Source organism: Peromyscus leucopus, chromosome 9 (assembly GCF_004664715.2).
Source record: "Peromyscus leucopus breed LL Stock chromosome 9, UCI_PerLeu_2.1, whole genome shotgun sequence".
Classification (NCBI taxonomy): Eukaryota; Metazoa; Chordata; class Mammalia; order Rodentia; family Cricetidae; genus Peromyscus; species Peromyscus leucopus.
Window position 1 is genome coordinate 24,653,761 of NC_051070.1, and position 144,179 is coordinate 24,797,939.

Here is a 144,179-nt window from a genome sequence, read left to right on the forward strand (position 1 = left end):
TACATTCAGCGGCCTCATGAGAGGAGTAGAGATTCAGAGGACATTGTGAGTCCGGACCGCCTTTCACTGGCCCCAGTATCTGTCTACTTGACCCTTAGCAGGATATCACTGCCTATGTGCAGAATGCAGAGACGTGCACAGTGTGCCTCCCACCTCCTACAGTCTGACTCTTCTCTGCATGCAGTTTCCTTTCTACTCAACCTAGACTACCCTGTGCTGCCCCAGGGACTCAGCCATCCTCCCACTCTGCCTTCCATTATACTGTGTATCGTTCTCCCCTGTGATGTATCCGTCCAGCCCCAGCCTTGCCTTCTCCCCTTCTGTCTCAATTTTGGAGGCTTCTTGTCTGGCATTTTTCAAGTTCCAATTTGCATCAAAGTTACCAGAGAACTTCTCTTTTCTCTTTCCAGAAAGACAAAAATACTTCAAATTGTGACCTAAGCATTTTTTTTTGTGTTCTTATTTTGCAGGGTCAAGGCTTCATGCATGCTGCTCTAAGATTCAACCGCTGAATAGTAACCCTAATCCTGTTGAAAGAGTATGTCTCTCTCATACTTCAATTTAAACATTGCAAGTATCAAATACAAAGTTCTAAACTACTGAATTTATTCAAATATAAAATCTCATACTTCATAATGCACATAAAATAACGTGCAGAAAATTGAATCTCTTTAATCATGTAATTCTTTCACAGAAATGTCAAAATATTCCTTTAAAGAGCAACTATGTCTTGGTTTTATTGTGAACTAATGATTGCTTTAAAGATGGGAATGGAAATGGGAGACTCTTTTTTAGCTGGAAACAGAGAAAGCCATTACTTGATCATGGTAGATCACAGCTAACACATCATATTGAAATTTCTCCAACAAATATTAAATCCCTCTTCATTGGAAGAGATAATTTTATGTGATAAACTACATTAAAAAAAACTTGGAATTACCAGAAAATCGAATCTCTTTCTCAAGTTTTGTGCTAATGGGATTGAAAAGCGAATGATTCATGTAGAGTAATCCCTATTAAAGTTTAAAATGCATTAAAATTAAATAAAGGGCATCCTTCAAGAGCACATATAATTTACATTTGGGTAATAAGTGAATAGATATTTCCTTTACAGAATTTTCCCTTGGAGTGCTATGGGCAATGTCAAGTATTGATGCCTTCATTTTATAACAAGCTCAATCATAGAGGGAAATTTTTAAAATCCATTTGCCTTGTCTCTTTCAAAAAAAAAAGTCTCAATTGTACACCTACGTACATAATTTCTGGTAGTTTCTCCCATATAATTTTATGGATAGCTCTGTGTGTGTGTGTGTGTGTGTGTGTGTGTGTGTGTGTGTGTGTATGTTTACCTGAGCTAGAAGAGTATGCTAATTTTTTGCTTCTTACACTGCTACATACACTCAAAAGAAGATTTTATTAAGGTATAGAAGATTCAGTAAATTAATGAGACCCAACTTCATTCCATGGAAACAGCATGTAACAGTAAACATAGGAACGAAACTGTCAGTCCGAGCTTTAGCAATGCCCTTGGACTAGACTTGAACTAAAGCCCTGATCTGGGTGTCAGAATGCAGGAGACATAGCCTTCTGGGGAATTTACTCTGCACTCTCTCAGCAGGGCAGTGATTTCAGCTCTGGAGAAAACCTGAGTCTTGACAGTTCTTCAGAAGAGGGAGAGTGGAGCAGCCATGCTCCTTACGCAGATGAGCCTACAACCCAGAAGCACTGAAGGGTCCTAAACTTGTAGGATGGAAAGAATGCCATGCTGATCTGGCATTGTTCTCTCACTATCAGTGTGACAGATCTTCTCCAGTCTCAGCTATGTGAGACCTGCCTCCTTTTCTCTTGACGCAGAAGCATTTCCAGACACCTACCCTGGCAAGATGAGGATGCTAGCCCAAAGCCACCCCATTCAGAACCTCTGTGCAATCATGGAAAGGGCGCTTCTCTGGGCAGACAGCCTCCTCTGAGAGGCATGGTCCAGTGAGCCTATCACAAAATGAATTTTAGGCCACCCAGTTCCCTTGTCCACTAGCTGTCCTTATGTGGGGTACAGACTGTTCCCACAGTAGTTCTGACTTACTCTGTACATTGTTTTCCCTTCAAGTACTGGGGACAATGCAGTAACCTTTGGATGTATCAAGCTGAGTATGTGCAGTATTCATCAGTGTGTGGGTAACATTAAGTGAGATCTTTTGATAATAAGTCCCCTGATTACAGCTCTGGCTCCCCAGGCTGCCATATCCTGTCTGATTCAGACACGTCATTACCAGAGTTATAAGCAGATGTATCCAAGATAAAACCTGACTTGGAGATGACTTTCAGAGTGGTTTATTTGTAAGACGAGTCAAAAAATTTCTCCACTGGATCAAATTATTTTAAGCCTGTCTGGGTGACTTCATGTTACAATCTCTGCTTCTTGCCGTCATCAGGTCCTTGAACAACCTTAGGAAAGGAGGCTCACTGCACTCGAATATAATTCCAGGGAATTTCTCATGACAAGAAATGAAAAACAAACATACGTATACTTACTTGTAGAAACTGTGTATGCATTTTGTAATTTAGCTACATGCCGCAGTTGCGTCCCTTGCCAGGTTATCTGCCAAGCAAACCATCCCTCATTTCTGGGGGGAAGCGTCCCTCTGCAGGGGCAGCCTTGCAGCCACACAGCCCAGTCTTGTCTTATCCTCCAGAAAGAGGGGACCTTCTTAAGGGTAAGGAAAGAGGGAAGCTAGAATTCATTACTGGTGGGTGGCTGGAAAGGGTTAAAGAAGAGGGAGAGAAATGGGAATGGATTCCTTAGAACCCTGACCTCTCCATACGCCAGCTTAGGAGAGAGTAAGTTGTCAATGCATGTTTGCTGAATGACTATGTGGGGCTGGGGAACTCTGATGCTCAATGACATTGAGAATCCAACATCAGCCAAGGGTCTAGTTATTTAAGATAAAACATCTAAGTTTCTCCCTCAGATGATTAGCCCATGCCACGCGGGTTCAACTGTTCTCAGTTTTAGACATAATGAAAGTGTCTATGAGTTGGGAATGTGTTCGATGGGAAAGTAAGTGCTTGTTTAGCATGCGTGGTACCCTGGGTTCAACTCCCAACTCTGCAAAAGTAGAAAAGAGGAAAGAAAGTAAATGCCTATGTCCACATGTACATCAGAGCATAAACAGACTCTGACAGGTTGTTTTTTTTTTTTTTTAAATCGCTATTTAATTTACAAAGAACGTTGCTATTATTAAGGCCATGTTGGTGCCAATGGATTAAGGCAGATCATCACATTTTATAAACTTCCAACATGTAGTGACACTTGCCTCTCAGGATGAGTCTCATCAAACTGAAGGGCTGCCTTCTGGTTTACGACTCAGTCCATTTCTCTGACTCACAGAGGGTGGAGAAAAAAACAACAAAATCCTCCGGCCCCTCAGTCTGAGTTTTCATGTCGCTGGGTGATTATACATTTATCGACTGACCACAGGAGGGGCCAGGGAGAACCATAGTTTATAATTACCACCCCACAACGGGCTTTTATGTATTCAAGAATGGGCCTCACATAAACGTATTAGATCAGAATGAAATAAAACATAAGAGTGTCATTGAATGAAGGAGGTTTGGAAGGGTAGGGAAACAGAAAATAATGCGGCAGTGCCAGCTAGAACACGGCCCAAAAGGAAACTCCACTCGCCAGCACCTCAGCACCCCAGGTACACGGCATACCAGCCGCAATTACTGCCTGTCATAAACGGATGCAAAACTTTGGCCAGACAAATGGGGCCAACAAAGCTCCCATTGTACGTGCAAGTGTACAGGGATATAAATATAGAAAATGAAATGCTATCACTGTTGAAAGAAGGTATGAACCCTTTGTGCTAGCTTTTTGAGCTCCGTCATTGGATTTAGACTTAAATCTTCCTTCCTCTGCCATAGCCTTGACTTTTATGGAGCTGATGGTCTCTAACACAGGAGCGCTTCTCTCACCCCACCCCATCCTCCACAGAGGATGTAATCCAAGATCCTAATGGGCACAAGAAAAAAGTACCAAATTTTCTTTCAACTATGTCTTTTCCTATATACCAGCACGCCTGGCATAAAGTTGAGTTCATAAATCAGGCACAGCAAGGAGACATTAAAAATAATAGTAAGGGAGAAAAATTATAGCAATCTACTTCAATAAAATTATCATCGTCATCATCATCATCATCACTATTCTTACACTGTAGCGCTACTGTTGAGTTAAATACGGGCCATTTAAACACACGCAACATCATGACAGTCAGTGATCTCGATGCAGATGAATCAAGTTTGAGACAGTGGGGTAGCATGTAGTGAGTGTTGACCTCACTACTAGGAACGTTATTCAAAACAAAACATAATTTTTTTTATTTCTAGAATTTTCCATGTAGTATTTAACCTGAAATCTCAGAAAGCAAAATTGCAACTAACGATGTACCTGTGGACAAAACATATTCGTACAGTTATTGCAATCTAAGAATTAAGTTTGTTCCAAGAAACCCTGAGGCGATTCAGACAAGGCCGGAGATGTGTGACAAATGAGAATCTACTGCCAGACTCAAGAAAATAACCAAACTGTAGAGTTGTCTGTGTGTTTTCTTAACTTCAATCTATGTGCCTTCCTAATTATATCCATTTAAAATTAAGAGCAGTTTAATTATGGAAAGATTGATTTTTTTTTTAGCTGATTGTTGATGTAATGGTTGGACAGACTCAAAATCCAAATAAACCAGTCCTTAAATGTTCTTAACGGTGAACAGGAACTGTGACAGTTGAAAATTAAGGCAAAAAAAAAAAAAAAGTATATTTGCCATGTGGTGATGGCGCACACCTTTAGTCCCAGCACTCGGGAGGCAGAGGCAGGCGGTTCTCTGTGAGTTCGAGACCAGTCTGGTCTATAGACTGAGTTCCAGGGCAGGCACCAAAACTATACAGAGACATCCTGTCTCGAAAAAAAAAAAAAAAGTATATTTGTCCTTGAAAAGTGTTTTGAGATTTATATTTAACTGTAGATGTGCTTAAATTCTGATGGTTTTAACTTTCGCAAATAAAATAGCAAACTCCAACCTTGAAGAAGATGGGAGGACCTGATCGAACATCCGGTCGTTCCGCACCCTTCCTCAGGAAGGAGATGACTGCGTGCCAGCTCAGCGCATGCCTGAACCTAAACAGACCCAAACGGAGAGGGGATGCAAATGATTGCAAACAGTTAGAACTTTCCTCTGCCTTACAGGGACAGGTAAATGATTCCACATGCACACCGGGAGAGCATCCCTCTTCAGCAGCAAAGCTCTTCTCGCCTGCAGTTTCCACCCGGATGTCCTCCTATGTCAGTTCTTCCAGCAGGGACTCTTACGGGACTTCATTTTGAAAAGCAGTAACACGCGAAAGTGACAGGTCTGCTGCGTCTACACGTCACTGTGATTTCTCCTTAGTGCTAAAAGAAACCCCTCCACAAATTCAGAACCCACGAATTTAGTGTTGCAAAGATGTTCTGTGCAAATCTTACTGCTTCGTCCATTGGCCCGACGCGCGATTTCTGAAACCCTTTTGCTAGCTCCATAAGGTCTTAATATACGAATGTGGAATTAAGTCTCTCAAATCAAGTGCGTTTGGACACATTTCCTTCTGGGTAAGCCTCTTACAATCTCTTGATAAACGTTGTTATACTCAAATGTTTATTGAAATGTAACTTCTGAGTGGAACCTACTGTTCTCCAAACTTTAGTGATAATAAAATCTCTAAGGGGAAATATATATTCGCACCCACAGAACTAATATCAACAAAACTTTTCTTTTCAGAGTATACTGTTATTTAAAGAACTTAAGAGTTAATCACTAAAACAATGAATCCCTGACCAAGCAATAGCATAGTTTTTAATGAAAATTGGTTATATAATTATCACTTCATATTTCTTTTCTATTGATTGCTCATTTACCTTATTCTTAGAAACATTATGATAGTAACAGTTCTCTCTTAAAAATAATTTGCATTTAATATCTTGAGCACTAAGATACTTTAAAACTTAAGACATTCCAATGCAGATTGTAAATCCATGAAGTCGTGATTGTGTCTGTCCGTGGGCACACCTGTGTGTGCAGGGGAAGGTCTGACAAGCTTCGTCTGTCCCTGTCCACTTTCACAGGTCATCCACCTGAAACCAGAGTGCCCCAGTTCCACTACTCTAACTAGGCAGCTTGCTCTGGGGATCTCCTGCCTCTGCTCCCGAGTTTTGGCATTATAGGCAGTCCACCATGCCCACTCTGCGTTTATCTTGGTGCTGGGGATGTGAAGTCTGGTCCTTATGCTTGGGAGGCAAGTACTTTACCCACCGAGTCCTTGCATTGATTTTCATGCTGTGACATCCTTCAACAGTTGAGGTTCTTAAAAGTTGTTTTGCATCTAGTTTCCGATGACTGAAATCTTATCGTGATAATAATTTGAGATGCTCTATTCACGTATTTTCCTCAAAACTGGACCTTTGCAATTTGAACTTCACTCAGGAGCTTCACTATAGCAAATGCTGGATCCACGGAAACTTTCATCACATGACAGATGCTTCTGGTTTCCCAAGATGAGTCTTCCTACCCTGAGAGCCAACATCCCTGCTCTATCACATGGTCAGGAAAACCTTCTGACCGCCATTAACTCTTCAGGGCTGATGCAACTCCCTGCCCTGTGTGGGTCTCGTCTGGATTATTCTAGCCCACAGAGTCCCATTGCTGGCTTAGCCTTTACTCTCAACATGGCCATGGCAGCCCTCAGTTCAGATCACCTGACGCGTCTCCTTTGTTTCCAGGACAGAGCTGGCCTGTCATCCTGCTTCTTACCTCTACAGTGTGAGGAGAAGAAATTTTCCTTAACCAGCTGTGTAGAATCACAAACCTATTAGTAAATTAATATAGTGTTTCAGGGAATAACTTGAAAATATGATAGAAAAAAGCTAGAATTAAAACCACAAAGAGCTAGAGCTAAAGGGAGAAATGCCTTCCTTCCTGAGAATCATCAATGTATATTTTATCTTTCACTAGCAACAACTTGTGATTTGGAAGCTGCCCATTTTGACACATTTTGCCTGAAGATTTTAGTTTAAAAAAATGCAACAGGTAAGAACTCAATTCCATCTTCCCTTTCTTTTTCTTTGTAATTTTTTTTCACCTTAATACCCTCATTAAGGCTGCTTCTCAGGTTCTTAATGAGTCTCTAAGGTCAAAACTCTTGAAAGGACAGTGTTGAGTATCATTATTGCCTGGGCTTCTCACTCATGTTCTCTGAGTGTGTATCTTGGAAAACCACCATGGGTTCCTATCCATGAAAATCTCTGAGATGGTAAGGATCAGGTGCCAGAGTCAATTATTCAAAGATGCCAGGCAATGTGCTACATAAGGTCATGTGCAACTGGCCTTCTCCATCCCTAGGGTTTATATCCATGGAGACCACCTATAAATAGAAACTATTTAGAGGAAAGTATCTAAATATCTACAAATATTTACATAGCAATATTTCTACACCATTTCCACTATATTAGAGATTATAAGTAATCTGAAAATGATCAAAAGTACATGACAAGTGGGTTTAGATAAATGCAAATATTTTATGTTTATCTCTAATGTAAGATAATTGAACCACACAGATTTGAGTGTCTAGAGTCCTGGAAATTTATGAATATGAAGGTACTACAATAAACACAGACATCATTGTTACTACAACCCCATGAGGCAGATACTGTATCAGTTTTGCCAATGACTAAACTGAGGTTCAAAAAGGTTAATTTATGTATTGACAAACACAGCACCACATGCCTCACAGTCAGAACTGAACCTATATTTATTACCGATGGTTTTACTTTGAAACAGCTTTACAGGAACATCTGCCTACACAATTATATTACTTTTCTTTCAAGAAAAGAATAGTGGCTCCTCTTTCTCCAGTAACTGATGGAAGCAGATGCAGAGATCCACAGTCAAACACCAGGCCGAGCTCCAGGACTCCAGTCAAAGAGAGAGAAGGGGGATTCTATGAGCAACAAGCATAAAGATCATGATGGGGAACCTACAGAGATGACCAAACCAAATTAGTGGGAACTCATGAAATTTAGACCAACATCTGTGGAGCCTCCACAGGACTGGACTAGGCCCTCTGCATAAGCAAGACAATTGTGTAGCATGATCTGCTTAAGGAGCCCCTGGCAGTGGGATCAGAATCCATCCCTGGTGCATGAGCAGGCTTTTTGGAGCCCATTACCTATGTTGGGACACCTGGCACAGCCTTGAGGCAGGGAGGAGGGGCTTGGACCTGCCTCAACTGAGTGTACCAGGCTCTGCTGGCTCCCCATGGGAGGTCTTACTTTCTTATAGGAGGGAATGAGGGGTGGGTTGTCGGGGGAAGGCTGGCGGGGCGGGAGGAGGGAAGAGGGGATCTGTGGTTGGTATGTAAAGTTAATAAAAAATTTCTTAACTAAAAAATTAAATAAAATACAAAAAGAATAGTGGCTACTTTTTAATAAATGAAATATTTCTCTTTTATAATTTAATTTTTATTATCATGTGTGCCTGTGTGTGTGTGTGTGTGTGTGTGTGTGTGTGTGTGTGCCTGTGTGTGTGTGTGTGTGTGTGTATGTGTGTCTCCGAAGGCACATGCATACCATGACACATGTGTAGAGGTCAGAGGACAACTCTCAGGATTGGTTCTCTTTGTGCACTGTGGATTTTGGAGATCAAATTCCAACTTTTAGGCTTGCTTAGCAAGTGCCTTTATCTACTGAACTATCTCACTGGTCCCAAAGCCTCCTCTTTATGTATCTCTTCCTCAAAACTGTGTGACAATTAGTTTAAGTTTCTATGAAGAGAGGATTAAATGCAATGCTCATAGGACTGTTGGTAGCTACAATTTTCTGCTGATTTGTGTATGAGCCTTCAGCTAGAATCCTCCCCCATTCTTTCCCAGCAAATGTGTTTGTGTGGGTGAGTATGGTGTGTGAGTGTGTGTGTGGGGGGGAGTGTGCACATATAATATATCTGTTCATGTGGAGGCCAAGGTTTGATGTCAGACATATTCTTTAAGTACTGTCTATTGATTGATTGATTGATTGATTGACTGACTGATTGATTTATGGAACAAGTTCTGTCACTGAACTTGGTGCTCACAAATTCAGCGGGCCAGAAAGCCACTCTGCCTTCCCAGCATTGGGATTACAAGCATATGCGGCCACTCCCAACTCTTATGTGGATGTTAGGGATCAAACCTCGAGTCTCCATCTGGTGCAACTTTACCAACTGAGCCACATCCCCTGGCCCCAGGACACTTCCCCGTTTTGATGAGATTTTTGGGGTGTCTTTTACAAAGTCATTACTTCTAAGAATGAGTGCTCTCAAGTTATGAGGCCCAGTCCATCACGCTGGGTACCTGGCACAGTGTCCCAAAGCCAGGCTCATTCTGAATGAGATTCATTTTACGTGATCTTTGACATTTTTTGGAAAGAATGGTAGGGAAGTCATTTTCTATTACACTTGTAAATGTAGTCTGGGAACACTGAACAATGGGGCACCCAAAAAAATAACAAAGTTTCAAAAACACATCTGAGCATCTCGTTCAGATCAAAGCACCAAGTGTTTTTGCTGCGCATGTCTTTTACATACCAGAGTGCTGGTGCCTCACTGATTCCTCTGGGCCTGTCCAAAGGGCTATGTTAAATATCTGTGAGAGCTCCTGTTCTCCTCAAAACGAACTAGCAACGTGAGAGGAGACTTTAAAAAGACAGTTACTTCTCCATTTTATCAACCCATGGGCAAAATCCCTTTTACTGCCTGGCTATCACAGTTGAGTACATTAGTTTGTTAATGAGCCCTTTAATTAGCTTTGTCTACATATGTAATTGCTCCCTCATGGTGGTCGTCATGGTGACAGCTGTTCTTTGACCACAGCTTCTATGGACAATAAGAACTGCTAGATAGGTAGTACAGAAGTCTTCTATTCCTATGCCATAGTTTCATCTAATAATAGGCATGCTTACTTATAGCACCATAGAGCTGGCTAATTTGAAAATCATTTTTCTAAAGCTTCAAGTTCCTGAGTTGAAGCGACTGACTCCATTTGAGTAAGTCCCTCTATGGCTTTCTGAGGAGAGCTCACTGGGGCCCATTGTTTGCCATAGTATTGACTTAACATTCATTAAGAGACTCATAAAAACTCACTTCCTGCATGTTCAGGGCATAGTGTTTAAGCTGTAAATATGGCAATATGGGTGTAAATATTGGCTTAAAACTCTTCTTTGAGTCATTTATTTCCTTTATCTTATTGACTCTCTATTGCCATTCTCTTCTGTTTGGCCTGGCCCTTTCCCAGTCTCCAAATGTGCTTTCTGAATTCCCAGTGGCCTTTTCACTGGGATTCTTCCCGGAAGAGTCAGGGGGCACCAAGCTCGGGTCATTTTTGTTCTCACTCTGTTCCAGACACTCTGTAGTGGCTGACCATGAGGACGGCACTCCACTGGGCTGACCTTTGACTCTTGGCAGAGGCTAGCCTTTTCACTAAGGGAATTCACTCTGCTTCATGGCTCTCAAATGTTTGTAGAGATCTCTTAGAAACAAACATTCGGAGAGTCTTTATAGACAAGTCCAGGAACGATCAGAAGATCCCTACCTCTTAAAAAAAATGCCAGGTTACACTTAAGGACTCCCTAATTGATGCACTTGTGAAGATGACTGCTTTTCCCAGCACTTTTCCTTTTTCTTTTATACTGAGGGGAAAAAAATACAAAGGGAAAGTCAACTGAATCAGGACAGAAATTCATTTTTACAGCTGAATAAGCTTTGTCTCTGGTTGTTTTAAAAATGAAATAAATGGAAAAATATTTGTTGGAGAATAATAAACACACCCAGGTATTTGATGCTATTGTAAGGCTGGGCTGAGAGTGAAGAGGCTCCCTAAGACCACCTGTGTTTCTTGGTTCGAGCCCAGCAAAGCTTCAGAATTTGTATAGTTGGGTTCGGTCCAGCAACCTGGCCACATTCTTGGATCTCTTACTCAACACGCGGCCCCAAGATCACTGGGAACTTGAACAAAAACATCAACAACGGGAAGGGCCGGTGGGCCTATGGTTTGACCCCCGGCTGCACACCCTTACATCAATCTATTTCTAATCTCCTGGCGAATTAGTTCAAGGCAGGGGGCGGGGGGAACCTGAGGGTACAGCTGCTCGGTCCCCCTGAGGAGATGAAGAATCCAGAGTCACCCCAAAGCACATATTTAAATGCCTGCTTTTTAATCTGTTTCCACTTGGCCATATGGATGCCTCTACTATAATTTGAAAAGCATCAAAGAGAAAAGCAAAACCCTTGTAGCACTCCATTATGGAACCTAATAAAAGGAACCGAACTGTAAGTTACTTCAGAAGCAAACTAAGAGATTGCTTCTCAAAGGCAAACTCTTCGATGAGGCTTGTGCTTCAGCCCAATCATCCAGACTACATCCTGGAAAACAGTAGCTGAGGAAGGAAGGAGACAATAGACCTATTCTCTGCTTCTCCTTTGGTGCACTACACAATAATTTGTACATTTCTGAAGTAGTTATTCAGGATGGTTTTTACTTGAGTCTCCACAAATTTAGCTCCCAGTATCTAAAGAAGACGATAAAATAGCTCAACTTTAATAGGTGGGAGAGTACACTATGTACATAACTGATGCGATATCTAAGTCAAATGCCCATATCTTAGAGCGTCTTAGAACATCGGCCAGAGCTCATGTGTGCTATGTGTGTCGTGGCATCTTGGTCATGTGAGCCCCTCAGGGTTCTTAGGTGAAACAAACTGACAGAATAATATTCTGGCTCTCCACAGTGCATCATTTCATGAACACATGGAATTAAAGGTACCGGTACCGCTAAAGAAATTTCATGCTTTTCTCTTTTAGAAGCATAGTACCAAACAAAATGGAGTTTTATGGCAGGGTTTCTCATACTTCTTATATACTAATTGCCACTATAAAGGTGACATTATATGAAGCAATATCTGAATTTTCTTGGTCATAGGACTCTTATTTTAAAGTATCATCATTATGGCATAATCTACCGTGCTTCCATTTTTTGACCAGAAGAGACTAATTGCAAATTGGCATGTATATGAAGGTCATAGTCACAGAAATTATCAGTCATCTCTGAATGTTGTACTCCACAGATGGACATGTGGAAACACAGAACAGAGCAGACATGTAAGGCATGTTTTCCTATTCATATGTATTCTCCAAATTTTGGCCGAGGGGTAATCTTTATGTATATGGCCTCAGTTGAACAGATAAGCCTGAAGATTCACCAAGATGTACATTGGTATTACTGGCTCCTGGCGTTAGCCATAGTTCTCTGTTAGTCTTCTTTCTTATGAGATAGCATGCCATCTCAACAATCAGCAATGTGTGTATTTCTCTTCGGGAATTCAATTGCCACATATCTATCATTATTTTTCAGAAAATAAAATAAATGCCACTTTAAACTTCCGTTTTAGATTTATTTATTTTATTATTCTATGCATATGATTGGCTTGCCAGCAGATATGTATGTGCATCATGTGTCTGGTGCCCATGTGGGTCAGAAGATGGTGTTGGGTGCCTGGGACTGGAATTATGGAGTGTGGAAAGCCACTATGTGTGTGCTGGGAATTAAACCTAGGTCCAACAATCGCTCTTAAGCACTGAACCATCTCTCCAACCTGAACACATTTTAAAAAAATATTTAAAATCGTTATATCCAATTAGAGCCCTATTCTCTAACTGGAATAGTTTGCAAAACCCTGTATACTTATATGGTTTGGCCCATTTTGTGTTTCTTCCTCTTTTGTGATTATAACTTAGGCACCATTACATAGAAAAGCAATAACAATAGCGAAAAAAATGTTGCCAATGACAACTTTCTAGTGCATTTTCTTTTCCCAAATTGAAGGAAGATAAAAATGGGGCAACTGTGTGTATATAGCAAAGGGTATAAAGCTAATTACACTCCAAGTAGATTCGCATTTTAACTGTAAATAAAAGTACATTCTAACTATCTTTTTTTGTCAGCAATTCTTCAGCTATTGGAATGTTGAAATCTGGGTGAATTTGGGCTGTAATTTATTTAAGGCAAGGCTGTGAGAATGCTCTTCTTGATTCTGCTGCAAAGAACATTATTGACCTGCCACTTCAACTGCTCCTGACTGGAGCCCTCCCTAGATGAGGGTGCCTCTACTCCACATCCACGGGTGCCCCAGAGAGCCATGGGACTCCCTTGGTAAGTGACTCTGTTGATCTTTCCAACATTTTGTTATAACTGCCGGCTATGACTCTTCACTCTAACTTCCTCCCTTCCCTCTCCTTCACCAAGGTGAGACCTTTGCTGTGGTCTAATGGCTCTCTCTCTTTCTCTCTCTCTCTCTCCTCTCTCTCTTTCTCTCTCTCTCTCTCTCTCTCTCTCTCTCTCTCTCTCTCTCTCTCTCTCTCTCTCTCTCTCTCTCCCACCTTTCCTTGTTGGCCTTTATCCCAGGACACCTCTTATATGACTAATCTCATGTTGGCTATTGCTTTGTAGACAACACAAGCTACTGTTAATCAAATCCATATTATTGGAAACTTAGACCATTTTATTTTGTAAAGTTAGTTTTTAAGTAATTTTATTGCAATGAAATTTCCAGTAAGAGCTGATATGTGGGATCCAAGTTCAGGCACTCAATAAAACCAGGTGTGGTAGTGCAGATCTAAAACCAGGTGTGGTAGTGCAGATCTAAAACCAGGTGTGGTAGTGCAGATCTAAAACCCGGTGTGGTAGTGCAGATGTCATTCCACAACTGTGGAAGTAGAAGCAGGAGGATTAGAAGTACATGACCATCCTTGCTACACAGGGATTCAAGGTCAGCCTGGGATACATATGACTCCCATCTCAAAACAAAGAAACAAACAAAGAAAGGAATAAATATACATAGACAGTTTAGAGCATTTTTGTACAAATTGGAAACTGCATTCTAAAAGTTATCCCATTTTTAGCACTTTCCTTTATTGAGTTGCTTATACATTTGCTTAGTGATATTTTGTATCTCTCCGTGTAATTGTGTGTGTATGCAAGTGTGGTGTGTATGATCATGTGGATATGTAAGTATGTTTGACCATGTGCACTGTGTGTAGACACCAGAGGTAGACATTGGTGTCTTCCTCTATCACCTTTGACCTTTGTTTTTGAGACCTGGTTTCTCACTGAATCTGGAATTCATTGATTCTTCTAGGCTGGCTGGCCATTGCGCTCCAGGAATCCATGTGTCTGCACATCTCCAGTCTAGGATTACAGACTCACTGCCCTGCCATGCCCAGCTTGTTACTTAAGTGCTTAGGATCCACACTCCAGCCCTTATCCTTACAAGGAAAGAGCATGACTGAGTGAGCCATTTCCCCAGCCCCATTCTAAGTGAACTTGTACTTGTGTTTTTATCTAGTGAGCTCCATAGACAAGGAAATCATTTTAAATTTCACTAATCATTAACATAAATAACTGTAAGCCCTCAAAAAGTAAATTCCACCGCCTGTCATAACATTTAAACCTCTCCTTCATTCATAGACAGACAATATTCAGAAAATACATTTCACAGATTTATTACATTGAAAAAGCAAAACACCAAGACGTATCTTCTAGATGAATTTCTGTGGCGCCAATTATATTGAGGAGCAGCTCACATTGCTGCTAACTCTTGGCCAACAGCTCACAGAATCTGGCTAGTGATAACAGAGGAATTTTGTGTGGGTTTGTGCATTGCTTTACTTTCCAAAATAATCCCATCCGCGTGCATGTGACATGCTCTGTCTGTTTGTGCTCATTAGGAGGCCAGATTCAAGCAAACGTGCTCATTGACTTTGCAAGCTGGGAACTCGAGGAATGAGTCATCCATTTCAGTGTGCTCCACCAAGTTTGGAAATGGAGGACCCACACATGTTCTCTGAGTTGCCTGTTTTAATTTACAGCTTAGGAAAACATAATATTTTATTGGCTTACACTAAATCAGGCACCCAAAACAGTAAGATCCTTGGGGAGTGGGAGGGAATGGGTGTTTTAAAGCTCAGCTCTATTTTATTTTTATTGATTCTTCAACCTTTGGGGTCAAGGAGACAATTTTACTAAATTTTAGTAAAGTTGTCCTGTTAAAAGGTATCTTATAGAACGCTTACCTTGCTATACTGATTCTCAAGTAAAAGATAAGCTTACAAGAGTCCACTTGAAGTAAATGACTTAGGATTTATGCCATTTTCCCATACAAACAATGTTTATTTTCTGTTCATTTTTACAGGCAACTGGTGGTTAACTACTGTGTTTTCAAGTTATAATGAAAACCCAACTAAGCCCATGATGGAGTAGGCAGGAGCTGTGAGGACTTACAAAGAAGGCTTGGGCCCCCACCCTTAGGGGCTCCCTGGTTAGCACAAAGCAGAAATGAAAATGCCTGAAAACCATTTAGGTCCATTTAAAAGCTCCAAAGTATCAACTGACTTTTAAGGGGCACTAATAGAGAGAGCTCCACATTTGCATTAGTGACTTGAGCAAAACAAAGGAAATGGAGCCCTGTGCGTGTTGGGAGGATCAAGGAAGGAGGCAGACTTTCAGAAGATTACAGATTAATCTTCCCAGAAAGTGCATGCTATTTTATCTTTCAGTGTATCTCTTTGAAGCAACAATCTATGAGATTAGTGTGTTAATATCTTTACAACAAAGTCTTCCTTTTTGACTAAACCTTCCAGTCCATTAACAATAGAGTGGTGGGGTGTGTGTTTGTCTGTGTACGTGTTTCTAGGGGTGTACCAGTGTGTGAGTGTGCATGTGTGAGTGTATATGTGTGCACATAATTGTCTGAGTGTGTGTGTTCATTTTAATCATGTAGAAAGCATTAGCTCTAATAAGCTTCTCTTCAGCATTAATAAAAATGTCATTAATGCATGAAATGAAGTCAGTCTGTGAAGTAGCACAAAGAATGCACAAACACTGATTTTTATATGATCAACTAGAGCATTTATATTGAGTTTCGGAGACCAAGTGATTTCAAAGAATGTTCTCTCTACTTAAAAGCATGATGGTGAAACACTTGTTTTTACTGATGTTCACAAAAGTTGTTCCACTTACAACAAATGCAGACCTCAGCTACCCAGCTGGCCCACGAGTTTGGACTGAATGAGTTCATGTTCTATACTAAACTATAACACTGATGGTTTGAATGTGCAAAATTAAATATCATCTTCATTCTAAAACCGGGTACAATCTATAGGAAGGGAAAGTTCCTGCTCTGCTGGCACAACACTAGCATCTGAAAAACGGCCCATGTGCTGATCCCCAGAACTTCTGAATGTGCCCTAGTGTGTGGTGGATGGATAATTAATCAGCTGACCTTAAAAATAAGATCACCCTGGATTACGTGGATGCCTCCAAAGGCCTAACAGGGGTCCCTTTTGTGGTAGATATATGTATAGAGTATGTGTGCCTGTGCGTTGGGGAGGATAAATAGGGGTGTACATGTGCACGGCATATACCAATATGGAAGCCTGAGGTGGACGGTGAGTGTCTTCCTCACTTGTTCTCCACTGTATGTGTTGAGTTCTCTCACTGATTTGGCTAGTTTACCTAGCCAGCATGCTCTGGAGGTTCCAAGCAGTCCTTAAATGATGAGCAAGCAGAAGAGTTAGATTGAGGTGGAAGGCATTTTGAGACTTACCTGGCAATTGCTGCCATTGAACATGAAAAGGGCCAATGAGCCACAGAAAGTTTGGAGAGTAAGAAGGCAGTAATCTCCTCACCAGTTCTTCAGACTGTAACTCAGCCATGGCTCCATGCTGGTTTTAGCCCAGGGAAAGCCATTTCAAGCTTCTACCTTCCCAGTTCTAAGTTTATGTTGTTTTCAGCCACTAAGTTTGGAGTAAGTTTTTGTAACAGCAATAAGAAGACAATTTAATCAGTTCAGTGACTTGAAATGTTCAAAAGTGAACACATATGTGTATATATGTGTATTTGATGTCACACATATGTGTGCACATGTACTGTATTAATATGTGTATCTACTAAGTGCTAAGTTGTTTTTTAATTATGAAGACAGACTAAATTTTGAATTCAGTTTAAGTTTTTATAGACAATTTTTAGATGATTCTAACATAAGATGATTATGAAGAATTGCTCAGAAAATTTAAAATCTTACAAAGTAACTTATTTCTCTAATTTTGAAAATATTTATTGTCTGGCATGGTGATGCATGCCTTTAATCCCAGCACTTGGGAAGCAGAGGCAGGTAGATTTATGTGAGTTCGAGGTCTACATAGTGAGTTCTAGGACAGCAAGAGCCACATAATGAGGCCCCCAACTGCCACTGTGTGTGTGTGTGTGTGTGTGTGTGTGTGTGTGTGTGTGTTTATTGGTGTGTATGAGTGTAGATGCACACGTTCTATGGCAAGTTCACAAATGCTATCATTTAAATGTGGGGGTCAATTTTTGGAATTCATCTTCCACCTTGTTAAGGCAAGGCCTTTTTTGTTTCTATCACTGGGCTATGTACTCCAGGCTGCCTGGACATTGGGATTCCGCTGGTTCTGCTGTCAAGGTCGTAGTGCTAGGATTACAGATGTTCATCACCACATCCAGCTGCATACATGGGCTCTGGGTGCTGGACAGGTTTTCAGGCTGATGCTTGTGCCCACTGAAGCGTCTTCCTGGCCCATTCCCCTCATTTCTGAGGGAAGTTATGTGGCTAAAGACTTGTCTATGGTTGCTGGTGGCTGGATGTTCTAGAATCACAGCTCTAGAGGTGAGTTGCCTGTGTTCCTCAGGATTCAGCCACTGTTGGACATATAAAGATGGATGCCTATTCTAACACACCTGACCTATTTGCTCATGTGTTGAACACTAATAGCTGAAGTATCTGGCTTATAGGATCACTATGAGAATTAGACAGGACTAGGAGTGTACACACTCATAAAGGAGTGTGCATTACACTTTTATTTGAGTCTAGGCAAATTACTATATATATATATATATATATATATATGTTTTTTAAAATAATAACTTGATTACATTATTGGAATGTGTCTCTATTTTGAACTGATAAAGAGTTTCAGCTTGTAGATTAAAAGGTTAATATTCTTTTGGCCTACATCCTAACTTCTTATGAAGTCTGCCACTGTGTCTTATAAAATTGTTGCTCAGCTTCCAGGTTTTCTTGTTCATTTAAAAACTCCAAAATTCTTAGTAAAAATGTGACTCATTGCATTATGATTGGGTAGGAAGAAGTCCAAGTTTCCCAAAATTATAAAAGATAAAGAAAAGCAGTATTAAAATCTCAAGTCCCAATGAATTCAAGAAATTTACAAAAGGAACATGGGTCATTTTTCTTAATTGTTCTGAGCTTCCTAACCAAATTCCAGAGGTAATTGTTTTTTTCAAGTTCTGTATTTCTTCTACTGTGGTAGTGATGTCTTAAATCCTGCTGGATAACTCTCATGCCCTGGGAAGCTCACTGATCTGGGAAGTTCACTTACTGGTTATTCCTACAAATTTTGTATGGTTTGAGAAAGGCACACATGCACACACAAAATAAAACCAGATAATATAAAAATACCAGTTTCTGGAACTTTAATTCCTGAGAACAGTTGGGAGCATGAGAGAGATCTGAAAGAACAGTAGAGACAGTGGCATTCTGTATATTCTACCATGGATTCTTCCCTTCATGTTAATCCTACGTGTTTAAAGAGTATATTACTCCACCAAATATAGTAATAATCTTTTCAATTTAACTGATGACTATCTAATAAAAGCTTCAATATAAAAAAAAAAAAAAATACCAGTTTCCTTTTTCCTCCAAAGCAGTGCTGAAAGACTTGATTGGAGGTTGTAGTCAAAATGCAGCAGCCTCAACTGCTCCTTAATATGGACCTTGTGATTAGCTAACACCTGGAAATGGTGCTCAGCTTTCTGGCATTACAGTATGATGCCATCTACAAAGTCCACTCTTCAGGAAACACACACACACACACACACACACACACACACACACACACACACTCATGGAAAACAAAACAAAACAAAAAAACCAACCCAAATGAACAAAAAACAATGACGGAGTTTTTTCTCTTAAAGTTTTGAGTGAGTTTACAGTTTTGTGTGGGGCCACATTCATAGCTATTTTGGAATTTTGGACAGTATGTGGACCACAGGGTGAACACCCTTGGACAGAAAGGGCGGATAATCAGACACTGCAGCATTCGTCAGTGCAACTTCTATGGTCTCTCTTCTGTGGATTCTCAAGAAAGACAACAGAGGAAGGCGGGTCTCCAGGAGTGAAGTGGCTGGAAAACAAGATGAATGAGCACAGATGAAGAGGAGATGAAGAACACTGCTCCTCCTCTCTCCAGTCCTGGAAGGCTAAAATGACCAATGATTCACCACAGAATCGATGCCCCGTTCCGCGGGCAGTCAACTTCCCACACCCTCATAAGAACAGTGCTCGGGAGGTCTTGTCATCCTCCTGTCCCATTGTACAAATGAAGGTCGAGGCTCAAGTTGATTAATAAACTTGTTCAAGGCTCCTGCCTGTAATTCAGCAGAACCAAGATCCAAACCTTCACCCATTGTATTCCAAATTGCTCTCTCCACCAGCACCCCCAAACTGCCTGCTAACGGGTTAGTTCCGAAACTACACCTGGGTGATAAGCTCCCAGGAAATGTTTGTCAAGCTGATAAAGAAATGTGAGTAGAAAACGTAAGGAAAAGAATTCTCAAACTAGACGCAACTACTAGAGGAACAAATAGCACAAATGTAAGACGTATGTACATATGTGGGCATTTTGTATCTGCTGAGGTTGTATGTCTGATGGATAGAGAAAGGAAGGTGACACCTAGTAATACTAGTTGCTAGAAGTTGACAAAGATTCTTTTAAAGAATAACTTCCCTGAGGGAATAAAGGAAGCCACGAGAGCAATACTGCAGTCTCATTAGAACTAATATTAATGGTCAGAACAATTCCATTTTCCAGTTCAGGGAAGTCACACTGGAGGACTCGTGGGTCTCTAATGAACTCAAAGCTATAGCATACAAGATTCGCATAGTCATTGAAATCCACAAAAGCAACATGCTTGTTCCAGCATCTTAAGTGAAATTAACAATGGACAACGATTCTTATCTCTGAGGATATCAGCTACCGAGAATGTTGATTATTCGTGTAAGTGATAAATGTTTAAATCTTCCGGTTCTATATTAACTAGAAACCATTCATCTACTCTGTCCTGTGCCACTGAGTTGCACAGGTTAATTATATATCTTACAGTATTTCCTTGTTACCGCTGTTACTTGTCTTTAATTGCTCTTCTTTTGTTTGAAAGAGGTCCCTTTGACTCCGCTTGGTTTCAGTGTCCTCTTGAATTAGCTAAGCTAACTATTAAATCTGAGTTAACAATTCCGTGATCTCCCATGTGCCTGGGACCACCTGTGTTCCTGTATTCCTCAAACAGAACCCAGATAAATTTTCACCAATGCTGTGATGTGAAAATGGCTCGGCGCACTGGCTGCTCTTCCAGAGGACCCAGGTTCAGTTCCCAGCACCCATACAGCAGCTGACAATTGTCTGTAACTCCAGTTCCAGCGGCTCCCCTGTCCTCTTCTAGCCTCCCTGGGCAGGCATGGACATGATGCACAGGCATACATGCGGACAAAACACCCATACACACGAAATAAAACAAATAAAAACAACGGGACTTTTCATTTCCCTCTCCCATAGCTTGCGTTGCCTACTGCGTGTCTTCTTTTTCTCTGCTGCCTCATCATACGCATCATTACCTCTCTCATCATCACTGCCACCATCGCCACAACTATCAGCAGCACCACCAAGGACCACTGTGGTTTGTGAGACTTGAGTGTCACCTCGGGTGAAGACTGGGCCCTTGTAAAGCAAACTCTGTCCTCGCCTCCCGGGAGGTGAACCATCTACAGACTCTGCCTGAGTGTCTTTTTTCCCTGTCCCTCCATTGGAGCTTGCCTACCTGCTCTCCCCTTCCGTGGCTGTCTGCTACCTCCTGATATTTGCATTGCCTGTGCTTTACTGAGGGCATTATCCCTCCCAAGCCAACGAGGTCCAGAGCCAGCATTGTACTCTCCAAGAAGCTTTTCCCGAATCCTTCTGAAACTGCAGTTCCTTTGTCCTAGCCCCTTTAATCTGCATGCCCTTTAAGTAGATTATCACTGGCTGCTCTTTATTCTATTAGTTTATATATTCATCATAGGAAAAGTTAACAAATCTTTGTTGATGGAGTGAATGAATAAGCCAATTTATAGTGATCACAGTCTAACTTGAGAGTTGCCTGCCTTTGTCTTCCACTGGAGAGGAAACACAGGTATCAGTGTGCCTATTAATCACCTCCCAGAACTTTTCACAGTAAGTCGTACAAGGTAGACAGACACTCACTGTAAGTCCTCTGTTCAGGGTGGTAAGAGTAAGTGAGGGTTCAGTGCTTAGCTCTAAACAGGATATCAACATCCCCACCTCTAAGGCTCGGGGAGCATCATAAAAGAGGGAGCATAAAGAATGTAAGAGCTAGATGATAGGCAGAATTGCTTTGAAATATGGCCTTCGGCACGTGACATGGCTGGTCCAATCCTGAACTCAAAGCAGCTGTGGTTGCCTACACAAAACTGGGCCCGTCAACAGCTAGTCATGGATTTGGAGAGGGGCTCATGGGACCCTAGCCATCCCTGGGGGAAAAGTTGCTTATTAGTGGATGCTAGGGGATGGAGACTACTGTCTTCGGTTATGTCCTACTGAGGAGCCTCCAGGTACCAGGGGATAGTTCCACACTCGTGCTTATATAGATGGCCCTGGTTAAACTCAGTTTGTCACAAAACAAAAGGACAATGGCTATGGAAAAAGGACTTAGAGAAGGGAGGAGGGTGGGCTGATGGAGGTGGGAGAAGATAACAGAAGGCGGGGGGGCGGGCAGTGAGTACAGTCAGAATACATTGTCATTCATATACAGGTACAAAACTGTCAGAAATGAACAACCGCAAGAAAGCCATGGACAGTATTCTGAAATAACTTCAGGAAACAAATACCAATAAAAGGGTGGAGTATAAGAACACATTTAGCATCAAGATTAAAGAACAGGTGGATGTTACTAAGCTACTGACTGCTCTGAATTCACTTCTGAACTAAATTAAGAAAGAACAGCATTCCCACTACCCTGGAGCAAACATTAAAAGGTCCTGGGTGGAGCCAGTGAGGTGGTTCTGTGGGTAAAGTCACCAGGCACAAAAATTCGGCTACCTGGAACCTATGTAAGGGTAGAAGGAGAGAACCAACTTCGTACCGCTGCCATCTGACTTCCACATGCCATGACATATGCTCTCCCACATGCACTGGGAACATACAGATACATATACAATAATAATAATAATACATTTAAAGGTAAGCCTTGATAATTGGAAATTTGGAAAGGCTTCAGTCCTCACTTGATGACACTATAAAGTGATTTGAGAGATTAGTACAGGAATGCTTTTCTCCATTGTTCCCTTGTGATCTCTACGCCTCCCCAGGATCTAAAGTTCCAGCAGGTAATGGAACAGAAATTGTCTGCCCACCCCCCCCTTTGTATAATTAGTGACCACGCAGGTCAATTCTTAATAGTCCAGTTGCCTTAATCATGTTAGTTGACTTGGATTATTTTTATTTTCTTATTTAGATATATAAACATTAAAGTAAGACATAATAAATCCCTGTTTGTATAAAGCTATGAAACCAAAAAATGAAAATATCTTTAAATTTGTAAAAGAAATAAAAACATGAGAATTTAAAGAAACTGGAGGTATTCTGTATGTCACATTTTGCTCTCACAATCTGTGATACAGAAGTTGGACACTATGTGTCCTCTTCCTGTTCTTAGTCACCCCGTGCAATCAGTGGTCCCTTTGCCCTAAAACCCTATGACAGGCACATGCCTTTCTCTTGTGGTGCTTCTAAAATTTGTATTTTGCTTATTCTTTTGTTTGAGACAAGGACCTCTATGTTGTGTAGACTGGCCTCAAACTCCCCTCTCTCCTGCTTCAGCCTGACCAGGCATTAGGATTATAATAGTGTGCATCATGCCCTACTTACTGTAACTAATGGTGTTCAGGTTTTGGTTATTTATCTGTTCATATCGACACTCCTAATGCCTTTTCACTTACTTCTTCAAAAGCTGTGGGACAGTCAGTTCTCCACTTTCCAAGTAAGTCCTTGTCTTGCCCTCCCTCCGAAAACAGACAGACAGACAGCAAAGAGTGAACCAACGAATTTGTGACTTGGGAGTATGCGTTGGAGTGGGAAAGTAAGGATGTCGACTCAGATAGCCCAGATTCGAAAGCTGGGGGCTAGCCAGGAGCTTGCTGACAAGGGTCCCAGTTCTGAGAGTAGTCCTCTGCAGAGCAAGTGTGCAGAGAACTCGTCACAGATAGCTATGGTCACGTAGCAGCTGATGCTGGCAGATCTCAAAGGCCCAAGGCAGGAACAGTGACTCTCCAAGCAGGGGCAGCGGGAGACTGCCAGAGGTACCTGCCTGTGGAGGTCTCTAGTGGTGCCTCTGAATCTGGCAGGTCTCAGACACACTCTTCTTCCTTCCCCAGGAAGATCTGGGAGATAAACCGCTGTCCAGAGCCTGGAGCAGACGGCTGGCTCAGAACCTGTCTCGTATTGGTGAAAGGAAAAAAAAAAAAATGGCTTGTGCTGCATCTTTTTATACAGAGTCTCATGGGCCCTGATTGGCTGTGAGTGTATGCAAATGGGGCATAAAATGGGGCCCGCCAGGAGAGAGCTTTCAAACCGAGGAAGGAAGAGAGAAAGCTCACAAACGCCGGAGTTTGTTCTCAATCAGGGACCTCATTCTAGTCTATGCCCCTTCCCCAGTGCTATAGCGGAAGGAAATGGGTAAAAAACAGTAATGGGTGGAAAACGTGGCTTTTCCATCAGTTCTTGGCTCCTCTTGCCTCTGGGATAAAACAGCCTCTTTTGCTTGGAGTTTGAGCTTGTTTGGAGCTGCTGGGACCTTTGTTCCCAGATGCTGCAACGAAAGGGAGCTGGGATCTCCACCTGAGGCTGGCTGGCTCATCGTTCCCTGGGCAGACAAACACAGCCTGCTGTTGGCATCCAAAGCCAAGCACATCTATTCCATCCATCCGCCGCCAATCGGATTACTCTTTTTTTGGGGGGGGGGGGGGAGGGAGGTAACAGACAGATGCCTCTACTAACTCTATCTAGAATATATGCTTGTTAATTTTGAAAACTTAGAAAGCAGAATGGTTAAAAAAGGAAATCTTAATCATCCTTAATGGCAGAGACAATCATCGCCAGTATTTTTGAGTGTATCTTGCCTCCCCATTATTCTTATTTTTTGCTCATTCATTCTTAATGTGATATTGGAGAGCCCACCCAACCCTGGCTCTTTCCACATTCTCTGTGATTATGGGGTGGGAGGACATGAGTGTTTAATATGGTGCAGAGAACTTCATCTATAGAATCAGATAAACCTCAACTTTAAACATTGCTATGGAACTTTCTTTGAAGTCTTAATTTCTTTGTGTGGAAGGAGAAAAAAGGTCAGTGGCTGAAACCTTTCTTACCTTGTGATTATTAGAAACGTTTGAAAATACGAAAGTAAATAGGTCTTGCCTAAAACAAAATTTAGCATTCAGCAAAAATAAAAGTGTATTTTAAATTCTGTCTATACTTTAATTGGAAAGGATCCCATATTTCCAAATTTAGAACTCTAAGGCAGTTTGGGACCTAAGACAAACAATAAGATTAATATGTATACCAAAGGTATAAAGGCTACCCAGACAATTGTGTTAATATTAAGTAAATCAGAGATCAGAGCAGTAAATATTTGAGCGAACTTTGTGTCTCAGGAGTGGGGTGACTCACAACCTCCTGCAAGTCCAGACAAAGTGGAGTTGAGGAAGAAATCACTGTTTTCCCAGTTACTCAGCAAAGCTTAGGGGAAGAGGTGAAAACAGGGGAAGGAGGGCCTCCGTTGGCCAACATTAGGTGGTGTTTCCAGGAACGAGGCTTGGGGATCAAAAGAGAAAAAGGAATAATTGATTAGCTCATTTAGAAAGAAGAACAAGAAGTTAGGAAGAAAGTAAAAAGCACCTGGGTTTCCTTTGGAGACAAGTGCTTGCACAATCTCTCCACGACCTTCTTGTCACTCACATATCCTCTAAATCAGTGAACTTCTACACAAAATTCTGTTAGCAACTATTTGCTGGGCAATGCGTTCTGAGAAGCCCGCCATCCACAACATGGTGGGTAGTTCTGAAAGGATAATTTTACTTTGTAAGAAGACCCTTAGCTCACTCCTCTGAAATAAACAAAGAGGGATTAACCAGATAGCTATGTGTCTCTTCCATGTCCAAAATGACTGATTCTGAGTGATAAAACTCACTTTGCCAATTTGCACTCTGCAATTTGGCAAAAGTCACCAAATATGGAAAATTGCCCATTACTACCATTCAAAACATCTGTCATCCCCGAGGGCCTGGCTATTATCTATGCATCTTCTTGGGCATCCACTTGTCCCCACAGGCCTGCATGGCTCATCACGAAAGCATCATACGTGCGTGGGCGCACACGCACGCACGCATGCACAGAGTGGCACTAGGCACTCAGGGAAATTCAGATATAAGCAATTATCTCATGGGATTAAAACCCTACATTAAGGTCAGTATTCAAAACGTTGCAACAAGTATTTTTGCTCTGTTCTATGTGATAAAATGACATCAAGATACTAATATATTGCCCTTTAGGGATTAAATTTTCTTCTATTTCTACTCAATAGCTGATTTCCTTTTCTATCTACGGCATGAGGAAATGCTCTCATGTTTTGTATGTGGACACAATGTTGCTGTGATTCTAAAAACAATAAAAAACCCAAGCAACTCAAAATTGTTTCATGGTAAGACTGCAAGCACCACCCCCCTTCTAGTGTTTTTGAGTCACTCATTTCAGACGTATTAGTCATATTCCTGAAGGCTGAGCCTCATTTTATTAATTTCTGAAGTTTTCTCCTCATATAAGGGTATCTGGAGTTCTGCAAGAGCGTCAGGACAAGATCAGCCTGTTCTCAACGTGACAAATTATACGGTTTCTATGTGAACATTGCTGTTCTTCATTCAGAGTCAGAAAGCATGAGAGCTGGCGTGACTCAGAGTTTCCCGACACTGGTAGAACTTGTTTGCTTCTCCAGCCCCTGAAATGCCATCAGAGAAGAACTTGATTCTTCCCAAGGACAAGTAAATTCTAGAAGATCACATTCTAGATAACGGCGTTTGAACTCACAGCATACCTCCTTGGTGTGAATTTAACAACACAGCTATATCAGTGAAACAGAGATGCAGGGCTGAGGAAGCCATTTTGTTAACTCCCATGCTGCCTTTGACAAACCAGTATCTAAACTTTCTTACATGTTCATACATCAAAGTGTCTTAGTAATGCTGATTCCAGTGAGGAATACCGGAGTCTCCTAGAATCTGAGACCCCGGAGTAAGTCAGATTTGTCAGATTCATCCACAACATGCTGGTGCTCAGCACATCCTGAAAAGCCTGTGAGACAGGCTAACTTCCTCTACTTGACTGAAGTCTTGCCATTCTTCTCAGCAGCCTCATGTTCTCAGCGAAGTTATGTGCTTTTATTTTTTACATGACTGTGACTGTTAGTCACACAGCCCACCTATCCAAATCAGAAAAAAAAAAAAACAGTGTGTACAGAAGGGAGAAGAAAGAAAACAGATTTGAAGGTTCAATAGAATTATGTTGGGACTCTGGTATCTAAGCAACTCAGATTTTCCCCTCTGTATCAATAGAAAAAAAGGTAATGAGACCTATCTGCAGACATTTGGGAAAATTGAAAGATAAATTTGAAGTGCTTTCCCACAGATGTTAGCTACCACCAACAACACTTCTCTAAATTAACAAAACTTCCTCACAAAGTAATTTGAATAAGAACATGTCTAATATTAAACACACACACTTTCTAAAAGTTGCCAAATACAGCTCATAGCTCCTGGGGCCACTGGTGGGTTTTGCATACCCCACTAGATGACCCCTTAACCCACGTGCATTTGGGCAGCCCTAATTGGACTCGGAGGGTTATTTTTTTTTTAAGAGAGAGAGAAGAAGTATGGAGGGAAATGTGAGGCTGAGGAAAATTGGAGGGAGGGAGTGGCCAGACAGATATAATAAGCTGCATTGTATACATGTATGTAAACTTCCAAGAAATGTTTTGAATTTTAAAAATTGCTGAAGAAAATTATCACTCAAAAGAACTCATGAAAATTCTAGATCAGCGCCCATCTACAGTATAGTAATTACCAACCTTAATTTCCCACACTCAACTGATCTCCCTACAGAAAAGATGCCCAGCGCTGTCCCCAGCTGGCCATCTCATTTCTGATGTAAGTTTGTCAAGATTGGGAGAGGACAATGAAGGATGAGTTAGGACAGGAAGAGTTTCCTCCCACAGTCTACCTACAGCTGGCGCCAACCTCCTCAGCCTCTTGGGCTTGCTAAGTGTGGAAGCAAAAACAGAGGTTAGGAACAAAGTCATCTGCTTCAAATCCTTCCTGAAATGGGTGTGGGCAGATAGCTGTAGAAATAAACAAACCGCTGGAAAGACAACCACGGTGTGATATAAGAAGTAGGAAGGTTGTAGCCTCTGTAGTCAGACCAATCTCACTGCCTCTTCCTGACCATGTGCTCTTCCTTCGGTTTCTGAAAGGCTCAGCATGGCTCTTCCTCATCACATGGAGTAGTAACAGCTTCGCAGACAGTTTTTCTAAGGAAGGAAAGGTGTAGTAGGTAGAGGTAGAGTGGCTTGGTCAGGTTCCAAGGACCTGGACTACCCTACAGATGTTAGTTTTCTTCCTATGTGCACAGCTACACTGACCTTACAATGGGATTTGCTGTATTGAAAGCAAAATCGCTGGAGTGGCTATTGTCCTTGTTGTCATAGCAATCACAATAGGAAGACATTGAGAGGATGGGCAGGTAACTAGCCTGCTAGCGTGCTATTGACTCAGATAATGAAATGTAGAAAATGTTTCCAATAACATAGTCCTCAAAAAGGAAATGAGAGTAAATGAAAAGCAAAGATCTTTGTCCTGTGTAAAGCTGATTCTGCTTCATACTGAATAGCCCAAACTGAAATGCAGAAACCACTGGATAGTTCACTCAGCCCTCAAAAACTAACTAATTTTACCAAGTCAAAATAGAAAAGGGGATAGTTACTGTGTTGATTTCCTGGTAATAAAGATAGGGGAAAAAGATATCATTTCGGAAAATTTAAGCAAAAACATATATAAATAAAAAATTAAAATAATCAGATTTATCTGGCCCAAAAACATTAATTTGGATGTTTCTTTGGGGTTTATGACATATGCATGAAAATTTCCAAGAAAAATATTTTGAATTTTAAAAATCACTGAAGCAAATTATTCTAATTGTTCTAGAGGATAGAGATCCAAAAGTGATCAGCAACAACAGAAACATCTTTTTTCTTAATTTAATTTACTTGTTTATTTTACATCTGGACAAGTTTCCCGGCCCTCCTCTCCTCTCATTCTCCCCCTCCTTCTCTCTGCCTGCCCCCCAATCCACTCCTCTTCCCACAGAAACATCTTTTTTTTTTTTTTTTTTTTTTTTTTTTGGTTTTTTTCGAGACAGGGTTTCTCTGTGTAGCTTTGCGCCTTTCCCGGAACTCACTTGGTAGCCCAGGCTGGCCTCGAACTCACAGAGATCCGCCTGGCTCTGCCTCCCGAGTGCTGGGATTAAAGACGTGCGCCACCACCGCCCGGCCCACAGAAACATCTTAAGACCAATGTGCTGGCACTTAGCACTCAGGAGATTGAGGCAGAAGAATCATGACTTCAAGTCCAGTCTAGATAAATCGCCATTTCCAGGACAGCCTGGACTCCACAGTAAGACCCTGTCTCAAAGACCATGGGAAAAAACAAACAGGATGCAAAGAGTGCAAGAACAGTGGGTCTAGAGATATGGGAAGGTCAACTTTGAGGTGACTAGAGGCCATTCTCATGGGGATGTACAAGAGACATCACACATAGGTGTATACCACACATGTGTCAATAATAAAATGCAGTAATATGTCCCACTCAGTTTCTAACATCTTGGGAGTAATTCTCTTGATCTTAAATATTGAAGACACTGTTTTTTTAAGTTTTTTTTATGTTCTAATTCCATGTATTGTTTTCACATTTATATGTAATTCTTTAATTAAAAAAAATCTTGGGAGGAGAGATGACTCCAAGGACCATCCCCTAAGAGGCACAGCCTACTACACTCTAGGAGAGATGACCTCAATGACCATCCCTTAAGAGGTACAGCCTATTACTCTCTAGGAGAGATGACTTCAATGACCATCCCTTAAGAGGTACAGCCTACTACACTCTAGGAGAGATGACCTCAATGACCATCCCTTAAGAGGTACAGCCTATTACTCTCTAGGAGAGATGACCTCAATGACCATCCCTTAAGAGGCACAGCCTACTACACTCTAGGAGAGATGACCTCAATGACCATCCCCTAAGAGGTACAGCCTACTACACTCTAGGAGGGATGACTTCAATGACCATCCCCTAAGAGGTACAGCTTACTACACTCTAGGAGAGATGACCTCAATGACCATCCCCTAAGAGGTACAGCCTACTACACTCTAGGAGAGATGACCTCAATGACCATCCCCTAAGAGGTACAGCTTACTACACTCTAGGAGAGATGACCTCAATGACCATCCCCTAAGAGGTACAGCTTACTACACTCTAGGAGAGATGACCTCAATGACCATCCCCTAAGAGGTACAGCCTACTACACTCTAGGAGAGATGACCTCCATGACCATCCCCTAAGAGCTACAGCCTACTACACTCAAGGAGAGATGACCTCAATGACCATCCCCTAAGAGGTACAGCCTACTACACTCTAGGAGAGATGACCTCAATGACCATCCCCTAAGAGGCACATCCTATTACTCTCTAGGAGAGATGACTTCAATGACCATCCCCTAAGAGGTACAGCCTACTACACTCTAGGATCAAAGAACATGAAATTTTTTTCAACTCTTGACACACACTGAGCTATGCACCCAAAGGTCATGTGGAATTAAAGTTTTACCTCCAGCTATGAGAGCATCTCTCTATTTCACTGTTATTTTTCCAAAATGGAGTATTGGTTTTGATAGCTTCTTTTAATTCTCTAGGTAAAAAGTGTTTGTTAATGTTTAACTTTCATTTATTACATTTTTAATGAGTTTAAACATTTCTTCATAGGTTTGTATCTCTTTTAAATTTTTCCTTTGTAAATCATTCCCTCACATAGTCTAAATGGATTGCTCTGGACATTAACACTTTTAAATTTTTATTATTATTATTATTTTATGTGTATGAGTACTCAGCTTCCTTGCATGTCTGGGTACCACATGTGTGCCCAGGGCCATTTGAGGCAAGAAAATGGCATCATATTTCTTGGAAGTGGAGGTACAAACAGTTGTGTGCCTCCATATGGGTGCTGAGCACCAAAGCTGGCCCTTCTGGAAAAGCAGCCAATGCCCCTAATTGCTGAGCCATCTCTCCAACCCCTTGAAATTAGCACTTAGCATTAAAATAATGACTCTAGTAATAGTAGTGGCTAAAAGAAATTGTACGTGTCATGCATTGTATTAATCAACTTTCATATGAACCTTCACAAAATTGTCATTAAGACTCAGCTTACCAATGAGAAAATTCAGTATTAAAAGATGTGATGTGCTGCTTACAATCATACAACCAGTCAGTTTGAAGCCAACATTTGAATCCATCCTGATGCCAAAGCCCTCACACAACAGTCATGTTTAGTAATTTGAGAAAAGAACAAGTTCAGAGGCCATAGGAAATTTGAAACATAAAGTCAGAATTTACCAAGGTGCAAATTTACTAGAACAAATACATATAGTTCAGACCGTCATTTGAGCAATTCAGTTCCTTTACCAAACTGGCTGTTAGGGACAAAATTTCACAAGATTCTGGACACATTTGAAGGGATTCTTGAAAAGTCACTTCTAATGTGAACTACGCTGCCACCCCCACTTTTTTAAAAAAAAAAGCCAATTTGTTTTCAGACTGACAGATTCACTAGTGTTGAAATTACCCAAGTTACACGTCATTCCTACATTTTAAGTAGACACCGGAAAGAGAATTTGGAGTATCTAAAATTAGGCTTTGGAAGGCTCATCTTCTGTTCCTTTATACTAAATGTTTTCCAGAGATGAACAGTACTTAAAATTAAACATCCCCCCCCCTGCAACGTCACACAACATTTTTAGAAAGGACCAAGATGTTTTCCCTCCCTTCGTCCTGCAGCTAACACCTACCTCCTTGTATCTTTAATAGATTTGTGTTTTCTGGAATCTGGAACAATCAGGGATCTTGCCCTGAGCAATCACTAGGATGACACTTACACTGTGGGATCAAAGTCTCACCCCAGCAAGTGGGTGTCTGTGCCTGTGGCAGGGTATTGGGAGATGCTCTGCACCAGGAAGAAGAGGCCCGGGATTAAGTGAGGAGCCCAGCAAGTTGTACAGGTCTTTGTCAAAGCCTTGGGAAGACTTTATTTTCCTTCAGGCTCCGGGCAGAGAGGCAAAACCAAGACAACAACCCTTCCAAACACTACAGAGTGAGGTCAAGCAGAACATTCCCTACACATTCACACCACTTACAAGAAGAAACAACAGCGTCACTTCGTTCCTGGGTTGACCATGACAATCTTTAGGACACATACACACCACCCTTGAAAAACTGAATGAAGTGAGGCTAAAAGAGGCCTGAGGGACGGCTACACCTTGACGACAGCCGTGACAGTGGAGAAGCATGTCCTTGGGGGATCCTGCAGCCTGGGAAGAACTGGGTGGGGATTACCAAATCTTCTCCACAGACTGTGGGACTTAATCCCCCTCTAAGCGCCCCAAAGCCCTGCAGTTTTAAAGGCAACTGTGCTCAATAAAACTATTGCAAAAGATCTTACTAGTCTACCTTTATTGTACAGAAATGAACACAATAATGCTTTTTATAGCAAAAGTAGTTAGCATTTGATAAACTTTATTATGTTCCTGGCGTCATGCTGAACATGCCACATAGACTATCTTCCTTAATATGAGTAGTCTACAGAGGGTGGATGTCAGCCCACTGTCCATTTCACAGTCTCTCTCTCCCCTGCCTCTTCTTTCTCTCTAATTTACCTAAGGTAGCATACACTTGAAACAAATTTAGATCTATCTATATTGTGGCAAAAGCAAGAGCTTATCTATTATGCTTTCTCAGCTGAGTCAGGAAAGATAGTTTTATTCTAATTACGTTTTATGTGTTAGCTAGAACATGTAATCTTAAGTACTTTAGCAAGCACGGGCTCCTTAGCTCCCATCCTGCCTCTTCCTCTTGATCGTGTTTTCTCCTCGCTTCAGTTTCTAATCTATTATGCTGTTTGCTTCTGTTTGATAGCCCTTTTTTAAAAGCCTTCAGGGAAAATATAAACAGATGAAATAAGCCATCTCTTTATGGTAGATAGATACACAGATAGCAAGAAATGCACACATACATATATATTACTTTAATGTCCAAAGATTTAACAAATTAAAAAAAAAAATTTACAGCCAAATGTAAATTTAGCTCTGAAGTAAAATGCCCTGAGTGCTTAGTAACATATCCCATGCTGCCATGCTGAACAAAGATGGGAAGTGGAGCATATAGCATACCTAAAATGGTATTACCTTTAGCATTTATTGCTACAGCAGAATTGATCCTGTCTGTTGCAATTCTGACAACATAAGATAGAGCAAATCTCCATGAAAACTCTTCTGTCAGCAGAAATGATTAAGACCTTTACCATACATCTTATTCATGAGCACCCCTGAAAGCAGAATGCCCACTCACGGTGATTAGTGAGTGGGTCAGCCTGAATCATCAGAAAGAATGCACCTGACTGAATCACCAGCTCCACTTCCTGCAGCACCTGGTTTTCCTTGGACCACTGCCATTCACAAACGTCCCCAGACAAAGCCTGCTCAGCTTATGAAATCTGATAAGGACACAGCAAGAGGTAGTGTGGTAGCGAGATTCACCAGAACACTGGTCCAAGAATCAGGAAATCCACTGCTATCTAAAACCAATACAAGTATATCCATAGTGTTTTATAGTATCATTTCCAGTCATTCAGACAAAGCCAGTGTATTAGGGTACTGGAAAGCAATACAGGAAACTGCTAATGTATGTCCAAATGAGTACAAGGGTTATTACATCTCAAAGCAATTGACGTAAAATGTGTCTGATAAATGTGGCTATTGAAATTGTGAGTCATCAATCCCACTACTGTTCTTCTATGAAAATTATCCTTGCTAGATGGCCTAAGGGCCACTAAGTCTCTTCTTCCTCCAAGGCTTGACCTACTATTCTAATTTCTGCTATCCAACTCAGTGAGAGAAATCTTGTCTGTGAGAGACTAGGGAAAAATAATCACTTGAGTAGTGTATTTAAAATCATGTTCCCAAACTCTCCATTCTTCATATGTAAATGCAGTCATATCCAGTTCGTAATGTCTAATTCTGACAGGAAGTACATTTGTTATCTTCTTTTGTCATTGTAACAAGACACCCAATGGAAGTGACTTCGGGGGGTTTATTGGGCTCACAGTATCTAGGGCACATCGCATCTTGATGGGGAAGGCTTGGTGTCTGTCCAGCTCCACCAGTGATGCTGGGTGCTTTCAGCGGCAGCTCCTTGCATCTTGAGAGATCTGGAAGCAGAGAGCTCAGTGAGGAATCAGAACAGACACAACCTCAAGGCCTGCCCCAGTGGCCTGCATCAACCACCTACTCACTATGCCCCAAACGTTCTATTATGTCTCAGAATGGTACTATTAGGTAGAAACCAAACTCATTAACCTGTGGGGGACACTTCAGACTCAAACAATAACGGATTGTTAATATTTACAAATGAAGACCGTGGGGGTGGGTGATGACTCCATGGTTCAGAGGACATACTGCACTTTCAGAGGACTTGAGTTTGATTCCCAGCACTCCTATCTGGTGGTTCACAACCACCCATAACTCCAGCTTTGGGGGAACCACCACTTCTGACAAACATCCCTGGCACGTAAACTCAAATACATAACTTTAAAATAATAAAATAAACCTTTTAAAAAGAGGATATTTGTTTGAAAATACTGAGAGACGCATTGTATCTTTCCCATGAAATTGTGCTACCTTTTTTATTTCAATTTCAGACATACCATAAGAAAACTACCCTCAATTCACTAGACTTTGTCCATGTCTGAAAAATTCATCTGGTGCATTTATTTATTATTCAATGAATTATGTTTAAAGTATACACATGTAACCAGAATAATCACACATCACCACAAACCTTTGCTGTTTGAACTGCCCTATCAGTAAAGTTTAATATGAGTGCTTGACCAGTCTTCCAAGGCATTCTCAAGACTGTAGCTACATATTGGAGCTCCACATTAAAGCAGATGTTTTTTTCTAAGAGCTTTGCTCATGACCAACAACTGCATTGCTCAGTGGACCATGCCTGATGGCGTCCGCTCCTTTTCCTGCTTTGTACACAAATTCTTATTTATGCAATCATGGACTCTAAGTACCAGAGAAGGCCCGGAGGAATCCCAGTTAAGCCATCTGCTTCAACCCAACACCACATCAGATTACCCATGGCTTATTTCTTCAGTTTTTATGGATTTCCCGGAGCAAAGACTCACAATTGGCAAATTCTCCAGTTTAATGAAGACATTGTCTCTGGTATGTAAGTATAAGATTTCTTATGAGAACTTCAGACCATTTCTATTTCTGATCTCTATGGAAACAAAGACCAACTACTTAGTGTTCAACAAATAGCATTCCATAGGATTGGAAAAACTGCAGTTATCTATAATTGTTTTATTCCCCCAATTAAGTTTCCCACAATCCTTTGACTCTTTATTTCCAGACATTTTTATTATCTTTGTTTCTCCCAAGTTGTTTGATATACTTTGTAAATGCCATGTAAAATATGAAAGATCAAATAATACTAATATAATTATTAGTCAATCAGATGTCAGAAGTTTTACCCCACCTCCTATGGCATGAAATTGAGACTACATCCTGCAGTATGTTCACAGTAGGAAGAAAATGAAGCAGGATGCTGTAGGTCCCCTTTATGGTTCTAGCTCTTGTTCAATTTCAGCTTGAAATTACTGCTGTTCAGAACTTGCTCTTCCTTACTTTCAGGCTGTTTAGTTTTCTCAGGAATAAATGATCAGTTAACCCAAGAAAAGGTGTTTCACCTTCAACCCAAATTCAAAAGTCTTCTAACACTCCTAGGTCACTGGCTCAGCAGTGTCAGCCAGCTGAACACCATGCTCAGCATCAGGCTGTCTTTCCGTAGTCTTTCTGGATGGGGACCACTCCCAGGAACATTCAAGTATGGATTATCACTGTCAAGCACACCTTTGTATCAGTTCAGCAAGTGATTTAGTAATCATGTTGAAACAGAACATTGAAATGAGAAATTTGCTTGGAAAGGACTCTTAAAAAAGCAAGAAAAATAAAAAAGAGAAATGTCTTAGGATAAACATAATCTATAGTCATTATCGCAATTTTTCATGAAAAGTCTTGTAGCAATAATTGGACGAACCTAAAGGATTAGAAAGGCAATGATTAAGAAAGCAAGATAAGAATTACCACAAGGAAAAGACTAAACTCGATTTTATTCGAATACCACATCATTATTCCTACAAATATGAGCTCACCCCATGTTCTCAGTACCTTTAAATCATGGGCACACATCATGATAGGTCACATGCTAAGGAGCTATGCCACACAGTGCCCAGGAGCACAGGCACTGATGTCTTCTGCAGTCAGCTGCTAACTTGGCTACTTGAAGAGTTCTGGGACAATTTTTTGTGACCCTCAGCTAGTGCATTTCTTCTGCATTTCTCCTTCATTATGAACATGCATTTTACATTTCCTTATTTCACACCAAGCTTTCTTTGTAAATTGTATACAAACATTGACTTAACAAATGCTCATAAGCACCCAATAAGGCAGAAGTTGTTAAAAAAAAAAAAAAAAAAAAAAAAAAAAAAAACCTTGGTCACACAAGGAAAATTGAAAACTCAGAATATTATCCAAATTTCCCACACAACTGAAAAATGAGATTAGGGCCCTCAACCTTATGGTTCAGATTTTGACTCTTTTAACCATCACTGATGGAGTTATAATTGAGACTATTAGATGCAAAAACATGTGCTCAGTAAGTTATAGGGTTTGTGGGTTGGCTTACACGTGTACTGATGGTAGTGGGGCAATGATAATATTTATTTGCCGAAGTGAACAGATTGGATGTGACCCACTGTGAATTAGGCTGGTCTCTAGGGGTATGGCTGGAAGTGGCATTGCAATCTTATAGGTGGAGCTCCTCCCTCTGATTGCATATTTACCACCCACCCCCCATCCTAGCTCCACCTCCTCCACCATTGTATTGGGAGATATTGGATAATACTGGTATTTCAGATATTGAAAAGAAACTCCACCAGGTCCTTCACAATATGTATGTGTGTGTATATACATAGATAGATAATAGGTAGATAGATAGATAAATAGATAGATAGATAGATAGATGATAGATTATATTTTATTATATGCATAATGTCCGTGATAATATTAAAGATTTTAGCAGTTAACTCAATAGTGTTTGCGCAGAATCTATAGAGACTGATATTGCTCATTTTGTACTCCTACTTAGTGGAGTAAAGCTAATGATAGGTGCTATATGAGGAATTGTTGAGAATAACTGATAAAATGTATTTTGCCATATATAAGAGTTATTAAAATATATAGTTTAAAAGTTACTGTACTTTATCCTTAATTCTTTTTCAAAATGTGGTCTCATATCACAATTTGAGTGAGATTTGTCTAGAATAATTTCACCCACTGAGCAGATTAGAAGAGTGAGGCCAGAGAGATCAAATGGAATTAATCACACAAGGCTACAGTTATTACTGGCATCTGGGACTTCGTGCTTCTCTAGTGCTGTTACCACAGTAGTGGCTGGTTGTCACTGATTCTCTGCTAGTGACTGCTGTTTCCTCCTTTTCTTCCTTCTTCTTCCTGATCTTTGCTGAGACTTCATGCAGCTCCATCAAGAGTCGGGGTGATACAGTGGTAACAGGGGGCTTGAATTCTGCCTCTGCCACTTACCAGCTCCTTGAGGTCAACAAATTACTGTGTCTTTGGTTTGTTTGTTGAAGACACTGAGTGGACTAAACAGCTCGACACAGGTAAAGCATCTAGAGCAATTTCTGGCCTTCAAATGGGATGGAAAAATTCTGAAGGAATTCTCTTTTCCATCCCCCCTTTCTTGGCCCTTTTAACCAAGGACACTCACAGAATCAGGATACCACTACAAAAGACGTATGTGTGAGGCCAAGGTCTGGCTAGGCTTACAGTTGCCAGTTATGCTACTAGAAACAAAAGGGAGCCAGGCATAGCCACCAAGGACCTCAAAGGAGAAGAGGAATGAGAGCGGCCAACAGAGCATCTATTGTCAACAGTGCCATTAATACTTGTGTCCCTCCACCCTGCGGGAGCAATCATTTACTCCCTTAGTTCAGCAAGTATGGATGGAGCTCAGACTCTATGCAGGGTTCACTGCTAACTACTGATGATATTAAAAATAAAAGTGAGTCAAAAATGGATTCCAACCTCCAACAACCACAGCCTAGCCTACAAACCCAGAAACAATACATAGATGATAGAAGCTGAGAACGTATAAGGAAAGAACTAAATTCTCTTCATAAAGCATTCATACCGTTAATAAAAGCATCACATTTACTAGACATAGAGCTGGTGGTGTGGCATGACCACATTTGAAGATGCTCTGTCTGTACCAAACACTATCTAGAAAGTGAAACTGGATGAGTGGAATGTGTTTATTTTTTTCTTTCTTTTCTTTGTACTGCTATTACAGTGAAATGTTTTACAGCTTTTTCATGGAATGCTCAAATAGCTCTTCTTCAAGCAAGGCACTCACTGAAAAGGAATATAATAGGGCAGACTAGAGATGCACATCTGATCCTTGTTTTTGCTAGTCCCTGAACAACTCATACAACTTCTTAGTGACTTCAGGTCTTTACTGAGTGGGAATCATGGGAATTATATTGATTATCGACTCAGTCTCAAGGATGATAAAGAATTACAATGAAGTAGTAAATAGGAATGTGTGGTGATATTGTGTTCCCCCATATAACACCCTAATAAACTTATCTGGGGTCGGAGAACAGAACAGCCACTAAATACAGAGGCCAGAAAATGGTGGCACACACGCCTTTAATTCTAGCATTCCAGAGGTAGAGATCTGCCTGGATCTCTGTGAGTTCAAGGCCATACTGGAAACAGCCAGATGTGGTAACAAGAACCTTTAATCCCAGGAAGAAATGGCAGAAAGCAGAAAGGTATATAAGGTGTGAAAACCAGGAACTAGCTTGGTTAAGTTTTTTGGCTTTTGAGCAGCAGTTCAGCTGAAACCCATTTGGATGAGGACTCAGAAGCTTCCAGTCTGAGGAAACAGGATCAGCTGAGGCATTGACGAGATGAAGTGGCTGTGGCTTGTTCTGCTTCTCTGATCTTCCAGCGTTGACCCCAGTACCTGGCTCCAGGTTTGTTTTTATTAATAAGATTCTTTAAGATTCCTGCTACAGGAATGTTCTACAACATTATTTCTACAGAAACTGGGGGCTATATAAATGAAAACAATTGAGAATAAAGCACAGAGAGGTGGCTTTTAGTTGCTAGTATTCCCTGAGAGAGAAAATGTAAGAGTGCAAAATGTAACATTCACTGACTAAAGAATTGCATCTGGATTTACCTGTCAATCAGCTGAAGGAAAGGACAGAATGAAATTTCACAAGGAGAACCTGCTCACCTCAGCTTTCTCTTTTTAAGTGTCATTTACATCCCAACCTGGGACACTTACCCATGGACCTTTTGCCTGGTTTGCACAGAAGCTAAGAGCCTGGACAAGGAGAGGAAGGCAAGAGACTCTTGGAAGAAAATTCTATAGAAATACACATTTGTACATAGAATATTCAAGATAAAAACAGCATTTGGAGGCCATCATCCTGTGTGAGTACACTTTCCACATTAGCTCCTAGCATTTCCTACTGTTGCTAGGATTCTAATTTGATTCCTATTAGGACCAGAGACCGTGCTTTACACATGGCAGAGATTCGGTGAACAGCACCACAAAATGGCTCTTAGAAACCGAAGTAATTTCAGGAGCTTTGGCAAATAAACTTTACACTTTACTTATTTATTAGTAGAAATAAGAATTTAATCCCAATTCACTTATAATGCTTACTGGTTATTGACTCCATCCCCATATCTGAACATTTATTGTAATAACACTGCCATTTGTACATTTTTTTTTTAGCTATACAATATGTGGAAAAGTATATAACTCTTTGGAAATGGGGGCTTTTATGTGAGTTTATATGAATATGCAGGCGGAAATGCACACATGTGTGAAGGCCAGGGGACACTCTGGGTATCAGGTATCATCCTTCCATTGGCGTTGCCTATCTTGCTTTTTGTGATGGATCTTTCATTGACCCAGGGCTTGCAAATTAGGTGAGACATTCTGGGATTATAAATACACACCCCCCCCCATGCCTAGCCCTTTAACTCAGGTCTTCACGCTTTCAGAACAGGCACTTTATTGGCTTAGCTCTCTTTCTCCAGCTCCCGTCTTGGTCTCTCAGAGATATGATCTTACAACATAGTCCTGTTTGTCCAAGAACTTGATATGTAGACTATGCTGATCTCGAACTTGCAATGATCTACCTGCCTTTGTCTTCCAAGTGCTGGGTTTTCAGAAGTGCAATATCACAACTAGCAAAACAAAAAACAAAAAAACAAAAACAACAACAACATAATGCTGAATAGTCATGAATTAAAAAGAAGACATGGGTAGCTGGGAAACTAACTCAATTTCACCATTGTCCTCTTTTCTCACATATATTAGGACTTTTAGGCAGCCTCCCATGTGGCACACAGTAGAAGCTCCTTCCTGTGTATTGAACCACCTGAACTCAAGTTGCGAAGGCTAGAACTTAAGCCCAGACCTTCAGTTACTAGGTAGACTCCCGACATTTATGGATTCATGGAGTTCATCTTGACATCTCTACTTCTCTAACAAAGGACACTGATGACTCAAGTCATCCGTTTCACTGGAAAAGATGTTAGGAATTATTGTACTGCTGTCGGACACTTTGGTATTCCCTGGGAGAGAAAATGTAAGAGTGCAAAATGCAACATTCACCAACCAAGGAATTGCATCTGGATTTACCTGTCAATCAGCTGAAGGAAAGAACAGAATGGAGTTTCACAGTGCGAACCTGCTCACCTCAGCTTTCTCTTTTTAAGTGTCGTTTATATCTCAACCTGGGCCACGTACCTATGGGCCCTCCGCCTGGTTTGCACAGAAGCTAAGAGTCTGGACAAGGAGAGGAAGGCAAGAGACTCTCGGAAGAAAAGTCCATAGAAATACACATTTGTACATAGAATATTCAGGAGTTTTTTTTTGTTTGTTTGGTTGGTTTTTTGGGGTTTTTTTTATTTGTTTGTTTGTTTTTGAGACAGGGTTTCTCTGTGTAGCTTTGCGCCTTTCCTGGAACTCACTTGGTAGGCCAGGCTGGCCTCGAACACACAGAGATCCGCCTGGCTCTGCCTCCTGAGTGCTGGGATTAAAGACGTGCGCCACCACCGCCCGGCTTCAGAAATTTTTGAAAAAGCATATTAAGTATCTCTTTAAGGAACATAAAATGCTTTAACTATTTTCTTGTGCTAAATGCCATTCCTAAGCCTAACCTTCACTTCAAAGAGAAGGCATAAAGAAGACTAAAATTTAGTAGTTGTAGCAAAGCAAAACATACAACTCAGGTCCAAGACTGAGTTGTTGCACACTTTACTGAAGTCCAGACGGTCCTAAACGAATCTCTCAGTTACGGTGAGTACTAACAGCCGGGACACTGAGGCCTGCACACATGAGCTGACTTTGTTGCTTGTGCTGCCAGGCTGAGGCTTTAGAAAAGAGAAACTCATTTCTTCTTATCTTATTAATATTCAACTCACAGTACAAATTCCACAGTACAACCTTCCAAGACCGCAGCACGCACACAGATAAACAAGGCAAGGCGGAGCTGTACAGTTAATTTCCTTGACAAATAGTGGCAAGAAAGCATTAGCATACTGGAGCTCAGCTGAGCAAGGTTGGGAGATGTAAAGCCAGATGTTACAGATGTTAGCAATGGGAGGTAAGTCTAGAGGTGCTTTCTGAGTTGGAGCCCAGCGCAGTCTGATCACATCTACTCTACCTTCAACATCGAGGGCCTCCCAGGAGTGTTGGACAGCTTGTCAACTAAAAGACAGGGAAAGTCTTTGGCCAGCCCCCTGCCCGCCCCTGGCTCGACTCCAGCCCTTTCCTCCACCATTTCTGTCATAGGAAAACACAGCTTCCGGCGACACCCAAAGAACTGTCATGTGAGTTACCAGTTGTCATTAAACACCCGACACTTGGAAGGTATCGTACAACAAGATTTATTTAATAAAAATAGTTTCATTTTGCAACTTTTAAAGTAGGCCAGGTGATCCAAAGTGCATATTATTGTGCTAACTTCCAAAGGAAGGAAGGATATGTAAAATACAGGAACAGCTATCTTGAATGGATTCAAGCATTCTTCCCTCTAGTTGGGTAGCCAGAGAATGAGTTGACACACTCAAAAATACATAAACATTCCTAAGGTCTAGGTTATCCGTGACGGTTTAAAAAAAAATCAGTGTGCCGCTGTCATTAATTATTTTTGTTTAGTGAGGATCACCATACATTATCTATGGCCTTCCATGTTCTCCCGCCCTCTTTCCCTCCCTCACTCTTTCCCTTTCTCCCAACCTTCCTATTGTTCTTTGTTTCTTTCTTTTGATTGGGGGTGGCAGTTTTGTTTGAGACAAGATCTCACTCTACCAATTCTTCCCCAACTCTTGACTTGAGTAATCCTCCTGCCTTAGTCTCCTGAATGTCTAGGACTATCAGAATATGCCACTATAAGCAGCTGACAATTTTAATCATAAACAAAATGCACACTCCTGAAACTCTGATGAGGATAGTTTGAGCTCTGAACATCAGTCAGCACTTTGGATTCTTGCAGTTCCTAGTGGTCTTTATAAGTTATCACCCATTGTCAGATTTCCAGGTCCAGAACATGTCAAAAAAACAAGCAGAATTTTAGTTATTCTTTACCTATTCCCTGGAGTTTTTGTTGTGATTTATTTTGTTTTAAATTGTCTTTAATAAAAGCATACTTCTGAAAAGTCAGTATAAAACTGTATTGATGGTTTTGGTTGCTGGGATCCTAGTTAACAAATTAACATTTCAGATCTGTGGAAGGAAGGGGAAATTGAGTCTGGGTTTCCGTGGTTCTATGGCTGGTCACTAACCATAGAGCCTCAAGTGATTCCCATAAGCTCCCTGAGTATCAGATTCCTCTGAAATTAAAGCACAGCAGAACAATAGTCAACTCCTCACAATTCCCACATCTTATGATTTCATAATACTTAGGATGCAGAAAGGCACACACTGTGAATGTAGTTCTTTGGGAAAATGGGTTGATGAGGGCCAGGAGCCTGGATTTTAGTTATTGATGCCACTAACCAACTGAAGGACTAAGCCAAGTTAAACCCTTTCTGCATCAAAAAGGAGGGCAGAGAAATTAAATTAAGGTTTTAAAAGCTGAGTGATTTCATGAAAGTTATTTATTAACCTTCCTCAATCCCAATTTTCTCATCTAAATTATGAAAACGCTTGACTAGATAGTCTCTGTACTCATCTCTAAGTTCCATTGCTTTGGTGTCAGATGGTAAAACGGTTTGGGGATCACTTCTTGACCTTTTGGCAAAGATCAAGTGAAAAAAAAATGTGTGGAGGACCAATGAGATGGTTTCGTGAGTTCAGGCACTTTTGCCTGTCGATGCAAGCCTGATGACCTGAGATCAGTCTTTGGAACCAACATGCTGTGGTTTACATAGGAAATGGCCTCGGTAATTTTATGTTTCAACACTTGGTCCCCAGCTGGTGCTGCTATTTGAGGAGGGTATGGAAACTTTAGAAGGTCTAGCTCTGTTAGAGGAAGTCACTGGGAGTGGGTTTGGAGAGTTTATGGCTTCACTCTACTTCCTGTGGGTGGATAAAAATGTGATCATCCAGCTTCCAGTTCCTGTCACAATGCATCTTCTAACAATCATCATGCCTTCCCAAACATAATGAACTCCATTCCTCTGAACCTGTAAGCCAAAATAAATCTTTTTCTTCCTTAAATTGCTTTTGGTCATAGGTTTTTATCACATCAACACAAAAGTAATTCATGTGCCATGTAAAGGTGGAAGGAGAGAACTAAAATTAGGAAGTTGTTCCTGGACCACCATAGATGCTCCTCACAGACACCATATAACACACATGGGTGGGCGGGGAGATAACACTAGTAGTAGTAGAGAAGGAGGAGGAAGAGAAAGAGAAGGAGAAGAAGGTGTTTGGCCATTTCTATTTTCAGAATTTGCCATATAACTATGAAGGTCCAGGACCCATTTTCTATACTAGTCATTGTAAAAGCTGACTAATTATCAGCAGATAATTTTTGATTTATTAACATGTGGATTTTCAAATAATGTTGTCCAGAAACTGGCAGGAAAAGCGAAGCTCACCAGTGAGACACTTCACCCAGGTACCCTTCAGTAAGTGTTCGTGGGTTCTCACTACACTCTTAGTGATGACTAAATCTTTGACCAAAGCATATTCCACTTTAAAAAAGAGAACACTTGCCTGCTTTGTGCTTCTTTGCCTATAAAAGTGTGACCATAGATACTTACCTCCATTATGGAAGGGCTTTGAAGATTTATGACATTTGCAAGGTGCACTGAGGTCCTAGATGGAAGGTGCTCCATCTGTTGCAGAGTGTAATTAACATTATGAGTTTACCAAAGAAACATAGGAGTCATTGTTAAAGAGCATGATGGAGACTGTCTCAGCCTTTAGTCATGAGACACCTCTTATACAGAGGAAGGTAATAATTTATAGGCACTTCTAAAAGTAACTTGGATATGAAAAGAGTTACTTGTTTTTAAACTCAGCCAAGTCTTTTCATTACTTAGAAGAGCAGCCTTCATAATGTATTCAACGTGCTCTCTTTTCCTTAACTAAGAAGAAAAACAAAAAACAAAAACAAGTATCATAACTCTAAAGGAAGTGGTGGAATTCATGACATTCAGAAAAAGTTATATTCACACAAATTAGGCAAACTGTATTTTAGGAAACTGTCATGTCTGGAAGTTTCTGTTCCTTTGGTCGAGGGGGAAGAGAAGCTCCCTCTACCATCCTCTTCGTGTTCTTTGGTTCTACAACACACTGTGGCAATGTCAGGGCGAAGGGAGACCCACTGCAGGGACCTAAGTCTGACTGTGTGACGAATCCCAACACCTCTCCAGGTCGTCTAGAGCAAGTGGTTCCAGGGAGGGAGGTGTGAGGCCACTCCATACTGATGCAAGGCCTTTCCAGCCTGAGTCATCTCAACCGCAGTTTACTTAGGTCGTAAAAGCCAGTATCAATGACAAAACAGAAATTGTGTTGAAACTTTGATTACCAGAGTCTCAAACCTGAAAAGCTTGTACTGACTGCCTCTGTTTGGAAAGAGACACCTTCAAGGTCTTTCTTTCTCTAGATAGGACTGTCTTTGGAACTTGAGGAGTAACATTGCAGAGTCACTCAGATGTGACCACCCCATGAAAAATGAAGAAACTTCCTAAATGTAACTGACAGCATACCCTTCCTTTTATACCCAGGGATAACTTCCTTTTATATGCAGAAACAAGTCTTGGTTACCCACTATCCTACACTTCTTCCTGGACCTCAGGCATGCCTGCTCCATACCCCAGCTCTTGACAGTGATTTCAAGAGTAAGTCCTATCCATGCTGCTCTATACAGCTCTACCCTTGCTGTTTTTCTTGTGGTTCTGGCCATGATACCACTGATATACCCATTTTTCATTAATAAAACTGAGTGTTGTTTAACGTAACCCCACCCTCAAAAGAGACCTATTAGAAAAGTTTACAAAGTGTCTCTTTATCTGATTTAGTCCTCATGCCCAATCAAAACCATTTCATTTCCCTGTTCTCATTGTATAAAGGGGGAAAACAGTGGGTCAGAGTGAAGAACTGAGCTACCTGAGCTCACATAGTAAGTGAGGGAACATAGCCATCACAGCACCATTAACGAATCATGATGTCACACTGTTCCCACTAGGCCCCTCCCACCTTTAAAGAGCTTGTTCTAGATTGTTGTACAGTGATCTCCCACCAATGGCCCATAGACCGTTGGTGCGATCTCCATTGAGTTCAGTCATCCTTCATTAACTCCTTTTGTTCTTATACTCATTCACTCCCTCATTCATTCACTCACTTAACAACACAGTCAACAGGTACGTGTGGAACTTAATAGCATAAACCAGATTTCTGGCAAGGCTCTGAGATGATGTAAATAATAAAAGAGATGTGGTCCCTGGTCTCATGAGATCTACAGTTTAGCCAGAAAAAACAATGAATACCAATCACACAAACGACTGTCTAAATCAAACCTTCCTAAATATCACAAAGGAAAGCATAAATGTTTGAGGAAGTATAAAATAGAATGAAATCAATCACCTGGTGATGCCACAATTGGGCGTGGCCAACAGAGTTTCTTATGTTTGTTTGTTTGTTTGTTTGTTTGTTTGTTTGTTTGTTTCATTGGGTCCACCTTCTCCTGAGCAAGTTGAAACCTGCCAATTTTATATGTCACCTTCTGAGGACAAGGCTCCCTATGTCTTTGAAAGATGCAATTAGCTAATCTAGGAAATTCACTGCTGTGCCGATATGCTGGAGGCAAAGCTCCTGACCATACCTTTGGAAGACCCTCTTCTCATGTCAGAGGAGACAGCAAGCCTGGCAGCATCTGCAGACCTTTGTCTCTGGCTGGGGGAATGTGAGGCCCCTTAGGGTAGGAAAACCTATGGACCAGTGTTTCATTCCTCAGTCAGCTGCCTCCTCTATCTTTATTGAGGTCATTCCTCACCATGATCTCTGTCTATGTTACCAACACAAAGATGTAAACTTATTGGTACATTCCAGATCTCCCCACTAGCCCATAACTAGAAGAAAGTCCCTGAGGAAAATCACAGTGACTCACCTTAGTGGTGGTGACCTGAGGCCACCTTTTGTAAGAACTTCATGGAAGATCTTCATAGTTATCTCTTGGCTTTGGGCCACCTAATGAGATAGTCTTTATTGGAGTCATAAAAGACAGATGTAACCAGAACGATATTGATCAGCCAACAAGCAAGAGGCTCCCAGGCACAAGTGGGAGGTAGCAGCAATTGAATTCTAGTGTCCCTCTTTGAGAGTCTCCATAATGACACCCATTTCACAGGTGTTACCTGTGAGGCTACCCATTAGTCTGTATTGTGACATTTCTGTAGTCACAACAATATCCTTGCTTCCTAATCAAGACTTATGTATCCTTTTAACCATCTGTCTAAAACATATAACTCACATGAACTGAAAAGTCAGCCAGTACAAGTACATTCACTGACTGGAATAGCTGGATACAGATATCCTCAAATAAAATGCCCGGACTTATCTTTCTGTTTTCCTGGGCCTTGTTTGTCTTATGACTAACATGAAGGACACGTTGGCCTATGTGATTTTTTTTTTCAGTTCCTATAATATGTTACTATAAATGGTTTATAAAGGTTTAATCAATGATTATGACTCCCAGTGACGTGTTTCTCCCTCCAACACCTCCCAAGGCAAGCTAGGTAGCAGAGTATTTTATCAGCCTCCTTCCTTCCCCAACTCTCCATCCCTTCCTGTACATTCTTGGTCACTGCGCTATTTTCGCTTCTATCCTTCCTTCACATTAAAACTTTCCTGCATTCCACCTCTTCTAGTGCAAGTTATTTAAATGTGTTCCATGTATAATTGTGTGTGTGTGTGTGTGTGTGTGTGTGTGTGTGTGTGCATGTTCTGTTAGTTTGACTGGGAAAAAGTTCTGATCTACCTCTTTTGCCAGGTTTTTATATTTTCTTTTATTCAGAAATAATTTAATCGTACACAAATAAAACAGAATAAGGCCACAGGCATTCATTTACTCAGAGCTCAAACTCACCATGTGCTAACATCTTTCCATTTTCCATAAATCTCTTTTAACGAGGCCTATCACAGGCCCAATTGAGTACCCGGCCTTTATCCTGTCTTCTTCCCTAGGGGGGGAAGAATGTTCTTCCAGTCACGATTTTAGAGGGATTTTTTTGTTTGTTTGTTCATTTTTTAAAGATTATATCTATTTGTCTTTAATGGCGGGGTGTGTGCATGTGAGTGCAGAGCTGAAGGATGCCAGAGGCACCTGATTCCTTGGAAATGGAGTAAGAGATGGCTGTGGCCCAGCGGACACAGGTGCTGGAAACTGAACTCTGATCCTTGCTGGAGCAGCACTCACTCATAGTACTTAGCCCGCTCTTATTTCACTTCTAGCTCATATGTATTTACTCCGAAATGTAAATTAGCATTTGACTGCATCGGATGCTGTGTGTATTATTTTATCTATTTTTCTATTCGACGCTCTAGTTTCTGGCACCAACTCTGTAGAGAACACGTAGAACCAGTTAGTTCATTTATGCTCTTATTGCCATTATGTGAGCAGGCCATAATTTACTGACTCACTCAGGATTAGACAAACTGGAGTAGACAAACATACATTTATGCATTTCCAATTGTATACTTTTACAAACAGCACTCCCAAGAAATATCCTCAAACACTTCCTGCAGATGAGCATTTCCCTCAAGGGTGGCTGCCAATGCATACACTGGGTCCCGGATGACTAAACAACATTAAGGGAAATTTAAGAATTCATATACAGAATATGTAAGAAACTCCTAAACATAGAAGAGAGAAGCAGATGATCCAATAAATTTGATGAAGGTTTTAGAGATTTATCTTTAGAATAAAGATAAATGTCAAATAGCTGTTGAATATTAAAAATTTGCTCTACCCACTAGTCATCTAAAGAAACTGAAATGAAAAAAGAGAGAGAGAGAAAGGGAAAGTGGACTGTTATCTCAAACATATCAAAGTGGCTAAAATGAAGACGCCTGAAAAAGAATGCTAGGGCACGGGTTTGGGAACTTTCCATGGGAGGGTGACAAAGTGGCCTTCTCTCCCTGGTCCTTGGTTATTCATGCATAAAATAAAGGTGATCTATAAGAATCCTTCAAGGTCCAACATTTCTGAAATCTCTTTCTATGTGACTAAATATGATGTTACAAGGACACATGTGGAGATACAGGAAGAAGGACAGATTATCTATCTCATTCATTAGGTCAGGTTCTGCCTGGGATCGACAGAACCTCTTCAGGTGTACATTTGTGGGTATCTTTCTCCTAAAATGTTTATGTATGATGAAGTAATTATCAAGTCGCTGTCCTCAAAGAATTTATGGGAGAATGAAAATAGAAACTCCTCAAGAGATAACCATATCTGCAGAAATAAATGTTGTGATATGGAATAGTAAGGGGGTGTTGGGAGGCCTTATCCCTAGACTGGTAGCTCACAGACTTCTTGCAGGTGGAGAGGCACCTGCCAGGTTTAAGAACAAGCAATCATAACCAGACGAAAGCAGCAGCAGAATGAAGCAGACCCTGAAGTAAAAGAGAGTTTGGAAGACTTCAAAGACAGTAGCTGAAAGACACAGAGGGTCGAGGTAAAGAATCCAGGAACATACAGGCTTTGTAAGCAATACTCAAGAGTTTAGATTCTATCCTAAGCCCAAGGGGGTAGCCATGGGTAGCTTGAAGGAGAATGCACAGTTGAATCATAGCTCAGAAATTTCACTCTTGAAGACGGAGGACAAGACAGTAAGCAGGAGATGGAGCTGAGTTGTGTGCCTGGTATCCAAGCAGGTCTGACAGATTTTGGAAGTGGCGGGGGGGGGGGGGGGCACAACACTCTCCATGGCCAGCTTTGACTAGATGTTTGAGGAAGAGGAGGCCTCGGGAGAGCTTTTAGGTGTATAGCTTAAACAATGTGGTAAAGAGATGCTATTCACACAGCGGGTCACAGGTTACAGAGCAGAGAGAGGTGTGAATCTTATGAGCCTGTTGTGCAGCTGGTGTGTGGGGTATCTGAGAGATAGAGAGTGCAGATGAAGTAGGATAAAGGATGCTAAAACTCAGAGCAGTATTGCCTCCAGATTTCGAATTGAGCATCACCACCATAAAACAGGGAGTTGAAACTGCACTAGTAAACAAGCTTATCTAGCAGAACATCTAGAGTGAGACTTAAGGGCAAAGGAAAGTGAGAAGTTATCTGAGCTGTAGAAGAAAACAACAGAGTACAGTCCGATACACACGCGTGCGCGCACACACACACACGCCCGCACGCACACAAAAAGGGGGACTACATGTAAGAATATATGGTATCAACAATCCTACATGAATTTCCTGCCCCTTAATATGGTTGCCTGTCTTTCTTAAAGTTTGATCTTAATGCTGGTGGCTTTTCAGGGAAGTCTTGTGATGTCTTACGGAATTAGCCTCTCCTGGTGTTGGATGAATGTATGGTTGTACTTGGGCACTGTGGTGGTCTCTGGAGAACCTACCCATAATTTTGGCAGTCTCTTAGAAGCATCTGTCAAGTAGGCAGGTCACTTCTGGGTTCACCGTGCTTGTTTCTCACATCTGCTCTGTCTTAATGCAGGGGACAGCAGGCACCAACCGGCTTGCTGGGTAGGACCAAGCAAGAGCGTGATGATGCCTTCTGAGAGGGAGGAAAGCTCCCTTCTTAACACCTTTGGAAGCTTCCAACATATAGACTGCAATGGGGCGCTTAGGAATTTAGGCAAACGTAAGGTTATCCCTCCAATTTTAGAAGAAAATAAAAAACAGTAGAGCCATTAGAATCTGTGCTGAGATCTGGCACAATATGTATCATGTGCTATTGCCTTGGATGGTGTACTCTTCCAGTGACCATGTGTGCACTGTCAGCCCTGAATGTTCCCCCAAAAAGAGGGGGCCTGATATTACCTGCTTCTACCTCCTCCCCGACACTCAGGTATCCTCCAAGTGGTACCATTTATACTCTGAGGTTTTAATCATCGACTTACTAACCAAACCTGCATGTCACTGTTCAATTAAAAATAAGTATAAAGACAGAGCAAAACCTCTGGGGTTTGTGTGTTACCTTCCTAGCCCGGATTGCACAAATTACAGAGCGGGTGACTGCAGACATTCTCTAGGAAGTGTGCCTTGGGGAGATCAACAGAGAGAGGACAGCATAAAGCAAGGGACTATGGGGGGGAGTGAAAATGAGGTCTCGGGGACACGGAATCCAGTGCCCTGTCTCCTGCAGATATTTCAGAGAGAGGAAGAGGAAAAGGGAGAGAGAGAAGACAGCAGTGTGTGTCAAAACACTGTCACTTGAAGGCTTGGCTTTAAAAGATTAAGAGAAGGAAACTTGCAAGCGCTGTGTGCAGAAATTTGCAGTCATGTTTTCAAATCACTCCTGAGATGAGGTGCTGAAAGGCCCATAGACCAGGGATTTGTGCATAATCGGATCATTCAAAAACATACAAATGGCTGCCAGAGCAAAGTACAATGTTCACTTTTGAAATCACAAAAAAAGCTTTGTTTTCAGTAGGGCTGAATTGACTAAAGCTTAGTTTCAGTGAAGCATGTTTTTGCTTTGGGTGTCATTATTTAGTTTGGCATCTACCGCCCAGGGAACCTTTTTCTTACTTCAACTGTTGTTTTTCTTGTGCTGCTACAACTGTGAAAGTCGAAGCAGGATCCTGATGCTGCATACTTGAAGGAGGACCGGCCCCCTGTTTACCTTTGATTCTGATAAAGCCCGTGAGGGAGCAAGGGGTCTCCATTGCTTGCCAGGACTTGAAAAGCTGATAGTTGTAGGCCATGTCTCTTCAGCAATCTGGAAAATCAAGTTTAGCTGGTTTGATCAAAGACCTGGGGAGTCAGTTGAGAGCCCTTGCATGCAATAACTATAGATACTGTATACATCGGCCAGCCAAAGGCCAAAAAGCTAATAGCTCTGGGAGAGATAAAGGATTATGTATGTTGTGCTTTCAAATGCCAAAGGATAAAATTCGCCATTTTAATATGACGGCTAAGTTCTGTATGATTAGACGTTCAGACAAACAAAATACTCTAGATCTTAGAGACTTAAATCATTACAATTACATATTTTTAAAAAGATCTGTTTCTGTCTGTCTGCTGCCTGGAATCCAGTGAGGGGCAGGGAATAAAATCCACACTTCTATTGACGTTCGTCCAGAGAAAAGAGAATAGTTTCAGGTAGTTGTGGAGTGAGATTGCCTCATATTTTTGGCGTCCTTTTTCATCCAAAACTTCTTGCTACAACACCTGTACAGACAAGATGATTTTGATTGAGATTGATGCGGTAGGGGCTGGCACACATTCTTTCTCGGACGTCCTCCTTTTGGGCAAGTCAGTCATGCAAGAGAAACTGCACTTTTCTGCCAAGACTTGATTCCCTAGCTCAGAAAACTGTATGTTTCAACACGAGGAATTAGAAAAACTAAAGCTGAAAAGGATTGGCCTGGTCATTTGTATCTGATCTTATGAAATAACCATCTAACTGGGTCTCACGGGCTTATTTCAAGTCCTGTGATTTTATTTTTTATTTATCTTATTCAAAAGGTAGGATCTTGGGGCAGGGCAGATGACTCAGTTGGCAACCTGCTTGCTATGCAAGTATAAGGAGCTGAGTTCAAATCCTTAGCACCCAGGTCAAAGTTAGGCACGGCAGTACCTGTACTTCCAGGTAGGGAGGCAGAGAAAGGAGGAGGCTGGAGCTCAGCAGCCTGCAATCTAGCCAAACTGATGAGTCCAGGTTCAGAGAGAGACCCTGTCCCAGAATAAGGTAGAACAATAGAGGAGGACACGTGATGATGACCTCTGGCTTTCACACACATACACATGTACTTGCCCACACACTGTCCGTATATATCCATGCATACGAGAGAGAGAGAGAGAGAGAGAGAGAGAGAGAGAGAGAGAGACAGAGAGACAGAGAGACAGAGAGACAGAGAGAGAGAGAGAGAGAAGAGCAGTGACCTGGCATTATACTAAATTGCAGGTACACTTGTGACACGCAAATGAATCTGCCTACAAGTCACAAGTCACCAGATGCTATATGTGGTGCACAATAATGGGCAATGCCTTATTTGACTTTTGTACCAATTAAAAACTACATCGGCCGGTGGTGGCACATGCGTTTAATCCCAGCACTCGGGAGGCAGAGGCAGGCAGATCTCTGTGAGTTCGAGGCCAGTCTGGTCTACAGAGTGAGATCCAGGACAGGCACCAAAACTACACAGAGAAACCCTGTCTAGAAAATAAAAATAATGAAAACCCTACATCGTTGCTAAGAATCAGTGTATTAAAAACATACATCCTTATTAAGCATGTTCCTGAGCCTCAGAAAGATGAGAAGTGGCTCTCAGATTTCAGGGCACTATTATTAGGTTCTCAAAGTATTTTCTTAATCACTTGCGTTTTTTCAAGGGAACGCTGGAGTCCACGTCGTCGAGTAAACAAGGTCTCATTGTGCTCTAAATGGCCATCGTGGGTCTTTCTTATTTCCGTGTTGTTTTTTCCTACTCACGCCACCAAATTTCACTTCTCGGAATAGGGACCTGAACCAAAGTCAAACATCATAAAGATATTTGCTCAGTATAAACGGACTTTTATGGACTGAAAAGCATTTTTTTTACAGTGTAATCTACATTTTTGTAAGGCCTTGTGGAAAATCCCTGGTGATTAAACGGCCCTGAAAGACTTAAAGCCATGCATTTGCCACAAAGCTTTTGAAACTCCTAGGGGACAGAGGGGAGGAAGGGTACGTGTTTCCCTCGCTGTCCCTAGAACAAAAGATTGCTTTTAGGGACCTTGTAACCCTGGGCCTCCTTCCCTATTCTGTCCCTCAGTTCATACCACCCATAAATGAACAGCGAGAGACCCTCCCGCTGCCTTCTGTCTGTCCCTACAACCCTCTCAAGCCCTCTGTCCCCACCATGACTCCCAAGTCCTTGTCCCATCCTCCGTCTTATAAATACTCCCTGAGTTTTGCCCAACCACCCAGACTTTTCTTTTTCTTTTTCCTTAAGATTTATCTTATTTCTTACATATCTGTGTGTGAAGCAGGGTACATACACATGTGTGCAGGTTTCAGAGGAGTCCAGAAAGGGATGCCAGAGCTCCCAGAGCTGAACCACAAACTAGGGTGCTGGGAGCCAGCTGTGGCCCCCCACAAAAGCTGTAAGCACTCTTAACCAAAGAGCCATCTCCAGTCCCAGATTTTCCTCTTTTAGCACATTGTTTTCAGTTCTCGAGCCTCATTTAGCTGAACACTATCTTCATCGAACATTCCAATGAGCTCAAGGTGTCACAGACGCTTTCCTTCCCTTGGCCTGAAATGGCTACGACACAAAATCCCCTTGTCTGTCCAACAGTGCACGATCCCAACCCACAGCTCAGGAGCGGCCCCGTAACCTTGTTCCTAGCTCATGAGATGTGCGACTGAGAGAAAACTCCATGCCAAGCTTTTTGATTTTGCACCTCAATGGTTTTTTCTGAGTGATTGAAAATGAGGGGAAATTATAGTTGCTTTGCTACAATTACATATTCCCCCGACGTCATAGGACATTTGAACATGCTTGCCCATGCGCAAGGGGTAAACCTTGAGAGCCCCAGGTGAGACGCGTTCGTAGGACCTGGCCGTGGACCTACACTGCACTGTCTCGGACTTGGGGGAGGCTCATGCCTAACTCCCCTCCTCAACACTTTCTACCACTCTCCTGTTCTGCAGAACCCAAATAGAAAAAAAAATCAACCAAACTTCAACTGTCACACTCGGGACAGCAAATGACAGCAGCGAAGGTCGAACTCCTTTTTCCTTTAGAAAAAACAAACAAACAAACAAACAAAAAACCCTTCTGAAACAGCTCACTCCATGTAAATGGCCACCGAGAATGTTCCGTTTTCTCTTAAGATTATAACTGTAAGTCCTGAGGCTTGACAGTTTTGTGTGTTGTTTTCTCAGACTCACCACTGACTCTCTCTTTCCACTCTGTTGTTTACCGATTAACCATGGCCTCGCTCAGCACACACTAGGGCTGAGTCCTCTAACTAGACTTTTTCCACTCATAGATTGGCTTTTGGTTGGAAGCCACATGTTGATTTTTCACATTAGCAGCCTCCCCTGTGAACATCTCTAACCAGGACGCCTTTTCACACAGCACATGTACCAGTTAAGCATCCGATTGTCTTAAGAGATTGACCACCCTGAGTGTGGTGGCGCTAAGGCAGGAGGGTCTCAAGGTTCTGGCCAGCCTGGGCTACACGGTGAGATCTTGTGGGAAAATGAAGCAAAAACAAAGCTATACACACAAAAAGATAAAGCTAGAATTATTTAGAAAAGTTTTCTTTATATGAATAATAGTTTCTCTTATGTTATAATAAAGTTCTTCAATAAACATGTTGAACCCTGCGCTAAATGACATACTTTAGTTTTGTTTAGTTTTGTTTGGTCATAAATTTCTATTTATAAGTTTGTCAAAGACTTGACATGAATCTAAACTTAGCATATGACTTTCTGGCCAGGCATAGTGGGATATGCTTATAATCTCAGCATTTGGAAGGTGGAGGCAGAAGGATCAGGCCACATAGTGAGTTTGAGAACAGCCTGGGCTACAAATAACCCTCCCTCAAAAAAAGTGTGCCTTTCTTAGAGACGTTGGGAATGTCACATGGACTAAACAAAGTCCTTGATTTCCCCCCTTAAACTGGATCTGATTCTACAGCCATTTCTATTTCAAGTTTTTACCTTAATCCTCATTTTCCTTGAATCGCAGATAAGGATTCCTGGTTGTTCCACTCTGTCTAATACAAACCTACAAACAATTGGTCCCGAGACGAAGTGGCATCCCAGACAACAGCCTGACAAGCTGAGTGCGGCATGACCCAGATGCTCTGGGTGCAGAGACCTGTGTTTCAGAGAGGGTGTGTGGAGGGCTTTACCTGTAGGCATTTTTGGAGCTAAGGTTTGAAAGGTGAGGAGAACAGACCACAGAGTCCCCTGAGGCACAGATAAAGGGCGTGATCAAGGCAGGACCCAGGTTACAAAACACTCCCGCCTCCTATCCATCCTTACTAACAATGCTCTGTGTTGGTCACATCTCCATCAAGGCTTCCCCGGCCTTCAGACTAATATCCTCAGGTCCAATGCCTCGTTTTCCATCTATCCGCTGATGTAGATTGACTTCTAATCGTCCTCTATCAAGACCATGCTGGGCTGAGACCGTGCTCGGTGACAGAGTCCTCTATAGAGTAGCTGTGGGAGGCTCTAGCTTAACCCACTAACACTGCTGAAACATTGAGACTGGGTCGGCTGCTCAAGTGGTTGCCTTGCAAGCACTGCGACCTCAGTTCAATCCATGTTAACAAAACCCTAGGTGCAGGGGCGTGTGTTTGTAAACGCAGCACATGAAGACATCAGATGCATGGCTCACCAGCCAGTCAGCCTAGCAAGATTAGCCAGCCTGTCCCTGCTCCTCTAGCTTCCAGACACACATGCACCACAAATGTCTGTCTATACCCACATACATATGCAGAGAGAGAGAGAGAGAGAGAGAGAGAGAGAGAGAGAGAGAGAGAGAGAGCTCTTTATTACTCTAAAGTATCACAATGAGATGTAGTCCACCCTGTGGTGCCTCTTGTTGGAAAGTCCTTTATCCGCTCTGTTCTACTCGTGATATGCTCTGAAGCCTTCCGGACTCCTCTGGGTGGAATCAAAGGCACTTACTTACCTTTATGCTGTTGTATCTCACAGCTCCTGTCTCAGCCAGTCCTGCACCAGACTTATATGTCCTTCCTCTCCCTTCCCCTTCATACCACGGACTCCCTGAGAACAGGGCCCGAGTCCTACAAGGGGTGCCTGATAACAGTCCTTCCTAGGACTTGAGCTCTCCACTGCTCAGTACACTGAACTGACATGAATGAATGGTTAGTGAGTAAGAAAAAAACAAAACTTAATTTTATCTACATAATTATAGCTAAACTAATACAGACGGGTACTCTGCAATTCCTACTGTTTCCAAGTCTCAACTGGCTGTTGAATCATGGGTAGATTTCCTGATAGACTTTTTTATATTACCGGGATGTAATAGCATAAGAACGTGATCTAGCTGCTTGACTTACTGTCAAAGAAGTCCCTCCATTTGAGAATGTGTCCAGGAAAGGTTCTGCAGTATTCTGCCTTTGCAAGTAAAATACAGTTTTAGGGTAAAATATTTCCTTTTGCTTCGTGATGCTTTTAAATTAAAAAAAAAATGGTCTTATTCTCACACAAGGTAGAAAAAATTGCATTGTAGATAAATGCATCTTGCACTAATTGTATGCCCCACCTAAAATAAAATTCTCATGATCTCTAGTTATACACTGAGAAGTTTAATACAAATGGTTCTACTTACACTAATTATTGAATGGCTTCAACTTCTCTGCAATGCATAAGACCTTTACAACAACAGTGTTCCTGTGAAGCTGTAGCTGATAGAAAGTAAACAAAATATTAAGGAAATTTTACTTACTTTGGCTTATTTCCTTAATAGAAGTAGAAGAGTCCGTATTTTCTTGTTTTTGTCCTTACCTTTTTAATAGGTTGGGGACACTTAAATCAATGGGAAGTTTTCAGTCACTAACTTTCTGCATCAGCCTGGTATAAATTCTGTTGTTCCCAAGCCGCTTACACAACGTATGATCTCAGTTGATCCCTATCCCCATGTCTGTGTGACACTGATATCAACCTTTAAAGCCACTGAACAGGTGCTGCTCTTGATGTTGCAAAGCAAAACTCACATGTGACTAATTTCAAACAGAAATAAAGTCAAAATAGTGAATAAGAAAGTCTTCTAATCTGCATTCTTATTAAAACATGGACTTTAGACTGGAAATACTCTGTTTCAAAAACTTGAAGAGTTCTTCTGCTCATTGAATTGTGGTTGAATCAAAATTTTCATTGATTTTCATTTGTTTGTTTGTTTGTTGTTTTTGAAACAGGACCTTGCTCAAGGACCAGCTCAGGCTGGCCTTGAACTCACGGCGATGCTCTTGTGTCAGCCTCTCAAGGGCTAAGAGTATAGATAGGTATGTGTCACCGCAACCAGCACGGTTGACAGAACCCTCAGTCCAATTTGTTTTTAGATATTTGGTATGTTTCCCTGGTTACCAATAAAAGTAAGTTTCTCATTAAAAATAATTTTTTTGCGGGGGAGGAGGAGATGCTGGTGAGAAAGCTCAGTGGGAAGAGTGTTTGCCTGCCACGCAAGTCTGAGGATACGAGTTCAATCCCCAGAACCCACGTAAAGGGGAAAGGAGAGCAGTAACTCCACAGCATTGTTCTCTGCCATGACATATGGGTACCCACCACACTGACACATTGTATATATGGTAATAAATTATTATTATTGCTGTTGTGGTTGTTACTATTATTATTGTTATTATAACTATTGGTTTTTCAAGACAGGGTTTCACTGTGTAGTCCTGGCTGCCCTGCAACTCACGCTATAGACGAGGCTGGTCTTGAACTCAGAGATCTGCCTGCTTCTACCTCCCAAGTACTAGGATTAAAGGCTTGCATCAGCACTGCCTGGCTAAATGAAAAATAATTTAATTCAACTTAACCATGACAGAAAGGACTCATGCCCACCCCACCCCCTTAATCACAGCAGGACACCATTGTTCCTCAGACATCGTGTTGGGTTGCCCCCAGCATCTGCCTTCACCTGAAATGACTTTTCTTACCTGTGTGTCTCAGGCTCACTAATTGAATCCTGCATCAATCTTTCTCTCTACTGCATCTTCCTCATTCCCATTGTGCAACAAAGCAAGAGCTTCTTGACTCCATGTCTCTTCAGCTGCTGTTTGCCTTACTGCAAAGGGCAGAGAGGGTTTCTTTTATTTCCACCTCTATTTTCGGATTTGCCATTCTCTCCTGAACTTACTCCAGTCAGATCTGGGTTATCTTTGTCTCACTGTGGAAAAAAATACACAAAGTAAACAACTTAAACAAAGAAAGGAGTCGTTTGGGCAGATGGATTCGGAATCTTAGTCTATGATCAGTTGGCCCCACTGTTCTTAGGGAAGAAGCAAGGCAGAAGATCACGGTCCTGTAGACCACAACAGTTCTCTAGGAAGGCCAGGAAGTACAAAGAAACAGATGAAAGACCTGTTCCAAGAGCACACTCCCAAAGACCTCCAACTTCCTTTCACTTCCTGAACTTCTGCCACCTACCAACCAGTGGGGAACTAAGCCTTCAACATATGAGGTGTAGAGGGACACTTGAAATCAAAACCATACTAGGGTCCCTGTCCCTACTTTACAAAACTGCTTTTATCAGTGTCATCAATCACCACTTTACCAATTCCAAGAGCTAACTCCCAGCTACCATCAGCCTTTGAACGGAACCATTTGACGAACCCGATCACGTCAGTCTCCTTGGCATGTTTACACCTCGTGGCTTGTGGGACTCCATTTCCTGTTGGTTCTCCTATAATCCCACAGGCCACTCCTTGGTTAGGTCTTCACCATTTTAAAGATCAAGAGGCCAAGTTCAGTCTTTCCATCTCTCCTAATCTACATTCACCATGTCACCTTATTTAATCCTACAACTTTAGGATCACCCATATGCTAATAAATTCTCAATTATTTTCAACCCAAAGAAAAATCCTGCCTGGACTGAGTCTATCAGGTCGATCTCAGTCCTGGGGGTGGCATTGATCTGGAGGAGGTGGGAATAGGGAGTGGGCTGGGACAAGGGGAGGGGGAGAACAAGGGAATCTGTGGCTGTTATGTAGAACTGAATAGTATTGTAAAATAAAAGAAAAAAGAAAAAGAAAAATCAACTCAAACAACCTAACAAACCACCTAAAAAGCAATGGCCTAAAACAACAATTGTATTAGTATAGGCGACAAATTTTAATAAACTAGATGGTCCACCAAGGGATGCTCGTGGATACTTAACTGATGGTACATAGACAGCTTTAGAGGACCTAGATGGCTGGCTTCCTTTATACATTTAAAGGCCCAGTTACATAATATGCAGAACCCACTGGAGGTGGGGGGAAAAAAGAACCTTTTGGTTATCTAGATTATTTGTCCTGTAAGTATGTCCATGGGAAATTGTCTTGATTATGTTTATTGATGTGGAAAAACTCATCCAACTGAGCTGGAGATATTGGAGTACGTAAGTACAAAGAGCGAACTGAGTACTAAGAACCATATACACATTCATTTCTGTTTGGTCTTAACTGTGGATGTGATGTGACTAGCTAGTTCAACTTACTGTAGCATTCACTAACCTGCAACGATTGGTTATAACCTGGCATTGTGAGCTACAATAAGCCCTTTCTTCTTTAAGTTGCTTTCTGTCAGGGTATCTTATCACAGCAAAGAAGGAAAATGAAGGGACCACTTGCCCAGAACTCACTAAGAATTTCAAGAACCCAATATGGTGGGCATTCTTTACACAGCTACATGACTATGTTTCCTGGATAATATTCTGTAGAATCATGGAGTCAGCAGGTTAAAATGCAATCTCCTAGCCCCATTCCAGAATTACCAAATCAGGACCCCTAACATTTACCTATGGAATCAACATTATTTATATGCTTCATGATAGAGTTTGAAACTGACATTTCAGTGTCCAAATATACACCTAAGTTCTACTACTTCTAGACACCTTCCCCTCCTTTTCCAATTTCAAAGGCTTGGTTTGGCCAATTTTTACCCTTAAGTTAAAATTTAAGACTTGATGAGATATTAATGGCTAATAACACATCACTTTTTTAGTAAGACTTACTAAAATAAACCAGGTGGTAGCCTGAAAGCTAGCCAAGGGATATTTTCAGAAGGAAGGTAGGCCATTCTGACACATTTATTTGCTTCCTGTGAATCAAGAAAGTAATGTTTACTTTTGGTATTTCAAAACGTTACTCACTGATTTATTTTATTAAATCATATACAGTGGATGGCTGCTATGAATGCAACAGTATAGAATTGTTCCTCTTCATAATAAATAACTAGGGAGCACTCGTTATACAGTCCTGAGGCTCTTAAGTATATCAAGCACCAAGTAGCTGAAGCTATCTAAAAAATTTCTTTGAATTTTGTTTATAGTTCAACTCAGAATTTTTGTGAATTTGTATCCTACATCATCTGCATACTTTTGAAGGTAGAAAATATCTGAATAATATTTGAGTTATTGTACATTGTTAAAATACAAAAGGCTTGTGCCCAAGCCTGTTTTCTTCTTTGTATTGTGATAGGATACCTTTACTACTCTTCAGTCTCCTGTGACTATTTCATTGAATGCTACTCAATGATACATATGACTTTGTGTTTTTCAAACACATATGACTTTGTGTACATATGACTTGGTGTTTTTCAAACAATTCTCTAGACCCTTTCTCCTTCAGTTGGTTTCATCCAAAATATGCCAGCCTTAGAAGTCTTATAGTATCAATGACAGAGCCAACATGAAAGGAACCTGGGTATTTGACTGGTCCCATGGAGGAAGACTGTATGTCAGTTTCTCTATTACATTAGTGAGATGAAATTCCTTAGGACTATATTACTATGTATTGTGGTGTTTGCTACAACATCAGACTTTACCTTAATACTATAAATATTTTACTCTTCCTCAAAATTTTTGATAAATCAGTGATCAGGCAAGTGTTCCATAGCTTCTAGCAACCACTGGCACATACAGTAAAGACTTCAAGGCTTTTTACATATATATGCGCTTTCTGAAAAGTATGACAGGCCACTATTATGCCTCCCCAATATGCATGAAAACAATGGATACATAAGGTACCAACAAAAAGTTCACTCTGTATAGACAGCCACATGTCAGAGCAGCAATAGCCGCTGTGACCTCATATCAGGAAACCATATGGAAACAGCCTGGCAGCCAACCCAACCAAGCCAACAACCCTCCCTCCTGAGAGGCCTCACCACTGGAGCCACTCGGTGCCATGCTTCAGTGCTTGATGTCAGATCTCCTTGTGGGATGTATTTCTTTTCTTGACGATAATCCAGGCTCTATGACTCGCAACAGAGTTGATTCTGTATCTGGGTACTTTTTAGGTGGGGGCAGTGATTATTTAGACATTTAATAGTGTGGTGGCCCACTCTGAGACAGATTTGTAAACGTACTAAAGCTCTTAAGGAACACTTGGCTTTTTATTATTCTATATAAGAAACATGTGATACAGAGGCAATGAGTGAGTGACTTGTCATAGGCCACAATAGAATTAGCCCTGGAACGCAAGGGTTCCTGGAGTAATTTCGTCTCTGAGAACAAATGAGGTCTGAATTCATATATGCCAATATCTCCCTGAACATCAATTATCACAGAAATGCAAACCCAGAAGTGGCCTCACCATCTTCATTTCAACCCATGCATTCTGTAAAAGAGAAAAATGCAGTCTGGGTCCTAACGCCATTTGAGGCAACAGAAGCCTTCTGAGCTTCTAGGCATGGACTTAGAGCTTCTGGCAGAAAGAGTGAGGCAATGACAGGTTTCCTGAAATGCAATTCATGCCCCTAAACCACTATTGCAGTAACTTCTGCCTTCCTTTTTGTTTGTCTTTCTTAAACATCCCAGGAGTTCTCTCCCCATTCATTTCTAGTAAGGATTTCTCCATCTCCTGCTTGAAGTCTTGTCTTTTGGAAATGTCCCATGTGACAGTATTTACCTTGGCTTGCCAACAGTTTCACTTCAGAGTGTCCTGTCCAACATTTTGCTCAGTTGGTCAATTAGCTAACTTAGGATGTTTGGAGATAAAATGTTGACATATTGGACAGATTGCCTATTTACATATTGCCATGTCATGTTCTCATTGGGTGACTTAAGAGTTTGTTATTCTCTAGATCACTTTTGTAACCTTCCTAAATATGCTTCCAGCTGGTCCCACTGGATGTTGATTGACATCAAAACATCTATGGCACTGTGTCCTCCTGCTTTTGCTTCTTCTTCATTTCTTTTCATCCCACCTGATCAGGAAATACCAGTTTTTCTGCTGCTTCATGGGCCTAGTTCGTCACTGAAAGTGGCCTTTGCTTTAGCTCCAGCTACCTTGAATTTGTCATTGTTCTGTTCATAGGTTTTAAAAGTCTGCAATGAGATGTCGATGATTTTGCTAATATCACAAACTGTAATCCTGCATATTACAGTTACCATATCTTCGTCTACCCCACGGTACTAGACCTGAGGCTGGATGTTCTTGTGTGATCCTAAAGATATCCAAAGACTTTGATTCTTCCTCAAACTTTCTTCATGTTTCTTCTATTGGTTTTTGTTTTCTCATTTCCCAACTTGGAGAAAATTTTTAATTTTATTGCCTTAAAGTCAATGAAAGTCTCAGTTCAAAGAAATATGGCTTTATTTATTTATGTATTTTGGGGGGGGTGTATACATGCATGTGCTCACTGAAGCTAGTCTTGCTAAATTAGTGAGCTCCTGGTTTCAGCAAGAGATGTGTTTCAAACAGGAAGGTGGTAAGTGATTAAAAAATGATATCTAGATATCAACTTTTGGCCTTTACATATAGGCACATACAGACTCATGCATACTTTTGTGTGCATACACACACACACACACACACACACACACACACACACACACACACCATGGAAATATTGACTTTCAGCACACGGTGGTCTTTTGACTGACTTATTGGCCAAAAGGCTGAACTGATCATGTCTTCTAGCTATCATAATCATGTTGCTGCTGTTTCTTCATCTATTTGCTCATTCACCCAAGGCTGAGCTTAGTCTCTCCTTCCTCACTATGGGCTTAATTCACAATTTCTTGGTTCCCCTTGAGTCTTCTATTAATCCTTACCGGGTCTCCCTACCTTTAGACTGCACTCCTCAAATCAACCCCTACTGAATTCCAGTAGATCCCTTTCTCAATTAAATCTCTAAAATGAGCGTCTCCCATCTGATCACTGCTCTCCACGGTTTCCTTGTCTTCCAGTAGTTTCTTCCCAATAGAGTTCAAGTCCTGGGGGCTGTCCCAGCAAGCCCTTTCACACCAGCCTCTTGCTTGTCTCCCCAGCCTCACTGCCTTGCACACGGCGTTTTCCTGCTCGTGCCCAGGATGTTAAAGCTTAGGAGAGTCCCAGGTCATTGCTCGATGTTGCCCTCCACAACACCATCATTTGGCTCACATACAAAAGCCTACTCAACCCTTTAAGGCCAGTTAAAGGTGCAAATGAACATGCAGGTCTTTCTCTGTCGGCAAACAAGCCTCTGGGGTGCAGTGCTGCCCGCTGAACCTCCCTTTACCTGAGTTTGATGTCATCCAAGAGCCTTTGCCCCCCTCCAAATCTTTTTCTTAGGAAAGAAAGGCCCCTGGTTCACAGCAAGGTGGTTATTGTGTGGTCTCCAAGCTCCTGGGGACTTGTCCATCTCTGCCGCACCGAGAACAAATTCCTACTGTTTGTCAGATTTCTGTAAACTTACAGAGACAAGGTCCCTCGACATCATGGTACAAAATTCAGATGCGGAGACAGAAAAATGTCACAGTACAAAAAGGTATTCAGTGTGCTTGGAAACAACCGTGTGTGTTTGTGAGACACATAAACACTAGGTACAGAAAGTTCGGTAATCTTTTCCAAAGAGTGATCATAGTTTTCACATTACAAAAGCAAATGCTTGCTCTTCATTTGAAAGCTGAAAATCGAGTGGCAGTTTGGAGAGGAAACAAAGTGTTACCAAGTCAAACACTTTCATCTGAATGGAGAGCTGGTCCAGTCCCTTCCCAGCAGTCTTTGTCCAAGCCTAAAACACAGCCAGCTTTGGCTTTCTCATTTTCCCAGGTCATATATCTTTACCATTAGTTGAGAGTCTAACGTAATCACAGAAACCCATCAGCTCACTTAATCCTTGGCTGCTTTAGCTAGCTCGGCATGTCCTGCAGGAAAGCCAGGGCTCTGTACCCGGTTCAGCACCATGCTGAGCCTTTGCCTAGAACCCATGGCTCCTCTGTTCTCATGACACAGGAATGCAGACAAGCAGTAAAATGATATCGGACAGCTACAATGCATCTTTAGCAAAGGAAGCAGGAGGCAGAAAGAGGTTACACTTTCGCTTACCTCCTGTAAGCTATCTCACACCTCAATAGCCCTCAAATGTAGTTATTTCTTAAAGTAAGCTATTACTTCTGTCAGGCTGCAGCTGAGAACACTGAATCCAGACGTGTTTTGCTCAAGAGACAGAAGCAGGATATAAACTGACATTCCATGGACAGGCTCGTTCCGTTCCATGCCAGCTGCTTCCCAGAAAAGGAGCATGGGCCTCTTGTGACAAAGTTAATTTTCAGGAAACAAGACATCCAAACAGGGAAACTGACTGTCTTTGAATCTGATGGCCTCTTTGTGTATTAAGTGGTGAAATGGATTGCTCAGAAAATAGACCCCATATCATACAGCTTCCATTTATGTTCCCTAGTGAATATTCGTCCATTGATGATGTCTCTCTGTGTGCGAGGTAGGGGATTTATAGAAAGAGTGTTTTAACTCAACGAACAGCACCAGGGTTAGGACATACAGTAATAGGTGACAGTAAGATATCAAAGTCAAACCGTCCCTGACTCTCCACACAAAATCTCTCTAATCTCAGATGAAAGCCTTTCTCTTAGCATTGCTTTCTGAGGAAGAGTGACGTACAAAAGCATTACCCTCTACTATATTATCTCTACTGATATCACGTGCTCAGACAACCCAATGACACCCAACAGAACTCGACTATTGCTAAATGCAAAAGTCTCTATTTCCTGGCATCAGAGATCAATATTTCACTGGCTTTTGGTTGTTGCTTAAATATTTCATCCCCAATAGCCCTTTGCAAACATCCATTCAGCAAGCCATCCACTGTGTATGCCACAGGAGAAATAGAAGTAGAAAACATAAAAGATGCATGTACTGCGCTCTACCTCCCAAATTAAGAATCCTTACCCCTCTCCTGCCCTTAATGTAATAAAATCAAACAACCCCCCTCATCTGGAACATATGGACAATGTTCTGGTGGGTTTGTGGATCCTCTTTTGAAGCTAGAAGTTTAGCTGTAGTATGCCTCTACTTGATGTGTTCTAATGACTGCCCATTGCAAGTACCATGACAATGTTCTACCTCACTTTGATTCTCCATGTCTGAGTTTTCCCCATTATTAGGGCTTACCTGAAACAATCCCTTCTCAGAGAGACGCTCCTTGTTTGTTTGTTTGTTTGTTTGTTTGTTTTGTATTGTTTTGGCATTTTTACTTTCTTTATCACCATTGCCAAAGCCTTGCTCAGCATGGTGCTTAATGAACCGGATGAATGAATCAAAGCAGAGTACATTTTGACATATCCACATGAAAGCTTCTAAGAACAGAAAGCATCATACAAGACTAAGTCAGTTAACAGTCAACATTCTAGCTCCCCATCCCTGAGGGGCTATCGACAGTCAATGACTTTCTTTAATGGTGTGGCTCCTGGTAGGTCAGCCACACTGCAGGGGGTGGCCCCATCCCCAGGAATATATGGGCAGCAGAAATTAGAGTCTAAAAAAGAAATGCTGGGTGGTGGTGGTACACTCCTTAAATCCCAGCACTCCAGAGGCAGAGCCAGGTGGATCTCTATGAGTTCAAGGCCAGCCTGGTCTACAGAGTGATATCCAGGACAGGCATCAAAACTACACAGAAAAACCCTGTCTCAAAAACCAAAAAAAAAAAAAAAAAAAAAAAAGAAAGAAAGAAAGAAAGAAAAAGAAAAAAATAGAGTTCATGGGTTATTAAGACAAACCAAAACAGGACATGAAGTTGGGTGTCAGGAAGGTAGGGGTGGGTGGATTGTAGAACTCATGGGTAAGAGTAGAGTTCCACAGCTTTGTACAGCCTCAGAGATTGACCTGACTGGAGTTTCAAGGTGATGAAGACATGACTGACTCACATATAGATGGAAGAGCTGGGATGGAGTAGACTGCTCTCTGACAGAGACACCATAGCGTCTCTAGGAGTCCAGCATGCTTACTAAGATGTATTGAACAAAGAAGCAGGGTTCCTGCATGCAGCTGAACAGGAGGCATCCTTACTGCAGACAGATAAACAAGGAGGCAGGGTTATCATACAAACTGAACAAGGGAGCGGGGTTAGTGCATCTCAGTAGGAGCAACCTCTATAGAGAGCAGTCTTCAATCCATAAACATCCAGAGGGAAAAACGCTAGGGTGGACATTTTCTGCACATACTGGCAACATTTGCACTTAGGCCAGAGGAGGGCTTTGCCATCCCTCTGAGCCTCACCCGGGGAAAGCTTTTCCACTTCCATGGGTCTGAGGCATTCGGGTCCTTGATATGGCCGTACCCATGTCAAACAATATACATTTACTTAGGACTTCACACACTCCCTACATTGGGGGGATAAATATGACCAAAACACATTGTATAAAAATCTCAAAGCATTAATAAAATAGTGAAGAAAAAAATTAGAAAGCACCAATATCATTTATGCCTTGACATTTTTTTGCCATTCCATGGTTTCTTTTAATTCTCATGTCAGTCTTTTTCTCCTCTATTTTCATACTTTGATTGTGACTTTAATAAGAAACAAACAATACAGTTGCTGATACCTAAGTGACAGCTTTGTTACTGGAAACAGAGAAAACTAAGACAACACTTTCAGTGCATCTATCCAAACATTAACATAATTATTATTTCCCAAACAATGCTCCTTTTAGATTTTCATAATAGATGGATGTTTCTAAATGCTTGCAAAGAAGCATCCAGGAGGAAGGGTCTGAATAGCAGAATTGGCTTTTAGAGCAAAAAGCACAAAATCTAAGTGTCCTTCAAAGGAGAATGGTTAAGGAAGCAATGGAGGACTGAGGTATGGCTTAGTGGTAGGCTGCTTACCAACCTAACCACTTAGTGGTAGTGTGCATGAGATCTTGGGTTTGGGTCCCCACACCAAAAATAAGAATGAGAAAAAAGAAAAAGAGAAAGACTTGTCCATACCATCAATTATAACAAAGGCACTGAAAGGACAGTTTCAAGGTGTAGTTCAGCAAAACAACAGCAACACAAAAACAGACATAACAAAGAGGCTGGTGGTTCAGTTATTCATATAAGATTATTCTGTTTATTAAAAATGAAGCAAAAAGCTCTGTGTGCTTGAATATTTGTTCATATGTATGCAGCAAAAGATCTAGGAGGTTCCTCATTGAATTGCTAATACTGATTACCTCTGCCAGGATAAAATGATAGAAGTAGAGAGAGCATGAAATGGAACTTTGATATGTTAAATACTAGGATATAGTCTGAATCTGAATTTTCATCATCATAACTCAGGAATGAATCTGATTCTAATAATAAAGAATAGTTATCTCACTTGGTTAAAAATTAGCCATCTGACACGTTGAGTTTCTATTAGTACAGTCAAAAAAGTTCCAAAATACATTTCTATGCAATAGGTTTGCCTACAAAAGATATGAATATTGAATTACTGAAGAGGTGGGACAGAGGACATATTAAATGTTCTCTGAAATGATAGAACTTGAGCTGGGCATCGAAGAGAGTATTATATTTAAATAGCAGCAGATACTGTCCCCAAGCAAGGCTCATTGCCAAAGCATACTCATGAAAACATGAATGTGCATGCCAGGTTCAAATATTTTTTTATTACAAGTAGTACATGTGTGCAAATTTGAGGAAAAATAAGTCCCAAACTTTTCAATATTATATTCATTAGGTTTCATTTTATAGTGAAGGAAATTGTCAATTGAGTCTAAATAAGATTAATTTGATATTAAATGTTAATATAGCCATGATATTTCTGCCTGGTAGAATATGCTGCCAAGTAATTGATACCACCTTATACATTGACATGCCTCTGTCAAGACTGAATAATACTTACAGAATTTGAAGGTGATTAAAAACAGCAGTCTTGGGGCTGGCAAGATGGCTCAGTGGTTAAGAGCGCTTGCAACTCTTAAAGACAACCAGGGTTCAATTCCCAGGATGCACGTGGTGGTTCCAAACTCTTTTAGGGCATCTGATGCCCTCTCCTGGCCTCCTTGAGAACCAGACATGCACATGGTACACATACATACAAGTAGGCAAAACATTTGTATACATAAAATAAAAATAAACAAATCTTTAAAAAAAATAGCAACCTGATGTCATGATGAACTAACTTCTGAATACAGCAATGAGAAGCTGAGCTGCCCATTCAAAAACAGAAAATGTCTCCTGGGAGCTAGCTTAAACTTTAAGTTCTGAAATAAATTTCAGCTTTATATAGCTATGATATGTATAATATATACAATAAAATTCACACACAGTGTACATTTAATTTTTTGTTGTAGGTGGTATTTTCCTATTTTCTATGAAAGGACACAGTCCAAGTTATCCAGTAGATGGCCCAAACTGAAGATACTATCAAACATTGTATTATATACTACAAATTGTCCTGTATAGTCATAGCTATGACACAGTTTAATTTACAAAGCAAATCGAGTTAAGAGTTCAATAGTGATTAATCTAGACCTTAACAACCTTAACATAAACTTTTCTCATTTTTCATTAAGTACAGAATTTTCATTTCTTCACTTAAAGGAAGCACTCCAGAGCATGTCTTTGGCAAATTCAAATTTCTAGCATTGCTGGCCTTGCATTTGGGGGTCATTAAGTGAAATAAAGATGACTAGAATATAGGCACTATCATGTGGCTACAGTCAGTCTGACAACCAGGAAGGGCACCAAAGGACAGGTGGGTGGGTGGCACAGGTGGGTGGGTGGCATGTATGTCGTGGACACAGAGGTGGAGGGATAATCCAAAATGCAGGGAGGGCTTAGAGATTCATCAGAAATCTCAGAATAGCTCACAACTTACAATTTATGAATTGTATTTCTGGAATTTTCTCTCAATACTTTCAAACTTGGATTGGTTGCAGGTAACCGAAATCAGAGAAAGTAAAGCCAAAGATAAGGACGTATCTACTGTGTTTCTACATCACCACCGTCAATTGCAGAACATTTTGTAACTATGGGAAAGCAAACTCATTCCCACCTAACATTATCCTTTCTCTCTCCAACTGTAAACTTGGCAAACAAACACAAAGTAGGAACAATGGAAAGTAAAAATGGGAAAATAAATGAAAGAAGCTAAGTAAGCAATGGCAATTGACAGGAAGAAAAAGGAAAACACAAGCAGAATCGTAAGAGGTTGGGCAGACTATAAGGAGGTATATTGCTAACTCTACCTCCATATGTGAGCATATATTCCAGTGAACCAATATAGGTGCATTTCTCAAACTGATAGAATGTGTCTCACAAGGTAGGAAACACATGAGTATCATTTGAAGAACACTATACCACAACCTATGTAAACATAACTTGTCAGAAAACGACAAAAACGAAGCTAGTCTGCCGGACTATTGCCACGGTTCTGTTGATTAAAGCCAGACACAATTTCATTACTTAGGTACTGAGATTTCAGCTGCCAGGTGAGATTCTTTTACTACATCCCAAAAGGTGTCTCCAGGCCGGAGTTGTTAAACAGATTTAGCCAACAAGTTCTGTGACATTGTCGGGGATAATACTTGAGCTGTGTACAGCTCAAGTTTTTCAAGCAGGAAGATTTCTTCTGTTTATATAATTTGCTCCCCCATCTGATTCAATAACTAAGAAAAGATCAGTCCAGGACAAAGGGTCACAGAAAACTGTTCCGGCATCTTAGCCTTCCAACCTCACATGTTGAGGGAACACACGGAAGTTAATGTCAGCCCGCCCAAGTGGAAAGACAGTCCTCAAAGGTTGCCAGCTGCAATCAAGCTCCCTTCATCTAAATGTTTGCACCTTTCAAGACAACAGAAGTCTAACTGGAGAGATAAAACAAGGAAAAACACCTAGCAGGAACAAACTTTTCCACAGGCCTGAGTTTTCCCAGAGGCAAAAGACAAGGCAATGGTCCTTTCTCAACTTTTGTGATAATTGCCACTGGATGGAAAGATAGAGAGGTTTGTGTCGCTGGAAAAAACCACCACAACATGGTAGAAATGCATGTAGGTAGCGATTGTTTGGGAGAGTTTCCTCAAGACTGTGTTGCTAGGTGGCTGATAAATACAAACAAACAAGATTGACTTTGGAGGAACCGAGTCTGAACATGACTTCTGGGACAAGGAAATCAATAAAATGCCAGTCCGTGAGGTAAGAAGAATAGGCTTAAACATGTGGCATTTGCTTGCATTCTTCTTTTTTTTTTTTTTTTAAAGAAGTGATTACACAGAGATGGGTACAGTGAGAACTCAGGGGCATAGAAAATGGGCGGCCAGGAAGATGAGAGGAAGTTTGTTTTAAAGGTGAGGTTAAAAGAAAAGGACTGAGCCTGTGACACAAGTAACCATATATTTGTCCCTCTGCAGTTTGTTCTGTGGGATGGCCTCGGGCCCTTGGTCCACGGATCAGCTGTCTCGTAGAAAAACTGCACGTTGGGAACTGAATCGGATTCCTCATGGCTTTGTATAAGATTCCAGGAAAATAGATCTGTGAACAACACTCGCTTGAGTGGCTACATTCTTACTGGAAGATTCACAGCAACATCCAATGATGCTTGATGCTGCCTTACACAACTCACCAGTGTCTGGAACCTCGGTCAAGTCCCCACAACCACCCCAGAGGTAACTCTTCCACTTTCTGATGTGAATGAGCTGCTTCATCCTGAACTAGGATGGATTCACTATTACCTGTCCCAGTATCCCAAACAAACAACAGCCTCCCCAAAACAAAAACAAACAAACAAACCAAAAATCCACTGCTCTTGCCTGTCTAAAACAATGGCCTTATACTTTTCCTTCTTTCTCAAGGTTCACTGCCTCTTGAGACCTCTTTGCTCACATTAAGAGCAAAGGATTCTTGCTGCCCTGATATGCATTCTCTGTGGTTTGAGTGACAGCCTGCCTTGTATGGTTCATTTTATGGTTATGTGTCTTATCTCTCCAATCTGACTATAAACTCCTTAAGGTCAGGGACTGAGACACATTCATTCACGTTTTTATATCCCCTTGGGCTTAACATAATGTTCAATAGATGTTTGTTGCTAGTTTTATATGGATGAAAAAAGGACAGACACTATATCAAAGAAATGGCAGTTGCTAAAAACAAATGCAAAGCAAGGGCTGACACTGTTCCAATTTCAACAGAAGACTTTCCTTTACTCAGGTGTTCAGAGAGCCAAGACACAGATCTGTCATACTCCACAACTGGCCTCTAGTATCAACTGGCCTCCAGTATCAATGTCAAGACTTTCATCCCAGCCAATAGAAGAGAGGCAAAAGCAATTCTAACACCAGGTCTTTTTCCTTTAGTATGTGAACAGGAAGTTACATACATCACTATTGAGGACATTGTTTTCCCTAGGATCTAGCTGCAAGGGAAGCTAGAAACTATAGTCAAATGAGGCTCTCAATCAGATCCCAGCTATGACTCTGTTACCGGGAAAAGGGGAGGGAAAGTGGCTTTAGTGGGTGATAGGCATCCTCTCCACAGACATTCTGTATACCTTCCTCATCTACACAACTAGTCAATATTTTCTGCTAATGAGAATGCATGTTCCATACTGTGCTAAAACAGCCTTCTCATACAATATTGGCACAATCTGGAAATTCCTTGCAATCACAAAATGAATCTTATTTCTCATAGGAACTACATTTTGGAGATTATTTAGAATCTCTCTTCCTCTCTCCCACCTCTCTCTCCATCCTTTTAGTAGAAAAGGAAACCCCTATCCTCTCCATGTGTGACCATAAGGACCACTTCTGTTGCTGTATGCCAAAGAGATTGGGACATGCCTTTCTTTCAGCTTCCAGAACTATCATGTTTCCAAAGCCATACTGACTATAGTCTATAATAGATGTACCCAGACCAGTGGCCCCAGCTCAGCTACCCATATTGAAAGGCAACCCATTTAGTACTCAATTTCAATTCAATTCTAAAACATTTATCGATTGCATAAGACTAAGTGGATACTGAATTATTTTCAGCCAGAATTCTTGCCCTAAACTTATTTAGAATCCCAGGAAGGAGGCAGATACAAACAACAGACTCCATTCCAAAATACAACAGAGCGAGTCTAACTTGAAGCACAAGTAAAATACGGGGACACTTGTGGCCAAAGGAAATTCAATCTATGTAGACAGCCAGGAAAGACTTGGGAACATATTGAGATGGAAACATTTCCTAGAGGGGATGGCATTTGATCAGGCCCTCAGTGGGTGAGTAGAATTTAGCAAGTGTCAGAAAAAGAAAGCAAAGGCACAGGGATGTAAAGAGCACAGATTGGAAAGCACTGGTATCTGTTGGGGTGGAGGGCAGGGTACAAGTAGGTAGTGTGAAGGATGTGACAGGAGGGACTTTGAACAGATACAAAGCCTCCACGGACAGGACCAGTGATGACTGGGGATGGCTGAAGAGTGCAGAGGCTTGATGAATTCCTGGTGGAAGGAAGACAACCCCACTGATTGCAGGAGGGTACGATGGAAGAGAAGGAAGAGCACAAACCTTGTACCTGAGTAATAGTTAGTCAAGCATTGTGCACGTTTTGTGTTCGGATGTACAAGGCAAGTCCTCGCATTATCAGTGCATCACAGGGTAGTGAGAGAACTCACACCCTAAGTGCCGAGTCGGAAGGATTTGACTCCCATCCGTGCTAACTGCAGAGCATGAGCCCCCTGCCAAGAGACCCCTGCATATACTCGTGTGACAGTAACTCAACCTGTACACTCAGAGAGCAATAAAGACGGATCCAAAGGAGATGACACGGGCTGGGGAGGTCACCCAGGGTAGACTAGAAGGGAGAAGAGTCTGAGATTGGAGGAGGGAAAAGGACGAGAATTCTGCTTCGTCACAGTGAATTTTGAGTGCGTGGAAAAGAAAACTATGAGAGCATCAAACTGTCCCAGGGGGTCAAGGCAGAAGGTGGGGGTGGCGGGGAGCTGCTGTCCGAGCATTGGAGGAACACGGAGAGATGAGTTAGAGAATTCACATCTGTGGATGCCAGGCCTGTCAGCTAAGCACAGGAAAACCAAACAGCCTGTGAATGAACAAAGCAAGAAAGCAAGTAGCTGCCTGAGCGAGCTCTCACCAACTGATTCAGGAGAAAAATTCAACTTGATTGACTAGCCCGCAATATACTGACAGCAATAAATCCTTTTGGCCAAGCAGAATTCAGCTCAGCTTTAAAGGTGTTATCGCTTTGCATACCAAAATATCCATATATCTTGGGAAAGTATCAAAAATGATGTTTTTCCTTTCGTAGACTGGAATGTGAAATACCCACCAGATCTTCCTGGATGGCGCCGGGGTGAATACAGTCCTTGTTATTTCACGTAAGCTGCTAAATATCTAGTTGAGTAAAATTATGGGCTCTTTGCACATGGAGATTTTTCCACTTGATTCCTGAACACTAGGGCAGTAAATGTGACTCTGAGCTTTCCATTTAACAAGACAGGTACACTTCATGCAGTGGCAGAGGGTTCTAACAAAAAACATTTCTTTGTGCAATAACTAGAGGGCCACGCGTAGAATCAGAAAGACAGTCCTGGGATGGGAAATATAGCTCAGTGGGCAGAGCGCCTGCCTGGATTCCATCCCCAGCACTGCATAAACCAGATGACTGTAATCTCAGCACTTAGGAAGTGGAGGAGGCAGGAGAATCAGAAATTCAAGGTTGTCCTCTCATGACCTACAAGAGCTCAAGGCTAGCTAGAATACATGGAGAGAGAGGGGGGAGGGAGGGAGGGAGGGAGGGAGGGAGGGAGAGAGAGAGAGAGGGAGGGAGGGAGGGAGGGAGACAGAGAGACAGAGAAAGAGAGACAGAGACAGAGACAGAGAGAGGGAGGACAAAAATAAATAAATAAAGCCAGCTGCAGACATTGGAACTGAAACTACCTAGGGCTGTCAGCCCATGACCTTCACTCTGACCCAGGGACTACTTTCCCCAGAAATGACCTGTCTGTTTTACAAGGCAGAGTGACTTCTTTCTCTTTAAATTCTTTCCACCTTCCTGGAGTGTAAATTTCTAGTTTTTCAGGTGGGACACCCATGTCCCCTGATCAGCAATGAGTGGAAACCAAGGGGTGGGGATAGAGAAAAAGAACAAGCAAAAAAACATACAACACCACACACACACACACACACACACAGAGAGAGAGAGAGAGAGAGAGAGAGAGAGAGAAAACAAAACAAAAGCCCAAACCCAAATGTTCTTTATTCAGCTTTGCCGACCTTCTTTCTCACCACGTAGAATGAACAAACCCCAGTAAGACAATAAGGTCAAGCATGTCGTCAAAGCTCAGAGCTGTCGAGTTACTAGGGAGGCTATTTGCCAAATCCGAATGCATGAACTCTTAGAGTATAGAAACCAGACCGTGAATTAAGCCCATATCACTCAAAAAGAGCTGAATGCATCTGAAACCAAAGTACACTGTCAGCCACCTCCACTTGCTCCAGGCACTGATACCTTGATTAGCTATGCAAGAAGCTACCTGCTATTTTAGAGTTATATGAAGTCACCTCGGGGTATCTACAAGCTTCTCACGCACAAGGGACTAGCTGCCCCCCTCCCCGCTCTTCTTGGCTCCCAGCACAGTTGTTGCTACATCCAGGTAAGTACTAGATCACGGATTGTTGTTGCATAAGATGTCATTAAAGAAGCTCGCCTGCTCACAGGGGAACCAGTCAGCAAACAATAATGGTTTGTTGCTATGTACCCCCAAGACGAAAAGACACCCAGCATTTGGAGGGAAGAGGAGAAGCATGTCCCTCAAAGATTAAGGAGCCAAACGGTTAATCTTTTTTAGAAATCGAAAAGGATTTAAAAATTAACCAAGTACTTTTGTCGTACCCCGTCTTTTTAAAAAGAAATTACCTCCTTTCCTAAAATAGTAACTAAAGTTATAGGAACAAAAGAATAGCTCACATGATAGGCATCTACAGGAGGAAGCCGCCGGTGCACACAGCATTACGGGCACTGCACGGCGCAACATGTTTCTACCTGGCAGAGACAGATCCTATTTCCATACTAGACGGCTCAAAAACATTTCTACATGAAAATGTGATCATGAACATGAGGGACTGACAGCTCAGCCTCCTAAAGCCAAGGTTAACAAGGGCCTTTGTATACTTTCCCAAATAAATAAGTTGCCACAGCTCACCTTTGACCCGCACTCTCCTTAATCTTTTAGCCTCAAGCTTTGCCCGGGAAGGGTGTAACGATTCTGGCTAACAGAGCAGCGCCCAAGAGAGCGCTGAACACTCACAACAGCTTAGACCGAAACCGCCTTAATCACTCACCTTTCATCTTCTCAGATTTCCAGTGTAACGATTCAAACTGTGTGTAGACTTCTCAGGCTTCGCTCCTCACCCTGCCCCCCACCCCCACCTCAAGACTTGACTATTCACGTGAGAGGAAAAAAAAAAAAGGACCAGATTTCTGTTTTCTGCTTATTCAGCCCTGGCCCCTGGTCACAGCCATCACAAGGACGTCACAGAACCCAGACTTCCACCTAACCTCAACTCAGGTTGTAGCCCCCTTATAACAGGCTGGGGTGCTTTACTGCTATTAGCATGTAAGGTCTGTGAATCCACTCTGCCCTGAGGACTTCATAAAAACTTCCTTTACCCCACATGTGATTATGAAGCAGGCGATTTATATTTCCAGCTGCAAAAATTTCTCATGCAAATAAATCCCTTTGACCTTAGGTAACCGAAGGCACCTTAGAAACGGGAGTCTACAGCTTCGTCACGAGAACAACAGCCCCATCAACCGCGTCTGTGACTTACTTAGATGGGGCTGAATCCCAGCAAGGCAAGCTTCTCAGAGCCTGGTATGGATGACTAGAACCAGGACTACAAAGTGAGATTAACTTTTGTCTTTGGGGCTTATGAAAGTAAGGAGGTTAACTAGAATCCCAGGTTTCACCACTGTGACGAGAAGTCTTCAGGCTGGTTAAAAATCCCGAAAATCGATGCCATGGTGATTGTGTAAGCTCTAAAAAATGCACACAAAATTTTGTCCCTTTTTGCTACCTTTCCTTCAAAACTTCAGGTGCTCTGAAGTTCAAATCTTAATTCAAATGTTTTAGGGAGAGAGATGGCAAATTGGAGACTCTCTTCTGATAGGAAGTTGATCATTTGCTGGGTGAGGCTCATGGTCCAGGAGAAAGATTGAGTAGCCCAGAAAGACAACCCAGTTGCAGCCCTTAACAGTCCCCTTCCCGACTAGACTGTGACTCCTTCTCAGTAGTGTGCAAGAAGAGGCAGGGGCATTTTCCTAATCAGGGGCATTTTCCTAATCATTTTCCTGATCAGGCTGAGAAGCCTCCAGTGGCGGGTCCATCACTATTTCCTCTATCAGTATGACCTCAGCTCCAGTAAACAATAGGTGAATGTGTTTGAAAGGCTCCCCTTGTCCCTGGAATCCTGTAGAACACTTTGCCATTGGCTAATTGCGTATGTACTCATCCCACAAATATTTACTCATGGTCTGCTCAGCTCTTTGGTACATGTTCCATCACACTGGAAACACACTAAAAGAGGAAGCCCTGGTCTCCTTCTCCCTCTCTAAGCAAATACATTCTAATTGCAAACAGTTAACTGGCAAGCCATTATTTGGAGACTGCCGTTGACTGTGTTCAAGCTACAGCATGAAGGGTTTGCAGGGCGCTCCCAAACACTGATTCCTCTTCTTGTCTTTAAGGAAGTCTATACTTCCACTGAGTGTGTGTGTGCCTATGCACGGTGTGGAGAGGCGTCTCACAGGCCACCGTGTGTATGCGGAGGCTAAATGACAATTTGGTGGGGCCAGTTCCCCCCTTTCACCTTTACATGGGTTCCGGGAATTGAACTTAAGTCGTCAGGCTTGTGTAGAGAGTATCTTTACCCACAGAGCCATCTTACTGGTCCCCTTATTCAAGCTGCTTCATTTTCAACTGGGCATTGATGAATCCATGCAAGACACACTTCCAGCCAGGTCTGAGCTAGAATTGTCTTTGCATTCCATTCAAAAGTAAATGATAACAAAATTTTGCACTTTTAACTTTAGGTATAATTGGGCAAACACATATTGTTCTTTTTCACAAAGTATAGCGCGACATCATAGATTTGATCAGCAGCATTTTATTACAAAATCAACAGGCAATAACTAGCTAGGTGACTCATGATGAGGTGTAGAGCCGCTCTTAGGCTATCTAAAAAGGAAGAAAAGTTCACTAAAGTTCAGTCTCAGAGAACACAAATCTAAAAGCTCAGAATTTATTAAGAGAAATTTCTCAGTTCTCTGTAAGGGTGTGTTCCCTTAGAATTTGATTCTCACCAAGACTTCAGGAACATGTGATCATATTAGTGCTGTCAAGGGGATCAGGTCAGTTACAAGATGGGAATCATTTCATCCTTCATTCTGTTTATCACAGAGCAGCAGGGGTTGAGTTGCAAGTGTTTATTATTTCTGAAGATATATTCATACAAACATGAGAAAGAGAAATTCTCCAAGGTGATGCTAGTTAAACACAAGGACCTCTAGGAGGTCACTTGAGGAATGACGGAGTCATACCATTCCCCTATAGCTTTCTCCCACGTAAGATGCTTTCTGCAGTCAAACTAATGGAAAAGGACTGGACCGGAGTCCACAAAGAGAGGAAACTGCCATTAGGTAAACACATGCTAGCAGTCCTTTCTAAAGTAGATCGAGTGTCTTTAATCCTGCATCCTGGCCTCCAGAGGATTTATCGCTCTTATTTTCTCTTCTTTCTTTCCTTGTGGGGCTTGCCAAAGTAGACTTCATGTCTGCCTTAAAGCATGCAAACACAGAGTTCTGCCTTCCCTGATGAGTCAGGTCTGTGCCAAGTGCAAGCTATAATGACAACGTTGTGTGCCAAGGAAAGGACAAGGTGATAGTCAGAAAGACCAACAGAAATGCCACTGTGTCCCCTCAGCTGTTGGAGTTTGCAAAATTAAGAGTGAAGCCAATATCCCTATACCTCACTATTGGCACACTCGTCCCCTGCCCCAACTCTGGCTCTGGTATAATAGGACAATGTCACCTGTGTTAAGGCTGGTTTGATTTGTATGGAATTGGCATTTGAGGTTCTGCTCCACCATCCTCTGCTTCTGCTTCATGATGAGCGACTGTCTGCATTCTCCGATTCTCCCCTGCTTTCCCCATAAGCCTGCTAGTGGTCTGTCAAATTTGGAAGGTGCCAAAACACATGTCTACCATGCAGTGACCTTCATTTCTAAACTGTTCTCCATCACTACCTAATCAACACCCCCACCTCAATCACCCACCCCCTGCCTTCTAGGGGGTCACCCCCCACTTCCACCTGTATGTGGTATGAATATATATACATATACTGTAAGCAGCCTTTCATTTGTTACTCTTCTCACGCCTACAATGACCAAAGAGGCTTCCAACTTTCTCCGTCCATCCCTGACACGCACACCCTCTGAGTTGCAGAGATGTGCAGTGAGCACACGGTTGGACATCGTCACAGGAAGGCCACCACCTCTCTTCCCTTAGGCCTAGCTTTGCTGTGTAGAGTGTATTGTGGCCATTGTCACGATTTTTTTGTTGTTGAAATAGTTTTTGCTTCATGGAAATGTTGCAAACAAAGTATAGAATAATTTCCCATAAGTCCTTCATAGTTTCCCCCAATATTAACACATATTTATTATATAATGTTCATAAACATAAGTTATAGATCGTATTTGGTTTTCCTCCAGTTTCAATTCATATATACAGACTTTATTCCCTTTGTCCCCTGTTTTCCCCCAATGTCCTTCTGTGGTGCCTGTTTCTCTTCCAGGATCTCACACAGATTTCAGGAGTTGTGCCTGGTAGTTTCCTCTAATCTATGTACACGGCTGCTCAGTAGTTCCTCGTCATATGGCTGCTCAGGTGATGAGTAATGGTCAGGTGTTTTGTAGAATGTTCTATAGTTTGGATTTATCTGATATTTCCTCATGATATTGTATAGCATCTTTAGCAAGAGTATTGTAGAAACTACTTAGGTCTTCAATCATCTCAATATGTCAATGTACTTAGTAACTGGTAGTGCTGGGTTCCAATGTTTCTTGACAAATTAAAATGTGAGGAACAAAAGAATAAGAGAAGTCAATAATGACTTCAAGGATTTTATTATGGGAAACTGGAATTATGAAATTATCTATTGTGACAGATGCAGAATAGGGAAAGAGAGGAATTCACATTTGAACACATTGAAGTTGGATTTGTAAGTTACCCAAGAGCAGTTTCCAGCATGGAATTGGATACACAAGTTTAAGATTTAGGAGAAAGGTCTTGAAAGCAAAGCAAATTTAGGAACTGCCAGGATGTATAGAGTTGCCAAAACTGAGACTGTTTGTACCAAAGAGGAAATAGAGAAGGACCATGCCCTGGACCGTTGCAACAGCATAAAATTGGTGAGAAGTGTGTGTGTGTGTGGTGGGGGGTGGATCTCAAACAATATTAAGAATAGCAGCCACTGGGCTGGGGAAATGGCTCCGTGGGTTAAGGCGCCTGCTGCCAAGTCTCATCATCTGAGTTTGCTCTCTGGGACCCACATAGTAGGAGGGACCAACTCAGGCAAGTTGCCTCTGACTTCCACGCGCACCATAGCTTGCATGACCACACACACACACACACACACACACACACACACACACACACAATTAAATGCGATTTAAAATGTAAAAAAAAAAGTAGCAACCACTAAGGTAACTCTTAGCTCACTTTTTCTTCCATTTTTGTTTCATTGAAAATAGATTATTTTTGTACAATCTGTTCTGATTATGGTTTCTCCTCCCCCAACTCCTCCCAGATTGTCCCCAAGTCCCCCTCTCGTCTGAATCCACACCCTTTATGTCTCTCATTAGAAAACAAATGGGCATCTAGGGGATAATAATAAAATAAATAAGATAAAACAAAACCAGACAAATTGGGACAGGACAAAACAAACAGAAGAAAAACACACATTCACACACACACACACACATCCCAGAAAAACTTAAAACCAGAAGCTGTAATATATACATGAAGACCTGTAAGGTAAAAATAAATAAATAAATTAATAAATAAAATAAAATAAACCACCCTAGCAAACCTGGCACAGATAACTGAGTAGTTCAAGGTGTCTCATTCTCAGCACATTGGCTGTTGGTCTCTTTATTTGTTCCCATCTTCTGCAGAAGGAAGCATCTCCGTGATGGCTGAGCGAGCCCCTGATCTCTGAGCACAGCAGCACGTCATTGGGAGTCATTTTATTGCTACGTTCCTTTAGCAAGCAGTAGTGTTTGGTTTTCCTCTAGGTCGCTGGCCTGTCTAGTCTCAGATTCTTGGCCAGCTGAGCAGGGTCGGGGATGGGCTCCCTGGCATGTAGTGGGCCTCTAGTGCAATCAGACATTGACTGGAACCCTGAGAAGAGGAGGCAGAACGGTTGTAAGAGCCAGAAGGGATGGAGGACAGCAAGGACACAAAGCTCTCTAAACACAGCAGGAGCGATGCACATATGCACTCACAGAGACCCTGGCAGCACGCACAGGACCTGCACAGGTCTGCACCAGATGTGGTGCCAGTGCCGAGAGGAGAAATGGACACAAGCCCCAGTCCCTCACCCGGAAGCTATTTCCAGCTGATAACCATTCACAGATGAAAAAAAAATCCGTTTTATCCAATGGAGTCCCACTGGGGAATACAAGCCATTTTTAAGGACAGGCCCCACGCCTCTTAGCTGATTTTTACAAAATCTTTTCTTCTCCATTTTTACTCCACAGCCAAAACTGTTCCTGTTTCCTTAAATACTGTCTGATTCTTTGGGACGGGACTTCTAGATGTAAAGCAGATTTTAAATGTTTCTCATTTATGTTTATTATGCTAAGTAGGTGAAAAATACCTATAAATTACTCTGCATGGTGACTAAGGTATGACAAGTGTCAGTTATGATTGTCATTATCAGTTTTCCATCTTTAGGAGATCAGCGGCATCTTAATAGCTCAGGAAGTTTTATTTCCAAGTTTCATTTGTTCAACACTGGTGCTTGATAGATGCCTGTGAGTGAATATATAAAACAGAGTAAGGTAAGAGCGTGCTTAACCCCAAAGGCTGAATGCTTAGGAAATTTCAAATGCAGTAGCACTTAGGATAAAATGGGTTTTATCAAAGGACCCTTCAGAACGCCTCTCAAATCGCGTTCTGCAGGTGACCATTGGGATGTGTTTTCACACTCTATGCTTTGAACAGAAACGTCCACAGCATCAGACCTGCACTTATCTAGAACTTTCTTTCACTGAATGTATTTTGTTCAAGAATTCATTGACCAAACCCACTCTCCTGTTAATAGCAGTTCTCTCAAGATGGGAACTCAACTACCGATGCTTCAAATACAAGGACATACAGGAGGCTTTGCTTAATTTTCTTCACTTCCTACAGTTGTATTTATAAAAATAGAAGCAATTCCTCTCCTACTATAATGCAATGGTGCAGCAAGATCATATTCTGAGGTCTTTCCTTAATAAAATGATGAAAAATGTAAAAGATGAAGCCATATATAGATGAATGTATAGATAATTAGATGGCCATAGTAAGTAGAGTGAGTCCATCCCACTGAGCACCCCATTTATGCAGACCTATCCAATGTGTGTGGTAGTAAATCTACTGCAGTTTTGTGTGGTTAATATGAACGTTATTTAACAATTTCTATTGCAAAGAATGTAAGTAGCAGAGGGTGGGAAGGAGAGCTGTGCAGAGCTGTCTTCTGGATATACTACATGCCCATTGCACACATCAACTAACAACAGCTGTGCTTGCCTGTCCAAGACCTACACAAGACCAAGCTAGTTAAAGTTCCAGCATGCGCCCCCACCCCCAAGGCCTACTTCTAAAGTAGGAGTTATTGTCAGTTATTGGTTGCTGAGGGAGAGAGAGTCATTCTCTTTTAGGGGCGTGGCTGCTGGGAGGCTGCTCACACCCCTGTGGATGGCTCCACACCCGTGTGCAAATGTCACCACTAAGAGTTGGACTCAAGTTTATTATTAATAATAATTATTATTTTTAGTATAAGAGAGGATATGAAGTTGGGAGAGGGACAGGTTGGGGTGTCCTGGGAAGGGAGCTGGGAGGAGATAGTGGAGAGTGGGTGTGATCAAAATACACTGTATACACATAAAAAAATTTCAAAGAAGAAATCTAAAACATTATTTTTAAAAGATCTTATAGAGCAGAGACTGAGCTTATCTGATTAGATGAATGCACTTCCTATGGCATCATGCTGGGAAAAAAAAAGAAAAAGAAGAACATTTTTACTATGCCTAGAAGAGAGTGAGCTTTGTATTAATTTAAAAAAAAAAACAAACCCAAGGACCTAAAAGCTCTGTGCCCTTGCCACACGGACAGTCTTCTAGAAAAATCTAGTATGATGCTCTTTGGAATGTTTACTTTGATACAAATTTAAAAGAAGCCTTCAATTAGGTCATTAGATCAGACATTCCCAACACATACATCTGCATTTTCTCCCTTAAGTTAATGTTGTGAAATTTGCCTTTTACAGGCAGTTTTAACTCCCTTGAGTGAGGGGATAGGAAGAAATTAAAGAACTCTGTAACACCTGTGCTCAGACCCCGTATTAGGGGCAGTGGATCTGGAATCCAGCCAACAAGATCATTAGCTTTGTTTTGTTCTCCATTCATTCAGTTCCTGTGCAGAGAGAGAGAGAGAGAGAGAGAGAGAGAGAGAGAGAGAGAGAGAGAGAGAGAGAGAGAGAGAGAACACTAGAAAATTAACATATCACAGGCTTACTCTCTGCATCAGAAAGGCAATTTCTGTAGTCACCCCATCTGTAGGTATCTGGGGTTCAATTTGCTCTCTAGTTTCTCTGTCCATGCTACCTAGCAACACCAGAATTCTTATCATTAATCATGACCTGGGGCACTATAATACAATCATTAAATATATTCCTAAACCTTACTTACTAGGGCAGAAAATGGAATAACACACTTCAGAAAGATTTTGCACAGGGAGTGAAATTTAGAAAATGGTTTTCAATCTTCTAAATAGTTTTTATTTATCACATCACCACAGTTTGTGATGGAAGATACCATAAAATGATCTATATTTGTTGCCGGGCGGTGGTGGCGCACGCCTTTAATCTCAGCACTCAGGAGGCAGAGCCAGGCGGATCTCTGTGAATTCGAGGCCAGCCTGGGCTACCAAGTGAGTTCCAGGAAAGGCGCAAAGCTACACAAGAGAAACCCTGTCTCAAAAAAAAAAAAAAAAAAAAAAAAAAAAAATCTATATTTGCTTCCATGCATTGAATTTCATTCATTTAGTCCCACATATGTTGACCGTTGCCAGTGGTACAGGAACTATGAATATGAAACAAATGTGAAGTAACCCTGTCATTTGGGGAAGGGGTGATCAAAATATAGAACATAGGATAAGGTTACATTTGCATGATCCACAAACTAAGAATAGTTTTAAGGTTTTGAATGGTTGTATGAAAAGAAACAGAAGAGAGCTATTTCACAACATAAAAATTATATTACATTCAAATGTTCATATTTGTATACTCTGTGGAAACAAGGATTTTTTCACTCACTTTTTTGTCGACGAATTTTACTTTTTTTGGTCTATGAATGCTTTCAGTCTGGTGGCTGAGTAGAGAGGCTAACAGAATAGGACCCACTTGGCCTACAAGGCCCTTGAAGGTTGTGTGCAGACACTTGCTTTAGAAGCTCATACTGTAATGGCATATATAGACACACATATTTCATTTTCATAGAAAGGGCTAATGCTTTAATAGACACAAGTGACATGGGAAAGACATTCCATCTATTTGAAATCTGAGTTTATTGAGTATTTTTAATAACAATTAAGACAAAGGAAGTGAGGGAAAGTCCAAAGACATGGAGACAGGCATGGAGCGTGGGGACAGAGAACAACACATTAACAGTGAGTGTCTCTTGATGAAGTTCAGAGAGGAGGTTCAGAAAGAAGTGGAAAATGGGATTAAGGGGATACATGAAATCAGATTAGGGTTTCAAATCTACTCAGATCGTGTATCGCCATAAACAATGGTGATTACAGATGGAAAGCAGAAGTACTTGGTCAGATTTTGGCTTTAAGAAGATAATGCTAGCAGGAGGGTGGAGACCAGAGAAGGATGAAAGAAGAGGCAGAAGAGCCAGATAAGGGGTGTTGCAACAACCCAGGTTAGACATGGGGCTCTGCTCTGGGACAATCAGTCACAGGAGTGGGGTGGAGCAGCGACATGCAAAAACATCTAACTAATTGAATTGGTAACTAACTTGGAGAGAGAGAAACATGATACCAGATAGAACTGAGTGATGGAGGAGACATCTGAACAAATCTTGGTTTGCTGAATGCTTAACACCAGGTTTACAGAAGATCTTGGGTTCAATGCTCTTCCATTTGTGCTTTTTTTCCTTCCTGAAACAGCTTAAAAGTTGATGGTACTGTTGTTGACTTCTAAGATATCTACTACTTCCTGTATTTCTCCATTCTGCCCCAGAATTGAAAAACAATAATTGAATCTTTGAAAACAATAAATACTTCCTAAAAGAATTAATAAATAAATGCCCAGAGGCAAGCCAGGGAATGAAGAGACATAGGTTTGGAATGATTCAATCAGTGAGTTTAAGACAACAAGCTTTATGTTAAATATGAGACTTGAATCCATAGAGAGGAGAAAATACCCTGAAACATGTGCTCAGTGCTCTTCTGAGAGACTCTGATGCCATTCAAGGTCAACACTATAGATGTTAGTGAGACAGTGAGACCACCAAGAGTATTCTAGTTAGTTTGCTTAAAGACAGAACCCAGCTGCTTCTCTTGCTAACTTCTAAAACCACCCTGTTTAATTAAGCAAATACTGCATACCTTCACAGTTAGGCTCCTGTGTCACTTCAAAGACTTAGAGGCACAGACTTCCTGAATCTGTAAAGGAAGGAAAGAAGGGGAATGGTTCCAGTGCTTTAGTAAGTGACTTACCATCATCTATCACCTAGCACTACAATAAAAGAAAAATGTCAATTATTTCAGAATCCAACAACAGCACCATTAGATTTTAAATCGTGTTTAGGAAAGAAGACACGTATAAAATTTGAAGGACATTGAACCTGGGATGATCTCTAAATCTGATGTTAAACATTCAGCAGATCAAGACCATAGTTGTATCACAAGTCTGTCACAGACTCATTGCCGCTTATAAGACCATTGGGAAGTGGGACAGAATACCCATTGTCCAGGGCCAAGTTGACTGAAAGTGCATTGCAGAAGCTTAATGGGCCTTCGCTCCCCTCTCCTCTGCATGGACCTAACATCCACATGCTGTATTTTGCATGAATTGTGCTCTTTTCATTTTGAAGGTTATTGCGTTATTGGAGGGGTTTGTGCCGCTGTGTTTGGAAGTCAAACGACCCATGAGAGTCAGTTCTCCCCATGTACTACACGGTTCCTGGGGTCCAACTCAGTCTGCCAGACTTGGCAGCAGGCACCTTTGCTCTCTGAGCCATCCTGCCAGCATATAAACCGCATTTTAATGGATATGGCAGTGGGCTGTTTGTGAAACACTGTATTATGTAAGTGGAAACGCATTTTGACATGGGTGGACTTCATTCCCTCCTATTCCTTGTACATTTTCAAGAGAAAAATGTTATTCCATGCTTTCCGGAGCTTGCTTGACCAGAACAGGGCCACCACGAAATTCGCTACCTATGACACACAAATGTTAATTATCTCTAAAAGTTATCTGGTATTTGGTTTGGTGTTTGTTTGTTTGTTTGTTTGTTTGTTTGTTTGTTTGTTTGAGACAGGGTTCCTCTGAGTAGCTTTGGTGCCTTTCCTGGAGCTCACTCTGTAGCCCAGGCTGGCCTCAAGCTCACAGAGATCCGCCCTCCTGTGCCTCCTGCATACTGGGATTAAAGGCGTGTGCCATCACTGCCCGGCTAAGTTACCTGGTTTCACAGGCAATTTCAAAAGCTATTTATTTGTGGTTCATGATCAAATTTGTGTAACCAGTCAGACTCTTTCTGTCCTTAGCTTCAGCCGTGTGTTGCAGGATATTGTCATTGGATAGCCAAATGTCTTGCAAGCAACAGAAAAATCTGATAAAAATTGGCCCTCCATTTTCATTTATGACTCTCTCCACTGTGTACACACACACACACACACACACACACACACACACACACACACACACTGACGTGTTCCTCGTGGGCATTCCTCCTTTCTGGAAACAGTACCACCAAATGGCTGGTTGCTTACACTAGTAACCTGTGAAAAACGTTTTAGATATCTTTCTCCTCAATGTCCATTACTGCTTACCAAAATTTGATGTAATTATTTTTGAAATATCTCTTAATCCAATCCTTCTCACCAGCTCCATCACTTCATTTCAAACAATGACTTCCAAGACATCTCCATGGCTCCAGTCTCGCTTCTTCCTAGCCCACCATCCACAACATGGGAGAAATTTCTGCAGGTTTAATTGTGTTTCAATTAAAGTTTCAAGCAGCACACTTGAAACCCTTCAGGGGTCTCTTGTGATATCAGAACAAATTAGAGGCTTCTACCTGGCTGTGAGGTTCCTGCTACTTTTGCTATTTTTTCCCCCATTTTGACCACTTTCAGTCATTACTAAGCGTCTGTCAGTTCCCTGGAGTATTAACAGTGTCACCTCCCTACTATGGCCCATTCCGGTCTCTCTGGATCAATCTTCCTCTTCTCCTCTCTCCTTTCTTCTGCTCTGCCTTTTTCACCAGCTGCCTCCTGTTTATTCTTCCCATCCTCACCTAAGCATCCATTGTTCGAGGCTGTCCTCCATGACGTCCTGACAGTGTCGGATTAACAAGTATCTCATGACCTCCCACATCAGACAGCTCATCACATGCCATTGTCGTTATTGTCTATCTTCTTTCTGTCTATCTTGCTGTGAATTCTTCAGACAGCTTGTCCACCTGATTCCTGGCTCTATCATCAAGGTCCATCTAGCACAACCACTGCTTGAGAGCAGGTACCCAATGACAGTGGAGCAGTTTGGAGATTGCTGAAAGCCCTTTGGGCTCGAAAGTTCATGTCTTTATGAGTTAAGCTGCTCAGCTGGACGCTACGGTCAATTCAACATAAATAGAAAAGGTTAAAACACTTCCTGACTTGGAATGGCCGTATGAAACCTAATGTGATTTACCATGAAACCTATGCTCTTACATGCATATTTCAAGCTCCTATATATTGCCAGGAAACAAGGCAAATATTCTATCCAAAACAAAGTATTTGAGGATTGCCTTAAAAGTTATTTTCATTAGATCAAGTAAAAAATGAAAAGCATTTATTAATTAGAAAATAAGTAAAAGAAATAATGGACAATTGTATCCACATAAAGTCCAAAAGGAGGCAAAGGCATGCTGTCATAACAAAATACCTGAAGTGGTTGCTTCAGTGAAGACTGGCTAGAAAGGGCGGTGAAGGATGTTTTCACAGGGAACCCCATGTTGCTTTCTGTGGGTGATACAGGGTTTAAGCAATTGTCAAGATGTCTGACACCGAAGCACATAAAACCCACTTTATTTAAGTGGTGCACCAATAGTATAATGTGCAAGTGGGTCGGTACCAGGAGCTGTGATCTGAATGCAAACTGTCCCCTCCATGGCTTTGAACACTGGCCCCCATCTACTGGTACTGTTTTGGGAAGGTAATTGAGTCCTCAGGAAAGTGGAGCCTTGCTGGAGGAAGTGAATCATGGGGCCAGTCTTGGAGATTGGATAGTCAGACACTGCATCTTGATCAGTCTTTGACATCCTGACAGTGGATATGATGTAGCATTAGGCTCCTGCCGCCATGTGTTTCCTGCTGGGATAGACTCTTTCCCTTCTGATGTTTATTGAGCCCTCTCTCTTTTAAGTTGCTTCTTGTCAGGTCCTTGGTCACAGAGACGAGGACAAAAACTAAGATAGTATGTAATTCAGTTACCTGGAAAGAAAAGACTTTGCTTCTGTGTCTCCCAAGCAAATCCCTGCTCAGCTGAAGGTTTTGATGAGTGAAGCCAATGAATGGCCTGAAGTTCTGCTGTCATGAAGCGATGATCTTCTCATGGTAAGGCCGGTAAGGCTCAAACAGGTCAGATCAGTACATGCCTAACACAAAAGAGACACACATGCACATCTGCACACTGTTCCTTAAGATGACACAGGGCAAATATTTCCTGTCTGAAGAAAAGCCTAGGTTAGCTCGAGGACCACAGTGGGAGGTCACTTGTGCCTTTTCCCAAGTACCAGGAGGAAAGATTTAAGGATTACAGAAAAAAACTTGACATTCATATACCTTCTTATCCTTTATTACATAAATATTACAATTGTGGATTTTGTGACAGCCTTTTCATCAGGTCCACAATTATGTTTTTGCCCTTTAGGTTTTTAAATATACTGGCTTTATTCAGAAGAACTCAAAATATAGGAAAAAATTAAAGCTATTTCAGAAACGTTGCAGATTTGTTTCTTATATGCAAAACAATACTGAGGTCGAAGAAGTAGCCCCTAAAAAAAGGAAAGATAAAAGCTGTGTTTGGGACGCCCAGCTCCCAAGGGGCTGAGATGGCAGGACAGCAAGTTCCAGTCTAAGCTGCGTGACATAGTAAGACTTTGAGATGGGTCAGGGGACATGGAAAAAGAGGCCTCTGTTTTCACTGGGTCATTTCAGATTGTCTAAAGCTGTATATTCCTGTTAGTGCCTGAGAAGGCCCAGAAGGCACAGGTAGATTACATGAAGAGGGAACTGAAATAATCACTGCCTTCATTCCCACTGTACTACACTGTTTCTTTCTTACTCAGTAACATCTGTTCAGCACCTAGAAGAGAATCGGACACAATGAGTTATGGTTAGCTAATAGTATTTAGTAAATAAGCAAGCAGTAAGCATCAATAAATATATTTACAAGTACAATGATATAATAACATTTGCTTTTTAGGCAGAGTAAGGAAAATACTTCATCTTGAAGATGAAGACAGTCTTCCATAGGTTAAAATGAGACCCAATGAGGATGAGGTAATAAAGTCAAAGAAGCAATGGCTAAAATTTTCTAGAACTGATTAAAGACATAAACTCTAGGATTTAAGAAGTTCAAAAAATGCCAGGCATGACAAATAAAAGAAATCTATACCTTGATGCATCAAAATTAAGCTACAGAATACCTAAGACAGTGAGAAAGCCTTAAAATGAACAGAAGAGTAAACCCGAGGATCGTAAAAAGAACAGATAATGCTTATTTTTGGTTTTGTTTTCTGTTACCTACAGAAAAGCAGCAATGACCTTAACTGCTCACTTATCAGGGCAATAATGGAAGCAAGAAAACAGAGTGATAACTGCTAAGCCAGAATTTCCACTGTGGCATCCAAGACATTTTCAGATCCAGAAAACACCAGAACACTCACCTCTGATAAATGCACTACAGTGCAATTTGCAAAGATGTTCCTCAAAGATAAAAACAACAATCGCAAAGGAAGCTGTGAAACAGAGGGGTAAATAGTAAACAAAGGATTGTAAAAAGGGTGAATCTTGTTTATTTCTTCATGAAACAACTCTTCTTTGTTTGGCAGATTCAACACATGGCTATTTTAGCCACCATTTGATCCATTTCTTCCCTGATATTTCTAATTTCTTCCCATCTACTGCTTTTGAGTTCGAATTGTTCTTTTTTTTCCCCTTAGAATATTAACATGCATAATTCGGTAATTTATTTGGGATCTTCTCCCATAACAGTATTCCAAAGTTCCTGGCAAATTGTGCTTTCATTTTCATTTAATTCTATGGATTTTTTAATTTCCTCTCTTATTTCTTCAAAGACCCGCTGGGCATTCAGGAGTGTACTTTTCAGTCTCACGTGTATTTGTGCAGCTAAGGTAATCTTCCTTGCCATTTAGTTCCAACCTCAAGTTATGTTATAGAGTCAAAGTAACACAGTAGCATGGTCAATGGCAGATAAACACCCAAACAGACCAGTGAAATTGAACAAAGGGCTAGCAATAAATACACATAACTACTACTGCCAGCTGATTTCTGACCAAAGTATTAAAAACACACATTGTAGACACCAAATAGTGTTGGCAACTAGATTTCCACGTCAGATCTGAACCTTTGAAATTTCTAGGGAAACTCCTTCAAGAGTTAGGCACAGGCAAGGGTTTTCTTAAAAGGGTTCCAATAGGAAGAGAAATAAATCCCAAAATCAACTAGAAGGATTACATGACATTCAAAAGCTCTATATAGTGGCCAGCAAAATAAATCAGTGGGTCAAGAGGCTTGCTATGTAGCCTGATGACTTAAGTTCAACCCCTGGAACCCACGTGTTGAAAGGAGAGAACTGACTCCCGCCATTTGCCCCCTAACTTCTACAGGCTCACTGAGGCCCACTTAAGCATATATACACATAAATAAAATAAATAAATAAATAAATAAATAAATAAATAAATAAATAAATAAATGCAAATTAAAGTTCTGTTCAGCAAAAGAAACAATCACCAGAGTAAGAAATAATCTATAGAATGAGAGAAGAAAAACTTTGCCCTGGTATACACCAGACAGGTGATTCATAGCTAGATTGTATAAAGAATAAAAAAAAATAAACTTCAAGAGAACAAATTATCCAATTAATAAACGGACCAATGAACTGAATAGCCAGTTATAAAAAGAATAAGTTAAAATATTCAATAAATATTTAACTTGTCTATTTTTAAAAAAGGAAGGAGCTAAAACATAAAGGCTCAAAAGCAACCTTTAGATGAGGGAAAAAAATGAGGCTGAGGGCATCATATGGCTTGTCCTTAAAATATACCAGGAAGCTACAGTGATCAGATAGTATGGGCTTCTCATAAAGATAATCATATTAATCAGTAGAGAACAATTAATAACACACAAAGAAATCTATATGTTTATAGTCAACAAATTTTCAAAAAGGACCCCAAAACGTGTGTTGGGAAACAGAGTCTTTTCAATAAATAATGGTGGGAAAGGGGGGTATATATTTGAAAGAAAAGGAAAAGAGAGTTCTTTCTCCACTCACAGAAGAACACCAACTTCAAGTGGATTAAAAACAAATGTAATGCCCAAGATTTTAAAACTGCTAAAAGAGAATACAGAGGAATTGCCCGGTGGTATAGGTAAGAATTGTTTAGTAGTGGTTGTTTTTGCTCATGAAAATTTCAAAATCATAGGCAACTAAATAAAAAGTAGATAAACAAGAGTCTAGACTTGTGATTTGGTGGTACAGTGCTTGCCTAGCATGATATCCGTGCTTATGTCTATGTGAAAATACACACACAGTTTAAAGTTATTAGTTTCCTTCTAAAGTATTGTGAAGTTGCTTAGTTAAATTTTATTAGATTTAAAACATACCATTCTTTTAAAAACAATCCATGACTCTTTTGTAAAAACTCTAACAAACTTTAAATGTAAACAATTGAATGGGAGAAGTTAATGTATACACGGAGATTTTTACTTCATCAACTTTTGTTATTTTACAGATGTCCATAATGGAGAGGCAAACATTTCCCCTTTTTCCTTTTTATATCCTTGCATCCTGGAGTTTTAGGGGAAGCACGGTTTTGGGAGAAGTCCGAAGCAACAGTATCTGACTGAACCATGTGTAGGTTGAAGTAAATGCAGTGTAGGATGAAGAGGAAAGGGGGGGGGGGTTCTACAACATGTGAGTGTCTTCGAGAGAAGTCAGGCAAAGACTCATTCTGGAGGTGAGATCAATGCCCAACTTCTCACCCAAAGCTTGACCATGAGCAAGTCCTTAAAAGCCACTAACCTGTGTCCTTATTTGTAAGACTGGGATCATGGGCATCTCCTACAGAGTGATGGGAAGGACCCGGTGACATAGACACATGACTCATTATAGGAGAGTGGATGGTTACGGACATTCAACAAAGCATTATTATTACTGTTGTTGTTGTTGCTGCTGCTGTTGTCAGAACCATCTTGTAAAGCAGTTGAGGCCTCATAGATAGTCACATGGCAAATGCCACAGAGGTGGTTCACCCAAGATTAGCTATGCCTTCCATCATTAAGTTAACTGTATTCTGGAGGCATTAGCTATGATTTACTAAAATGTCCACCTGGATTTACCTAGACTGTGGTATATTCAAATAACATGATATTTTCATGTTATAATTTATCTAGTCACTTTTACTTAGAGACTACAGCCTTCTTTATATAACCTATAGGGATAGGGTTATAATTTGAGAGGGAGGTCTTTTTTTTTTTTTTTGGTTTTTCGAGACAGGGTTTCTCTGTGTAGCTTTGCGCCTTTCCTGGGACTCACTTGGCAGCCCAGGCTGGCCTCGAACTCACAGAGATCCGCCTGGCTCTGCCTCCCAAGTGCTGGGATTAAAGGCATGCGCCACCACCGCCCGGCTAAGAGGGAGGTCATTTATTAGGCACCTGCTGTTTCCAACTCAACATCCTTTTGTTGAAGCTATCTCCTGAATCTGCATGGTTGAGGATTAACTGGGAAATTTTCATGAATACAATCATACAGGAAATGAAATGCATCAAATCCAACATCATTAACAGAGATGCAGTACAGATGTGCAAACAATCCCCAGATAAGTCTTTGACAAGAACAAAACATATTGAAGAAATGGAGACAAGAAGGCTAACAAGCCATTGATACAATTGTAACTCAAAAATTTCTTCCTTCCCATACTACAGAAAATATCTCAGTGGTGGGGGATCTTCTCCACATTCTCACCACACACACACACACACACACACACACACACACACACACACACACATATGCACACACATACACACGCATAGACACACACATACACACACATATGCGCACACACACATACACACATATACATACACACACATGCACACACACACACACACACACACACACACACACACACCGGTAAAAGCCAGACTATCCCCAAGACTTTGGGATGAGTGGGTGGTGGGGAGAGGGAGCTGTGGTGGACACTTTATCCTAATTCTTACCTTCTGTAAGAAACCAAGGAGGGCTCAGAGTGGACAATAAAAATATAAATTTAAAACATACAATACATGAAAGTTTTCAAAGTTTATCAAGCCATCTGTCTCCTAGTAGATGGTATTAGTGAAATAAAGCCCTAAACTACAATTAGAAAAGTACTCATTTTCACACGAGGTTCCTTGAATTTCCATTCATCTGTTTTCCAGCATTTGAGCCATGGGCTTTTTCAAATACTCCACAGCAGCCAGAGAAAATCAGTAGGCACTTTGGTTTCTTTGTGTGGTGATATGTCTATGATATGTGATCGTTCATATAATGATGTCAGATCTCAGGTCCACCCACCTCTAAATGAATCACTGTTCCTGACAAGGTCGCTGAGAAGCCTGGTGCTGAACTCTACTCAGCAAGAGAAACTGCTCTTCTAAGGAACTATCTTTGCCATACTATGAGCATCCTCTAGAGGGCAGTAGACCAGGGTCAGCCTAGAGGGCACATGTGAGTGCAGTTGAGCCTAGAGGGGACTGTATACTTCAGCCTAGAGCAGCAACTTTGGGTAGAGAGGGTGAGTCTATGTTGAGGAAGAAGAAGATAACCTTATGATAAGATAACCCATCTTAACCCCACAAATAGCACCTATTAATGATTTTCCTTTTCTCTGATCTTAAGGATTTTTTTTTTAACCTCTTCCAAACACTGCCCTCTGTCTAGTACTATATGGTGTGGAAATTGCCAGGCATTCTTGACTGACAACTTGACAAACCTAAGAAGAAAGAACATCAGTTGAAGAATTGCCTCTATCACATGGGTCTGTGGGCACACTGGAGGGCATTTTTTTTTTTTTTTTGATTCCTAAGTAATGTAGTAGGGCCCAGCCCACTATGGCTAGTTCCATTCCCTGGTGTGTGGGACTAGGCTGTATAAGAAAGGTAGCTGAGCAGAAGTCTGGGAGTAAGGCAGACAGCAGTGTTTCTTTGTGCTTCTCCTGCCTTGAGCTTCTGCCTCCGCTTCCCTTGGTGATGGACTGTAACCCGTGACAAGAAATAAACCCTTTCCTTCCATGTTGCTTTTGGTTAGGATGCTTATCCCAGCACACAGAAACCAAACTAGAACACATCTCTAAACTTCCAGGCCTAAGTTAAGATGGTTCTTCTTCTCCCTCACACTATTACTGTAGACCACTCTGTGTTAGCTGGGATTAAGACATGTGCAGTGAGGGTAGCTGAGGTCACTCAGAATAAGCTGTGACAGTCTGCAGCTTGGATGTATTAAATGCGTTTTCAGCTTACAATATTTTTAACTTAGCAGGGGTTCATTAAGATGTGGCACCTTGGAAAGTCAGAGAACATTTAAATAATGCCCAATCAAGATGTTTAATTTCAATTAAAATACTGATGAGACATTCAATTCATCCTATAATTTAAAGTTCCCTTTTTATTGAATAGTTATTGCCAAGATGGGAAAATGGCATTTCAAAAACATGAATCATGAAACTAAATATTCTCTAATATAAACGACCTTGAGTTCACATCTATGACATATGGGTATCCACCTAAGAATTTCAGCAAACTCAGTTGACCAATAACATCCCTTTAAAGGCAATTACCAAAAAATATATATTCAAACCTACTTTTAATAATTTTAGGAAAATCTTGCATGAAAAGTAAAATCTTGCATGAAAAGTAAAAAACTTGCATGAAAAGTAAAAGCTGCCCTTTCCCCCCTCCTCAGCTAAAAAGTCCATCCTCCTGGGACACATCGTGCAACGGAAACACCTTTGTTGTAGTAGGCCCCACGTGACTTTTCCAGCAGTGTCAAAAACTTAAATGAAAGGAAGAAAAGGAAACCATTTTTAGAATTCCATTTGCTTTGGACATTTTACCGAAAACACAACTTTCTTTTCCTTGCTAGCAAATCGCATGGGTCAGAAAGGATGGAAGAGGGCAGGATGGCAGCTTCCTGTTGCTGTCTTTAGCCCTTGTCTGAATTAACACTTGCCTCTGCCAGCAGCACGAGGGTGGACGGCCTTCTTTGCCTTAGGTTTGTACGTAATTATGATGGCTGCTGTTAATTAGTCATAGAATCGTGCATCCCTGGTTTGTGTTTTAAGCAGAAGGAAAGGGAGGTGTGATTCACATGAAAAAAAATCAACAACCCATGACTTTCTGATTTACTCCAGAATTTTACCCCACCAACTCAACTGCTGTTTTTGTCTCCCAGAATGCCTTATAAGCACAATAGTTTACATCGAACACAATCCAGACTAAGACTAGATGGTCATAAACTACATACATTTTTCAGCATGCTAGGAGCTGTATTTCACTGTATTTCACTGAGAAGGCTCTAAGCTTCAATGGCAGGCATTCCTCCAGAAAGTTCTTTCCATGATGAGCCCTTAGAACTGTGCTCAGAAACAAAAGAGCCACATTCTATTAAGATAATGGGTCTAGAAATACATGAGCATATTTTAATTATAGTTCATAAAATGGTGTATTAATTTGTGGACATACTCACTAGGAAGATTATTATTTAAAGTCAAAAAATAAGTCATGGAAAATCTGGGCTCCTTGCCCATTGTTGATGGGGAGATGAAATGGTAGATGTTGTAGAGAAGACTCTAACGTTCCTCCAAGGCTGAAACACAGACATGCTGAGAACTAGCCTTTCCCCTTCCGTATACATTCATTGCCCTTCAGCAGTCAAAGTGGGACCCAGATGCTGTAACAGGGGTGCTAGGGTGTAGGATTCCTCCAGGAAATTCCATCCTGGAGGCCACCCACAGGACCCTGGCACCAGACAGACTTCTCTCTCAAGAGGAGAAGGCCTGCATACTACTTGCCTGACTGTCTCATCTCTTCTGTAAATTATAATGCTATTGTGAGAAAGACGAAAATAAGAATGACCAATGGATGGAAAAAATGCCCACTGCCCCTCTCCCCGGGTCAGTCTAAATCATTTGTTCTTTCCTCCATTTCTCTATATATAATTTCACAGTCTGTCTGTCTGTCTGACTGTCTGTCTCCCTCCCTCCCTCTCTCCCTTTCTAGCCCCCTCTCTCTCCTTCTCTCCTTTCTTTCATCTCTCTCTCTCTCTCTCTCTCTCTCTCTCTCTCTCTCTCTCTCTCTCTCTCTCTCCCTCCTACCCTTCCCTCTCCTTTTTTGTGACCTCTGGAAGCTTGTGTAGTCAATGGGGGAGGGGGGGAGACAGGGGGAGGTGTTGACAAGACTGGGCCTGAGAGTAACTTCTACTCTCAGGCACACTCTATGTTGCACTTATTCTAAAATAATCAAAGGAAAAATAAACAGAATAACACCCATGAGATATACAGGCAAGATGATACAGGACAAACCACATGTAATTGGATAATCACCACCATAACCGTGAATAGCAAGCAATTGCTATGGTGTCCCTTTCTTTCTTTCTTCTTTTTTTTTTCTTTTCATGGAAACAAAAAGTTTGTTTTTCTTCCAAATGAAAACACTGGTTTGTGGGTTTGAACTAACTTTTTTTTTTAATTCTTTGTGTAAGGAGGTCAGAGTAACTATCCACCCAAGTATGAAACAGTAATAGTTTCCGGCATGGGAAATTTGATTAATTAAATAAAAGAAAAGAAATGAGACCACCTTGTATCACTACAGACAGAACAAGGAAAACAGTGCATGCTTCCAGCTTTGATGTCAGGAGGAACTGTGATGCCCTTGGCATTGGTCTCAGAGGAAATGTTTGTTTTCCCCACACTCTGAAAGTGATTTCTTATACCCAAGTAAAAAAGAAGCAAAACTCCCCAGACAAAAATTTTACACAGAAAGGTAAGTGACACGTGGGATTATCTTACAGCAACTTCAGCAAGCTCTGCTGGTTCCCTAATCCAGGCTCTGATGATTAAGGTTACATAACAGCCGTACTTACAGACACCTAGCCAAAGAAACAATATTTTGCTCGGATCCATGGCGACGTCACAGTTGCCACACATATTGAACAAGCTTCTAGAACATTAGGTCATATTTACCTCATCAGGTAAGATACAAGAATCATTGCTGCAGGTCACGAAAGCCGAGGAGTTAATGAATTTATTTTAAAGTCATTTCTCATTTTTCCAAATAATAAATTCAGCCCTGACCTCTAAGTTTCGTTCTGTTTTCAAGGTGTGTGGGCTTTTCATTGTAATATATTTGCAGTAATACATCATGTCAGTTATTCTGGACGGACAAAACAGCTTGATTTTCTCTATGAACACATCATCTGCCTCAGAGTAGACTCTGGAACAACTAAATGTTTCTTGCCTGGTTTCAACAAGACATCTAAAGCCGATTCACTCATATCTCCTCAAGATAAATATTAAAATAGCTATCTCCTTGGATCAAAAAGTATGAGTACTCTCAGAGTCATCAAGCTTATCTAGGTGGCTAAAATTATAATCCTGCTCTTCCACCTGAAAGTAGAGATAGGGTTTGTTTGGTTTTTTTGTTTTTGTTTTTGTTTTTGTTTTTTCAGATGTCAGCTTCTAATGAAAAAAAAAAAGTTTCATTAAATTTAGTTTTTCCAAAGGTTGAGGAGAGAATTCTGTGGATAAGAGTGCTTGCTGCCCAAGCAAGAGGACTAAGTACGGATGCCCAACATCCATGTAAGGAAGCCAGGAGTAGCCGTGCTCATCACTGACTCCAGAGCTGGGGGGTGCACAGTGGAGAATCAGTGGGCCTTTCTGGCCCCCAACCAGCCTATCTGAAAAGTGGGTGGTGTGGGTTCGGTGAGAGACCTTGTGTGCCAAGGAAATAACACAGAAAGTGACAGAGGACACCCAACATAATTGGCCTACACACGTACAAGCACATGCAACTTCATAACACGTATGTACACACATATATACCACACAGGAAAAAGTCAGTTTTTCTTCTAAGCTATTTTTTTGTTTTAAAAGAAAATGGAAAAGACATTGTGATTTCACATATAAATAAGGCTTTGTCGTAAGAATACAGCATAAAAAGAAAAGTAATTGCAACACATTACAGGACTCACAGTAACAGAAGAAGCTGATTACAGAGTTTGGAAAGGACGCATTTGCATTCCTAAGGACTGATGATGCTCCTCTGATTGGGATTTATTCAGGCCACAATATTTCTCATCCATTAGCTTTCTTTTTTAAGATTTATTTCTATACTTAATTATGTGTATGTGAGAATGCTCAGAGCGCCCAGGGACCAGAGACACTGGAACCCCTAAAGCTGAACTTCCAGGAGGTTATGCGCTGCCTGATGTGGGTGCTGGGAACCCAACTGGGACCCTCTGCTAGAGCAGTATGCACATTAAAGTTCTGAGCCGTCTCTCTGGCCCCCTGTGAAATTCCCGATGGAGATTATGTCGGTTAAGTCAGAGGAGGAGCTGGGAGGGTGACACAGGCTTGCTTTCACACCACTGTTTCTTTGTCTAGAGAACACAATCCAAACTCTTTGGTGTATCTGAGCTACAGGTACCTGTCTGGTGGTGTAGCGAGTATGAAGTTTTCACAGGTACTTTTATGCAAGTGATAGAGATGAGTAGCCGTCTTACTGCTTTAGAACCTCTTGTGAATGTCTACTTAACCTCTTACTGTGTGTGTAAGTGTGTGATGGGTGTGTGCATGTCATAGCACACCCATCCGCGTAAGTCAGAGAACAGCATTGTGATGCTGGCTCTCTCCTCCCACCTTTATATGGGTTCCGGGGACTGAACTCAGGTTATCAGGCTACGTTTGTCTTTATTGAGATCTGAAAGAGAGGATGGGGACGTGGCCAATGCTTAACTAGAAGTTGAAAAAGAATTGAATTGATATCATAACAGAAACTATTTTTCTCTTTGAAAGAAAATGGAGAGCTTCCTAGTGGGAGAAGAGATGCTTAAGACATGAAGTTAGCTTTTCAGGCACAAAGAATGTCTACCTCAGCAGAACAGTGGTGCTCAACCAGGCATTCATAAATAATTAGAGGCCTTTTTTCTTGTCACCATGAAGGTAGGGGTGTGTCTTCTGACATCTGGTGGCTACCAGAGATCAGATATACAAGCCAGCATCCTACCATGCAAAAGATGTCCCCTCACACCAAGAAAGATTATTCAAACCAACATACCAATAATACTGAGGCTAAGAACTTGTGAATTAGAACACTGTAGGACAAAGGTCAATACTCTTTTCCTTAGAAGCCAGGTAAGACTATTTTGAGGTCTGCTATTAGTATACAGTCTCTTTCATAATTATCTAATAGCCTGTGAAACACAAAGCCAGTCATAGGAACACCAAGTTACTGCCTGTGAACTTTAGGATAATCCTATTCACATAATCAGGTTGCTGGGCCCATCCGACCCTCCTGGCTTATGCTCTCCAGATAGAGTCATTCCCATCTTATAGATTCCCTGAATTCTTATTTCTAGAACTGGAAATGGTTTTATCTATCACCATGTGACACCTTGATGGAAATCAAACTTTATGAGTCACATCTAAAAGTAAGAAAAAATAATTGCAAGTTCTAGCATGAACGTTATATCGATAGAATGAAACTCACCATGTTTAAAACCTACTATTTTTAAAGGAAATGCTTCTCTGATGTTTCATAAACTAGATTTAAAGTTTAGCAACATGGTCTCCTCTCTGAAAAGTAAGACAAACAATATGCCAGGATAGATTCTAAGGGGGATTCTTGGGGTTTTTTATTATTATTATTACTATTATTCTGTTTTTCTCTGTGATTCATGGAATGTCAACAAAGCAGCTCAGAGGTATTACAAAAGCTTGCTAAAATGTATGCAAAATGCTGTGACTGCATATGTATGTGCAATTTGATGATGTTCATAAGCTCCTAGGAATGCAAAATCCAGTGCTAAACCACTCAAGGTCATTTATGTCTCAGGTCTGAGCTCTCCCGAGGGCCAGCATAATTGAACTCACTGCATGTGAACAGAGTCAGTTCCGTCTTCGACTGAACTAGTAGTCACAGATTACATCATTTCCCGTCAGCCACGTGAAACCCGCCCTCCACTTCAGCTTGTGCTCAGTTTAGACATATGGCAAAGACACAGTTGTGATCTGAAGTCTCCCTGTCTTCTTAGTGTTTATTCCTTTATACTCCCTCATCCCAAAAGGCCATCCAAGGTGTCTTGGTTAGCTAAATCATGTGACAAAGCAAAGATTTTTTTAAAGTAAGGAAGTATACAATCCCAGTGCTCAGGAGGCTGTGGGGAGAATTCTGAGTTTGGGGCCAGCCTGAGCTACATAAGGAGACTGTATCTCAAAAATGAGAGAAAAGAGATAGAGGCACAAAAAGGACACACAGGGACATAAAGTGGAGCCGTTAACAGGAATATTTCCACTCCTGCGTCAGATGTGCCATTTTATTTTGGGCATCTCTATTTCCTAATCTTTAGGACTGAAATAGGTAATTTCTACATGGCATTTTTCCTTATACTCAGGATTTATCAGCGGTCTAGTAATCAGTCCACAAACATTGACTAAATCTCCATTGTGAGCAAGGCATTTTATGAGGCGGTACGTTCCAGTGAGTCACAAGTAAGAGTTTCGCCCCCTGAATCATTAACCTCACTTCCTGTATTAAGTGTGCCCTTTGAGAGGCTCTTCTGTCATCTGGCCACAGTACTGGGCTTATGAAATCAGACTTAAATTATAGCTTAACTAAAGAAAGTCCATAGGAGCCTCCTCAGAAGGAGAAAGCAAAGAATGGGAGCCCGAGCGACAGGCAGGAAGAGGGGCGACAGAAACAGTAGCTGCCTCGGTGAGAACAGAAATGACTTACCATCCCTTGCAGGCCTCACAAAACACTGGCCGTACCAAGTAATGAGGACAATAGACCCAAGATGGAAAGAAAAGTTTCACAAGGCTTCAACACAGGTCACTGAAGTCCCAACATGGGGACAAATAGAAGACGTTCTCTCCCTGGCGGGGAAGAGGATGAAGATGTCAGGTGAGCAGAAAGACTAAGGAAGGATTTCTCTGTCAAGATCCAGTAATGTCAAGCCCAAACAGTAACTATCAGGTTAGAACCTATTCTTCAAATATCACACAGCTCTCTCTAAAAGTGAGCTTAAAGACTGAACTGTTTGATTAGGGAGCCCCACGCCCATACCCACTAAGCCAGAACCCAGTCGTCTATACTTTTCTCCTCTCGCTTCCCCGGCACAAGGCTAAATTGTTGAGTCATCGTGACACTGAGGGAGCGCAGAAGAGGCCTTCTTTAAATTATGGGACAGAGCTGCATCTTCCTGAGGCGAAGAGGAAAACAGAATCGCTCCAAGCAGCGAGCATTTAGTCTCTATTTTTGCGGCTGTTACCATGCACTCACAAACAAAAATCGATGATGAAAGAATTAAGTTAATCTAGCCATGCAATATCATTAGTCACTTCCTAGGTTCTGGAGCTCCCTAAAGCAAAGAGAGAATATAATTTCCAAATACTACATCGCAAGTGGGTTTTATAGCTATCAAGTTCGTACAGGCACATAAATCAGAAGGTATTCAGAGAAAATAAGCAGATGCTTGAATTCTTCCAACCAAGTAAAATCATCTTCTCTTTTATATGCCACAAATCCTCAGGCTTTTCATAAATATGAAGGCTGTAAAATAAATTGAGATCCAACATCTAGGTACTTTATATTCCCCCGAGTTCTCAGCGCTCACGGGGCGGGACTTGAAGACCTGCGCTATTTATTTTCCACAGCAAACCAATTTGTGGCAAGGAGTCCAGCTGCGCGCGGAGACAGAAACCAAGCCCTATTTGATGAATTTTTTTTTCTCTTGTCTTAATTGAGGAAGGTATTGCTATGCATCCTAGATCGGCCACAAATGCAATTCTCCTCCCTGCACCTCCCAGGGGCCGGGATTACATGTGTGCGCCAATGTCTATGGAATTTTTAGAATAGTCTTTTTCCTCAATTTCATTCAAAACTATTCTTCTACTCAAAATTAGAATCATGCTGGAAACATATAAAAAAAAATGTAAAAGTATCCAAAGATCAGCCCACTAGAGAAGTTCTGTCTTGAGGCCATTTTTTTTTTCAACAGACTGCCTTCCTTTTGACTTTACATCTTGACTCCTTTTCAACTTGCACAAAGTTCAGGCACACTAAGACTGAAAAATCAAACAGAGTCTGTCCAAAAGGTACCAAGAGAATAAACATGATGGTGTTGCTAATGACTTACTTCATAGGACTTTTCAGCTCTGTTTACACCCTGTGAGAGCTCAGAGATCACAGAACCAGAGTCTGTCATTTTCACACAGACCACAGCTCCCAGCATCCACTACATAGAACAGATCTTCCATAATTACTAGTAGTAAACTCAGGCTTTGTATAAATCATGGAATATGGAAATATGTCAATTCATCAATGACATTCTCATTTTGTATTACTTTTGGATGGAAGAAAAGTATCGCATTTATATAGAATATGAAGGGAAGTCACCTTACATTAAAACATCATAAAATATGTAGTCAGAAATATTCAGCATCACAAAACAGTAATTTTGTAAACCACTTGGGTTATAATAAAATATTAGGTTTATATTCCAGTTAAATCTCAATGAAAGTTAATATAATAAAGATGTTTTTATTTGAAGGAGTCTTTTGTCCATTTTTATCTACCTATGTCTTTTGTAGTAGTTGACGTTATTGACTTGTGTTCCTTATATATCTGGATATCTGACCATTTTTACCTATTTGTCTTTTGTAAGAGTTGATGTTATTGAGTTGTCTTCCTTATATATCTAGATATTTGACCATTTTTACCTACCTATTTGTCTTTTATAGTAGTTGATGTTATTGAGTTGTCTTCCTTATATATCTAGATATTGAACCCTTGTAAGACACAGGAATATTTTCTTCTGTTTTATAGATATGTCTTTAGCCTGTTGGTTTATTTGTTGTACAAAAACCTTTGAGTTTAATGTAATCCCACTTGTCTGTTTTTCATTTTGTCATCTGTGCTTTCAGAGTCCTATCCAAAAAGCCCTTGCCTATCACCATGTCATGCAGAACTGTAGGCAGAGTATTCCTGTCCCAACTGACTGCCCTCAAATAACCACTCAGAGTCTTAATATTAATTATAAATCATATATTAATTATAAATAATATAAAGCTGATAGCTAACTAGCTCTTACAACTGAAATTAACCCATTTCTATTCATCTATATGCTGCCACAAAGCTGGTGGCATTTGCCTCTCCTGCATTTCTTGCCTACTCTCTAGCTGGCTGGTAACTCCTCTGACTCCACCCTTCTTCATCTCAGCATCCTTAATTTGGTTGTCCTGCCTGTAGTTCCTGCCTGACTACTGGCCAATTAGATTTTTATTAAATCAAATAAAATGACAAATCTTTACAGTGTAGAAAAGGATTATCCTACAGCACAGAACTGCTTCTGTTTTCTTTTAGTAATTTATAATAATTTTGGATCTGACATTTAAGTTTTTAACTCATTTTGAGTAGATTTTGGGTATGGTGAAATATGAGGGTTAGCTTCATCCTTCTGCAAATAGATAACCAGGTTCAACAACGTCTTCATTCAAAAGACCACTCTTTCATTATGTGCTCTCTGCTTCTTTGTGAAAAGTCAGTCGATGGAAAATGTGTAGACTTACTCCATATTTCATATGAGGATGTTTCAGAAACTAACCTGAAAGTTATCTTTGGATAACATCAATCTAATGAGTTAGTGATTTTTGAGCTGAAACTAAGATGCTCTGTAATTTCATGATTATTCTCAGTGAAAGTGAATGGTTGCAACGTGGACTCTGGACCTTCTACAGGAACACTCTGGACCTTCTGCAGGAACGCTCTCTCTGCTCTTGTTTCTTTCTGTAGTTGATAGTCAAACCATTTAAAAATCATTAAAAGATAAGAAACACTTGTATGTGTATGTGTCTATATGTGTGTACCAACTTTTGGGATAGAATTTTGATGTGGGACTTTGAACTCAGAACTCTCCAGTCTCAGCCTCTCTAGGGTTAGGGTTATGAGTCTGTGCCACTATCTTCAGTTCTTAGTTTCTTTAGTACAGAGTTCGCTTTGCCCAGATACGAGGGAAATACAATGTCTTTTTCAAGATTAATGTTTTCTAAAGTATAATATTTTTCATGTTCTTACCAAAGTGACTACAAAAATACTTTTGTAATATGACTAAGTGTTTTCATAGAGAAGAATCAACTAGCTGCCCACCTCCTTACATACCTTCTGATGATTCCTTATTGCCTCTTACATCTCTATATGTGTGAGTCACCCAGGAGCTTATTGAAATGATGATTCTAATTCAGTAGGTTTGGGATAGAAACTCAAGTCCTGCATTTGTGACAAACTCCTGCATGATGTCAATACCACTGGTCTACAGAAAATGGTTAGGGTAGGATGAGTCTAGAGTCTAGACTACAGCCAACTATTTCCAAGGCACAGGCCTCTAGATTGTAGTGGGCTGACAACCAATCTGTTGACCCTGGCCAACAGAAATACAATGCAAGTCATGGGTTTAATTCTAAATTTGCAAGCAGTTACATTAAAAAATGATGATAAAGAAATAAGTGAACTAATTCAATGATATGTATTGTTGAATATAATATATACATCATGGTATTTTTGATATAAAATAAACATGAATATTATTAGACATGTTACCATGCCTCACATCAAATGTTCAAAAACAATGTATAATAGGAAACAAATGAGAACAATGTATAAAGACACATATGTATGAAGAGACTATGCTGAAAGTCATTAATCTGTATGATAATCTAAAATAAATAAACAGCCAGTTGTGGTAGCCCATGATCTCGGGAGGCAGTACTTCGGAGGCAGAGGCAGGCAGATCTCTGTGAGTTCCAAGCCAGCATGATCAACATAGCAGTTTCCAGGATATCCAGGACTACACAGAGAGACCCTGTCTCAAACAAACAAACAAAAATAAATAAATAAATCGAAATAATCAATGTGTCTTTTATCCTGATATATGATTTAAGTTTTATTAATCATGTTTCTGGAGCTCGATTTCCATGTCCTATTATTGGCGACTGCACTGGATCTGGAGATCTAGAAGGCTTCCTAGAGATATGACAGCCCTGCTGACCTTCCAAGGCTCAGGCCCTGTCACTCCCCCATACATACTCCATACCCCAGGCATAGTTAACTAGTTCTGTTCCTGACCATACTGTTCTACTTGAATGCCCTTGCCTCAACAACACCCCAGTCTGAAGCCTTACTCATTCTTTCCCTAAACTGATACAAGTGCATTAAAATCCCATCATTATGAAGACACTAAGTGGCTACAGAAAAAAACTGAAGCAATCTCACACTAGTAACTTAACAACACACTTGAAATTTTAGAACAAAAAGAAGAAATCACACCCAAAAGAAATAAATGGCAAGAAATAAAATAAGGGCTGAAACCAATAAAATAGGGACAAATAAATAAAATATGCAAAGAATCAATGAAAGAAAGAATTGGTTCTTTAAGAAAACCCATAAGATTGACAAACACTTATTCAAACTAAATGGCAGAATGAGAACATCCAGATTAACAGATTTAGGGATGAAAGGGGGAACATGACAACAGACACTGAGGAAATCTAGAGAATCATAAGGACATACCTTAAAAATCTGTATTCAGCCGGGCGGTGGTGGCGCACGACTTTAATCCCAGCACTCAGGAGGCAGAGGCAGGAGGATCTCTGTGAGTGTGAGGCCAGCCTGGTCTCCAAAGCGAGATCCAGGAAAGGCGCAAAGCTACACAGAGAAAACCTGTCTTGTAAAAAAACAAACAAACAAACAAACAAACAAACCTATATTCAACCAAATATGAAAATCAGATAATATTTTATATATATATATATATATATATATATATATATACCACTTACCAAAGTTAAGTCAGATCAGATAAACAATTTAAACAGACCTATAACCACTAATGAAACAGTACTCATTAAAACTTAACCAACCAAAGAAGACCAGGGTCAGACGGTTTTAATCACAGAATTCTACTAGACTTTCAAAAAAGAGTTAATGCCAATACTCCTCAAATTATTCTATAAAATAGAAACAGAAAGAACATTGCCCAATTCATTTTATGAGGCCTTAATTACCCTGATACTCAAACCACACAAATATTCACCAAAGAAACAGAATTACAGACCAGTTTCTCTTATGAACATAGATGCAAAAATTCTCAATAAAATACTTATAAATTGAATCCAAGATCAAGTATACTTCATCCCAGAGATGCAGAGATGTTTCAACATGTATCAATTAATAAATGTAATCCATAATATAAACAAACTGAAAGACAAGAATCACATGGTTATCTCATTAGATGCAGAAAATGCCTTTGACAAAATCCAACACCCATTCATGATAAAAGTCCTAGGGAAATTAGGGACACAAGGAATGTACCTCAACACAATAGAGGCAGTTGATAGCAAGCCTACAGACAACATCAACCTAAATGGAACGAAACTCAAAATAATTCCACTAAAATCAGGAAGAAGGCAAGGCTGTCCACTCTTTCCAGATCTGTTCAATATAGCACTTGAAGAGCAATAGGGCAACTAAAGGAGACCAAAGGGATACAAATAGGAAAAGAAGAAATCAAAGTATCTTTATTTGCAGGTGATACGATAGTATACATAAGTGATCCCAAAAATTCCACCAGCAAACTCCTACAGCTGATAAACACTGTAGGTGAATACAAAATTAACTTTAAAAAAAGTAGTCTTCCTATATACAAATGACAGACTGAAAAAGTAATCAGAGAAACACCACCTTTCACAATAGCTTCAAATAATATAAAATATTTTGAGGTAACTCTAACCAAGCAAGTGAAAGACTTCTGCAATAAAAGCATTAATACATAGAAGAAAGAAATTGAAGAAGATATCAGAATACGGAAAGCTCTCCCATGCTCGTGGACCCATAGGATTAATATAATAAAAATGGCCATTCTACCAAAAAGCAATCTACAGATTCAATGCAATCTTATCAAAACAACAACACAATTTTTCACATATCTTGAAAGGACAACTTTCAGCTTCATATGGGAACACAAAAAGACCAGGACAGACAAAACAATCCTAAACAATAAAAGAACCACTGGAAGTATCACCATCCCCTATTTCAAGTTGTACTACAGAGCTATAGTAATAAAGGCAACATAATATTGGCACAAAAATAGACACCTTAATCAGTGCAATCGAACTGAACACCCAGACATAAATCCACACACTGGATTTGTAGACACCTGATTTTTGATAAAGAAACAAAAAAAAAAAAAGCTTCAACAAATGGTGTTGGTCAAACTGGATATCTGCATGTAGAAGACTCCAAGTAGACCCATACCTATCATTCTACACAAAACTCAACTCCAAATAGTTCAAAGACCTCAACATAAGCAGGTACTCTGAACCCAAGAAAAAGTAGAGAATATTCTGAACTCCTTGGCCCTGGAAAGACTTTCTGAATAGAACACTGTTAGCACAGGTACTAAGATCAGTAATTAATAAATGGGACCTCATGAAACCAAGGAGCTTCTTATGACCTTCAGAATGGAAAAAGATTTTTTGTTTCCAATTCCACATCCAGTAGATAGCTAATATCCAAAATACATAAAGAACTCAAGGAATTAGACATTAGTAAATCAAATAATCCAATTAAAAAATAGGGTACAGATCTAAACATAAAACTGTCAAAAGAGGGAACTCAAATGTCCGAGAAACACTTAAATGTTCAACATCCTTAGTTATTAGGGAAATGTAAATCAAAACTACTTTGAGATTTCATCTTTCACCTGTCAGAATGGCTAAGATCAATAAAACAAGTGACAGCTCATGCTGACAAGGATGTGGAGTAGGGGAACACTCTGGTGATGGTAGTGCAAACTTATGCAGTCACTAGGGAACACAGCATGTCGGTTCCTCAAGAAGATGAAAATTGATCTACCTCAAAATCCAGCTACAATACTCTTAGCATATATCCAAAGACACTTCATCCTACCACAGAGACATTTTCTCAACTATGTTCATTTGCTGCTCTGTTCTAGAAACTGGAAACAACCTACATGTCCCTCAACAGATTAGTAGATAAAGAAAATGTGGTACATTTACACAATGGTATATTATTCTGCCATTTAAAGAAAACATGAAATTCACAGGTAAATAGATGGAAGTAGAAAAATTCATTCTGAGTGGGGTAACCCAGACCCAGAAGGACAAATATGGTGTGTATTCACTCATATGTAGGTATTAACTATTAGGTCAATGATAGCCAAGCTACAATCCATAGAACCACAGAGGCTGGGTATAGAGTAAGGTGTTGCTGGAGGGCTCCTCTCCAGGTTCCACCAAACCCCACTGTTTAGGATATTCTGTTTAGAATATTTGGTATATTGATATATATTTAAGATTATTGTCATATTGCATATTGCACTATATATTCCTACCTCTGTTATAAATATCTTGTATATTGTCACAATTTTGAAGTCATCGTTCTTCACCATACATTTGCTTATAGACTGTTTACCTTGTTTACATGAAGCCTTAGTCCTTAGGTTATTTCAGTAGATAAGACTTATAGATTTATAGTCACCTATGCCTGTCATCTCTATAGTTACATTAGTTAGGTTATCCAGATTTACAGATACATAGGTCAGATGAACAGGTAATCTTCAAACACTTCATAGACCCAGAGAATATGGCATTTAAATAACTTAGAATTCTGTTGACATGAGACACAATTGCTCCTGGCTGAGCCAATTTGATCCCGAGAAAATGTTGGGCTTCTAAGACATTTCCATTTGGAAGTTTGTCTTCTTGGCACAAAATGGCCTACTGGGCAAAGAACTGCCCTTGCCTTGACGGCTGACAGTACGAATGCAATGCTGTCCTTTCTGGACAAGCGGGACACAAGGAAAGGGACCACTGTACTCTGCCAAGACAGGGTAAGATGGTCTTTCAGAATTCCTGCTTATGAAAATGGTCTGTCAGATACTCTAGGCCTGTAGCCAATTTAAATGCACCAACAATGCTGAAAAACATTAGGTGACTGTCCAGGCTGCCAGCTGTCTTGGTCTACTCTTGCAAGATTCCTGAAATTTGCTTGCATCCATCTACCATTTCTCAGGTACCATTATGTTCCTTCTCAGGTCTTTAATGTGATTGAAAACTAGATAGTTGTAATTTCCTCAGTTATAATAAAAGATAAGTTAGATATAAAACCTTAAACTTACAAATATAAGATAGATAGGACATCTTCTTTAATATTATAACTGTAATTCTTGCTCGATAATTGTTTTGTTATATGTAATTTTACTATGTTAAAATTAAAACCTTCCTTTTTAAAAAAAGAAGAAAAGAGGAAGTGCTGTGGATATCACTCTATATAAATAAAACACTGATGGCCAGTGACCAGACAGGAAGTATAGGCGGGACAAAGAGAGAGGAGAATTGGAGAAACAGGAAGAAGGAGGAGAGAGACTGCAGCCACCGCCAGGACAAGCAGCATGTAAAGACGCCAGTAAGCCACCAGCCACGTGGCAAGGTATAGATCTATAAAAATGGGTTAATTTAAGATATAAGAACAGTTAGCAAGAAGCCTGCCACGGCCATGCAGTTTATAAGCATTATAAGCGTCTGAGTGATTATTTTATACGTGGATTGTGGGACTGCGGAGTTTGGTGGAACCTGGAGAGAAGCCCTCCAGCAACAGTAAGGGACTATGGGGGTGAGGTTGACAGCTAGGTCTCCCTAGGAAAAGGAAATAGAATAGATAGTTATGGGTAGATTGGAGGGAACTGGAATGGGAGCATCAAGTGGAAAGGGGGAGTTAAGAAGGGGGCAAAGGAGAGGTGCAGGGAGAGAGAGCTAAAATTAAGGGCCATTAGAGGGGTAATATGGAAACCTAATACAGTAGAAACTTCCTAAAATATATACATATGTGAAGGTAATCTAAATGAGATCACCAAATAATGGGAGAGACAGAGCTCCAACTGGACATGTCTTGTCACCAAATGAAGCTTCCAGTACCCGGATTGGGTTACATCTAATTGAGTTGTTGGCCAAAGGGGTCCCATGGGAATCCCCAAACCACCCAGGCTGTTGGCAAGACTATAGGTTGTCCTCCACAAACTACAGCAAGGCCCCATTGCTGAAGACAACTCATTGAATGCCAAGAAAACAAGCCAGTGCCTACACAGAGCCTTCAGCCCATGTGCTAGTGTCTTTGGTACATGAAGGTGCTCTGCAGCTACCAAAGGAGAAATGTAGACACCAAGCCAGCAGCCAGAAATCCTTTGCTCTACAATGATATCCTGCCTGCACGATATGCTCGTGCCATAATGGCACAACGCTTGTAGGAGTAACCAACCAACATCTAATTTGACTTAACACCCGCTCCATGAGATGGAATCCACACCCTACACTGCTAGGGTGAAAAAGAACCTGAGACTGGATAGGCCAGAGACCTTGGGTAAAACCAAAAACTATTGTTTTTTGTTTGTTTGCTTTGCTTTGCTTTAAAAAAAAAAAAAAAACACTACCACCAACAATAACAACAAAAATTAAAGCAGTAAAGTGACTCCTAATGACATTCTGCTATACTTACAGATCAGTGCCTTGCTCAGCCATGCTCAGCTTCCTCCTGCAGCAGATGGGAACAGATGCAGAGACCCACAGCCAGACATTATGCAGAGAATGAGAGACCTTGGAACACTTAGCGCTAAATGGGATGTCTCGACCAAATCCCTCCCCGCTCAGGACTCAGGGAACCCTGCAGTGGAGGAGGTAGAAAAGAGTATAAGAGCCAGAGGAGATGGAGGCCACCAAGGCCTTCTAAACACAACAGTATGTATGCACATATGAATTCACAGAGACTGAGGCAACATGCACATGTCCTGCATGGGTCTGCACCAGATGGGATCCTAGAGCTGCAAGAGGCCTGGAGGGTAAAAAGAAAAATTGTGTGTGTGTGTGTGTGTGTGTGCATTTGTATATGTGTATTTTTTCCCTTTTTACCCTACAAGTCTCTTGTGTATATCTACACACACACACACACACACACACATGGCTTCCAGTTTAGTGTTCTTAGGGAATTCCTGGCTGTGCAGGTCTCTGCATCTGTATGTTTCCTGTGCCTTTTCTTGGGCTCTTTTCCTTCCATTTGTTTTGTCCTATTCAGATGTATTAGTTTTTATTTTATCTTATTATATTTTATTTTATTTTTATCCCTAGAAGCCTGCTTGTTTTTTAATAGAGACAAAAAGGGAATGGATCTGGATGGGAGGAGAGTTGAGGCGGGGAAACTGTATCAGGATATAGTATGTGAAACAAAAAGCCATTTTCAGTAAAAGAAAAATAAATTTTAAAAAGAAGACATTAGATGCTTCTTACCAAGAAAATGGAATAATGTTCCATGAAGAAAAGCTGCTGTTAATTTTTCATAATCCTGCTTTTAAAATCAATTGATAAATTAATTTTTATTTCATTACTAACAAGCTGTTGTTATAATACTAATGTGTATTCTAGAGGATGGTTCCCGCTTGCCTTTATGTTCTGTGTAAAATAGATTTTTCCCACGAGAATTTCAATGTGTTTGTTTATCACCATGTTATCTCTAAAGACATTTGGTACCATTGCTCATGTTAGCAATCATGAAAGCTAAAAGACCTCCAGGAACCTAAGTGATCTTTCTATAAGCTCAGGTAATGTACTGAGGATTTCACTTATGGTGGGGGTGGAAAATAGGTCACTTTTTCACTGCCTGGAGGAGTTAAACTATAATTACTTTTAAGTTAATTTCAATTGAGACAACTCCTGAGATAAAGATGTTGCAGGTCCCAAGTTTAATAGACTCCAAAGCCTCTAAGAGCTTGATTGAATTCCATGTTTAGTTCCCAAGAATACAAGAAAATACTAGCTCCCAAGGCCTGTTTCTTCCCTGTAAGATGACTAAATGAAGTAAGCAAAATGTACCAAATGAGGTAAGCACACTCTGGTGTGCAAGATTTTTCCTTTGAAGATTTTATTTCTGGGATGTGAGGCATATTCTAAAAAAAAAAAAAAATAGCTCTTTAGACAACAGTCCAACCTCAAAAGTCTAGCTAGAATTTTGTGAACTCCTAGACACCATCTAAGGTGGTGTACTGTGAACCCAAGGAGATGCACTGAAACTTGGAAATCATTTTAATCCCATGAATTTGACCAATGACCATTATACTCATCCCTCCCTATACATTTCCAAGATGCTTTAAAGATATCAGTACTCAAGTAGTAATACCACAGTCTCGAGAGAAGTGGGTCACTCCAAAGCAATTTTTCACAGCCCACCCACCTCCTTTCACCAGATTCTAATGTGTGGGCTGGCTAAGAACTGCTACCTCCATCAGCCTCAGCTTCTCCATTTGCAAACACTGCTACCTCTTTGCTCACAAGCTGCCATAAGAATTGAAGGAGAGAATGTGTCAAATAAATGCCTGGTACAGTTTTGAAATGTGGTAGGAACTCTAGATGCTCTTCCATTTAATTCCCTCCTTCCTACTAATGGATTGGACGCTGGAGCTCTTTTCCTACCAAATGTTATTTGTTCTATAGGTTTCTTTGTTTATTGCTTCTCACTGAAACTGACCCAGGGTATTTGGCAGTGATTCAACCTCAATCCACACAGGAATGCCATAGATTTTATACCTGTAACATCAAGCCTCTCTAGCCAGGCCTGGCTGTTAAGGGACTTTTTCCTTTCACACCAGCTACTTAGTCCTGGAAGAACACCTGAAAAGATTCCTCTTCTCCCTTGCAATTTGTAGTAATTCATGATGCATGGCCCCTTCATCAGGATCTGCAGAGATGCCTTTACAATGCTGGGTTTTATTGGACACTGGTTCTACATTCAGGAGCATCACAATAGTAGGTCCAGTTCAAGAACAGCCTGAACACACAAGAGTTCCAAAATAAGACAGAGAGTTCCAAAACGAGACACATGCTCAGCTATGTTCATAGCAGCATTATTTGCAATGGCCAGAACCTGGAAACAACCTAGATGCCCTTCAACTGAAGAATGGATAAAGAAAATGTGGTATATATACTGAAGAATGGATAAAGAAAATGTGGTACATATACACAATGGAGTACTACTGAGCAGAGAAAAACAATGACATCATGAGGTTTGCAGGCAAATGGATGGAACTAGAAAAAATCATCCTGAATGAGGTAACCCAGACTCAGAAAGACAAACATGGTATGTACTCACTCATAAGTGGATACTAGATGTAAAGCAAAGACTGCAACTCACAACTCCAGGGAGGCTACCTAGTAAAGAGGACCCTAAGAAAGACATGGGGATCACCCAACGACAGAGAAATGGATGAGATCTACATGAACAAACTGGGGGTGAGGGTGGGTAATGGAGGGCAGGGGTTGGGGAAAAGAGAGATTAGGAGAGCGGGAGGTCCCAGCTGGGTCAGGAACACAGAGGGAGAACAAGGAAAGAGATACCATGATGAATGAAGACCCCATGGGAATAAGAAGAAGAAGAGTGCTAGAGAGGTCCCCAGAAATCCACAAAGATACCTCCACTATAGACTACTGGCAATGCTTGAGAGAGTGGCTGAACTGACCTACTCTGGTGATTGGATGGCCAAACACCCTAACTGTCATGATAGAACTCTCATCCAGTGACTGATGGAAGCAGATGCAGAGATCCACGACCAAGCCCCAGGTGGAGCTCCAGGAGTCCAGTCGACAAGAAAGAGGAGCAAGAGATTATATGAGCAAGAGATATTGAGACCATGATTGGAAAAAGCACAGGGACAAATAGCCAAACTAGGGGAAACACATGAACTGTGAACCAATAGCTGAGGAGCCCCCATGGAACCGGACCAGGCCCTCTGGATAAGTGAGACAGTTGATTAGCTTGAACTGTTTGGGAGACCCCCAGGCAGTGGGACCGGGACCTGTCCTTGGTGCATGAGCTGGCTTTTTGGAATCTAGGGCCTATGCTGGGACACTTTGTTCAGTCTTGGTATAGGGAGGATATGACTGGACCTGCCTCAGCTGAATCTACCAGGCTGGGCTGACTCCCCAGTGGAGACCTTGCCTTGGAGGAGGTGGGAGTGGGGGGAGGGTTGAGGGGGAAGGCTGGGGGGGGGGAGGAGGGAGGACAGGTGAATCCTTGGCTGATATGTAAAATTAAATTAAATATAAAATAAAAATATTTTTTTTAAAAAAAAAGTTCCAAAATGAGACAGAAAGGAGGCATGGGGTGGGGTGGAGGGGGGAACATACCAAACCTGGACCATGTTTGCATACACTGGTAGACAAATGCTGATGAGGCTACAGAGTGAGTCTCTTTAAAATAAAATAGAAATAGGAAGAAAGCAGCAGAGGGAGGGAGGGAGGGAGGGAGGGAGGGAGGGAGGAGGGAGGGAGGGAGGGAGGGAGGGAGATTGGTTTGAGGATCTACCTTTACTCTTCTGAATCAGAATCTCCAGGTTTGAGAAGTTTGCAAATGTATTTTTAGCCAACTTTCCAGGTGACCAGTACACATTAATATTAGCACACAGGAAAGAGCCGGCTATGGGCGGGTTCAGCAGATCGCACATGTTAATATCCTATCTACTACAATTTCCAGAGACCAGAGAGGCAACTAAAGCTACTGTTGATGCCTCTTTCTGTGGGAAAATGGCTGTTGCTATTAACAACTACACATCTCCTGTTCTCTAAATTATTTTCTTGTCCTTAAAAGTGTTTCTGCTTTCATGGTGTCTTGGGGCTGAACAGACTCTTACATGGCATCTAATCCGATCTCTTCTTTTATAAGACAAGGTGCAACTTTCTCCAAATCTCTGGCCTGGTGATACCATAAGTATTGGGGTAAATGCGTACAAACTACTCCTTTCAAAGATAAAGATTTTAGCCTTTCTGCCTCCAGAAAGTTGCTGCTGAAACATCTTTCCCAGCCAGAGTTACTCATCCCTAAACTACTCCTGGAAGAAATATATATATATTCTTTCCTCTTCTCTAAAGCTTGAGAATATGCCCCATGTCACTGAATAGGATAACGGTCCCTCATTGAGGAAAGCTTCATATGGAATGCAGATTTCAAATAAATAACTAAAAAGAAAAACAACCCAAAAAATCAAAAAGAGGCATTTCTACCCTGGATATAGCAGCTTTGGAAATGATTTCCTTTGAGATGTATGGGGCTATTGAGGGCAAAAGTGAGTTGTAGGAAGGTAAATGATTACCAGAGCCAAGGAGCTGTTAAACCACAGTCCTACACAGGTGAGCCCAGGCTAACTGACTCGCGGATAGCCCAGGAAGTCTGCACAGTGTGTCACTGTTGCCAGTGTAGGAAGAACCAAGAGTGCTGGGTCACTAGAAGAGCGATCCCCTCTACAGTCAGAGCTTTGGAATTTATAAATGTATATCCACAGGTACACGAGGCATTATGCTTGTTTACTTAGCTTGGCTTCCTGCTATTATTGCTTTCATTTTTATTATGAAGTGTTTTTCTGTTCCTGAAGCTTGATTCATTAAGTAACTGCCATCGTCCTATCTGGGTCATTGGTCATATTTATTGCAAAAGAAGAATACAAATCATTATTTCAAGAGCACATGCCACAGATTTTCCATGTCTGAAGCTTTTCGACCTCTCTTCCTTCGTGCAGAGCTGGTTTGTTCCAAGGAACAGCACGTTCCCCAGAGGTAATCAGTCTGAAGCAGGAGGGGAGAAGGCCTAGTCCTCAGCAGAGAAGCCCATGGGTTTGGGGGTTTGTTTGTTTGTTTGTTTGTTTTTGCCATCTGTCACCCTTAGCACTAAGCTCAGTTTCTTCAACATCACTCAAAGATTTAGAAATAAAACCTTTTTATTTCTAAATTGGATGAATTGGATAAAAATCACCCTGTGTGTAAATCCTGGGCGACTTTACACAGACACACACATACTTACCATTCCTATTCTTCACAGAAGTAAGCATCCCATTATTTTTGACTTTTCTTTCCCATTTAAAAGAAAACATAAATAAAACATGGCAGGGAGAATGAGTCACATCATTAACTTAAGCTGTCCCGTCCTTAAGAAGAAAATACAGTTTACAAAGTCATGAGTGCTGGAGTGTGAGGGCAGAGTGGCCCTGATTATAAATAATACATACAGTGTCATGCTCCCTGTCACTTCCTGGTTTTTTATTTCCATCCTTTTCATAGTATACTCAGGGAAATATCTAGATGATCCTTTTATAATTGTGTTTCCTGCATGGCTATTCTGAAAATGTACGTAATAAACAATCCAGGCTCTTAAAAGCCGAGGATCACTTGGTGCTCCTAACTGAATGGGAAGAGTGGAACTTTTCAACTTCAACCTTGACTTTTTTTCTCAGAGCAGTGCGTAGGCTCAGTAAAAGGAAGTGAGGGAACCCCACATTCACCAAGGATTTCATGTCATGGAGAGGGCTAGAGGTTTCACCTGCAGTTCCCGTTTTTTGCTCACTGCACCATGGAAGGCCAAAATTATTATGCTTGCTCAGCAGATAAAGAACAAAAGCTCAGAGAGATAACATGATTTACTGAGATTATGTGACAATAAAGGTAGACTATAGGTTAAAATGCAGATTGGCCTCCATAATTCAAAGGTAGTGTAGTCTTTCCATACTGTCAAAAGGTGCTCTTCTTTGCAAAGGGATCATAGGTTGAGTCCATCTGTCATCTACGAGACTTTTTTGCCTCTTGTCTGTTCTTATAATAAATTCTGTCTCATTTGATTTTCCAGAAAGATAATTAGAATCTTGGAACTGTGGTTCCCTGAAACTCAGTAAGGTCTCTTTTGAGACCTCCTAAACTTAAATGGTAATAACCAGGTACATATGGAGCCCAGTTGTTCTCCTTAGCAAGGCAGTCCCACCCAAAATCGTCCTTTGAAAACCTAAATGAGAAATTCAGAAATGCATTTACAAAGAGAGTATGAGTTGAGCTTATGGGAAAAGGACAGAATGGCACTAACCAGGGTCTTCTTGGTCTCATTCTGTCCTCAGGAGCTCAAGTGCATGCAAACACACTTGGCTGTTCTTTGGGTATCTCCTGACTTATGCTGCTGCTTGGACAGCTAGTGAAATTAGAACCTCAGATATCTTCCATCCTAATACACTGGAGCCTCGGTGAGTGCTGGACCAGGAGAGGAATTCTAGATGTAGCCTCTAGGTAAATGCAAAGGAATTCTTACATGCAGGCCCTATTTGCATTTTGCTTTTAAGACATATCCTTTGACATCTTGGTAATTTCCCAGAATCCTGCAGGTGCCTAGTATAAATACCACAGGGACTATAAACTCTGAAATCCAAATGACCCAATTTTGCATCCCCAATAAACAACTCACTAATTAAATGAATCTGAGTCTCTATGACCTCATTTGTAGGCCAGGAATAATACAACTAACCTTACCACATTGTTTTGAGGATTAGAGATAATGGACATGAACTACCTGGAAGATATTTAGGCAAGAGCCTGCCATCCTTGGTTAGTTGTTTCAGCCTTAAATACCACTCAGACATAAAATCTTAAGCATTTAGAAGGGTACTGGAGGTTCATTCCAGAAGCTTTCCCAGTGTAGTAGTACATTCTCCAACATTCTTGGTGGCTACAGTTTGAACGCTTTCTGCTTTCAAAGGCTGAGCCACTAGAGGATAATAAAGCAAAAATAATGAATTTGTTTTCAGCTATGTGGAGATTTACAAAACAATCAAGGAACACTATTCAGCAGGACACAGATAGCAAGAAGGAAAATCTGGATGAGTTTTGAGCAAGGGAGGATTAATTCAAGCCATGACCATCTAGGGCATGAAGTACAGTGAACTTTGGAAGAAAAATGTATTTATTGTCGTGAAACAGCAAATTAACAGCACAATTAAATTCCTGTGTATTTAGCTGGAAGTTTCACTAATCATTGTTTGAAGTGATAAACTTAGAAGTTTTCTTTTTATAGTTACTAAAAGAAACAAGATCAAAATATGGAAAGATTTCATCAAATATTCAAAGATTATCTTCATCCTTTTATTTGTATATATGAGTGTGTGTGTGTGTGTGTGTGTAAATCTGTGCAGTGGCACAGAGGCCAAAAGAGGGTGCTAACTGCCCTGTAGGTGGAGTTACTGGCAGTTGTGACCTGTCCAAAGTGGATGCTGGGAACCCAACGGATCCTCGGCAAGACCAGTAAGTGCCTGACCTGCTGAGGAATCTCTCCAGCCTCTATCATTTGATTTTAAAGAAATTATCTGATGTCATTCCTGTCCTCTTGCTCTACTCAACTTAAAAAATGTGGTGTTGGGAACATCGAGTTCATTGTAAACAACAACAGCACAACAGCTAGCCTCAACAGACATTCTGGGTAGGTACAGCCACTCAGCTGGGCCCCAAAGAAACCATACCAAGGACCAAGTAAGGGAGCATGGGTGCCATGTGTCCCACAGTGAACTCGCTTAGCCCCAAGACTGACAAATACAGTACCTGAGGAACCCATCCTAACCTGGGGTTGCACTCACACCACTGCATGGAGTTCCACCTCACAGACTAAGAAAAGGTTAAAAAACTGGACCCCTAGCTCTGGCCACATAGCTAGTGACCGACCCAGCTTGATAAGGGTAGCTCTCACCTCTCATCACAGAAGTTTCTTTTTGCAACATACGAAGAGGGTTAAAGAGATCCACAGCTGGTCGAATGCAGAATAAATGACCATGGGACACCCAACCCTCATTGATGCATATGCAGTGTAACCTCTATACTTAGGCTCAGGAAAAAGCATGGGAGAACAGATGGAATGATTGTAAGAGCCAGAGGACCAGAACACATGATGCTAGATAGCATCCCACAGACGTGTCAAGAATAATACACCCATGAATCTCAATAATATGGCTGCCTGAATAAGACCAGCATATGACACCAGTCGACAGGTCATTCTGGAAGGGAGAAATTCCACATGGTCCTACCCATAGATGAAGAGCTACAGATGGTCAATGGCTGCTGAGAGAGGGATGATCAATTTCCTCCAGGGATGAGCTCCCACATAGGTTATCTAATTCCAAGTGATCAGTCCTAGACTCATATACATATGAGCAAGATAAATGGACTTATTAGGTAGGTAGAGAGAGAGAGAGAGAGAGAGAGAGAGAGAGTATGTGTGTATGTATGTGTGTGTGTAATAAAGGAGAAGAGGTCATAAATTTGGGAGGGGACATGGAAGGAGTTGGGGATAGAGAGGGGCAGGACGATATAGATGCCATGCTCATGTTTGAAGTTTTCAAAAGAAAATGGAGTTATTTGTAAATACTTGGATCTGTTTCATTTTTGTCAGGAAATGGATTTCAATTAAGGGGCATCAACACTTGAAAAGAACTAAAGTAACCATCACTGAAGAAAAAATGAAACTGATCAAACCATGTAAAGAATTTGGATTTGTTACATTTAGAATTTGTTCACAACTATGACTCAAGGGTTGTAGATAGTGTTAATGGAATTCAAAGCATAGCTAAACAATGATCAATAATACCAATGAAATAAGTCATTTTCAGTATATAGTTAATGGTTTCTTTTCACTTTATTTTACCTTTCTGATCGCTTCTCGGCCTTTTGGCTAAGATCAAGTGTATTTTACCTTTCTGTGTATGTGTGTATACGTGCCACAAGTGTGTGTTTCCCTGAAAGCCAGAAGAGGGTGTTTTGTCCCTTAGAACTGGAGCTCCAGGCAGTTGTGACCTGCCTGAGGCAAGTGCTGGGAACTGAACCCAGGTCTCCTGGAAGAGCAGCAAGTGCTCTTAACCACTGAGCCACCTCTGCAGCCCCAGCTGATTGTTTCTTATACACAGGGGGAAGAAGTTGAAAATGTGAACATCACCTTGAATATATATTCTTCATTTTTATCAAAACACTAAGAAAATGCTGGTGCTATAGAGTAATGGCAGTAGCACACATGGCCTCGGCTTTGATTTCCAGCACTGAAATAGAACCAAAAGAAAAAAAAAATCAGAACAAATTCTACAGAGGAAAAAGAAGGAAAGAAAGAAAGAAAACACACTGTCAAATGTCGAATTGTTTTTCGTCTGAAAAGGAAGATCAGTAGAATGAATATAACCCTCTTATGGGAGCCATTGTGGAGAGCAAAGAAAATAATAAAATTGAATGGCTTTGAAAACTTAAGCAGAGTTTATACAGTGAAGAGTCCACAGGGGCCAAGAGACAATACAGACATATGAATAAGGCTCAGTATAACAATAAGGACAGCGGAGTTTATAGCTGATTTCATACTCATTGAAAAAAGACAAAACACACCTGTGTAGGACCAACTCCCCAATTCACAGGAGGCTCTCTCATCACTCTGTCCTCACATGCAGTGAGGCAAGAAAAATCTGGGGTCTTTGTAAGGACATTCTTCCTTTCCCTGCTGTCCTAGTCAGCTCCCAAAGGCTCAGTCGCCTCCCATCACTTCAGGGATTTGTTTCAGCATGGGGACTTGGATGGGAGACACAAACCTTTGGATTCTAGCCTTTCTCCTTTCCTTCACCAAGATGGTTCTTTATCTCACATGTGACTTTTTTCACTCCCATTCACTGTTGTATTGTTTACTTGTCTCAATGACTTCCATGTAAGATTCACTGGACTTGACTCAGTTATAAATGAAGAAACCACGGCTGCGTTTATCAGTGGAAAAACACAACTGTCAGCTGCCCATCAAGAATGAGTGGAGCATGGTGACACATATCTGTAACTCCAGAGCTTTGGTGGCAGAGACAGCAACATCATGATTTCTCAATGTAGCCAGCCTGAGCTACATAGACGGACTCTGATCTTTAGAGGGCGTGGAGATAGGCAGCTTACGGCAAAACAGCCTGTGGATAAATGCTGACCAGAAGGGCAGAATTGTTGCCACGAGGCAAAAACACAGTGTGGACCAGACGAGTCACAATTCCTATCCATTCCTTCTCTCACCTCCCGACCCATGCATGGTCCCTCCTGGGATTCATTCATCTTGGGTAAGGGTGGATTGGAGCAAAATAGAAGATTTTCTGCCAAGGGACAATGAGGATCATATTGGTATGTCAAACTGACAAGATGATAGATAGTATGTTTAATTATTTGGGAAGTGTTCCCTAACATGCATCTGAATCTGTTCTTCAGTCATTCTTTTATTTCTGGATTTGGGCACACCATAGATCCAATAAATACAGCAGAAGTAACTCAGAACCATCAGTGGTACTTAGCTTGTCTTGCTTGACTCCATCCTTTATGAAACGAATAAGCACACTAGATGGCTTCAGTCGTGGTCCACACTCTCCAGCCCTACCACCCTGCTCCTCTGCTCGAATTGCCATGCTAACACTGAGTCACACACTAGTTAGTGTCATCTCTTGGCTCCTGGGGACTGCTCAGTTTGCGACCTCAGCTTCAGAGTTTTCAAAGCCCTTTCACACACTACTTCCCTTGCTCTCCACAGTGGACCCCACAGGAGAGTAATAGAAGCTATTATCACTCTCTCCTTTCAGACCAGGAAGTGTGGGTTCAGAGGGGTTAAAGAGTTCTCTCAACGTTACCACATAATTAGTACATGGTGGAGCCGGAATCAATTTTTTTCACCATAAAGCATTGCCTTTCCTTTAAAAATGAAGAATAAGTGTATCCCAAACACGTCTCTCTCCAGTGCTTTCAGTCTTCATACACAGTTTTCAGAATATTAAAAGGCATAATAAAGGACGGAGTCATTGTAAGAGAGAAAGAACATTGTTATGATTGTTGGCTTAATGTCTTCGATGAAGCCAAATCACATACTGTGAATAATTTGTGGCAATGTCCTAGGCAAACACATTATGAGAACTATAAAAATGATGTATTGATATCTTAATTACTCAGGCATGTGTTCTTTGTGGACAGAGTCCCAGCCCTAGCCAGCTACCTTCACTTATCTTTAATTGTCAAATGCGGTTGTCTCCTTTCAGAGAAAGGCAGGAACAGAAGATCAAGGCAGGGGTCTCGAAGACAGTGAAAGCCCCTTGAAACAGTGATGACTTGGTTAGTCACTGAAAGGCTACCCCTGAGTACTTCAGCTTTCTGGACCCAGGATCACATCAAATGACTGTTATCACCCGTTGAAGACAAAACTGCTTCCCTTGTGGACATGACTTAACTTTTTAAAATCAAAGCTCATTCAAGAGCCTGTAAAAAATATTTTTTAATGAAATATGAGTGCTTTGAATAAGAATACTCCAAAGCATTTACTTGCCAAGATCAGGTGAGGGGAACCCTTTGCAGATATGTACCCCAAAGAAGTAGAGCCATTTATAACCACCACTGAATGCTTAGAAATACTGGTCCCCAGCCCTAACAAAAAGCAGACTGGTTTGGATTTAGCTTTACAGCTCTCCAGACATTGAAAGCCCTGGTTGCCTGCCTCGATGCTAGATCACTCCAGCCAACAGGCCCTGCCATCCTGCTGCAAAAGATGGGCAATGTCTTTGCTAAGCAGATGCTCTGAGCAGCACCTCCCATTCTCTTTATCAGTGGAAATATTGTAGAACTTAAAGCAGTAAAAATTTAGTCTTCCAATGAGTGGCTTACATGTCACTCAAGCAAGCTTCATGGGGGAAAAAGTGAAATATTATAATCTATTTATTGAAAAATATAAAAATTGGGATTGGAGAAATGTGTGGACATTAAGAGCACTGCTCTGGAAGAAGACCTGGATTTGATTCCCAGAACCTACTTGATCACTCATAATCATTTGTGACTCCAGTTCCAGGAGAATCCAATGTCTCCTCTGACCTCCACAGGCTCCTGCAAGTATTAGTACTCATGAACTTGTGCAAGCACACATACACATGAACACAAATAAATAAAATTCATAAAATATGAAAATGCTTGAAATTTGTATTAGATTTTACAGAAATAAAGGTTAGAAAATAATGGCCTCGAGGTGCCTTCACAATGCCATTTAAAATATTTTTAAGATTTATTTTTTTATTTTCATTTGATGTGTACCAATGTTGGCGTGTGTGTGTGTGTGTGTGTGTGTGTGTGTGTGTGTGTGTGTGTGTACCACAAGTGTGCAATGCCCATGGAGGCCAGAAGAGGGCATCAGATCCCCTAGGACTGCATTATAGTTTATTATAGTTGGTTGTGAGCTGCCATATGGGTGCTGGGGATTGAATCTGGATCCTCTGGAAGAGCAGCCAGTGCTCTGAACCAACAGAGTTATCTTTCAAGACCCTACAATGTCATAAACCATGCTGTGTAGACTACAAACAAAAATAAAACCCTTATTTTTATTTAGAAAATCTGCAAGCTTCCTGAAAAGTGACCACCCCTTCTTAATGGTCCATAATTCAATACTAAGTCACTTAGGTTATAGCTTCTCCATCTCAATGACTTTCTCCATATCCACTAGGTACGTTTATGTAGAAAAGGAAAAGGGAAGAGAGAGATACAGGCATCAGACTTTGTCCCTAAGTCAGCTTAGATATAGTACCAAGACATGGGGGAAATTCTTTAAAAGTAAAGCAGTCAAGTTTGGAATCACCATTGTAAATAAGTAGCAATGGATGCTTTGCTCCAGATTTAAAGTCCTAGTCATGACATGCTCCAATTCAAACATGTCAGGCCCCAAGAGGGTTCAGTGATTGGCTACAGTCAAGGCTGACAATCTAAGTTCAGTCCCTAATGATGAAAAATTAGTTGGAAGGAGAAAAGTGAATTCTGAAAGTTGTCAATGGACCTCTACATACAAGTAAGTGTGCACACACATACCCATGCATGCACAAGACAAAGTAAAATGTGATTAAACATCCCTATACTCAAAATTACACATAAAAATGATAAACATTTAAACATGGTATCAATTACTGCACCATTCTTCTTCTTCTTCTTTTTTTTTTTGCTTTTTTAATTTTGTGTGGGGAGGTATGCTTGTGTGTGTGTGTGTGTGTGTGTGTGTGTGTGTGTGTGTGTGTAGTTTTTGCATGAGGGTAGGGTGAGGATCTCCCTTTCTTGCACATGTAAAAGCTAGAGGTCTCCTTTAATTCTTCTGTACCTTATCTTTTGGGGTGGGTTTCTCACTGAACCTGAACTCTCAGGCTAGGCACTAGCCCCTGGGCTCCATGCTCCAGCTCTGGGGTCACAGACATGTGATACCACACCTATCTTTTGTATGGATGCTGGGGGTCCAAATTCAGTTCTCTGTGCCTGAGCAACAAGCAATTTCTCCCCAGAATGTCTCTCCAGCCCCCAAATTACTCTTTGAGAAGGCATTTATGATAAGATGGTTAATTAAACAACATGTAAAACAGACTAATATCTGAGCAGAGTTTTGACTCTCCTGATTAAAAATCCTTGCACTTAATGATGAGGATTTGCCTGTGAAATCTTGACTCTGTGTTCCCTGAATGAATGAGGCACTTATTATCAGGGAAAATCAGAGGATGTTCAACTGTCATGGACAAATACATGCAAACTTCAGCCTGGAATCTTCATTGAGATGGGCAGAGGCTTTGACTGGCCCCTGGAAATTTTATGGCCTGCCTTGGCATTGTTAATTTCAGGGTTTCTTTAGTGCAATGTGAGTGATTTTAGTTTTTTATGAGTCCCATAGCTGACTACTGCAATGAGCTTGGGGTGCGGTGGACACAGAGTTGTTTTATAGCAATAAGGGATATCTTGTGGAAATCTGTTCCTTACTTACTTATTTTTTACTGCTCCCCAACACTGACTCAAATTTACAAGCACTCGTTTAGGCCTCTCTTAAATCTGTTCTGGGAAAGATTAACTTCAAACACAGACACTGTAATGCACAGGTCTGCTGGCAGCCATTTTTGTGTCTGCTCAGAGTTGGCCACATCACATTCCTACCGTGGGAAGGAAACACTTGGAAATGTGATAAATTAAATTTCTCATAGTTTTATAAATAGCAGTAGGATAAGTTAGATAGGTTAGAGTTATGATTATATATTTTGGTATTTACCTCTTGAGGAGGAAGATGTAGAGATAAAGCGTGTCAGTGGTCATTTTAATAATTCCTTCTCAACAATCATTGTAGAGAAAGGCAGGAAAGAAAAATCTATGGTGAGAGTAATGGTACACACTTGTAACTCCTGCCCCTGGGAAGGGGAGGCAAGACTGTCTGAAGTACCAGGGCTCCCCCAGCCACACAATCAGTTCAAGATGATGCAGGGCTCCATGGAATCCTATCTGTAGAGGAAAGGGGATGAAATCTATCTTCCCAAGTTCAGAAAAGCCTCCATCGAATCCATTCGAGATAGAATGAATTCTCTTGTACTACCGAGCATCTGATACACACACACCATAAGCTAAGTGTCATTAAGCAACACTTCTCAAAGTTAGCTGCACTTCCAGCAGCACAACAAAGAGAACGAACTCTTGAACCTGGAGGAGAGGCGCTTTGCTCAGGCATGATGGGATAGTTTAGTAACCTGCAGAAGCAAACACCCCCACCCTTGGCTTAAATGCTCTATTTCTCGCCTTCAATTTCTTGTCCATTGTAAGCTGCTGGAGAGTCTATTTAGAGTTCTCAATACTACAAAATCCCAGCTGGTGGAGAAGTCACTGTCAGAAATATTGTAAATTACTTTGGCAAAAGGCTGTATGCTCTGGAAGCCTTCTTATCAGACATCACTATCTGCAGCCAAGCACCAACCTAAGGAAGAGGAGTCATCCTGCCTAGCAGAAGACAGCAAGCTGTCTGTGGGTGCCACTTACCACTGAACTTCATCTTCATCTTAAAACTATTAAGATTGTTCCCTTGAACACATTGCTATCAAGGTAACATTCTAAAATACTGCCAAAGGAATTGATGACCAAAACAAAAGTTTATGCTTTGGCTCTAGATGCATACAATGTTCAAATCATGAGGGACCTATGTAGACATGTAGAGTTTTGTTCTTTATCTTAAAAGCAGGGGAAAGGCCACTGGGATTTTTCAAAACAGCCTGCAAAATTATCAGTCTCTGGCTTTGAAAATGCTGTTCTGTTTGCTGTGAAGGAGTAAGTTTAGATTGCACAGTACCCTTTAAACCAAGATATCAGTTAAAAAGCTGAGAAAACCCAGAGATGATGACAAAGTCCAATCTGGGTGAAGTAGATGTCTTCAAGAAAGAGTAAAGTCAAAATAAAAAGACTTGGTGAGTGAATATAGAGGCTAAGGAAGGAATCTAGACTGTTTCTATGTTATGGTTTGGCTAACAACATAAAGATGATGAATGTGCTATTGACTGAAGCAAGAACAGGGATGGGGGATGGCTCAGTGAGTAATGGGCTTACCCCACAAGGATGAGGACCTGAGCTTGATATCTAGAAACCAAATAAAAAAAGCCAGTGTTGGGCCATGCACGTTAAAGACAGAGGTAAGGGGGTCCCAGCCTAGTTAGAACAATGACTACAAGGCTGAGTGAAAAGCCTGATCAAAAGCCAAATATAAAAACCAAGGTGGATGCTTCTGAGGAATCACTGAGGTTATCCTCAGGCTTCCACAGGCATACGCACACACACACATGTGTATACACACAAAACTGAAAAATAAAAAGAGAGAGACAGAAGACTTGGATATAGCCATGTTGAATTATACATATGTGATAAGTGTGTTTATTTAGATACCAAACAGCCTTGGAAAACATTTCTGTCCCATTTTTAAATCACTACAGTTCAAAGGCTGACTGACCATCCATCCCCCAGATTTAGAAACGGACATATCACCCAAGGTGGTCCAATCTGAGTTTCTCTGGGGTCTTCCCTACCACAACTTTTAAGGAAGATATTTGTATAGCTGGAAAATTTCTTCAGTCCCATCCAGTCCATGGTCAGAACAAATCTCTCCTACCCATGTCCCGCAGCCACTTGATCTCAAGTAAACACACAGAGGCACATTATTTGCAAACTGTATGGCCTATGGCAGGCTTCTTGCTAGCTAGCTCATATAACTTAACCCATTTCTATTAATTTGTAAATTGTCACATGGCTGTAGCTTAGTAGTACTTTCATATCTTGCTTCTCCTGGCAGTGCTGGTATCTCCCTAGACTCTGTCTTTCTCCTTCCTTTCTCTCTCTTGGATTTCCTGCCTGGCTATAACCTAACTCGCCATAGGTGAGAGCTTCTTTATTAACCAATTACAGCAACACATATTCACAGCATACAGAGAGACATCCCACAGAACTTCTCCATTTCTGTCTAATCAAAAAGGAAGGTTTTTGCTTTAACAAAGAAAAATTACATATTACAGTTATCAAGCAAGAATTACAGTTACAATATCTAGTCTATTTGTATTTCACAATATTAAATAAAATATTCTATCATCTATCCTATATTTGTGAGTCTAAAATTTCATATCTAATTTATCTTTTATGATAACCAAGGAAATTTATAATTATAACTATCTAGTCTTCAACTACATCAAAAACCCCAGAAAGACATAATATTATTTGAGTAAACAGGAGGTACATTGCAAGCAACTTCCAAAATTATAGAAATGACAGAGACAGCTGGCTGCCTGAACAGTCACCCAAAGTTCCTCTGCAATGTTGGGGCATCTGTCTTCAGCCTATAGGCCTAGAGTTTCTCAGTTGCTTCTCTCTGTGTCCTGCAGAATGTCTGGTAGTCTCCTCTGTGAAGCAGGAACCTGAAGGACCATCTCACCTTGTTTTGGCAAAATTTAGTGGTCATTTTTCCATGGGTCTTGCATGTCCAATTGATACAACATTTTGTAAAGCAGTCCAGGCAAGAACAATTTCTTGCCCAAATGCTATCTTTTGCCATAAGGAAAGTAAACTCTATATGGAGTTTCTTCAATGCCTATCATCTTCTTTGAAGTAAATTCATGCTGCCAGGAACAGATGTGTCTCACTGTCCAGAAAGTCTAAGTTTTTAAAACATTTTAAATGCCATATTCTGTAAGTCTTTGAAGTGTTTGAAGATTACCTACCTAATTGAAATATACCTTTATATATCTAAAAAACTTAACTAACATGACTGTAAGTTTGATTATCCTAGATAACTATTAATCTGTATTTCTTAATTATATATTACAATTTTAAATGAGCTGCATAAACATAATACCTTAAACAAGAGTAGAAATATACATACAGTCTAACAAAATTAACTTTAAATTTGTAATAAACTAAAATCTATAGCAATGTAAAACATTTTAAACAAGTTGTTGTTCTTTAAAAGTAGATTCAAATAATCTACCCTTTCATCCTATCATATCTATATCATATCCCCTTTTTTTTCTTTTAGAAAGAGATCGGCTACATACTTGTGCTTTTTACTACAATCTCACTGAACAAGATAGTTAAAAGCTGGATAACCGCAGGTAGTTATAAATGTCATAACAGAAGATGTCTGAAAATGAGCCCACTCAGAGAAAAAGACAAGATAAAAACAACAGTATGTGAAATGTCTCCCCACTTACAAAAAGCAAAAGATTCTAGTTCTGTTTAAGCCACACTTAATCAGCCTTCTGTCACTTGCATTTAAGAAGAGCTTGTCTATAGTGGGTGTATGACATGCCAAGAGAGTGACCTAGAAGCCCTGTGAGGTAACTGAAGCTTTGGTGACCATTTGAGCAACTATCCAATAGTGGAAGGGGAATTTCTATTGGAGGAGTATTCATCTAGATTCCTAAGCTTCCTCTTGATCCTAAGAGTCTATAGAGATGTACTTAACATGCCTCAAGAAAATGTCTCTCTCCCTTCTGATGGTAAAAACACTGTAGCATCCCTATTTCTTCCCCCAGTTAATGCTTGGCTTAGGAGCTACTTAATATCTTTATAAGTGAGGCATGGAAAGAGAGGAAAGAAAGAAATAAGAAGCTATTGTTCACAGCAGAATGCACACTAACCTAATACCAGTCCTAAAGAATAGAACATGAAATTTCATGCTGTTTCTACTGGCTCCAGTTAGCTTGGGAATATCAGTTCTACATGGACTGATGTATAAAGTGTGATTTCTGAATGGATGCATGAAATTAATAGATATGAAAGAATACTGTTAGGAACAAATGTGAGCTATGAGTAAAGGCACTAGCCACCAAGCGTCATGACATCAGTTTGATCCTTCAGATCTATAAGGTGTATGAAAGCAGAGAACTGACTCCTGCAAGATTTTCTCTGACCTTCAAAAACACACGGTGCCATGTGTTCCTACATGGACACACACACACACTATAACCTAATATAATAATAAAATTTCTAAAAGATCAAATGTGCCAGCAGCCATCATTCAAACCTCAGCATACCAGGTAGCAAAGTGAATAGGTAAGTTTATCAACTGTATCCCGCAGTAGAGACTCTACTTTCTCAGCCTTATGACACGTGTGTGAGATGCCTCTTCCCACAGGTCATACGCCCTTCTGAGGGCTGAATTTCTGTTTTAGTCATGTTGAGGTGTCTTTTCTTCCAATAGCATCTCTCCCCAGAGTCTAGTCCCAAGTTTCTTTCTCCAGTAACACTAAATAAGTATCTACCAAAAACATGAAAATGTAAAGCCCAGAATCTCCTAGAATATTCAGAATCAGATGTGCTTATCAGAAAAAGAAATCACACAGATGTTCTTGTAACACGCAGAACCCAAATTAGTCATTCATGATTTCTGCTGATCGTATCAGAATCATGGTCTCTGTGTATCATCAGCATCACCTCTCATGGTAGAAAAAAAAGAGAGAGAATTGCCTTCAAAAGCACCATTGCCTCCCCTACCCTCAAGCAATATTTAAAACATGAAACTGCTTAAGAGGGAACAGAATCATTTAACTGCAGATAATTCCCTATCGTGAACCCTTTCCCGGATGAGTCCTCATGCTGGCAATTCCTGGGAATCAAACCTTGCTGCTGAGGAGGCTGTGTTGCCTAAGTAAAAAGTGTGCGTGACAGAGTTTCATGTGTTCACTAGTCCAAGGAAACAAAATGTGAGCACCAATCACCTCTGACTCAGCACAGATGTGTGCTGGGTTACTCGCATCCCACAGAGGACACACGAGCTGATTCAGAAAGCTCACACTCATCAAGAGGAATAAATCCAAGTCAGCACCAAGCAGGCAAGATCACCCTCCCTTTAATTAATGTGTGTGTTTGAATCACAGCCCCATGACACTCTGATGAGCTTGTTAGGGAAAAAAAAGACACATGCAAATCTGAATGCAAACCAGCCACAATGCATGAACCTTGGGACAATTGGGAGTGTCTCTGATTTCACAAGCTATTCTTCCATAGGGTCAGGTCGGCCTACATGCAGAGGCGGCATTCTCCTCATGTTCCTCTAGGTGTTTGTGTGTGTTAGTTCAGGGGAGGAGAGGAGGAAAGGTAAAGAGAAAGAACTAAAGTGGAGTCGTCCAGTGCTTAGGAGAGGAAGGCAAAGGAAGAGGAAGGAAATGGCAACAGGGAGGACACCGGCATCCCGTCAACAAAAAGAAGGAGCTTTTGGGAAGCTCTTTGTATTTTAATATGTCTGCGTCTCATATATAGACATCCATTTGTGCCCATTTTAAGTATTTTTACTTCATAAAATTCAATGCCAAGTTGACGATATAGCTCAATAATAAAACACATAATATGTGCACAAGGCTATGATTCAGTCCCCAGGAGAACACACATACACAAAAGTATGGGATTGAGTAGAATAGAATAGAATAGAATAGAATAGAATAGAATAGAATAGAATAGAATAGAATAGAATAGAATAGAATGATACAAAGCTTTACTTTACTCAGGGGTGGTAAGGGCATGTCTGTAATCCCAGCTCTTGGAAGGCAGAGGCAAAAGGATCATCCTTAGTGAAACTCCAATCTGCCCTACAGAGGAAACTTCAGGCTAACCAGGGCTTCATAATAAGGCTGGGTTCCAAGTGAATGAAAAGAAAAAAGAAGGTGAGAAGGGCAGGAGAAGATACAAGGGAGAAAAGAATTGACCCAAAGGTAGTTTTCAAACACTCTGCAGAAGGATAATAAACACTCAGAGCATGGACACTGCCTGGGGTGTACTGTGGGATGGTCTTTCTGTATGTTGTGAGTATGTGTTGCTACTATTGGTTAATAAAGAAGCTGTTTTGGCCTATGGTAAGGCAGGAGAAGAGCCAAGTGGGAAATCCAAGAGAGATACTGGGAGAAGAGGGGTGGAATCAGGGCAGGCGCCATCCAGCTGCCCAAGAAACAAGATGCCAGCAGACTGGTAACACCACAGCCACGTGGCAAAATATAGATGAATAGAAATGGGTTAATTTAAGATGTCAGAGCTAGCTAGCAATAAGCCTGAGCCATAGACCAAACAGTTTGTGATTAATAAATATTAAGCCTCTGACTGGTTATTCAGGTACCAGTGGGCAGGAAAGATTTATCCAGCTACAATTGGCACTCACCATCGGGTATTGATCCACATAGACTTGATAAAGCTTTAAAAGTATTCTTAACGCACAGCTGCACTGAGCTTCCTGGTCTCGAAGTCTCATGCCAGCAGCAGCACAGAGATGTGTCTCCTGACAGCTGGATGTGAGATGGAGCTGGCTGCCAGGCACCATGAGCTAAGTGGCATGGCGGGCTCCCACAGTCTCCCCCACAGACCGCAGTACAGAAGGGCTTCTCCCAGCCCCTGACCCTGCCTGTGGGCTTGAAAGCACAGGCTTTGGCTTAAGAACACAGCTCCATGCTACTTAGTACTGCTTCCCAGAATTGGGGGGGTAAGTGTGACTCTTTGGTACCTCTGGCCATGTTGAAAGACTGAACAAAGTGAAGCCAGCAGCCAGGGCCATGTGGCTTAAGTCCTTAAAAAAGAAATAAAGAAAAAAATAAAATAAAATAAGCCAAGTAAAGATGGAAAACACACAGAGAGTCTGGATATTGTATATTATTATGTTGTCTTTGGGATTTTTAACTGCGGAGAGATATTTGATTGTAGGGGCTGCTAAGCTAAACCAACACATATATATATTTTAAAGGGTATAAGGATATGCTGCTTTGGAAAAGAGGTTTTGCATGAGATCCTGTGGATTCCTTCCAGGTTAATATGGTTCTATTAAGGAAGACCCCCTGAAAGGTCTCCAGTGGGAATGATGGCCCAGATGATCCAACATCAAGAACAACTTCGAGGCAACTGGCTGAGATGATGCAGCCTCACAGACTACTACAGCCAAGATTTAACCATAATTCTAAAATTTCTCAGGATCTCCATAAGATTGCCAGCACCCCCAATTATCAGGAAGTAATATGAAAAGCTACACCCAAATTCCCAAAACATTGTTTATGTTTGTTTTTATTTAAAGGGGGTTGATTACAAATGGTTAATGGTAATAGTCAATCTTTTTCTAAAGAAAAAAGGGGGGATATGATAGAAAAATGATTTTTAAAAAGATAGATTATTGAATCTACTTTAATTCAAAAAACAACTGTTAATCTCAAAATGCTACATATTGGTATAGATTTTGGGTTATTGATACAAATTTAAGGTCAATTTTGTTATATTATATGTATATTTCTATGCTTGTTTAAGGTATTATGTTTATGCAACTCATTTAAAAATATAACATATAATTAAGAAATACAACTTAATAGTCATCTGAATAGTCAAACTTGTAGTCATGTCAGTTAGGTTTTCTAGGTATACATAGTTATATTTCAGATAGCTAGGTAATCTTCAGACACTTCAAAGACCTATAGAATATGGCATTTAAAATGTTTTAAGAACTTAAACATTTCTGGACAATAAAACATGTCTGTTCCTGGCAGCACCAATTACTTCAAAGGGGATGATGGGCATCAAAGAAACTCCATATGGAGTTCACTTTCTTTGTGGCAAAAATTAGCCACTGGACAAAAAAGTGCCCTTACCTCGACTGCTTGACAGTATGTTGTACAAACTGGACATGCAGGACCCATTAGAAAGAGACCACTGAACTTTGCCAAAACAATGTGGGATGGTCCTTCAGGTTCTTATGTTGTAGAAGAAACTGCCAGACATTCTGCAGGACACAGAAAAAGGTGACTGATGAACTTTGCCAATAGACAAAAGAGTCCTTCAAAACTCCTGCTTCACTGGAAAGTCTGCCAGAGACTCTAGGCCTGTAGGCTGAAGATGGATGCCTCAATGTTACAGAGGAACTTTGGGTGGCTGCCCAGGCAGCCAGCTGTCTCTGACATTTCTATAATTTTGGAATTTGCTTGCAATGCACCTTCTGTTTACTCAGATAATATTATATCCTTCTGGGGTCTTTGATGGAGTTAAAGTCTAAAAGTTATAATCATAATTTTCCTTGGTTATGATAAAAGGTAAATTAGATATGAAACTTTAGACTCATGAATATAGGATAGATGATACAGTATTTTCTTTAATTTTGCCAAATACAAATAGATTAGGCATTGTAACTAACTGTAATTCTTGCTTGGTAAAAATTTTGTTATATGTAATTTTACTATGTTAAAGTTAAAACCTTCCTTTTTGATTAGACAGAAAAGGGAAGTGCTGTGGGATGGTCTTTCTGTATGCTGTGAATATGTGTTGCTACCATTGGTTAATAGAGAAGCAGTTTTGGCCTATGGTAAGGCAGGAGAAGAGCCAGGTAGGAAATCCAAGAAGACACAGGGAGAAGAGGGCAGAGTCAGAGCAGACGCCATCTAGCTGCCCAAGAAACAAGATGCCAGCAGGCCAGTAATGCCATGGCCATGTGGCAAAATATAGATGAATAGAAATGGGTTAATTTAAGATGTCAGATCTAGCTAGCAGCAAGCTTGAGTCATAGACCAAACAGTTTATAATTAATATTAGCCTGTGACTGGTTGTTTGGGTACCAGTGGGTGGGAAAGATTTGTCTGGCTACAGGGGTGGGACTAAGAATCTGGGTTCTGGGACTACACACCCCCAGTACCTGCCACCAGAGCCTCCCCCTTACTTGACCCAGTAATTTCATTTCAGCCTGAAAAGGGACAATTTCCTCATTAGTTCATTGGAAGTAATAACACCACTCTTACGAGATTACACTAAAGGTCAGATGAGATAATGTCTCTAAAAAGATTAGCAGGAGCTGGCATTTGGTAACTGATCAATAAATGATAGCCAGGATCACGGTGGAGACAGTGGTGTGTTGACTGACTTAGGATAAGCAAGATTGCTGTACTGTCTGCCTAGAAACAGTTGCTGTGGCTCTCTTTCCTGCTGCCTTTCGAAATCATCAAAGCCCAGTTCAGGGAACCCGGATGGCCTGCAAGTGCCATTCAGCTGCTGTGATTGCTTTCTGGATTATAATTAGTTACAGCCACTGTTGGCTTCCCATTTGCATGGTTAATGGACCCTTCAAAGTGGACTGACATTTAGGTTGGTTTTGAAGACTCAAAAACCTTACAAGTTTCCACAGTTGAGTCCCAGATATTCAGACACTGTAACCTACTTGGTAAACATACATGGTGGGAAGCGTGCATGGGTGTCTTTGTAAAGGAATGTGTTAGAGGTCACACAGCACCAGCATTAAATTATAAATGTTCTCTTAGGCCAGGAAGCAAATTAATGTGTTCTGAAGCCAGTGCTTAACCAGCCAGCATTCAGAAAGCATCAGTATGGAATGTGTACAAGCCCCTTCCTAATATCTGTGGAAACCCTGGAGCCACATGTCACTGGGCCCTTACTGTACTTCACTTCGAGTCAAGCTCTTTACATATGTAAACTCCTTTGACCATCATGACCACACCACGAGATAAGAACTATTTTTATGCCCATTTTATGGATGAGAAAACTGAGACACACGCACAGATACAGAGACTGATCTGCTTGGTTGAGGTTACGCAGCTAGCAATGGATCTGTCAATATTCAAACTAGGAGTTTGATGGGGTCCCTGGAATGTGCTTTCATCAGTGTGACCACTGAAAAAAGCTGTTTGACTTAACATTTAAATGGAATTCAGAGGCACTGAAACGCATTGTTAAAAACTGACAGTTACTGTGAATCATTAGGCCCAAAATGTGCTAAAAAAAAAAAAAATATTCCCTCTGCCCACTTGGATCTGATGCCTGGGAGCCTGCAAATTACCTGAGAACAAACAGATTAAGGAGAAAGACAGGGCTTGTTCAAATGTGTGTGTGTGAGTCACTTAGCAATGAGTAACTCACAGAACACCAGGGTTGGGTATAAGTCAGCATAAGAAAGGGGTGGTTTCTAGGGCTTCTGTGGAACACAGCGTGGAAGGTTCAAAATGCTTCTTAATACTCTAGGGGCAATGGACAGCCTGTTTCCATGGCAGCTGGATTTGAAGGAACCTTAGAGAAAGGCTAATAACAATTGTATTTTCATGATGCATCGATGAGTCAGATAAGATTTCATTCCGAATCTGTTCAAGGGCTCTCTATCACTTTAAGACAACCTTTACCCAAGTCCTTGGGGTGTGGCTAGGTCCCCACACCAATACAGTCACCTCTTAGGGGAAAAGTACAGACAGGTCATATTCTAAATCAATTTGGAGCTGATTGTGGAGTACAAGTCTACAGTCCTAGCACTCAAAATGCTGAAGCAGGAGGATGACAGGTCTGAGTCACAGTGGGTCACAGAGTCAGTTCCGGTCTCCAAAAGCTAAACCAATAACACAAAATTCAGATTAAGCAATGTGAATTTGTAATGAGTTCCTAGTAACTGTGTCTGACAATCATTTTCTGATCAAGTATTGTAACTACAGTAATATCATGGTAATGTAATATTTATTATAAGTAGTTCTTGGCCCTTAAAAAGTATCAAATAAATATTTGGCTAATGAATAAGTGAGTCACTGTAAATATTAAGTTCTTTCATGTTGATATAATAAAAAGGTAGGTTTCACAACACATATATTGTCATCACTTACCTGCAATATTATTTTTTTAAGTTAATGAGTGAATATTTATGGTGGGAATTACATGAGAATTACTGGAACTTTAAATACTTATAGGGAAAATCCATGTTCTCTTACATGGGATAGATATCAGTATTAAACAGCCATTCTTGCTGGGTGGCAGTGGTGCACGCCTTTAATCCCAGCACTCAGGAGTGCTTCGAACTCACTCTGTGAGTTCGAAGCCAGTCTGATCTACAGAGCAAGATCCAAGGTAGGCACCAAAACTATGCAGAGAAACCCTGTCTAAAAAATAAAACAAAACAAAACAAAAAAACAAAAAGTAGCCATTCTTAAGTTTACTTGGATTAAATCTCGCTGATATGTTTATATACCCTAGATACCTGGATCTAGAGATTTACTCTAAGGCTTAGCTCAATCAGTCATGAAGCTTCAAAGTCCAGTTTGGCTTTTGGTAAGCTGAAACAAATGGCATCATTTAAAGATCTATACTCCAGAGGATTTAGTAGATTCAGTATGAGCGTGAAAATCTGGGGACCAACAGCATCAAACTCAAGATAAGACCAATTCTCCCAGCTCCTTCAGTCAACCTGGAGGAGAGCATACTCAACCCTGCTCTGCCTTCTGGTTCTGTTCCAGCCCTTAGGACTCAGTGGTACTCACCCACACTGGGTCAACCGTCAGTTCGCTGAGAGACATTGGAAAGTAATATCAAAAGAAACATCGTATGTCCAGAACCCACTGAAGACTGAATCCACAGAGCGCCTGTGGGGAGGTATAAACCTCAGGGCTTGTAGGTTCATATCCTACCCTACCCCAGCTGGCTTCAGGCCTGTCTCTAGTGAACTGCGGCTTTTCTGATAACAATACTCCCTTAAGTTGCAGTTCTAGCCCATGGAGTTGACTGGTAATTGATGAATGTGCTTCCCAGAAGGTAACCGGCATGAGGACAAAGATTCTTTTTCATGTTTGTGCTGTATAGTGTGTTTCCAGGATCTGGCCTGCTAGTTGAGCCATGGTATGGGCTTGATGAATATTAATTGAGTTAGTGAAAGAATGAAACAAAGTATTTCTCAACATGCCTCCTTCTAGCTTAATAGGTTTGGGGGGGTCTGCTAAATACATGCTTCAGGTGGGGGTGGCAGTTTTCACTCCTGCTGTTCATTGAGTAGATGAAGGCTATCATGGTATGCAGGAAAAATTTTGACCAGAGGCCTGAGTAAAACACAATTGTCATGTATAGACTTTTGTCTTTTGAAACGGTGTCTCTGGGTGCTCCCGCCCTCACTGTAGCATAGAGACTATATAGACAAGTGCTGAGATTACAGGCAGCCACCAACCACCACACCAAATTATGTAAGGGATTGAACCCAGAGCTTCTATCATGCTAAGCAAGCGCTCTGTGAACCGTGCTATGTCCCCAGTGTACCCTTTAAATGAACAAATTTGTCAAAGCAAAACCGAAAACCGTGAATCTCTTAAGACCATTGTGATGATCATTTGCTCAGAGGCTTCCAAAGCTTGGTTCATGAAGTCTTAGCAGGTAAAGGCTGCTAAATATACACATTCCCTGGGCTCCACTCACAGACATTCTGACTCAGGAGATCCACTTGGGATCCAAGAATCCACTTTGCTCATGTTAGATGGCGAGTGTTCTTTGGCAGATGATCATTGAACCAGCTGGGATAGATCTGAAGAGTGGCATCCAGAAGAAAAGGGAGTCGTTAGAGGTGCCAAAGTCAATGTCGGCGACTCTCGGGCTGTGCCAAGGACTGGCCCTCATGGGGAGGCATAATCAGTGTGGGTAAAGTGATTTTTACATCTTTGGGTGGAAATCATCCGAGCGTGCCAAAGATCAATATTGTGTTTCGTCCGAGATCCTCGACTCGCTTTCTCCTGCCACACCTTTCCAACTGTGACGACGGGAACAATAACAAGGCTGCACTATTTGGTTTCATCAGCCCTGTTTCTTATGGATCTCCTTAAAAGGGTGAGGGCCCTGCTGCACAAAGCGGGGGCCGACAAGTGCGTGATGGAGGAAGCCTAACAGTAGGTGCTCGTCCTTGGATCTTTGCCTGGAACCGTCCTTTCTCCCCTGTCTTTACCTCGAAAACAAGCTTTATGGGAAATTTCTGCTAAGCAGCCTAAGTGCCGCCACACATCTTTATCTATCTCTCAGCATTAAATCCCCTGAGTTCAGGTAGGCACAGGGAAGCAAATAATTCCATTGCCATTGTGTCTTCATCTTAGAAGGAAGCACAGTACAAAAAGAAAAGCTAATCTCAGTAGGGAGGGAAAAAAAAAAAAAAAGATGCCTCTGGTTTCTACCTCTCTTTATCAAAGATAACGGATGTCAACGCCTGGCCACAGAATCGCCCTGAATCTCACCTGGCCCTGCTCCCTGCTGGCTGTTTGGCCTTAAAAACCATGTGAGCATTCTCTGGGTGTCCCTCGTGATAAAATGGTGAGCCTGATCTGAGAATCTACCGTCCTGCCGCAAGTTAACCTTGATAAGTATGTGTGATTAGGTCCTGCTTTCAAAGTGGAATCCAACAAGATACAACAGAAGAGAAACACACGGGCAATTCTTATCTTCTACCAGAGGAAAGTATGAGTGCAAAGCTTTGGAAAGCCGTGTCTGTGTCTAATGAGGTGTAATGAAGCTGCAATCGCAGGTCCAATTCAAGAACACCTGATCAGCTCCGCCATCTTGGCTTCCTTTGCAAATAGTTGATTCCCAGTCAGGAGGGAAGGGTGTGGAGCATGGGGAGAGAAGTAAATGACTATTTCTTTTTACAAATTCTTCCCTGTAAGCTCAGCTGAGTAGAAAAAGAACCTTAACCACCAACCCCCACAGTGCATTATAGATTAAACTAACAAATAACCAACCAATAAAGAGACAACTAGTATTTATGAGGTTGCTACAGAGGGACCTTAGGAAGTTCCAAAGCACACTCTCCCAGCTTCTAGAATGCATTATCTACTTACTGAGGAAAAAACATTAACATACCTGAAACATACGGGAAAAATGTTAACTGGTATCCTTTGCTACAAATATCCTTTGAGTGGAGAAAAATATCTTCAAAGAATCTAATCTTTCCTGTGGCAAACAGAAGGAAACCTGTAACTAAAACCTGAGTTTGTGGCACCATCTGACTCTCTCATGGCTCCTTATCACGTTGTCTGAAAGCCGGATCAAACCAGCCTTTTCCAGGAAGGTGCTCACGTGCTCTCCGAGATTAAACTTCTAAAAATCTGATTTTAAACCTCCCAAAGGGAAGTCAGCTTTTAAAAAAAAAAAAAAAAAAAGAGAGAGAGAGAGAGAGACCTTTAACTCGTTTTTTAAATAACTTTGTAACATCTAAAGAAATATTTTTCAGTTGGAAAGGACAGCAAACAAAGACTGTTAATGACAATTTTGCATTGTACTTGAAAATTAGCTAAGAAAAAAGACAAACCCTATGACTTTTGTCTTTCCTGGGATTTTTTTAATAAACAAAAGGCAAGGTCCTTATAATGGAAAACTTGTTCCAAGATATACAACTTAAGAGAAATATGGGAAAGGAGTTGTTTTTCTCCAAATACGTCCCTTCCTTCTCCTTGTCTTAAATGGTTATTGTGGTAGGAATTTTTTTCCTCCTGATGGAACAATAGACTCTTATTTCCGCAAAATAAACTGTACAAGCAGTCAAAAAAGACCTTTCTAATGGAAGGCAGAGAGAGAGAGAAAGAACCTATTCTCTAACAAAACAAAACAAACATACAAACAAAAAACCATGGTTCATACTCAAATGGAGACAATCAAATGAGCTTTTAACATGATTTTACTGTTTCAAAAGCATCTTTCCCACTTGCACATTTCAAAACATTACCAAACAACTATGAGGTAGCAGGATCAGAGGCAGCGTGAAGATGATCAGAGAACAAACACATCTTGGCATCCTTTGCCTCACTATGCCACGGGCACAAAAGATGATGAAACAAACAAATCTTTCCTCAAGTGGGAAGGTGTGTCTGCTTGTCCCTGGATACCAGGACTTCTAGTCAAGCTTTGTTTCCCAACAGGTGATCAGGACATTTGATCACGAAATCTAGCTGTGGTTACAGTCATGACGCAATGGGTAATGGTCCATGTAGTGAGTACTTACTATTCACTAGTTGACTACACAATTTCAAATTCAGTCTTCACAGTGCCCTACAGAGGCAGACACTGAGATTTGACAGAGAGAGAAACTGAGGACCAAGTGCTTAAAAATGACCCTGATCATATGACCATAAACGAATCCAGTACTAGAAACATTATTTCTGGCTTAGAAATAACAGCTCAACCCCCATGTCTCCTCATTCCCATCACCTCAGAGTGTTCACACTTCTCCAGGACCTTCCTGTCATGGAGAAAAAGAAAACAATTCGCATGACTTGTTAATGATTTAATGTGTTGTCTGTCCAAGGACCACGCTGGAGAGAATAATATTTAAACTTTGAGTCTCTTGTGGTAATACTTCAGAACATCTGGAATGGAATAATTTTTTTTCAAAGCTGAGGTGAAGCTTTGTCATACCTTTAAACTATCCTGCTCGGGCCACTGCATTATGCAATTTCAGGGTCAGGTACATTGGATACTCGGGGCACTGCCATGTAGCTTTGCAGAACCAGACTCCAAGGAATCAGTGGCATTTATCCACTATGGGACCGTCACATGCTAGGGTCTGCTTACTTTACAAATGAAAACACTGACAATTATCTTAGGGCTTACTAACTGCTTTACCAGATTTTTACTTCTAAATTACTGCTTAGATGGGAGACAGAATAAAAGTAGGGGATGAGCCAAGGTAGAAAAGAGGTATTTGTGGATTTGCAAGTTGCAGCTAACAGTTGGTGCTGAGAAGAAACCAACCGTGCCCCCACTGTTTGATAGCGTACATAACTGAGGATTAATCTGATGAATCAAATGAAATTCACATCACAGGCATGGAGTAGAATTGCAATCCACTCACTAGCTGCACTTCTCAGAACAATGGAGTAGCTATTTCAAGCCCAGAGTCAGCCTTCCCATGATTCCTGGGTACACCTCTTCCTCTGGATTAAGAAGCACCTGTGACTTTCGGAAGGACAGTGTGAAGTTGGGAGATTTCCCTCTGTCTCTTCATTGCATAGCAGTGGCAGTGGCGTAGCCAACTTGAACTTTACTATGATGGCTTTCAAACTTGGGTTCCTGAGTCTCTAGGGCAGAGCTTCGGGATGGACTGACTACCATATTCCCTGCCTCAAGAAAGAGAAGCTACAACATCTGGGGGAGCTAATGTGAGTGGAGAGCAGCCAGGGATGATTATCCTGTCTGTGTATCATTAACATCCTGGGCTTCTTCAGCCAAATCATGACTTGCTCTTAAGACCATCCTTGAAGACAGGGCTTTACTGCTTTAGAAAAAGAGAGTCCAATGGATATCAAGTTCTACAAAGAGTTATTCAGCTCCTGAAAATGATACAAAATGCCTGAGAGAAGTTTCCACATTGGGAGACCCATGCTTAACGGACCACTCAAGATAGTAATCATAACGACAATGCTCAATCTAAAACTGCTGTGTAAAACAGACAACCATGGCACAAATTTTCATCAAAACAATGCTATTTTGTGAAAGAATGAAGCAGATGCTGATATGAGCACTGACACAAAGCTTAAAAAGCCGAGCAACCTACATTTACAAAGAATTTGGATTGTGTGTAAAACGTATTATTTTTCTATAATGCCATTGGCTGATTGTCCCCCTAGTGTGCAAAATTAGACTAACTGGCCACTGGCACTTTTAATTCTCTTTGCTATGCTTCCTCTAGAAAGGATGTCAACACTGTCTTCCTCATTGAAAGAGAGAAGACGGAGTGGACAAGAGCTTTTAAGACTAGTAAGGTACTTTATCTCCCAAGTGTAAACAGTGGCATATAAACATCCTTGGGTCCTGCTTAAGCATTCTTAGTAATGGGTCAAGAGTGTTTCACACTGTGGGAATTTCAGAAAGTGTGTGCTGGGCACAGTAAGAGGAACAAAAAGAAAAGGTACAGTTGAACATACATGGGCTCCACCAGGAAGCAGAATTTATGAGAAGAGAAATCCCCGCCCCTCCATGCAACTTTCCATTCACATCACAAGACTATTGTGACAAGAAGAGACAGATGCTGATGACTCCCACACCCTTCTGTCTTTATGGGTGGACACACAGTTGACAGTCATCTATAAAGTCAGAAGAGCTTGCTTGAACTAGAAAGGAAGTTGAAGTAATGTCAGGAAGACTTACCCAACACACAGCTGAGCAATCAAGACACCAGGTAGAGGTGCTTGGATGGTCCCTCTATCCCAAACACTCCCATGAAATTGGATTGCATCTTATAGCGCAAAGAGTGTTGTTACAATCAGTCATGTGACCTTGCTCATCTCTTAAGTGAAGAGAATCATCCAAAGGGCAAGTAGTTGGTTGTAAGCCGCTGGGTGATTTCAAAGTCTTCACAGAAGGCACAGAGAGGACACCTGACAGCCAAAAATCCCTTCCTATAATTGGAAATTGAACCTATCCGCCTTTCAATTTTTAAAAAGATTCCACTTTATTTTTTAATTATGTGTAAGCATGTGGGTCTGAGTGGCACTATGTGCACACGAGTGCGGGTGCCTTTGGAGGCCAGAAAAGGTCACTGGATTCCTTGGAATTGGCATTATGGGGCAACTGTGAACCACCCAGGACGAGTGTCAAAAAAAGAACGTGGGTCCTCTGTAGGAGCTGTGCCCGCTCTTAACCACTGAGCTAGCGTCTCTCCAGCCTGCTGCTCTCGGGCTTTCCTAAGAGAATCTTCTCTAGCTGGCTTTCAATTCAGCTGAGCTCCCCTACATGTCAACTGTACAGAGAGAAGTGGTTCTTCCTACACGAGAGACACTAAAGGAGTGCACAAGTGTGTCAGCCTGTGGGGTGGCTGCTGTGACGCCAGCGAACTTAGGATGTAGTAGCACAAAGCAGACAGAACAACATGGGCTGGGTTTTTAAATCTAGGCTCCTTGGGTTCTCCTCTCAGGACCTCAAACAAAGAAACAAAAAGGTAAGCAAATCAGCCTCTTACTGCAACCCCTTTCCTAAAGAATCTCCTTTAGCTATTTGATATGTTACCAATGGCATCCTGGACCAGGATGTTTACTTTCCCGTCGATGCTCTTCCTTCAAATATCCAGATTATGAATTAATGCCTAATTTAGCCATGTGACCATTACTTAGGCATCTACTGTGTTTAGGATGACTTGTCTCTTGATTTTCACATCATGAACCAATAGTTTAATGAGCATCAAGCCTTTCGGAAGATTTCAATCCTTGGGTAGAAATAGCTGAGTCTTTTGCTTGTTGTTCTATTCTCAGCTCTTTGGAAAGAATTCTACAAGAGCTCGGGTATGACATCTAAAATAAAAATAAAAACCACCTTACTGATCCAGGGAAATTTTACATCAGCATATCAAATTATATCCAAATAGCCAGTATGAAAATTGCTACCCAGATTTCATAGCATAATCAAACAATAACAAGAAGGAAAAAAAAAGGTCCTTCAAAATATGACTGAGGTAAGATAACCAACAATGTTTATCTTCCCCTGAGCTATTCTGATGATTAGGAAGATAATGTTCACAAAGACTTTGAAGGAGTAATGTAATGTTCTTTGAAGCATTATCATTTTTTTATTAATGAGTTTTGACTCTGACAGCTGCCAATTGCACTCCAGCCATGGTATGCCTGCCGATGCCTCACTGAAGGAAGGGCAATAAGACACAAAAGAGCAGATAACACTTGCTCTGGGTGAAAGCCAGCCCCTGCTAGATGCAGAAGCCATTGGCAAATCACTCAAAAAGAAGCCATTGGCAAATCACTCAAAAAAAAAAAAAAACAAAAAAAACCTGTGGGCAGGGCCAGATGCTGCTAGGATGGGAGGGAAGCTACCACAGGGGG

At 41.0% G+C, this 144,179-nt stretch overlaps 2 long non-coding RNA genes across 2 annotated transcripts; both read right to left on the reverse strand.

Annotated features, from left to right (window-relative positions):
• Nucleotides 1–32,670: 32,670 nt before the first annotated feature.
• Nucleotides 32,671–48,489, reverse strand: LOC119088497. The gene is made up of 3 exons (XR_005092142.1): nucleotides 46,367–48,489; nucleotides 44,016–44,090; nucleotides 32,671–33,838 (listed from the first exon to the last, which is right to left on the reverse strand). It is a non-coding gene; the product is annotated as an uncharacterized LOC119088497 (long non-coding RNA).
• Nucleotides 48,490–52,605: 4,116 nt separating this feature from the next.
• On the reverse strand, nucleotides 52,606–75,924 carry LOC119088498. Its single transcript, XR_005092143.1, has 4 exons — nucleotides 75,658–75,924; nucleotides 58,069–58,298; nucleotides 56,739–56,814; nucleotides 52,606–52,904 (listed from the first exon to the last, which is right to left on the reverse strand). It is a non-coding gene; the product is annotated as an uncharacterized LOC119088498 (long non-coding RNA).
• Nucleotides 75,925–144,179: the final 68,255 nt, after the last annotated feature.